At 42.5% G+C, this 130,807-nt stretch overlaps 4 protein-coding genes across 5 annotated transcripts; 1 reads left to right on the forward strand and 3 right to left on the reverse strand.

Annotated features, from left to right (window-relative positions):
* Nucleotides 1–7,555: 7,555 nt before the first annotated feature.
* On the reverse strand, nucleotides 7,556–28,474 carry SEC23IP (SEC23 interacting protein). Of its 2 annotated transcripts, XM_054276795.1 has the most exons (19): nucleotides 28,277–28,474; nucleotides 24,186–24,709; nucleotides 22,600–22,795; nucleotides 21,305–21,498; nucleotides 20,899–20,988; nucleotides 19,626–19,746; nucleotides 19,213–19,302; nucleotides 18,452–18,593; nucleotides 17,043–17,251; nucleotides 16,275–16,393; nucleotides 15,537–15,707; nucleotides 15,074–15,169; nucleotides 14,707–14,907; nucleotides 14,401–14,556; nucleotides 13,734–13,836; nucleotides 12,377–12,562; nucleotides 11,768–11,930; nucleotides 9,714–9,814; nucleotides 7,556–7,566 (listed from the first exon to the last, which is right to left on the reverse strand). In XM_054276795.1, exons 1-18 carry the CDS (start codon nucleotides 28,446–28,448, stop codon nucleotides 9,733–9,735), a joined length of 3,015 nt encoding a protein of 1,004 aa, XP_054132770.1. In that variant the 5' UTR covers nucleotides 28,449–28,474; the 3' UTR covers nucleotides 7,556–7,566; nucleotides 9,714–9,732. The 2 variants fall into 2 exon arrangements, with proteins under 2 accessions (XP_054132770.1, XP_054132768.1); XM_054276793.1 differs by lacking the exon at nucleotides 7,556–7,566 and having other exon boundaries at nucleotides 9,247–9,814.
* A 142-nt stretch (nucleotides 28,475–28,616) lies between these two features.
* Nucleotides 28,617–45,692, forward strand: MCMBP (minichromosome maintenance complex binding protein). Its single transcript, XM_054276796.1, has 16 exons — nucleotides 28,617–28,752; nucleotides 29,363–29,448; nucleotides 31,022–31,162; nucleotides 31,450–31,491; nucleotides 31,942–32,043; nucleotides 32,493–32,622; nucleotides 33,248–33,399; nucleotides 34,193–34,293; nucleotides 36,090–36,259; nucleotides 37,079–37,202; nucleotides 38,285–38,402; nucleotides 40,502–40,667; nucleotides 42,811–42,944; nucleotides 43,423–43,587; nucleotides 43,959–44,047; nucleotides 44,412–45,692. Exons 1-16 carry the CDS (start codon nucleotides 28,695–28,697, stop codon nucleotides 44,536–44,538), a joined length of 1,905 nt encoding a protein of 634 aa, XP_054132771.1. The 5' UTR covers nucleotides 28,617–28,694; the 3' UTR covers nucleotides 44,539–45,692.
* A 244-nt stretch (nucleotides 45,693–45,936) lies between these two features.
* Nucleotides 45,937–84,569, reverse strand: INPP5F (inositol polyphosphate-5-phosphatase F). The gene is made up of 21 exons (XM_054277145.1): nucleotides 84,533–84,569; nucleotides 84,362–84,461; nucleotides 71,740–71,820; nucleotides 65,192–65,328; nucleotides 64,376–64,504; nucleotides 63,627–63,794; nucleotides 63,205–63,261; nucleotides 61,752–61,950; nucleotides 61,015–61,194; nucleotides 60,577–60,644; nucleotides 60,008–60,132; nucleotides 58,623–58,700; nucleotides 57,765–57,885; nucleotides 55,334–55,462; nucleotides 52,957–53,074; nucleotides 52,255–52,453; nucleotides 51,333–51,404; nucleotides 51,166–51,239; nucleotides 49,824–49,952; nucleotides 49,004–49,091; nucleotides 45,937–48,548 (listed from the first exon to the last, which is right to left on the reverse strand). The coding sequence occupies exons 2-21, from the start codon at nucleotides 84,456–84,458 to the stop codon at nucleotides 47,447–47,449; spliced, it is 3,351 nt and encodes a 1,116-aa protein (XP_054133120.1). The 5' UTR covers nucleotides 84,459–84,461; nucleotides 84,533–84,569; the 3' UTR covers nucleotides 45,937–47,446.
* Nucleotides 84,570–104,269: 19,700 nt separating this feature from the next.
* On the reverse strand, nucleotides 104,270–120,716 carry BAG3 (BAG cochaperone 3). The gene is made up of 4 exons (XM_054276998.1): nucleotides 120,546–120,716; nucleotides 109,261–109,578; nucleotides 107,210–107,590; nucleotides 104,270–105,640 (listed from the first exon to the last, which is right to left on the reverse strand). Exons 1-4 carry the CDS (start codon nucleotides 120,714–120,716, stop codon nucleotides 104,867–104,869), a joined length of 1,644 nt encoding a protein of 547 aa, XP_054132973.1. The 3' UTR covers nucleotides 104,270–104,866.
* Between the last annotated feature and the right edge of the window lie 10,091 nt (nucleotides 120,717–130,807).

Below are 130,807 nucleotides of genomic sequence, written 5' to 3' on the forward strand. Positions count from 1 at the left end.
AAATCCTGACCCCTGCTAGGGAAAGCACAGGATGCCTCAAGCTTTCCTTATGGCTGTGGCTGATAAAGGACTAGTGTTAAGCTCATTGAATTTATTCCTGTTTTGAAAGAGTTTGTTCTTCCTACAGACTTCCAAAGTTTCACTGCTGGCCAAGCCCAAACCCACAGTGTTTTTAGCCTACAGATTATATTAACTTCTACTGAGCTAATCCCTAATTGCTTTACCCTCAGTGCTTCCAGTACAACATCTGATATGATTAGCCAGGCCATTAATTATCTTGTACTTTAACTATGAACCTCCTGCTGAAACCCAAGGAAAGGTCAATGCATATCTGGAGAAAATCATACCTAACAAGGTACATTTATCAGCAAATGAGGCACACTGTGAGTTCAGCACACACAGACTGTCCAAAGGGTTTTTACTCCTGTGCTAATGGTACATTAGATTCTTTTGCTAAGGATATTTGCTTGTAGTCAACAGGAGACTGCCTGGCTGAAAACCTCCTATGGACATTAGTGAGCAAAAATCCTTTATATATTATAAAAATCACTCAGATTAAAGAATGCAGAAGATATTTGTTAAGTAGTCCAGTCTGCACAGATACCAAGGTTTTCACCTCAAATAATTTTTTAAAAAATAATTGTTGCCACATAAACCTCCCAAGGAACAGCTTGACAAGCATTTGCTTCCAGCAGTGTTGCTCCACAGCTCCAAGCTGTCACCTCTGCTGTGGCTGAGAGGTTCTTTAAGCTGAACCAGGAGCTGATCCAGAGGTAAAAGCTTTTTTTTCCCTTCTGAACTACTTTTAACCTGAGTCCAGGTCCCCAGGCAGCCTCACAGCTGCACAGACACATCCAAGCAGGCAGCTGAGTGATCAAAATAGGGAAAGATCCTTGTAGGGTGATGTTACTACTCCAAATATGTCAAAACACCACCTGAGTGATTGCAGAATTAATTACTGAGTTCACATTAGAGTAAAAGCAGCCTGACATGAGCCCTTTGAACAGAGAGCACATGTATTTCCATCCCTGCCTTGAATTTGCTGTGTCAGTGGTCTGCTCCAGCTGGCATTTTGAACTTAATGCCATTTAAAAGAAAGGCACCAATGTCAAGGTCATATTGAAAATAAATTGGGGACATGATAAAATCACTCAAGTGTATTTCAGTTCAATACATCTTTGAGGGCTTATAACTTGTATAATTCCTCCTGGAGGAAGGGTTAAGCTTGGGCTCTATTATCAAAATAAAGGACACAAGGCTGAAGAAGCTGCCCATATTCTGCACATGTATTTTGGCACTTCTTTATTTCCTCTTCCAGTTTATGAGTAATAAAACATCTGGGTGCACAGAGCAGTTCTGCACAGATGGCTGAGCTCAGGAGGACTTGGGAGCCAAACCCAGTTTATTGCAGCTCCTGCTCAGGCAGTTCTCTGCGCCCAGGCTGCAGTGAGCTCCTGCTTCACAGCTTACAGGGCACAGCTTCTCAGCCCCTTTGCAAATCAAGCATTGATGATACAGGAGAAATCCCTCTGCTGTCCTCAGGACTTTTCAAACAGGTGCCTCATTACATAAACACATAATATTTATGTCACCATGATATTTTCTGAAAAATCCCCTTGCCAGGATTTTCCTCCTGAGAAGCTGAGAGGCCTCAGAGGAAAAGAAAAACAATAATTATCTGGTACTGTGGAATGCAACTGGTGCATCTGTGATTGGTCTCATGTGGTTGTTTTTAATTAATGGCCAATCACAGTCCAGCTGGCTTGGACTCTTGTCAGTCACAAGATTTTGTTATAATTCCTTTCTATTCCTTTCAAGCCTTCTGATGAAATCCTTTCTTCTATTCTTTTACTATAGTTTTAATATATCATTTTCTTTTAATATAATATATATCATAAAATAATAAATCAGCCTTCTGAAACATGGAGTCAAGATTCTCCTCTCTTCCCTGGTCCTGGGACCCCTGTGAACACACCACAATATGTACATATGCATTTATATCTAATTGTTAATTCTATCCCAGTTTGTAGTTTCTGGTAATGGCTCTTTTGATGCTGCTGTCAGGCACCACTGTGTTCTAAGTGTTATCTCCTGAGAGGATTTCACAAATCACTCAATATGAGATGTCACCACATCTCAATCAATAAACTTGTATCATGACCCTATTAACAAAGAGTCTTCCAGTGGCTGAAACCACATATATTTGTACAAAGGATGGCCTGAAAAGCAAAACTAATCTTGTTTATTGACAGAGCTCAGCTCTGAGAAAGGACAGTCCCTTAACAAATCATTTAGCCAAGATATTTTGCAGGAATGCTGCCACCTTCATGAAGGACTTTCAGAGGTGATTTATTTCTGCTCTCCAGTTACAACTCCTGGTTTTCACTGTCAGTATTTTCTCCACATGGAGCTTCCACTGAGAAGTCAAGAGAGAAAAACAGGGGAAGTATTTGCCATGACAAAGCTGAGCTCCCCTTCTCCTGCCTACTTTATATGGGCAGAAATCTGGGACCTGATTCTCCCCCAGATCCCTTCCACACAACTTTAGACCCTCCCTGGTAGATTTAAATAATCAGCTAGAGCTGATTATTTAAATATTCAGAGCTGTATTTTTTTAGTCCTTCGTGCAGACAGAAAAGTGGGGACAGAACAATCCTGCAATACAGAGAACACCATGAATCCCCTAAGCTACCAACAGATGAATAGCCAAATATTCCACAGCACCCATAAGAAACCCCAGCTTAGGGAAACCTGACTTCTCACTGCACTCAAGTGAGCTCCTGGTTTCTGAATAAACCCTGTCCTACTCATGCACTCAGCAGTCTCAAGCATAAACATTGCTTGGCTGTATTCATGAGGCCATTTTAACAAGGTTACATTGAAGTTATTTGAACTGGTTTTTGGCAGAAAGGGAGCTACAAGGTCAACTGCTTCACTTGTTCCCCTCTCAGACCTTTGCTCTCTATAACCATCTCTTGCATATACACATTTCCCTTTTGATTGCCTGGATTTATATGGATCTGAAGCTGGTTTACAGACATACAAAAGATGTTTCTTTCACAGCCTCCATATGTAAAGGAAGCCTGAGAGCCCTGCATTTAAGAGCCATCGAGCTGAGAGCAGCACTCCTCCTGCACTTTGGGGAACTGCATTTTACCTTCAAGAGGTTGCATTAGGTGGGGTTCTGTGCTCTCCAAACAGCTCAGCTGAGTGCCAGGAGCAAGCCCTGTATTCATGGCCACCTCTGCTCAGGTCACTGAAAATTTCCACCGTGGAAAAATGACAAATACTTTGGTCTTTGGGATCTGCAGCAGAGGGCAGAGCAGTTTCTGGTTTTCTGTCCATAGGTGGCTTTGCAGTTAGGAATAAACCCCACAAGGAAGTGCAGGGTGAGGGTTGTGCTGTCACACAGGTCAGGGGGACCTCAGCTTGTGGTGGCGTTCACAGGGGTCCCAGGATGAGGGAAGAGATAAGAATCCTGACTCCATGTTTCAGAAGGCTGATTTATTATTTTATGATATGTATTGTATTAAAACTATACTAAAAGAATAGAAGAAAGGATTTCATCAGAAGGCTAGCAAGGAATGGAAAAGAATGGAATGATAATAAAATCTTGTGACTGACCAGAGTCTGAGACAGCTGGACTGTGATTGGCCATTCATTAGAAACAACCACATGAGACCAATCACAGATGCACCTGTTGCATTCCACAGCAGCAGATAACCAATGTTTAAATTTCTTTTCTGAGGCCTCTCAGCTTCTCAGGAGAAAAAAATCCTAAGGATTTTTCATAAAATGTGTCTGTGCCACTCAGCAGGCTGGGGAAATGGGGGCTGTCCAGCAGGAAAGCAGCTCTGCAGGGACAGCCCTGGCTCACATCACATCCCTGCTTTTCCTCCCCCTGTTTATATGGGAACACAGGGTTCCCAAATTCCCAGGTTTTCCAGGTGACACCCCAAGGATGCCCCCTGGACCCCGTGTGGATGCAGCAGTCCCAGCTCACTGCTGCCATGGCCATTTCCCCTCAGCCTCCCTCCTGGCAGAGCCCCGGGAGCTGTGGGGTACCCAGAGCCCATCTCCTGCTCCCCCCACCCCTTTCCTGCCCCTGAAATGGGAAGATGGGAACTCTTAGAGGACATCCCTGCTAAATCCGCACCTGAAGCAAATGAACCCCCCTCAGTGGCTCTGTGCAGATGCCCTGCAGGCTGCCTGTAATCATATTTACACTGCAGTGCTTCCATCAGCCTTTGGGAAGTTAATTCTGATTTACAGTTTTGAAAATCAAGTCTAGAGCCAAGCTCAGAGTTCAAGAGCTGCTGTTAGAAGAGTGTGAAAAAAACCCCAGACTGCTCCCATTAAATCCAAGTAGCTGCCAGTGACTCCACCATTTGGATCAAGCACAGGTTTGGCAAGAGCACTGAAATGGGAACAGGCACGTGAAGCAATATTTCCCATCATTAAACAGAAATTAATGGGACTTTTTATTTCAGCTCTGGGGAACACACCCTAATTCAAAGGGATGATTAAAAATAATAGTTCATTCATGCAGCTCTGCCCCAGCCCCTGCTCCTATTTGGACACCCAGTCTCCACCAGCAGCACCCTGGCACTGATCACTTTGTAGGAAATATGAAATGCTGAATTTTATTATTCAGCATATGTTTAAAAAAAAAAGAATAATCACATGCAGGGAGGAATCAGGGAGAATATTATTATGGAAATAGCATTTTAGACAGAGTTTGTAAAACATTTGTCATATTGCAGACACAAAGTTATAAATATTAATTTAACATTCCTTGGGAAAGGAGCAGGACAACTCCAGCATAGACACTGGAAATTTTCTGTGCCATGCAAGGAGGAATTATTTGACTGTGCTGCTTTATGAACAGCTGTGACAGGAGGTGTTCCCAAGGGACAGGAACATTCCTACTGGCACAAGCAGGGAGTCCTGGAACACAGGGAGGGAAGCAGTGGATAAGTTTTCCAAAACAAAAAGTTTTCAATAAAAAATTCACTTCTGTCCAAATGAGAATTTTTGGGGAAGGTACTGGATTTCTTACTGAGGCTCTGCTTTTTTTGCTTGGAATTAATTCATAAAGATTTCCACCTCCTTTCTCTGCCCTGTTCCATAGACATTTTGATAGTTTAAAAAAAATCTTTTAGACAATCTTGTTTTTCTTAATGCTTACAACCACTTCAGCACAGATGAAAATATAGCAGGGAAAACTTTAAATTTTTGTATATGGATTGACTAATAAAGTGTTTAATTATGCATTATACTACATACAAAAATAAATCAAAATTTACTGGAAATACTGGAAGCTGTGCTGTGTATGGTGTGTGTTGCAGCACACAAGGAAGATTTCTGCTGAGGAAGCAAAGCATTCATTTGTAACAGATTTAAACTTACTCTATAAACTCAATTTATTTTATTTTTCTTTTATATAACCATAGGTTACACTCATTTTTCTTTCCTTTATGTTCAAACTTCCATTTGCTTTTAAGATGAAAGAATGGCCTGTTGCTGTAGTTGCAGCCCATTTTTTGTTTCTATAACTATATCTAATTTTTATGCCATATTCCCCAACCGAGTTCTGCACTCCAGATGCTCCTCATTCCTGCAGCATCCTCCTGTTCTTCTTCCATTGCAAGGCAGCTCCTTGCAGGTCCCCCTGCAGCAATTCCTCTCACATAAACCCATAAAATCTGACTGTTCTTGGTACTGCTGTCCCTTCCCAAGGGGAGGTGGCACAGCCCAGCACCTGCTTAAAAATGCTATTTAAGCAAACTCAGATTGCTCCTGTGGCACAGAGTTGATAAATATAAATGTGTATAACCCCTCCACCCTGATATTTGACATGGAAATGAGGGCAGTGGTCATGGTGTTTGTGTTGTATGTATATATATTAAACAAAGGACATTGTAAAGCTTAAAACAATCTGACAGGGTAATTTATAAAGATGTAAAGACATTTGTTTGCTTTGGATAAAAAGTTTCCTTTGGCAAACTTTCTCCCCAGAGCAAGAAGGATTTTGGAAAGCCCAAGACTCACTAGAGGGTCACAGCCCAAGGCAGGCAAGGAGATGCCAAGGGAAGTGTTGGGTCTTGAGAAGCCAAACAGGAAAATCTCCTTGTTGTCCTCAGCTGTCAATGTCAGAGTACAAGAGAAGACAGAGATGTTATTCTTGAAGATGCAGAGAAAGGACAAAAGGCCACAGACATGAGCCCCACCCAGAAAATTTCAACTGTGTTTCAGAAAAAAATCCTGCAATCCCAGCAGTCAAACGTTACACCAGGGCCAGAGAGGCAAAGCATCTCCAGCCTTGAACAAGGCCCTAAGGCAAGTTGGACTAAGCAACCTCCCAAACTATTTTTTGTGATTAAATACAAAACCTTGTTGAAAAGACCCACTGGAAGTAAGGTAATTTTAATTACAGCCATCAATTTGTATACACAATAATGTGTATTTTACATATATCAAGGAAAAAAAACTATACTGCATTTCAAAATTTGTTTACTGCAATAACAGAGGCAAATAGTCAGGAACAAGGTTAAGCCACTAATATTAAGGAAAGCCACAATGTGTGTGTAAATTGAAGCTACAGAAGCTCAGTAGTCAGAGACATTAATTCCAAGGGTTTCACAACACCTAACTCACCTCAACCTCATTACATGAAAATGGAGTCTGGATTGCAGGGCTGGATCTAGATTATTATCTAGCACCCAAAAGCTTCAAGTTCCTACTTACAGTAACAGTTCTGAGATGTTAAACTGCAAGGTCAAGGTAAGTGTTTTAGCTCTCATAACTGCAGCCTAGTTTCACTAAAATTGCCTTAATTAACTTAGAATAGTCTGTGATTCTATAATTACCAGATCAAAATGTCATTTTAAATCGTTCCTCATTTCAGGATATGTGAACACTGAACTAGCTGTAACAAACTTCTAATATTTTCAAAGTCAAAAGTTCATTTTTACTTAAAAAAAAGCCACAATAAAACTCTTAACAGAGGCTTAAAAAGGTCTTTATAAAATAATCTCCATCACACTTACAATAGTAAGAAAATTATTCTGGTTGCTAGTTTTAGTAAATATGAACTGGTTTGTGTAATTTGTATTAAAGATGGTTATAACTTCAGTTCACATTTCATTTCTTAAAGGGACATGAACAAATGTGTCAAGACCAGTAGATTATTGCTGTTTCTCATCAAGTCCTTTTCACTGAGGACATGCTGCCTTGGTCTGGCAGCCAGCTGGGACAGGAGAGCTGAAGGACAGAAGTTATCATTTGCATGCCAAAAAAACCTTCTTCAATCACCTTATACTTGGCAATGGTACAACTGAGCTGATTTAAGATCAAAACTGTGTCATTCCATCCATCTCCTGAATGCCAGTCCTGATCATCTCAGAACTTAAGTTTGCTTGAAGTGACACAAGAAGGTAGAATCCAAGTAAGTTCTGGAATGGCAGGGAAAAAAACCTCTGATGTTTGTCCTCTCATATGCAACTCTGAAAATACCAGATGTTCTTCAGAGGGGCTTTCACCAGGTCTGCTGGGCAATGGGTATGGCTGTGCAGAGAGAACAGAACATGGATGTATTGGAAATAGGAAATCCATCAGGTTTTCTATTCCTGCAGTAGCACTGATCAAATTAAATATGCCCCCATTCAATTTCAAGAAGGTTCAAAAAGATCTAGAAATCCATACATGTTTTTAATCTAACTTTTCATACAGCAAGCCTCTGAAATGTACTTTCTGTGGACACAAATTGGCAATTACAACTGCAAACAGAAAAAGCTCACAACAACTGCTAAAAGGGTGTCATTAATTATACATTTTAACCAGCTGTTAGATTCTTTAGCTTTTGGTAATAAATTATCCTAGTGAGGATGGTGACAGTTTATATGTCCAAGGTTTAATCTGCTGGTGCACTTCTTTCCATTGTTTTTATGAAACCTTGCACTACTGTTTCACAGAGAGCAGCTTCTAGAAGAGCTAAATCAAGTTAAATAAAATGGATGTTGCTGTCAGAGGCACCACTGGTAATAATTACCTTCACACTGCCACCTTTCACATTTGAAGGTCTTAAAAGAACAGAAAAAAAGAGAAAAACCCACATGACTGCTAACACTGAGGGAGAATCTTCCACTTCAGTAATTCCTTGTGATGTGATAATATTTAACTCAGCACATGTGAAGACATTTCTTGTCATGTGGAAAAGATTCCTGGTCTTGTGGTGTGCAGCCTTCCCAAGACACCACTTCAGTGCCATCTGCCCTCCCATTTAAGCCTCTGGTATCTGAATCCCAGCCTCAAACACTGTCCAGTCAAACCAGTGCTGGGGGAACATTCTGAGCAATTCCTGATGGAATTACAGATTTCCCTGAGTGTGCTTTGCTGTGTGGAGGTCTCAATGAAAAAAACCACAATTATGCCAGTGTGTGCTGCAGCTGAGCAGCAAACTCCTCTGAGCTCTGCACTGATAAATCCTCACAGCCCATTCCCCTGCAATGAGGCTGAAAGGCATTCCCTCTGCAATCAGATTCCAATGATTTCAACCAGAGCCATCATAAAGAAATAGCAGAGAAAAAATTCTGCAACTGTGACTGGAGCCTGTGCATAAGCCATTGTGATGGCTGATCCAGCACTGTCAGGGCTGTGCAGCCAGCTGCTGCCTTTTTCCTTTTACCTCTCCATGCTTTAAAGAAATGCATTTGATCAGCCTTGACATTTTATTTAAAAAAAAAAAGCTGCTATCAACTGACCATCAGAAGCATTCTGTTACAAAAGAGTACTAAAACTGTATGATAGCAATGAAAGATACCTAAAATATTCCTCTGAAATGTCAAGCATTTCTCTTCATGCTGGGTATTTATGTACCTTGACATTATCAGCTCTTCTGAAAATGGAGAAATACATCAGAAACTATCTTGTATGATTGCAAAAAGGCAAGGTGCATATTATTTCTTCCCTGCCTCTCAAAAGAAAGTATTTTCTTTTCTGTAACAACCAGTGATGCAAACTGGTACAATACAGATCCTTAGTTTGGAAACCTACATCTTAAAATAAAAATACCTGCAAGAATATTTCAGATCTAAGATACTCAACTGTAACATGCATTTAATTTCTTTTCAAAGTAAATTTCCATGCTGTGTAATTTCACTTGTTCTACTGAAATTCTTAATCTACACAAAGATAATAAAATACTGACCTATATCAGGGTCTCATTAATTTATCAATAGCAATGTTTAACAACTTCTTAGGACACAAACAGCTTTTTGCTGACCAATGTGCACCACTGGTGAAACAATCCAGTATTTACATTCACCAGTGAAACACTTTTGGTGTTCTTTAATCTACTGCACTGTAAATAAAGTTTCATCTTATCCAATTTCACCAAATTTTCCTATTCTTGAACATTCACTGAACAAAAGAACAGGGAGAAGCAAAAGAAAGAGATCACACTTTGGTTGCATTTGTAGTAGCAATTATTATCCAGTACCAAAAGCACTAACATCAAATATCTTCTCGAAATGAAAGGAAGAAGAAAAATACTTCCTCTGCATTCAAGTTTAGAAATTGTTTTTGCAATCAAAATGACATTTAATGGCTGTCTGCTTCATAATTTAAACTTCAGAGGAGAAAGGGAAAGTAAAGACATCTAAGCTGTGGCTGAATTTGATATGAGCACAGAAGTTACATTAGAGCACACTTACAAATTCATGTTTTTATACATCAATGCTGTGGCTGCTCAGGATTGATATCCATGGTCCTGTATATCTCTTTGAGAAACAGCAAGGCAGTGTCTTCAGATCCCCTTCAAGGAAAGAAATAAATAAAACAAAAGGGAAAAAGGGAAGGGAAAAAAAGAGGAAAAGGTTAGTTTAGTACAGTCCATCTTCTAATGTGACTTCTCCCAAGTCACATTCCAGCCTATTTCAGCTCTCCAAAGAGTTTGCACAACCTCTTGGCCCAGTATTTATTTTTCATGAACATGGCCTTACCCCTACCAGCTTCCTTCAAGCTGTAATTCTACACAAGTTTTGAACAAGTTTTAGTTCTACTGTCAACCCCAGCCTATGCATTTACCTTTTTCCTAGTGCATTTCCTCCTCCTGTCCTCACTAACTTCCTATGTTGCAAACTCCAAATCCCCTCCTCCATCCTCTTCTTTGGTGTTACTTCCTCATCTTAATCTCCTCAAATAATGTTTCACTTTTTGTCCTGAATATATTCCACACTTCATTCTCATTTTGTTCTACTCCATTAATTAGCTCAGCTCTAGCAGCAATATTCTAATTTCTTCTCTAACTGGCAGGCCCTTAATTGTAAACAGACTATGTTAAATACCCATAGTCTTCCTCTCTTGCTCACCACTAAAATGTTAGATAGATCTCCAATAATTTAAAGATTAATATCATTCAAGTGCCATGTTTCCAAGTGGCTGTTTTCCCTCATCTTTTCAAAAATAAAGCTTCAGGCTGTCTGAATCTAAAGTTAACATGAATAGACTTAATTTTCTTCTTCATCTATAAAATGCTATTTAGACTTATATAAATAATGCAAACATAAAAAAAAAAACAATGTTAAACAGACAATTTTTAACAAAGTTCCAGAGCTGCAGGAGTTGTTAGATGAGGGCAGCTTCCTGTGCTTTTTAAAACAAATCATATAGGAAGCAGTGAAGGAGATTTAGATGGTCAGAACTGTGATCCTCCAAACGTGAGGAACAATCTGCAGAACCCCAGAACAGAATTCAACACACAAGCTAAGGGAATACATGTATATCCCACAATTCAGCACAGACATTCCTTGATGCTCTCTGCATTAAATGAGCAGCAAACAACCAAGCAGAAGGTTCAACACAGAAGCTCCAATCTCTCCAACACTCAGAGCATTTCATTTAAAGCTCTTCCCACCATTCCTCAGGAAGAAACGCTCTCCTATTCGGGTCATTAATCACTGTGCTTATCTTACCCACTCGAATGACAAAAACAGGCACAGGTACCGAGCATTTAAAATGCTGGCAGTGATCGGCTGCCACCCCGTGGAAGGAATTGCGGTCCCTTCAGCCCTGCCCGTGGAACGGCACTGCCACCACCGGGTCACCCAGACAGAGCCCAGTGCTCACAGCAGCCCGGGAACCCCTCCTCTGGCAGGGGCTGAGTTTCAGCATCCAAGAGATGATGGCTCTAATGAGACCCTTCAGGTAATGCCTTCAGAGCTGTGTTTTAACCTCTGGAAAAAATGCCTGCTGCTAAAATGACCTACTGAAAATTAAACGTTCAGAAAGAATGTAGAGCACTCACACCTGCTGAACTCAGAATGAGAGACCAGTCACTCCTCCCTCACCAACATCACTTTGCACAGCTCACAGCTGACACCCAAGGTTGGCTATTACATACCAAGGTGTGTTGTTAAATATAGTTCACACATCCTTTGCCAGAAGAAGCAATAAAGTTTTACCACTTGTTGTAGACTAATAAAAATCCTTTGTGAACAGTTTTGTTTGAAAAGCTACAGCTGTGAAAATGCTTCCAGAGTTCTCCTTGTTTTGAAAATGATAGTAGCTAAAAATGTGTGTTTGGAGTGTCAGAGGTCAAGAGAAGACCGTGCAATGTCTTTACTGCAAACAGATTTCTAACACAGAATTTCACTTTGAAATAGGATTAACAAACAGTGACATCCAAGCACTGAGCCTGACACTCCTGGACAATCACACATACTGTGTCCCTTCAGCAGAATTTCTGATCACAGATATGTCCCCTTACCAGTAGCACAGGTGGCTCTGCAAAGCAAACAGGTACTCATTGAAGCTCTCTATTGGCTTCTCCTGCAGAACATAATCAATGCGACGCCCTCCGTTCAGCATCCCAACCTTCACTGAAACATCTTCATCTTTTGGAGGCTCTGCACTCTCAGTGATCTTCTCAGCTAAAATCAAAGAGTTTCACATTTAAACTATTTTCAAGCACAGCCTGCTTGACTATAATTAAGAAATATATACCCATTTTTTCTGCTGTAATTTCCAAGTGTTTGTGATAAGACAATAACAACCTGAACTGCCCAGCATGGTTCAGAAAGGTTACTGAACTATAGGCTTATTTCTTTCCTAACAGTTTAAACAGTTTTCTAAAGAAGTAACTGCTGAGTGATCTCTCCCTGAACTCACTCCAACCCACAAAGCTTTCATTGTAATTTCTCTCCCAAACCCAGCTGAGGAGAACAGTGACAGAGCAGCTTTAGTGGGAACCTGGCATTTAGCAGAGATCTCCATAACAGGGTCAGGAAAATCAATAGCAAACAGTCACTGGGATACTCAAGTGTCAACTGATTTGAGACAAGGAAGTTACAGAAAAACCAATAATGTGTCCATGTACCTTCCACCACTTGCTTTTCTTCCTCCTCTTGAATCTGGTTAGCTACTTTCTCCAGCTCTGCCTGCAGCTGGGTTGAAGATGTATGAGCACGTGCAAACTCATTTAGGGTCTGCCATGCACTCTTCAGAGAGCTGATAAAGCCCTGCTTCAGGTCAGATCCCATACGAGACAGAGAGTCTTTCAGCTCTGAGAAAGAAAAAAAACACACCAAAAATTTCATTCAGAAGGATTTAAAATTACTAACTGAAATTACTAACGAAAATTTAATTCAGGAGGATTTAAAATTACCAACTAAAAGCAGAATGATAAAGTTCTGTTCAATAAACATCCCAATTACCAGCAGAAACAGGCCTGCTATTTCATAAAAGCCTGTTTCTTGCTTCTCCATTCCATTTTAAAAGATTAGGTGAAATACAATTAATACACATAAAAATTAATGCATGTTTCTTGCTTCTCCGTTCCATTTTAAAAGATTAGGTGAAATACAATTAATACACATAAAAATTAATGCATGTTTCTTGCTTCTCCATTCCATTTTAAAAGATGAGGTGAAATGCAATTAATACACATAAAAATTAATGCATGTTTCTTACTTCTCCATTCCATTTTAAAAGATTAGGTGAAATGCAATTAATACACAATTGACTTCTTACTGAATGGGTCAATGAATCCACCTGGATCAAAGTCAAAACAATAAGGAGCAAGAGACTATGTTTTTCTCCTTTATTATACACACTTTTGGAGAGTTGTAACCTGAAACATCTTGTGTAGTCCAGCAAAGCAGACACACTCTAATGGACAACTCCAAAGGACAGAATTTCTCCAAGTGCCTGAACAGAGACTTTCAGGAGGGCTCTGGGAACTTGCACAACAGCAAAACTGACTTTCCTTATGAGTTGTGCAAAATTTAAGTAGAGCACCTTGGTCTGATGTGCAGCCAGGAGCAACAAAGTCAGTCCCTGCCCTCCAAAGGCCACAGAAGCTCCTTTTCCCTCAGGGTTCCCAGCACTGAACAGATTCTAGTTAAACACATCATGGTGGTCATTAGGGACACCAATAAATTTAATTTCTGTTTCACAGCTTCTTAGAAATGAAGGTGATCAAGCAATGTGCAGCAATGTTTTAATGGAACTTTGGTAATGAGAAGGTTAAATGTGGAGGAAATGTGATTATTACTTTTGAATGGAATTGTGAATGCCCAGCTTATGGGGCTGGGTGGAATCACCTCTGATATTCAGGAAAAATACAGAGTCAGATATCCAGGGATATTCATTAGTCTCTTAAAATCTTACAATATTCTAATGCATCAAGTGGGAAATAATGAATAGGATCCATATGAAGTAAGTTTTCTTTTTACCCAGATGAAGTCTTTTTCTGCCTTTATGATGTGGAATGAGAACTGGTTTTAAATCCAGGTCTTCAATGATCATTGGTTCTAACCTGTAAGCTACTGGATCAAGCTGTTAAGAGACAACATATTGACATTTAGTTATCTTTAAAATAATTCTAATTATCACATGTCAGTGAAAAAAAAATTTCTATTTATGGATTATAGACAACCATTTTTCATTTCTGCACTATTTGAATTTACAGAAATTCAGTTCATGACATTAAGCAGGTTCATGAACTACTTTGGTCTTGTTCTCCCTACAGAAGGAGATTCTAATGAGGAAACACAACAGCAAGATTTCTTTGCACTCATTCTCTATCAATGTTAAACTGTTAAACAAAATGAGACAGAGAACAAACACTGCATGTAAAAATACAAACATTCCATAAAAATCTACAAGAGTGGCCTCAAATTAATGAAAAAACCTAAACAACTCCCCCCCCCCCCCAAAAAAATTCCTTAATTCTGAAAAGAAACAAGGCAAATATTATGAAAACAACCCATGCCTGGAAGTGCTTTAGGAAATGTACACAGGGGAACAAGAGGTGTAATGCTCAGAAGGTAGAACTTCGTATTCTGCCTTTTTTGTCATCTACATCAACTGAAATCAAATGTCAAAAGCAGTGCTACTCACTGGGTGATAGATATTGAAGAAGCCCTTGCAGGTGGGGAGTCTGTAGTTTTCATCAATCTTCTCCACACCCCTCACAGTAAGGAACACACCAATAGGGGAGCCAAGAGCAAAGAAAATATCTGGTTCAAAGTCCAGTGCACTGTAAACCACAGAAACCTACCAGGCAGAAATCAGACACATCATCTCAGAACTGTCAGCTTCAAAGGAACCAGCAAAAGGTCATCAACATTAAAAAATTATAGTGAAAAGAGAGGATTGATCAAATCCTTTAAACTGTTCTAATCATTTAGATCCACACAGTCTCACCTGGCCAGTTCCAATTTCAAAATACTCATAGTCAATGTTCACAGAAGACACAGATGCACCAACTGGGAGCTTCCTCTTTGAGTGCCCAGACTCTGAAGATGGGACAGGAGAAATTGCCTCTTTTGATTTCTGGGTGTCTTCTTGAGTCTGGAGTGTGGCAGCCAGCACTGCTTTCTTTTCTGCTACTGCTTTCTTCTGTTCCTTTTGAGAAAAGTTTTAAAGTTAGGGAGAAAAAAGGTTAATTTCACACTGTCAATATAATCAGGATGGTAACAAGAGTGTTCAAGAATAGAAGCTTGTCCACAGCAAGGAAATCAGCTACATTTGCTTAACAACTCTTAATTTCCATGCTGAAATATGTATTTACCTGCTTGGCTGCTCTGTCTTTTACAAAATTAGCTATTTTCTTTCTTGGTCCAAGAGGTATCCCCATCTCCTTCAGGTCATCAATTGTACACATGAGCTAAAGAAACAAACATCAAACACAGACATAAAAATTTATTTTTCTAGTAGAAAAAGTACTTATAACTTTTCTAGTAAAATGAATAATTTCATACTGACAATGACTGTGTTAAGTCAATTTATAAAGCTACAGAAAATACAAAAAATCACAAAGACATGACACAAAGTGCCTAACATAACTGGGTGGATGCATCACATCAAGAAAAAACAAGAGCTGCAGAACACTGAGTGTTCAAGTCATGCATTGATTATCTCATCTTTGCAACTGCTCTCATGGGCACTGAGAGGAAAAACAAAACAAGAAGAAATCCCAAACATGAACCTCCCTTCCCTGGGCAGCCCCAGAAGCCCAGTGAGGATTGCAGTACCAGGGACTCCATGTCGATGCGCTCCTTCTCGAAGGTGCTCACGTACTCTGACAGACTGAGCATCTCCAGGGTCTTCTGCAGAGTGGGAACATCTTCCTCTGCTTCAGCCTCACAAAGGTCATCAGCAGAAGTAGCAATGGAGGAGCCCAAGGAACTGGTATCTTCAGTCATCTCAACAAAACAGCACACAAACAGAATCACACCCTCTAATAGTGGAAAACCAGTTTAGCAAAACCAAGTTTAACTATTTTCTCTTAAAAACATTATCAAGCAAGCTCTGTAAATATATATCCATTTTTAGTGAAGCGGGACACAGATTTTCCACTAAAACAGAACTGCAAAATAAATATTTAAAAATTACTGTGAGAGACAAAACACTCAAAAATGCTTCCTTTTATTCCTCAAACAACTGGTCACCATTTCTAGTCTAAACATAAATTCTCTCTCTTTTATACATCTGCCCCATCAATTACTGTTAGACCAAGTTACATGTTCACAAGGGTCAAAGCTGATGCTCACCACCAAATCTCATTATTGGCCTACTTGAAACTTAAGAGAGAGGTAATTAATTTGTCCTGAGAAATGACAATATTTACAAAACAGTATCTTTCCATTAACATGTTTAAATGTACTATCAAAACCCACAGACTTGGTTCAGCTAATAAATTCTGAAAAGTTAGGAAAAAAATTATTGAAAATATCAATTTATAGGCCTTGAAAGACCAACATGCAAATTACCTGTTTATCATGAACAGCCACGTCCTTCACACTCTCATTAACACCAGAGAATGGTCCAGAATTTACTGATGCAGCCAAGTCCTTCTGGTTAGACAATATGTCAAATAGAATTAAGGAACCTGCAAACAGGAATTAGAGCTGATTTGGGGGAAATATCAGGTTTTCCTGTCCCTAAATCTTGAGCAAGATTTATATGCAACAGTAATGTCACAGTACAGTTTGATCAAGAGATGGCTGAATGAAAACACTCATATGTTAACCAGAACATAAAAAGCTAAAAGCAGCCCCTTTTCTCTCCTGCTCATGCTTTATGTAGTTGCCATGACTAAACTACTTTTCCTTAAACATCTGAGACTGCTTGGTGAACTGGAGGAGAAGTTCCAGTCCAAACCAGTATGTCCATATTCTGCTCTAACACTTATTCTATATTCCAAAAAATGATTGTACTTTTACTAAGCGGGGGTTCTGAGACACAGACATCACACATCTAACAAGTCACCAGATAATCTGTTAACTTTTAAACACAGATGAGACGCTAAGTTTTCATGAAGGGAAGTACTGACTTTCTCTCAAAGCCTGATAAACTCAGCTCTTGAGAGGAGCTTGTTGGCTGTTTTCTTCAGAGAAACAGTCCTAAAATCATCAACTGTGAAGAAAAACAAATTAGCTGCCCTAACAGCTAGTTTGACTTTTATGCATAACAAAGGGGGCATTTTCCTTTCAAGAGGAACTGATTTGTGACAAAAGCAGCATTCCTCAGACAATCACCTAAGCTGTGCCCAGCCACAGACACTCCCCCTTTGAAGTCGGGGTTGCGGCTCATGAAGAGCGCGTACAGGCGGTTCATTTCCATGCCCACTTTATCCACGATGGTCTGGCAGTAGGTGGGGCTGTTGTAGAACAGGATGTCGAGCAGCGTTTCGTTGGTGAAGTGCCTCAGGCGACCAATGCTCGGCAAAGTGATTTTCTTTATGTTCCTGGTAACACAGAATCGTTAAAAGCATGAAAGGCTTTTAAGAAACGCTCGTGAGAAATTTGTTAGCTTTTGAAATTAATGCAATGTAAATGCTACAGAAAGAGTCTCTGAAGAGATTTTAAAAACCCATACAGCCTTCTGGCCTCGTTGCATATTCACACATTAATGCTACCTGCTGATTGTAATATTTCAGAAAGATACAGCTCTTTTTTTCTCTCCAGCCTGAAGTAACCTCTTCTCTCTATTCCAACTCTACTCTCATAAAGTACCAGGGAAGTTTGCTAAGTAGATTGAAGTGGAAGAGAAAAAGGAACTTGCATATAAAATTAGACTCACAGAATGGTAATACTCTCTTTTTGAAGAAGCTTGGCATCACCATCTGCCTGCCTGGAGTCAAGACAGCTGCACTGGAATTGCTCTAGACTTGAGACTGCCTGGTTTGATTAACAGAATAAGGACCCCTCCTCATGCAGTGTTCAAATGCAAATAAAACAGCAAGGCTGGAGGAAAGCAGTGTGATTTCACTGAGCTACAACAGTCTGGAGAACATCAGCATCACTTGAAGTGCCACAGGTTGCCACCCTCACAATTTTTACTTCCCCAGCTTTGAGCAAGGGAAACAGCTTGAAATGTGAAGTTCAAAGGAAAGGGGTAGGCACGGAGAAGGGATTTTAAAACAGATTTTTAAATGCTGTAACATTCTTACCCAAATATAGATACTTTGGTTCAAAAAAAAAGAACTCCTTAGCTCAAGTGCCTAATCATAATTCAGGCACTTCTCTGGGACTGCTCAGAGGGCTCAATGCCTTCCTCAGAAAGGGTGAAACTCAATCAGACTGCAGGAAAGTAAAGAATAGAAAACTCTCTACTCTAAATTGTGCACACCTCACGGACAAAACATCTCCAGGCTCACCACCTCATCCTTGTGATCACAACTCTACACACTCACTCACCAAGTATCATGCATTGGCCACTCTCATGCAAATCCAGTGCTGAAAAGTTGTGTGCATGAAAATAAACAAGAGAGATATTCCTCAAGCCCTTCCAGCTTTCCAAATACTCCTCATCAAAATGTTAATTTTAAAAAATCTGCAATTCTCTAATTCAGTCATATGCATATGAACTGCTCTTTTTCCCCACTTTCCATAACCCATTAAACAGCAGCTTTTAAGATGTTTTCAACATTAAACAGCATCCTCACCTGTCTACACCTGTTGCATCCCCATGCAGAGAACTGTGCCAGTGAACTGGAAGGAATTCCACCCTGCTCACTTGGCCTTCCTCCAAATACTTCTTAAAGTGAGTCTGCAACAACTTCAGAGAAACATTCCTAAAATCATCAACTGTGAAGAAAAACAATAATGAAAATCTGATAGCTGCAGAACTCAAGTAACACACAAATAGTCACTCCTTCCCCTTAATTTTACAGATAGTCAGAATACAAATGATGGAAATTGAAAGCTGAAAAAATCTTTTCAAGTATTACCATTCTAACAATAAGAAAGTACTCATTTTTGTTAGAGTGGATTTTTTAGCAAGCTTCCATTTATCTCACAATGATTGCCTGTTCACTCTGTAACCAGAGAGGGCTTTGTTAATTTACTCAGTTGTACCAGAGTGTATTAAAAAAAAAAGGTAAAAAAACCAAGCCACACAAAGCAAACACATCCACTCACACCACAAAAAGAAAAAAAACAATCAACCAATAAACCCCCCTCACCACACATCCCAAAACCCAAACCACCCTGCAAGTGTGGTATTGAGAACTACTAATTACAGCTAAAGCTTCAATTTGACAGAACACAGATTCTGCCTTTGGAAAGTAATCATGAAAAAATTGAATTTCTTAACATTTGAGACTTTTCTTTCAAAAAACCTTATAAAGATGTGATTATATGAGCTAGAGAGAGCCACATTTAAACAGCAAGAATACACCTGCTCATTATACAAGCCCAAACTTACCACACTCAACAATGCTTCTAAACCTCAAGTCACATACAGGACCTATGCCATGGACCATAAATACCAGATGGTCAATTTGGGACATTTCTCCTGTAGAAAAAAAAAAAAGGAAAACATTCAGAGTACCAATACGTACAGCAGGAGTGAAGCTCAGAGTCTATCTAAAGTATAATACACACTTGTTTCATAAAGCCTATTACATAACATGGTTCAGGACATAACAGAGCCCACAGGATTAAAACACCCCAAAACTAGATAACCTCAGCAAACAGCTCAGATGAAGGAATAACTTTAATCTTTAGACCCCAGGCACAAAGAGCACAGAGCCACTCCACCCACCATTGTCCAGCTTCTGCACAGATCCAAACTGCTCCCAGTGCAGACCCAAGTGCACCAGGAGTCTCATCACCTACCATCAGGAATCTCATCATGGTCATCATCAATTCCACGTTTCACCACCCTTGGCCTCGCCTGTCCATCTTGAGAGGTGCCCCATTCATCTGATGAGGTAGAAGGCTGGAACTGAACTATGACCTGCAACAAATACAGTGTCCAATTCCAACCACAGAAAAGCCTCATGACTCATACTGGTAGCATGAAAGCACTGCATAGTTCAACATACTCTTTGATTGCTTTTCCTTTCATCTGAAAATCAAATGTTTTCTTTCACAAAATCCCCATTAGTGTGAAAAGCAAACTGATGACTCAAAGTAACCACTAGGTGAAGAAGCTGGGCCTGCTCATGGTTCAGAATCACCATTTTAACTCCCTAGCCAAGCATTATTCAAGCTCCTCCTTCCTAGTCTCCAGTATCCACTCTTCCTTAGCAGATTACTTGTAATGTGAGGAAATGGAATGCTACCTGGTTTACAATAACTATCACAAGGAGAAGATGGAAAAAAATAAGTGCAGTGCTTTTCAGAGAAGGACAACAGCATCTGAAGTAGTCCAGAGCCCCTAAAAAGTGAGTAATTCAATAGTACAGTTGTTTTTAGGACTTACAGTGTGAACTTGTATTTATGACACCAAGTGATTTAAATGTTCCTTCTCTACATTTTTACTGGACAGAATTCTATAACCAGGATTATTAAACACTTTAAGTAGGAGCAACCATGATTCTGTCCCTTGGATAGTTCTATGTATTAATTACTGCATTCGTGATAAGTGAACAGTTAAGAGTATTGATCAATATGGCCATGTTTTAATAACATGAGACTGTTCACAGAGTATTTAGAATAACTTTTAAAACTTGTCTTGCTATACTTTCTCATGGCCTGAAAATAAGAAAAAACATTCTCAGGCCTTAAAGAAACTATTTACCTTATAGCTAGATTAATGCTCTTCTCCACATGAAAGCTCTTTAATTTCATTGGGTACAGACCAAGGTTAAACGAATTCAAATTGCTAACCATTTGCTGCCAGTTCTGCTTAGCCAAAACCTTTACTATGCAAACCCTTATTCTCTTTAGGTTTCAGAAAGAACTGTCTTTTAACAACATGACAGAACACTGAAGCAAGCACAAGTACAGTGTTCTGTAAACTTGATCATCTTTAATGCACACACACCTAGAACAACCAACTGGTACATTTCATGCAAGATTAAGAGAACATTCAATTTATGCTTCCATCCATTTGCTCATTCCCCCTTAATGAATCCTGCAAGACTCAATTGCCAAAATCTATTACCTTGGGATTATGCATAACAATTGTCTCCCCATTTGGAAATTCAAGTCGCCGATGCCATTGATTTGTATTTACAGCCCTTTTATATTCTGCCTGAAACAGAAAACAAGTTACACAAAGTCAGCATGGCAACCTTCTCAGTATTTTGTGGCCTTAGGTAATGCTACAGTTAAAATTTACAAAACTTTCTTTATATAAGTGTCACATGTAGAACTACACAAGCAGATTTTAGATCACAGCAGTGCAGGACTGATACAGCAATGTGGCCTTTTAGACACTCCTCTTTTCAGGATTTCCTTATGTTCCAGGAAGTGCACTCTGAAAATCATCTTCATGAAATAGACAGAACTGTTTCTAAGGCGATTAACACAATGAACTAATTAAAACAAGGTCTCTGTGACTTACTAACCTCCAGCTTGTCACTGAAGTCCTCAGTGTAAGGGACGAAGCGGCTGTCCTTGTCCCCCTTGTAGAACCACAGGCAGCGCCGCACCTCCGAGGGCTCCTCGTCCCAGTACACGGCTTTCCTCAGCCGCTCGTACAGGCACACGTCATAGCGGCCGCCGTCCGTGCTCAGCACCACGCTCTCGGGGTCGGGCTGGACTGGACAGACAGACACGTGTGGTTACCACACTGACACTGCTGCACTGGACAGACAGACACGTGTGGTTAACACACTGACACTGCTGCACTGGACAGACAGACACACCTGCTCACCACACTGACACTGCTGCACTGGACAGACAGACACACCTGCTCACCACACTGACACTGCTGGACTGGGACACACAGACACACCTGCTCACCACACTGACACTGCTGGACTGGGACACACAGACACACCTGCTCACCACACTGACACTGCTCTGTGCTCAGCACCACACTGTGGGGTCAGGCTGCACTGGGACACACAGCCACATGTGGTTACCACACTGACACATCTCTGTTCTCAGCACCACAGTCTGGGGGTCAGGCTGCACTGGGACAGACAGACACACCTGCTCACCACACTGACACTGCTGGACTGGGACAGACAGACACACCTGCTCACCACACTGACACTGACACTGCTCTGTGCTCAGCACCACGCTCTGGGGTCAGGCTGCACTGCGACAGACAGACACACCTGCTCACCACACTGACACATCTCTGCTCTCTCAGCCCGGCCCCAGCCACTCCTGTGACCAATATCAGGCCATTAGCACTGACAGTCACAGCATGGCAGACACGCTTTGCAATACTGAGATGCTTCTAGAATGCTTCCATATGCTTTGTACACAACAAAACTTGGAAAAACTTCCAAATACCAACACTTATTCCAGAACTCACAGTTTAACAAAAAGGCAACCCAAGACACAAGTAATGAGGAGTTCTATATAAAAATCTGAGATCTATTTGGGTATATTACATATATATATTTTATATGTATATATAAAATACATATATATAATGTATGTATTTTATATATATATTTATATATATATATATATATATATATATATATATATATAAAACCAAATCATCTCAACACTGACAGCATCAAGCAGTGATGATGTCAGTGAAATAAATTAAGTGGCAAAAAAAAAATCTTCAAAACATTACTTATCACTGCCACACACTCAGTGTGTGGCACATTACTGAGTGGCATTACCCCAATATTTTCCTTTAGTCCTTCTGCTCACCTCTGGGTAAGACAGGACTTACCAGAATTATAGACCTCCTCCAGCTTTGCAGAATCCAGACTGCTGAATGGCATCCATATCTGCTTGTCCTCCACCTCCTTACAGTAGAACCAGTGGGGCTGAACTGGCTCGTACTGGTTCTGCAGCAGCACAGGAGGGGCTGGCACCAGGGGCCCTGCAGGCCTGGCAGGCTGGAGCTGGGACTGGGACGGTGGGAACTGAAAAGAGATGGGCTCAGCATCTCAGTCTCACAGGGTTTTTACAGAACTCTTCTATATTTTGCTATAGGGAATACTCTGAACCTTTATTTCCTACATGTTTTCCTCCCCAAGGTCATTACCTTTCATTCTAAAAACATTGTCCACATCATCATGTGTTTGAGAACTTACACCTTCTCAAACTGAGAAAGAATGTGAATTTCATTGCCACAAACTGTTGAAAACTGCCATGGTTTAGCATCATGATTATCTAAAATCAGTGAGATTTCAAATATTCTCTTAAATTTTCAAAACTTGAGCTGAACTTTGTTCTTACAATGACAAAATTTGACATGAAAATGAAAGCATATTTTTCTCATTGTTCATTTACATATAATTATGCTTTCACATAAAGACTCCCAATTTTAAAAAGTGGCCACTTCAGCTACAGTGACCACAACAGGCACATTCCAAACCCAAATGTAGCATCAGTGGTACAAGAAAAGGAACTGATTTTGATAGGGACTACAGCCTATATAAAGATGATTTCATACAAATTTTACAAAAATCCCAGTCAGTACAACTAAAAGCAGCTGATGTCAGCAGTAGCAACTGCCTTGGTTGATGATACATTTAAAGGGAAAAAAAAAGGGGCACCAAAATATTGTACAACATACAAAATCCAATAAACAGAAGTTGTGAAATTATTTAGTCTAAAACTCCAGACTGTCTAGGCTCTACTGCCTTTGTTATGTTTTGTCATTATATAACCTTCACATTCTTTATTCATGATAATAGAAATATAACAATAGCTCAGGCAAAAATAAAAACAGTTTTTGCTATTTTCAAGGCAAACATGCCAGGTTTTATTAACCCATTGGCATTACTTTAATAATGCTTTTTTGCAGGTAGAAAATAATGAAGATTATTGCTTTATATCACACAAAATCCTCAACCAATTTGTTTCAAAGAATGTGTTGACAATTTTATGTGACTTAGTTTTAAAAAAATTCTGGCTTCACCAACAAAACCAGCTTAAAAAGAGATTTTAGCCCATATCTTTGAAGTGGCTGAATGCCCTGATTTAAAGCTGAGGCACAAAACATGCAGCAGCATAGCTGAAACTCAGAAACCCATAGAAAAGAGCAACAGAACTTCACAACCTGATTTTGTTTCTGATGCCCAGAGCTCACAGAGCTACAGCCTCAGGGTACACTCACTTCAAAGATCAGGAAGACTTCCTGGAACACAAGTTCCAAACTACTCCCAGTGAAAAGCTTTTGCTGTTATAAACAGTTCAAGACTTCTTCTGGGGTTTTTTACAGAGAACAAAAATCTCCAAAAGATGAAGCACACAGCTGAAAGAGGAAAGTGACGTGTTGTGCTGTGGCAGGCAGGAGGTGTCACATACCTGTGTCAGTGGCCCCGGGGGTGTCTGGTACATCTGCACGGGTGGCACAGGGGACGCTGTGGCAGGGGGGTGGCTCTGCTGCAGCTGGGGAGGGGTGAGGTAGGGGTTGGCCCTGCTGCTCAGGGTGGTGTGCCTGTAGGGGTTGTAGCCCTGCTGCTGGGGGGTCCCCACGGGCAGGGCAGTGCTGGCAGGAGGGGGACAGCTCTGCTGAGGGGGCTGGTACGGGGACATGCCCACCTGGGAAGTGGGTGGGGCACTGTAAGCCTGGGATTTGGGAATATGTGGTGAAAAGGCATTTTGCCCATCCTGGGAGCCAGACACCAGTGGAAGTGAAGTGGGAGGTCTGGAGAAGGCTGGTGCTCCCACAGGGGTTGAAACAGTTGTCAAGGGTGGCTGCCCAATGCTCCCAAAGGGGTCACTGCTGCTGGGAACTTGAGAGAAGTAGCTGAAGGTCTGTGGTGGGTTGGGGCTGGCTGATGTCTGACCCAAGAAGCTGTCCTCCTCCCCAACGTCTCCAGAATCTTCTGCAAAAACAAAAGGATCACCAGAGATCTTGTGAGAGCTTCAAATCACTGCATAGGGTCACCATGTTCTGTAACACCATCAGCTATGGCCAAAACTGTCAGCCCCCATAAAGCTTACACATCCTTGATTCAGCACACCATAAAATGAAACAAAAGATACCAAGTCCTCAAGAACATTTAAAATGGACCAAGAAAGTCACTCAGTGTACACAGAAAAAGCAACAAATATTAAATAAGAAACCAAAATATAACTGGAGTTGGGACCTTCCCAGGGTAATGTGGCAGACACTAAAATCCCTTCCAACTTCACTTATCCCACAAAAGCAAGAACAACCTTGGTTCATATCCTTTCACCATGAAAACAGCCAGGACTATAAGCATAGGACTTTATGCTCCTATTTTTAGGATAGAGTTTAAAAACATTCCTAAATAGGCCAAACTTACAGGTTAAACCATCCATTCTTGCCTGCTTCTTCAGCAGAGCCCTCAGAAGGTTTCTCATCTAACTTGCAAGGTGGCCATAACTCATAATCCCAAGCCACTTCATGAGCAGGACTTAGTCCAGTTCTCTGTAAAAATCCTACTCTAGACTTGCATAAAAGCCCCATCTCTGATGCAGAAAAATCACTCTGCATAATTGCAGGAGAGGATTTAAAAAGATGCAAGGCCATGAACGCCCTTTCACATGGAGAAAACAAATAAAAGAAGTCCTGATCAACCACAGTTTTGTACTTTGCAGTGACCTAGGAACAAGTGGAACAAAGGAGGTTTGTCATGCTTTGGGGTCTCACAGCAAGCTCACCTCAGGCTGTGATGGCTGAGCAGCTCCTGAGGGAACAGAGCCAGTGCCATCTGCAGAAACCAGCAGATGTTTTCGGTGTTTCACCTGCCTGGCAATCACTGAGCCCAGGCTGTGGGGCAGACACCACAGAGCATCTCTGCTGCTCAGTGCCCAGGCAGAGACCAAGAGTCTGCAGTGTGAGCAGCCAACAACAAATGCCTTCATCCACAGCCAACACAACTGTAACAGGGAACACCAAGGGAGAACGGGGGAATCCACTGAGAAATCCCCCTAGGAAGCTGCTGTTCTAATTAATTAATCACAAAAGAGGCAGCTGCCAAGATTAAAAAGAACTATTTTAACCATCTTTTATTTAGTCTGTGCGGATGGTGTCATCTGCCTTAAATTCCTCTTGCTTTCCCTTCCAGCACTTGATCCCACTTTAAGGAACAAAACCAAAATCTCTGTGTGGAGAATGCTGAAATCCCTTAGACCCAGTGACAACACTAAAGTCAGGCCAGGGGATCATCTCCCAGCTGTAAGCAGTAGCCATTTATACTAAATAAAAGGTCTCAGCTTCTAAACAATAAAATCCACCTTCCTTTCCCATTTCATAAATAGTGTGGGACAGAGTTTGCACACTGCAAACCACACTGCCAGCTCTCAGCTTCCCCAAACAGCTGGCAGCAGAGCAGACCTTCACCTCACAGTGCCAGGCCACCATAAACAAGCAGCAGTGTGCCCAAGAGCTCTCAGGGCCTTCAGCAAATGAATGCTCACAAAGCACCTACTGTTCTCCAGTTTCAAACAGATTTTGGAGATTTAGCCTAAGTGCAGTTTTCCTTGCAAAATGAGGGTCACAAAAGTTCTGCCTAAAAAAACCCTATAGGTACAAATGTACACACGTGCAGTTTTCTAATACAAAATGTTGCTGTTTACCTTGACTCTTCCTAATTTTGCACAAACAAGCATGTCATTCAAATGTAAAGAAATGAGTGTACAGCTTTGATGTGTGTTCTCCCTGTGCACAGAACACTCTTTCTTCACCTGTGACTGTGCAAACCTCCTGCACATCCCTCCCCACAGGAGGCTGAGCTTTGTCATTCACAGAGTGTCACCCCACAACCACAAGTGACATCAGTCCACGTCCTCACTGGGAACACTCCTCCCATCTTATAGTAAATATATTGGTTACATCACCCACACCTGAGCCAGAGAATTCACCTTATTGTCAAACTGCACAGTTCAAACCACTAACTAACCACTCTTGGAGACAGATAAACAAATGAGTGATTGCACACAGCTCCCTAATGGTGCTGTCAGCGTCAAACAAATCCCTGGACTGATTCTTATTACATTTACACAACTGAAAATTATGATTAGAAATACAAAATATTCCAGTCAACAAGATGATCCCAGCAACCCCTGGCTGGACAGGTGAGTTCACTTGACTGTGGAAACAGAACATTTAACAGGACATGGGCCTTACTTGGACTGGCACAGAATGGGGCACAACCTCTGACACTGAAATTCACTCAGCTGCAAAACCATTAATCCTCCCCTGATCAAATTTTAAGTCACATAGAGAGAAAAAGATTCACCACATTAATCAAATCCCATCAGATTTTATCTCCAGCTTCAAAATGTTCAGGCAATTGCCAGGACAGCCATTTGTATAAAGCTACTAGCCAGATCAGCAGTTAAAAATGGTTTTATTTTCTTAATGAAAAAATAATGTATATTTGCATGAAAGAAAAACTATGAGGATTGCACAAAGGAATTAGTGAATGTATCAACTACATAGATACCTAAAGTAAGTAGAAATAATATTTTAATGCTTTTATCCCTCCTATCCAAAATATGTAGTTGATCTAAAAAAACTATTCCAAAGCCATACTTAGCAAACATTTTATTAAATCTACATAGAAGTACTGCACTGATTTCCAGCTATATTAATACTTATTTTAGCTAAGATACAGCAGAGCTGAAATGAAGTCTTGAAGACTCAGCATAAAACAGTTTGGGTTAAAAGGGACCTTCAAAGGTCATTAGTCCAATCCCAACATGCACAACACAGTAAAATCTGAAATATCTGATTTCGACATGCAATTCTAATGCTTCAAGCTTTAATCTCTGACTGAACACATTCCCAAAAAAATCCATTCCTTTATCTGAAACTGCCTGAACACGAGATTTTAAGTTACACGCGCATGTGTTGGGAACACCGTTAAAGCTTAAGGAGAGAAGGATATTAGAAGCAGGATTAAATTAGCAAGGATATTTAAGGCGGCTGCTTAACGTGCTATTTTCAAACGGGAAAAACAGAAGAGAGGGGTTTAAAAACCATGAGAGAGAGGTTTAAAAACCACGAAAACATTCAGTACGCACTGAATGGAAGCACTGAATGGAAGCACTGACGCGTCGGTGAGCTGCAAGCGGATGATCAGTGCCCGTGCTTAGACACAGCGCTAAAACCCTCACACACACACAGAGGCATTAGGCAGGGGGAAGTAGAAGAAATTAAGTGCCAGAAAGCGGAAAATGAAATCCCGAGCAGTGTCTCTGCGGAGGAACCGCCAGGGACACCTGGCTCGGGGAGCCCCAGCGCCGGCTCCAGCCCACACTGACCGGGCCCTCTGAAGCCGCAGCCCCCCTTAGAGCCCAGGTTCGGCTCTGGGGACTCCCCCGGCCCCACTGCCCCTTCCCGGCGGTGGCGGGACCCGGCGGGACCCCGCACATCCCCAGCGCTCCCGGCTGCCCTTCCTCCCGCTCTCCCTCTCCCGTACCGGCGGGCAGCAGCGCAGGGCCGGGCGGCGCGACCGGCGCTTGGCTGACGGGGATGAAGGGCACGTTAAAGCTGAACTCGGTGGCGGAGGAGGAGAAGAGTAGGTTGGTGCTGCTGCCGCTGCCGGAGCCGGTGCCGGTGCCGGTGCCTCCCCCGGGCTTCGCCGCCGCCATAGCCGCGCCCCGGCCACGTCCCTGCCCCGGCCCCTTCCGCCCTCACCCAAGATGGCGGCTGCGGCCGCGCGCAGCCGTGAGGGGTGGGAGGCGGGCCCGGCCGCCATTCCCGCAGGAAGAGGAGGAGGAGGGCAAAGAGGAGGAGGAGGAGGAGGAGGAAGTGGTGGTGATCCCCGCGCTGGGCTGGCGAGCGGGACTCGGCGGCCGCAGGGTGCTGGCAGCCCCGCGGTGAGGCGCGACCCCGCCATGCCGTGCGTGGGCGACTGGCTGAACAGCCCCCTGAGCATCGTGCAGGGCATCTTCGGTGAGGCGGGGCCCGCGTCCCCGGGCGGCGGCGGGAGCGCCCCGCGGGCGCCCGGAACCGGACGGCGCTTTCCCTCGTGGGGTGATGGCGGGGCCGGTTCTGTGCCTTATGTATCTGTTGTGTCTTATGTATCTGTTTTATGTCTTATATATCTCGAATACAGCGTGCGTTTTGTGTATCTCGTGTGTCTCTGGGTTCCGGCAGCAACGCGTGCTGGCTGCCCGCGCTGCCGAGCACTGCTGATGATACCAGCGCTATCAGCCGCGGCTTAGTCCTTTTTTTTAAAGATCATTTACGTTATTTTAGACACTGAAAATTAAATCTGGGTTTAATCTTCACTGAAAAATACCGACATTAAATTTTGCGGTGCCTCGGCTCCTGCCTGTCCCCACTGCGGTGTTGCTTCCCTCGCTCCCGGCAATGGCTCTGTGCTTCTCGAGTGGTGTGAAATGGGAACTCAGTGAATTGCAAGAGGAATAAATTAGTCCGAGATGCACTCACTTCCCCAAGATAGAAGTGAAAGTTGGGTTTGTTTGATGTGCTGGGAGAATGCTGGGTAAAAGTCTCTGACGTGGTGATAACGGGCACGTTGATATGTTGTTTGTTGTAGCCCAAAATGCTCCAAACTCTGACTGGGAGAAGAAGGTAACCGAATACTTCAAGGAGAAATTAAAAGAAAATAATGCTACTAACTGGGTAAGAGTGTTTTTTTTTTTCTTTTCGAGTTATACCTTTTCTTAAGCTTTGTTGTTTTTTACACTTTATTGCAGTGGCTTGCTTTAGATAAAGTCCTGCAATTTCACGATAAGCGTGCAACTGAATTTCATGCCCATGCTTTGGGATGTGGAATTTGCACCTCGGCTGCCTTAATTTGCCTCGGCTGCCTTGACCTGAGTGTAAAGCCGGGATGTGAAATCCCAGCCCGTCCATCCCCTGCCTTCAGCACCCTCCTTCCCCCAGGCCATCGCTGCCGGCTGCTGCCACTCTGTAGCACGGTCAGTAGATGGCAGGAGATGACAAATATTGTCATTTTTGGGGAAGTGTGAGTCCTCACCGTGCACCACGGGCTGCTGGTCATAAACCCTTTCTCTTATCAGCTTTTATCACAATGCAAAACTTGTGTGGGTTGAATAATTAGTTGCCTGGACCCTCAGGTTTTAAGGAAAGAATGCTTTCCTACTAAAACTGTGCTTTATTGTGCTGGGTCAGGCCTGGTTTGTGCAGTTTAGCAGGGAAGCTGTGCTTTAGGTTTTAAAAATAAAGTGTGCACAGTTGAGTTCAAAAGCTGATACTTTTCTAAAAGGCTGTAGCAGAAATGACATAATGGGACTGATAAGGGGATGAGAAAATTTGAGATCAAATCTGTTCTACCTGTCACTAAAACGAGGTGACAATTATTTTTCTTTCTCTGTCAGTGAAAGTATTCTGTGTTTAGTATTAAATGGTTGCCTAAATCAGAGCATTAATGGCAAAATTTGAGTAAAATTTACAACATCAGAAGGAATTTAATTCATATTTTCTTGTTCAAAAAAATGAGGGGCTACACTTTTGTTAAAATGCCACTTCCTATAGTGCCACTTACAGTTTTTAGTGCATTTTAATGTTGGATGTAGGCTTTTTCAACAAATATTTTATATTCAGATTTAGAAAACCCTATTCATATTGCAAGTTCTTTGAAGTTATACCATGTGTTTAGGCATTGATTTTTTTTTTTCTTTCTATTTTCCCATTGTCATGTAAAACTGTGTGAAAAAGAATTCCCCAGTATGGACTTGGAAATTAACATACAGGTTTTCCAGGACCTTTTGTTATAAGAAATTGTGCATGCAAATTGCTCTAGTACTGCTGGTACATAGCACATGGTGGAAGTGCTGTTAAGTAGAAATAAGATAAGTGATAAATTCTGTTTAATCCTGCAGCTGCAATAATTCTGATTTAAAAGTTGATTTCAAATATTGTACAGTTTTCATACAGTTCCAGTGACCTATAACCAGTATTTGGGACTGGAAGAATTTGGGAACTGTTAAGATTTGTAACAATTATCTGTAACAGCCATTGCAGGAAGGTGTTGGGATAGATACACTTTGTTACTGCTTAAATTGGGATGGGAGATGCTCTCAGAAAATATTAAATGTGCTATAAATATAGGGGTTTGATAATGAGGATATCCTGAATGGTCAGAGAATTAAATTTTTGTGCTGGTTTTGATTCACTTCAAGGCACTGCTTCAATATATACCAGTAGTATAGAACAATCTGTTTTTTCACAGGTCCCATCACTGAATGATGTTCCTGTGCATTACCTGAAACCCAACAGCTTAGTGAAATTTCGCTGCATGGTTCAAGATATGTTTGATCCTGAGTTTTACATGGGAGTCTATGAAACAGTTGACCCAAACACAAATGCACGTGTAAGTGAAATACTGAGTTACTATTTTGTCATTTTACTCATTCTGGTCCTTGGATTTCTCTAGTTTGTGAGTTAAACCCATGGAGTGTGGACACTGATAGTAACTGTGTTCAGCTCAAGTGGCATCAGTAAAACATAACCTGTTACATTTCTGTTGAGGAGTAGAAAATGATGAAATGTTTGGCAGGATGTCTGTGAGGGGCTTTGGGCTTCAGTGATTTTGGTGTGATTCATGTTCAGGATGATGTCAGAAACAGAATGATTGCATTGCCTTTTCCCTCTTGACAGGTTTTGCATTTTGGTAAATACAGAGATGTGGCAGAATGTGGGGTAAGTTCTATAAGTTACATGAACTTAGAGAAGTAGTACTGGGATGGAAAGTTGTCGTTTTATGTGTGACAGAGCTTCTTTGGTACTTGGCAGTGGATTCCTGAAGATACTGCTCTAAATGCAAAGTCAATCTTTGGTTTGGAAAGCAGAGTATTCATAACTGCTCACTGGCATTCTAATTTCTGCAGGCTTCCAGCTGTTTCTGTTGTCTTTAAAATTTGGTTTGGTTGAGTGGAGGGGGGAGTCCCCATGACCTTGAATCTATGGAAAATAGTTACTTTTGGTAGTGCAGTGCAATTTGAATCAACACATTATATATTCACTTTTTCCTGAGTTATGTAGTTTTGCATGCTAATTGTAACTTCTGGCTGAGTGAATCTGTGGGGTTAGCTTAGAAAAAGAAAACAAACTGTAATCAGGTTTTTGACAAAATTTCTCTTGGCATTCCAGCCTCAGCAGGAAATTGATTTGAACTCCCCACAAACAGTCACCTTGGAGAGACAGACTTTCTACTGTGTTCCAGTGCCTGGTGAATCAGCATGGGTGAAGGAAATATCTTTTTTGACTGAGCCAGTGCTTTGTTATACAATCAGTGGTCACCAACTAATTAGTTAGATTTAAGGAAGAAGTTCATTTAAGATTTCTTTTTTTTAAGCGAATCTGGAGAGGCAATAGGTGTAGAAAGAGAAAAAATAAAGGTGATGGTGTGTAATATGCACAAAAAGGAGGATGAGAAGGATGCAAATGAGTTTAGGAGCATTTGTTTTGATTTAGTAGACATTTTTACTTGGGAGAGTCGTTAAAATTTCTGTTAATTTTTAATTGTAAATGCTTAGGAAAAGAGAAATTTCAGTTGAGCCGCTGGCATTTTCTGCAGCAGGACACTTACACAGTGAGAGTCTCCTATAAAACACCAGGATTTTGTTTAAAAAACCAACATTAACCTTAGTGTGGGTGAGTTTTCCCTGCTCAGTGTGAGGCTTCCTTAACCCTTGGCCCAGGCCTACATCAGTGCCAGCCAGGCCCGGGTGAGCCCCTCCACCTCCTACACCCCCAGCCGCCACAAGAGGAGCTACGAGGAGGATGAGGACATGGACCTGCATCCCTCCAAACAGAAGGAGCAGCACATGGGTAAGAGCTGCTCAATGGTTGTTCTGGTGTCTCCCCAGGATTTGGCAAAAATTCATTGCTGAAAACTGAAATATTGGCAATTGGTTTAATTATTATTGTTGTTGCAGCCTTTAGGATTTGGAGGCTTTGTTGAAGTCTGGTTTGATTTGAAGGAGTGTGGGAGAGCCTGTAGTGTTGTATGTGTGTTGTATGACTTGCTGACAATCTACAGAAGTTTTTAATATAAACTGGGTTTTAATAAAAGTTTTAATAAAACTGGGTTTTATGCACATTCTGACATGTTTTTTTTAAAGTGAAGTGCAGAAATATATTACTTTTGCATTTTTATGGACTGCAGGAAAAAAATCATTCCTCTGGTTTAAACTTTGCATTTTGAAAATCAGATTTCTGGCCATGTTTGGGTTTCCAAGACACATAGATGTTTGCCAGAACTCTCTCTCACACTTTAACTTGATTACATATAATATGCACTTGTGAGACTTCTCATATTAAGAGTATGTTCTGTCAAGTATATTGCATTATTAAATATTCTGGTCTCAGATGTCTTGTTAAATGAGTTTTATTCTGAAGAAAGTTGTTCAGTTCTGCATTTCTTTTTAAAAAGTCTGCAAATCCTGTTTTTCAGGCAGTGGAGGTGATATCCATGGATGTGTGGAGCCAAAGAGATTAGAAACAGAAGCTTCTGCAGGTCATCATGTCATTTCTCCCAACTGCTCCCCTCCACTTGACCTAAATTTTCCCTTGCCAGGAGAGAAGGGACCAGCATGTCTTGTAAAGGTGAGAGATGCAGAGCTGATGAGCAGGGCTGTGCTCTCAGAATCAGCCTTGCAGTGGTTTGTAGGCACAGAAATGTGTCTCAAATTCAGAATTTTGTTTCCAGAGATAATTACATTCTTTCACTTCACTAACACAGTGTTTCTCTTCTTGAGTGCTGCATTTGAATTGCTGGAATCCTTCAGCAGCATTTATTAGAGCTTGCACCTTCTCACCCCATTTAGTTAAAAAAAGATTCCAGTATAAGATGCTTCAGGGTGCAGCTGATATTTATGATAAATAAGATTAATATCATAAGATATTAATCTTATTTATCATAAGATTAATATCTTATGATATTAAGATATTTCCTCTAATTGAAAAACAGCTGTGAAAAACCAAGCTGAAAATCCAATAAACTACACATTTGTGTATTGAATTTGAAATAGTCCTTGATTCACTGCTTTGTTATATTACTATGAAACTTTACACAAAATTTCTCTGCTGTTGCTGTATTGACTTCTCGGCTATTCAGCAAATCTTGGTGTATCGGAGTAGAATGCAGTTGTTTACACTCATGTGGCAAAGAATGCCAATAGAAAAAACATGGAATCATAAAACAACTGTGAACTCCCTGACAAATCCCTTTTCCAGTGTAAGCTTAGTGACACTGAGGGCAAGGGGAGACCTCTTCACTCAGACTGTTCTCAGGCCACAGCTGAGATTCCTGAGTTTCATTTATCTGACAGTTTTTCTGCTGGCCTGCATCTGGCCCATCTGCCTCAGCATTTTATTTTTTATTTTCTGTTTGGGGCAGATCTATGAGAGCTGGGAGAGCTTCAAAGTCAATGATGTGCTGGAGGTGTTTGGTGTTCTGTCTGTGGACCCAGTGCTCAGCATAGTGAACAGTGAAGAGAGGTAAGGCTGCCCTGAAATGCAGTTTTTATTGCAGTGAGCAGACAGGGAAATGTGTAAGTACATGATAATTATGCTTGAGAAGTGAATTTTGTTGCTTTAAAATAGCTTGATGAGGAAAGTGTTACATCCAGCATCCTGGAAACTGAAGGCCAATGTGCTGTGGTACATCCATATCCTTGGATACCCAGTGCATCTTTTTTTAGGTTGCTGTACAGTCTGCAAAGCAGAAAATGTTTCTGTAGCTAAATGTTTTGTGCTCTTTCATGTGTACCAAACTTTCAGTGAATGAGTGAATAGTGTACAAAGCTTTTAAGGAAGCCTTAAAATTACAAATGTCCTTTTGAAGTAATTTCTAAGTCCATGGAAGTTGTTACCAGAAATGTAAACATTTCTGAAGAATATAATTCTTCATTCTGAAGAATGAAGAATATATAACATGAAGAATATAAGACTATAATTGCATGTCTGCATCCAGAGTGATAGTGACCAAAATGAGTAAAAACTGGGTTGATTTTTCATTAATTAAGGTACCTCATCTTCTTAATTCACTGATAGAAACTTCCCATTTCACCTGCTGTTCTGCAGTTCCTTGCCTGACAGAATACAAAATCATTTAGGATGCAAGAAGTCAATTTTCAAAATAAAACTCTTGACCAAAATCTAACATAAATACTGCTGATGTATTGAACCATTGCACTCTGAATCATTTCTGTTGGTGAGTTTGTTCATCTCTGGCAAGTAGGACACCCAGAGTGCAATGTGAATCCTTTATAGTGCCAACTTCTTAAAAATTACCTCAGCCTGGTCAGCTGCTTTTTGTTATCATCTGTGTGACAGCTGATCCCACACTGACAGCTCAGTTGCTCTCTCACAGGTGCTTGTGGCTTTTTCCCTGTGTCATTCTGTAACAAGAAGACAAAATGGTGGCATTTAGCAACATTTTGAATACAAACAAAAGAAATCTCTTTTAATGGAAAGAGTGGATAGTGTGTGGATGAACTGAAGTGGCTTTGAAGTAATAAAGCCTGACAGTTTTTAAAACCAGTACAAGAAGATGAAATTTGTGCTGAATTTTACTGTCATCTGATAGAGTCACTTTAGGGATTTTACTTTCTAAAAATGAACATTAAAACCTTGGAGAAATTTTGTAAGACATCTTCAGGGAGAGCAGTTGTGCATCTGAACTCTTAAATTAAGAGGCAATACCTCCAGGTTCCAGCAGAGGTACATTAGGGTTTATTTATTCACAGCTCTTTTACTCAGCCAGTGACAGAGATGTGATGTGACTGTCTAGAAGATCTTGTCAGGCTCCAGAACCTGGTGGGATGTGAAAATCCCACATGTGCTTACAGAGACAAATGTAATAAATGACCTTATTTTTTTAAAAGCTACTGTTTAGACTTCAGTACAGGCTGGACAGAACAGTGTCATATTTTACTTGAAGCTACAGCCTGTATGCAGCAAATATTAAATGTGATTTTGTTTGAGGGGTTTTTGTTGGGTTGGTTTTTTCCTTCAGAAAAATATGGCTTGGCTATTTCTGAAAAGAATAGAATCCAGATATTTTGGGTCAAGCCTGCTTTGATGTTAGTATGTCATTATGTAATTGTGATTCAGTATTTGTGGTGTTTATAAAGATCCTGAAGAAGGTGGTTTGAGTGTGGCAGGAGTCAGCAGGAGCTGGGAGTGGATGTTTTGTTCCTCTGTTCCTGGCCTGCTTCCAGCTGTTCTGGCTCACAGGGACAGAAATTGCCTGGGATGTTTGTGATTCCAGCTGTGCTGTGTCCTCTCCACAGGGACAGCTCCAGCCTGGATGCCATGGAGTGCATGGACACCATGGAGGAGCAGAGGGTGCACAGCCCCCCAGCCTCCCTGGTGCCCAGGATCCACGTCATTTTGGCCCAGAAGCTGCAACACATTAACCCCTTGCTGCCTGCCTGCCTTAACGAAGAGGAGAGCAAAACCTGTGAGTGCCTGGGCACCTTCCAGCACATCTGAACAAATTCTGCTTTGCTCAGAGGCAAATGCCTCAACAGCAGGGTTTGAATTTAAATCTTGGTAAATGGAAGAACCATGCAGTGCTGCACAGGATGCAGATGTTTGTGTTTATGTGATGTTTACATTTTATTTGGCTGAAATAAAAGTGATTTATGTGGAGTTGGGTTTTACATTCTACGTGCCCAAGGATTTTACCAAGTTGTTCAGCCATAGGATTTGATTTGTTTTCACACAGAGTTGTGAATTGCTGGAAAATTAGATTTCCAGTTTAGTGTGATATTGGAAATAAGAAACATACTGCTAATATAGAGACTCCTAATACTGTGCACAAAATAAGGCAATTCTGCTTTTAAGCAGCTGTGCTATTCCTTGTTTGACTGTTATTTTTTTCTTTGAATTATTGCATGCAGACCTCTGGTATTTATGACTTTCTTCTTTGAGTGCCTTGTATTGCTTGTTCTGAGCAATATGTTAGAAGTTTTTTCTGCCTTTAATATAAAACAGAGCAGCTATGGATTTTATAAATTTGGCTCTACACTTTATACCCTGCTGCAAATGCATTACACAATATCTAATCTTTTGTAAAAATAATTTCCAGAAGTGTTGAATGATTCAGGTTGTCAAAAGCCAATTGAAAAAACCAATGAGCATTTGGGGTTTTTTCCTTGACTGCTTTGGAATAAACATTTTTCTTCATCCAACTGTGACAGAAAGTCAAATTTATTTAGAGGGAAGAGGGTGAGAAACAAGAACATTTTCTGACATTTGTCCTCTGCTCTTTTGCCAGTTGTTTCTAATTTCATGTCTGAGCTGTCACCAGTGAGAGCAGAGTTGCTGGGGTTCCTCACCCATGCCCTCCTGGGAGACAGTTTGGCTGCTGAATACCTGATACTGCATCTCATTTCTACAGTGTAAGTATTGACATGTGTGCTGACAATTTATGTATTGAGCATTTAAAAGAAATCTTCTATTGGGTTCTTCACCAGTCTGCATATAAATGGCAGAAATAGCCTAAATAATACTTATCTCAGTAGTACTTTGTGCAGGTGGAGTTGTCCTGTCACAGTACACACAAAGGCAGATTTCAGTGTCTGAAATAACAGTAAATATTGATAAAAGAGCAGCTTTATGGCAGTGTATACTTTCAGTGCTGCTTTGAGAGCTGACAAAGTCTCCAAGACATCTTTAAACAGAGGTTTGAAAACATCTTTCTGCCTCTGGCTTCTTCTAATGAGTAGGACATGCCACTGACTTCCCAAAGCCAGCATTTCCTGACTGCAGGAATTATTGCTTAGGTACTACAAGGTACATTGTGGGAATTGGTTTAATTAAATATAAGCCTATTTATTGGTTCAAGTTCCCTATTTAGCATGTGATAGAAATTTATTTTTATGTTGATTTAAACTATGGGTGAAAGAGCAGCATCCTTGGACTGATTAAAATCTTAAGTGTGAAACTTCAGAAACTCTTTGTCAGGCCCAAATTTAATGTTAGTCATTTTAGTCTTCAAAGTCAAAATAGGTTGTTTTCATGTTTTTTAGTCCCTTAGCCTAGAATGTATTTTCTCTCCTAGCTGGTATCACAAAAAGGTTGAGAGTTGTCAAGACTGGGGATGTGATACACAGTGAGAAGAAGGAGAGGAAAGCTGAGGGCAGGTAAAGGAGATGAACAAGTGTGATAAGGAGGGATGTTGAGATTGGGCAGCAGAAAGGAAAAGAATGGAGTGTGTTCACTGAGTAACAGCAGAGTACAGGGAGAACAGAATGTCTGGAAGGCCATTGCAGGTGCCAAGCACTGTAAATCCCTGCTGTTGTGTGGTGCTGTGAGCAGCAGCTTCAGCCTCCTGCAGGAGGAAGGCGGAGGAGCTGATTTTGCTCTGTGTGTGTTCTGAAATCCTGCTGGCTGTCAGAGACACCACACACTGCTCCAGCTGCTAACACCTGTACCCAGTGTTAGCCAGGTGTTTGCCTAACCTGTGCTGCTTTTGGTGCAGCTATGGCAGACGGGATGTGCTTCCTCTGGGAAAATTCACCGTCAACCTGAGCGGCTGTCCCCGGAGCGGCGCCTTCAGCGAGCACCTGTACCGCCTGATCCAGCAGCTGGTGCCAGCAGTGAGCATTGCCTGGGCAGGGCTGGGGGCGTGTTATCATGGGTACAGCCTGGCCAGGGCAGGCTGGAGTGCTCTCCTGCTCCCCTGTAGAGAGCAGGCAACACTAGAGATGGGGTATGGCTGGGGGGTGTGTTCTCACTGGTACAGCCTGGCCAGGGCTGACTGGAATACTCTCCTGCTCCCCATTTAGACAGCAGCTAACAATAGAGATGGGGCAATGCTGGGGGACCTGTTTTCAGTGGTACAGCCTGGTCAGGGCAGGCTGGAATGCTCTCCTGCTCCCCAGGTAGAGAGCAGCTAACAATAGAGGTAGGGCTGGGGAATGTCTTCTCACTGATCCAGCCTGATCAAGGCAGGCTGAAATGCTCTCCTGCTACCCTGTAGAGAGCAGGTAACAATAGAGATGGGGCAAGGCTGGGGGATGTATTCTCACTGATCCAGCCAGGGCAGGCTGGAGTGCTCTCCTGCTCCCCAAGTAGAGAGCAGGCAACAAAAGAGATGGGGCTGTGCCTGGGCAGGGCTGGAGGACCTGTTCTCACTGATCCAGCCTGGTCAAGGCAGGCTGAAATGTTCCAACACTTGGCCTAGAATGTATTTTCTCCTGCTCCCCATGTACAGAGCAGGTAACAATAGAGATGGGGCTGGCCTGTGTGTTGAAGTCTGTGTGCCTCATCATCTAGGATGAATATGCAATAAAATCCTCTCCTCAGAGGTATTGAGCTGATAGGCAGATGCTGCATGCTTTATTTGGTCTTTCTGGATTGATGTGTTTATACATTTGGGTTATTAAATTATGGTGTGTGATGATCTTCACAGGGGTCTTAGGATGAGGGAAGAGATGAGAATGTTGACTCCATGTTTCAGAAGGCTTGATTTGTTTTTTTATGATATATATTACATTAAAACTATACTAAAAAAATAGAAGAAAGTATTTCATCAGCAGGCTAGCTAAGAATAGAATAAGAAAGAATGATAACAAAGGTTTGTGACTGATTGAAACAGTCCAAGCCAGCTGACTGTGATTAGCCATTAATTAGAAACAACCACATGAGACCAATCACAGATGCACCTGTTGCATTCCACAGCAGCAGATAATCAATGTTTACATTTTGTTCCTGAGGCCTCTCAGATTCTCAGAAGGAAAAATCCTAAGGAAAGGATTTTTCAGAAAATATCATGGCTACAGTGGTGTCATTAGGGTTTACTCAAGTTTGTGGATACTGCACTGCAGAAAAGCCACAGTAATTCAATTTGGGGTCACACTAACAGTATTGCTGCAATAAATAATTTTTTATTGAGCTCATCCTAGATGTTCAGAACAGGTAAGAGGAATTCCTAACAACAGTAGTTTCCTTTGGGAAATTTTGAAATACACAGCATTAGGTTATTTGGGATAAAGCATTGCAGTGCCAAATTCTGCTTTGCTGTGCAGGCTCCCAGGCCAGCTGCAGCTGCAGGAGTATTGGAATAAGAATCCAAATATTACCAGTTAGATTGTGCCTGGGCCAGTCTGACCCTCGCTGCTGGGCCAAAGGCAGTAATTGTGGTGTATCACCCCAGAGATACCTTGGCTGTTGGAGATTGCAGCTGGGCACTGAACAAGTCCAGGCTTGGTAGGAACTCCGTTTACCTCAGGAAGGAAGGCTTCAGGCGATGGTGAAGAGGAAAAGGAGATGGATTCTGCTGGAGGGTTTATATCCAGAGGTTTATTCCATGGTTACAGAGGTCTGAATGGTAGTAACAGCTCCAACAGAATCCCGACCGCATGGCTTGATTCACCTTTTAAGCTCAGGGACAGGGGAAGGGGAGGGACAGGTGAGCCACCCAACCAGGTGGAAGGGGCAGGGTCTCAAGGGACGAGGGACACCCAGACAGGCCAATGACCCCCAGGCCTGAGGGGCATCCTTTGAACTTGACCAACCACACGAGGCCTTGCTGGAATGTTAAGCCTGATCGACAGGACTCACTCAGCAAGGGGGCGAGGGGGAAGAGGTATAGGCACACCTGGGAGGTGACCTGGAAGTCTAAAATGGGACATTACAGCGCACTGCAACACAGGAGCAGCACTGCCTGGCTGCTGATGTTTGTTTCTCCTTGCAGTCCTACCACCTGCGCATGAGCATCGAGAGCATGAACCACTCGCGCTTCATCCCCCACAAGGACTACGCGGCCAACCGCCTGGTCAGCGGGCTGCTGCAGCTGGCCAGCAACACCTCCCTGGTCATAGACGAGACCCAGCTGGAGCAGGGACAGCTGGACACTGCAGGTACACAGCTTGGTGTCTGCAAGCTCGTTTGGGAGGTTAAAAGCTGCTGTGTTCTTAGACACGGTGATAATCGTGTCCCGCTGATAAGGGTTCTAGTGCTAAACTCTTTGTTATTACAGCATCCTGAGTGGGTTGCTGGGGTGGTGAGAGAAGGATCAGAATCTTGTTTCTTGATCAGAAGGCTGGATTTATTGATATATGATATATAATACATTATAACTATACTAAATAGAATAAAGAGAGAAGTTGCAGAGGCTGCTAAGCTAAGAATAGAATAGAAAGAATCTCTAACAAAGTTGTGTCCAGGGACTCTGTCCCCAGCTCGCTCCTGTGATTGGCCCTTAATTATAAACATGGGAACATGAACCAATCACAGGTGCATCCTATTGCATTCCACAGCAGCTGATAATAATTGTTTACATTCTTCTTCTGGGGCCCCTTTGCTTCCCAGAAGATACACAACCCCAAAGAAAGGATGTGGAAGCCCCAAAGTGTCGCAGACATTTTTCACAGAAATCCTATTGCAGTGCTTTGAAGCAGCTTCCTGCAGCCTTCTCAGCCAACTTAAGACAAATTGGGAGAATTCTTCATTACCAAAATAATTCTGATTCACTGGAGTGGCCTTTCAGTTTCCTGTGATAGTGCATGAAGTGGGCAAAGCATATGCTGATGCCTTATGCTCTACATTTTTACTGTATATCTGGAAACCATCCCTGAGAACTGGAGAAAAAAGATTGCTGTTACTGTGTTAAAAATAGTGGGGATTCTGTCTTACAAGCTGATGTAGCACTGTGTAGCATGCTTTCAGCAGAGCTTTAGAAATTAATTTAATTATAACTCACATAAAAGAGCTGAGGTGCATTAAAAGCTCAGCACCTGGAGAATGCACAGTACAGGTGTCTTTGAGTCCTGGGGCAAGGCCAGCAGCTGGAGCCCAATGATCTTTATGGGTTCCTTCCCGCTCAGGAGATCCTATGAAACAACAGGAAATCACTGCAAGTAATTTAATTTTAAAATCAAAATGCTGTCTGGAGAAAGCTACTCTGGTTTTTTTAATTACTGGTCTTAAAAGTTGCAAACTGAAATTACTCAATTTTGAGTTTTCAGTATTTTTTGCTACTCATCTTTAGCAAAGCTACAAAATTTTGCTAAAGAAAATAGTAAAACAAGTAACAAGCTCTGTTTCCAAAAAAAAAGTAGTTAAAATATGATAAACTCCCATTTAGAGAGAACTCTTGCTCTGCTGGTTTATAGGTTTTCTAAAATGTTTGTCTGTAATCTTTAAAAATACTCAGTGTTTAGTGAAAAAATAATATTTTAGATATTAAAAGTTGCAGATAAAAAAGGCTTGGTGACTTTATTTCTTTTTTGCTGATGTGATATTGTTTTCTACTGAATTTAGAGTAAAGAAGTACAAATTATTCATTTCTTACAGCAGCATTGGGAACAAAATTTAATCCTAGAGAAGAGTGTCTTCAGATGTGGCAGTTGGTTTGGAGCTCTTGGAAGCTACAGCTTGGAAATTTCAAATGGAAAAATGTCCCAGTCAACCCCAATATTAAATTTGTCTTTATTTGCTAACTTTGCCTTTATTTACACTGTACTAAATTATTACTAAGTATTTAAAGGCAAAACTGCAACAGTAGTTTTGTCATTTGATGCAGTAACTGCTGAAGAGAAATTCAGTTTGTCAGGTACATGTTGATATTTCAAAGAGAGCATCCCAAGGGTCAACTAGTTAATTTGTCAATATTTTAAATAACTTAATTCCAGGTAAGGCGAGTGAGTACCATTAAAAAATTGGCAAAATTAAATTGCTGATATTTTTCTGCTTTGAGGAGAGATTTCTTTTTTGGTTTTTCTCTCTAAATAGATACCTGGCTTTGTAGGGCCAGTGAAGACATGAGATATGAACTCATGTACTAAGCCAGACAAGGGTTTAGGCCTGAAATCAAGAATTCTTAATTTAGATTCAAATTCAGAAGTGGTTGTCTGTGTCTGGAAGACACCTCAGACACAAGCAGGAACAGGGTGATTGCAGAATCCTTCTGCTTGCTGCTCCTTAAAGACAGATGGGAAGCAGCAATCAGGGCTGACATTTGTTTTGCTCCAGTGCTCAGGGAGTTTGCTGTTGCTCTTGCAGGTGTCCATAATGTGACAGCCCTGGGTAACCTGATCACCTGGCAGAAGGTGGATTATGACTTCAATTACCACCGGATGGAATTCCCATGCAACATTAATGTGCTGATCACTTCCGAGGGCCGCTCGCTGCTGCCGGTGAGGGAGGGAGGGAGGGACAAGTGGGGACAGGAAATGTCTTGTGACCAGGGAGGGTGTGACACTGGCAGTAGCTGCTGCCTGCTCCCTCGTGGCCAGAAAACAGAGATGGAGCTTTGTTCCTCCTTCCTGAACAGGGGTGGTGAGGTGGTGAAGGACCCAGGGTGGGTAAAGCTGCAGAGATGTGCTGCTCTCCAAGCCTCCCTCGGGCATGGTGGGTTCTGAGGTGATGGCACAGATGTGGCACTGCCCCTGCAGTACCCTGAGCTTGCTCTCTGACATGCCAGCTTTGTCCACTGAGCCTTGGCTCTCCTGCTTGGATCAGGAGCTGTTCAAAACGTGAGCTGGAGAGTATTTCAAGAATTATCTTACCTTGGTTCTGGGAAATACTGACTTCTGCTCCTTCTGAGAGTAAATTAGTCTTGGAATAGAAAATAGTGGGATGTGGAAAGAGATGAAATGTGATTTTCTCTTTCAGTCAGATTGCCAAGTCCACTTACAGCCACAGATAATTCCCCCGAACATGGAAGAGTACATGAGCAGCCTCCTCACTGCAGTGCTGCCCTCCGTGCTGAACAAATTCCGAATTTACCTGAGTTTGTTGAGGCTGCTGGACTACAGTATATCTGATGAGGTGACCAAGGTAGGGACACTTCCCTCATTTGTTTTCAGCTGTGTATTTGGATAGAAACCACCTTAGTAGACAGTTACTGTACTTGCCCTGTCAGTGATTCTCCTCTAAGTTTTACAAAACCCAAATAGAAGCATTTTCACATCCTGACTGTGCCTTCAAGGGTTTGTAAAGTATATACTGAATTTATTAGATAAGGAACAGTGCATGTAACCTGCTTTCTAACACTCATTTTGAAAATGGGTTCTTTACAAAGATGAGAAGTAGCCTGGTTTTTCTCAGCAGCAATGAGTTGAAAGGTTGAAATCTAAAGGTTGTTACAGTGTTCTTATCTCCTCCTGGAGATCTGTTCTGCTCCATAACTCCATGCTGTGTTGTTCCAGGCAGTGGAAGAAGACTTTGTGGAAATGCGCAAGAACAACCCCGAGAGCGTCACGGCCGATGACCTGCACAAAATGCTGCTGGTGGCCAGGTGGGTGTGGTGCTCCTGTCACCACTCTGGGCTTCCCAGCCAGCTGCAGCTTGAGCCAGCACTTGGTCTGCAGCTGAGTTGTGTCAGAGTTGCCAGACAGAGGAGCGAGGCAGAGGAGATTCTTAGTTAGGCCAAGTATTTGCTTCCTGCTTTCATCCCTTGCTTTCTTACTCCTGAAGGCTGGCTGGGTCTGAGTTGGGCTGGGCTGGGTCTGAGTTGGGCTGGGCTGGGTCTGAGTGGGCTGGGCTGGGGCTGGGCTGGGGCTGAGCTGGGCTGTGTTTGAGCTGTTCTGGGCTGGGTGTGAGCTGTGTGGGTTGCAGCAGCTGCAGGAGCAGTTCCTGACAGGCTCTCTGTGCTCCCCCAGGTTCCTGTCGCTCAGCGCGGGGCAGACGACGCTCTCCAGGGAGCGGTGGCTGCGAGCGAAGCAGCTGGAGGCGCTGCGCAAGGCCAGGCTGCAGCAGCAGCAATGTGTCAATGGCAATGAACTTTAACACCTGCTGGATGTCACCCTGAACATGGCTCTAATCCTAGGTGGAACCCATACTAAGATTGGAATATTGTTTATACCAGTTTTTGTAGATAATTTATACCAAAAAGTTATGGATATTTACCCTTGCAGTCTGAACGTGCTTAACTCTGTTCAGCCACCTAAACATATTTTATGGAATTTTTTTGGACCCTGTTTTGTAATTGAAAATTGGTAACATTGAGCAAATTGTTTGATATTAAACTTTAATACTGAGGTTGTGTAAACTTACTCCCTTTAATAATAAGAGAATTTAAGCCAGAGCCCTTCATACATAGCAGTGGTATGCTCTGTTCTGGAGGACATTTGTGGTCTAATTTCTGCTTGGCTGAATTGTGAGGATCAGAGCTCTCAGCTGGCCAGCAGCTGCAGCTGGAGGCGGTGCTGACTTCACTCTCTGTGCTGTTCTGTGAGCTGGAGCAGGTCACACTCAGAGCAGCAGCAGCATCAGTGTGATGATATCACAGTGTGGTACCAAGCAGTGATTTGACCAGCTCAGGTATGAAAAATATTTGCCTTGTGCTTAGAGCAGACCATGACTTCTCACATTTCTCCAATGAGCTTTGTCCTGGTACAGCTTCTCAAAAAAACCCACATTGACTGGACAGTGGGTGATACTCCTGTGCTCACACAAAACACATCTTTACTTTCTGCCTTGGCAGTACTGCAGGGTGGTGAAATGGGTTACTGAGTGCTTTCTGCTGATTGAGATCACAGGGACAGGAACCCCCTTTTTTATGGTATTTTCCTGTTCTAAACATGAGGGCTTTTGCTGTACAGCCAATCTGGAGATTTTGTCTCTTCCCACTAATACTGAGTACTTATTATGAGAAACATTTTTTGTGTATCCTAAATTCGAGCCAAGCTTGGTGCTGTTTCAAATCACTTAGAGCTTATTTCTTTTCTTTTTTTTGTTTTTGAGCACTAAAACTGAATATTCATGGTTTTGTCTGACTTGTGCTGCATTACTGTGAATGAAGCAACTGAACAAATGAGGAAGGAAATGAACACTTTTCAAAAGGCAGCGGGGCTGGAATGCAGGGTTGGGTTCTGAGATTGCCTCAGGGGATGTTTTTGTGCCCATTGCCATCTCCAATATTTCATAGCTGGAAGGACATTGAACTGCTGGAGAGGGACAGGGCCAGGACAAGGGGTGATGACTTCAAACTAACAGAAGATAGATTTAGATAAAATATGAAGAAGTTCTTCCCTGTGAGGGTGGTGAGGCCCTGGCTGCCCAGAAAAGCAGCACCATTCTAAGAGGATAAAAAAGTGAAGTCATGCCTGTGTCCCTTGACTACCAGGGGAATTGTGTCTGTAATTCTGAAAGAAACAGCCAAAGCCCTGCACTCCCACATGCCTTAACATCACATACCAAACCCTGCTTTTGATTCCACTTTTTTTATTAAAATATCTCATGTATATTGCTCACAATAAAATACAGCAGTAGTTTAATTTTAAATATAACCACAAGTATAGACACTCAAAAAAAGAACAAAAACCCAAACCCACATCACTTTAATAAAATAAATAAACCAAATTTGCTTATCAAAGTTTCAGGTGATAAATGATTTCAGACACAGTACAAGTCCTAAGACACAGAGCTACCCTAGGGCAGGACAGGACGTTGTGGGGACACCACGTGCAGCTATCTACAGTACAGGGACGAGGACAGAGGCACTGGGTCTGTCAGGGTGCTACAGTCACAAACCACAGCACAGCAAGGTCCTGCTTCACAGCAGCTTCTGGACAAGGTCCTACACTGGAATGGCATGGCAAGGCATTCCTGGGAAGGAGGAGTTCACAGGTGGAATCCTTGGACACACAGAGCAAAGGGGAGTTTTGATCCAGTTCCCAGCAGGAGCAGATGCTCCACCCTGCGAGGTGCAAAGCTGGAGCTGGTCAGGAATTTGGTCTCGGGTAGATGCTGACAGCTATGCTCTAATGCAACCCTGATCTTACAAAGCAGTGCACTGGCCTCCTGCTCCAGATGTTAGTTGGGATTTTGCATCAATTTTCATCCTTAGAGAGAATCCTAGCACAGAGGGACACAGTGCCTGATGGGCAGGTATCTGGCTCATCCTGCTTTACAGAGACAAAAAGAGCAAATGGGCAGAGTTTGGAATTTAAAAAAAAAATAACTGCTTTAACATGGGCAAGACAATTCAAAGACATTTGCTTCATTTCCCCTCACATCAAAACAAGTGAGGAAAAAAAACCAATCTACAGAAGAAATTTGCACTGCAGGATTGTGGGTATTTCAGATTGGGTCTCTAAGCTTCATCTACAATGAAAGTGTCCCAGGATGTCTGGAAAGAAAAGGATAGAAAGAAATCTTACTTTCTGGTTAACATACTTAAATTCAACAAAAACACATTGGTTCCCATTGTAGAGGCACAATTCAGAGAGCTGCATCTAGAACTTCATTGAAAACAAGTAAAAATACTAGTCCAAAAATAAATAAAATGTAATTTACCGGTACTTTATTTTGCTGGTGTAGTGCAAGGTAAGTAAGGTCAGAGAAGTGCAGTATCATCCTTTGAGTATAAATACTTTCTACATAATTCAGAAGAGCTACAAAATTAGTCTCAAAAAAATAACTGTGCAACACATCTAAGATAGACAGCATGCTTATTGAATCCCAGTGTCTAAGCTACCTGTTTAAATATGGTTTATACAGGTTCTGTCTCACCTGCCTGAGGGAATTCTGAAGCTTGGTCAGAACCAAATTCATTTGCATCTCTCACTGCTTGTAAACAAATCAGCTATTATCAATCCCAGTATCCAGTAGCAGTTCATGCCACAATAGTCCTGATGTCATTGGGTTATTTTATTAGAAGCCACAGCTAGAAGAACACTTCCCAAATGAGCAACTAGATCTGAATTATTCGCGTCTGGCATTGCGTAAACATTTCTCTCAGTTCTTTTTGTTTGATTTCATTTAAAGCTTCTGGTTCCGCAGGGCTCTTTTGGACCTTTGCCACAGCAAAATTAATCCCTTGAGTCAATCCTGCCTGGGTGATGTTGGCAACCTGGACCATGGAGCTGCGGATTTTAGCGAAGGGAGACACGGCCCTGCTGCCGTCGGCGGGGGAAGGAGAGCCCTGGAGTCCTGGCTCCGGGTTCCCAGACACAGAGCCCGGGCTCCTGTGGGATTTGCTCCAGTCAGGCCCCCCCACAGCCAAGAGCTGAGGGTTTGGCTCAGAAGAGGGAACATCCAGCTTTGATGGCCTGGAAGGAACGTCTGCCACAGCTTCGGCCTTGGGCTCGGCCTTCTTGGCGGCGCTCCCGCTGCTTTGGGCGGGTGCGTGGTGGGGCTCTGGAGGACCAGCCTCAGAGGGCTCCAGCACATCACAGCCCTTGCTCTGGGCATCCTGCACGAACCTCTGGCAGTACACATCCACGGGCTTGGCCAGCTGCAGCCCTGCGCTGTCGGAGGCGGGCGGGGCAGCGTCCCGGCCCTCGGCTGGCACGGCCACGCTGAGGCTGAGGTCGGTGCTGCTCAGGGACTGCGAGCGGCTGCCCAGGCGCGGCGCCGAGGCGATGATGCCGCAGCTGGGCAGCACGTAGTCCGTGGGGCCCACGTTCTCCAGGGACCCCCCCAGCTGTCCCTCCTCGTCCGACTTGGAGTTGCTCAGGAAGTCATCCGAGTGGAAGGAGTCATTGTCCGAGCCTTCCGTGTCAGATTCGCTGGCGGCTTTCGCATCCACCCCGGGGTTCTCCAGGGTTTCCAGGCTGCTGTCCGACTTCCAAAGATTGACTTTCAAATTTGGCTTTAAGAAATTGACTTTCACTTCAGGTTTGGCAAAGCTGCCCAGCTTCCGAAGGTTGCTGATGTTTACATTAGATTTGGTTTGTTTCACCTTTTGATTGAGGGAGGAGAACTTGCTCAGTAAATAATTCTTGCCTTGGGCCAGGGACCCTCTGTTCTGAGACCGAATGCCAATGATGTCTTCGTGAGGTTTGCTGCTCCTCCTAGAAGAGGAAAAAGATCTTTATTTTACAATCAAAGCACCAAGTGTACTCTGTCTCCAGTCTATTTCTGTAACACAAATGGACATTTCAGTTCCTAAGTTACCCTTTTCTTACATCAATAATAAATTTAATCCTTTTTTTACATAATAATATTGTACCCATATAAGCTAATCAAGCTGAAACCAACAAAGGAGGGTTGATACAGAACAGCAGCCAAATAAGGGGAACAGGCAGTTCCTGCAGGCACTTTAGTTTTGATGAAAAAGGATTTGAATTCTCCATTTTTTTAACCCTAACTTTGTGTATACCCAGTAGCCAGATTTAGCAAATATTCAGTCTGCAATAGCTGTAAAAAGAACAAGGTTTTTTGGCTGCACTTTCTACTCAGCTGGGAGAAGCAGCAGAGTTGAGAGCAAAGGTGGCATACAGAAGGATCACATCACTGAGGTACTCACCTCTCCAGCTTCTTCTCAACAATGGGCACATCCATTCCCATTGCTTGCTTTGTGATTCTCAGCATTTCTGCAATGCACTGAAGGGTGTCTGAAATCCAAGCAGAACCTGTCAGACCCTTAAACACACCCTTAAAAACCCATATTCCACAATCTACAAAGAAACAGGTCTAATTTTAATGTAATTTTGTTTGGTTTTACTGCTTTTCTTTCACCCTGCAGAGCAGTTGTGCCCTTCAAGTTGCAATTCTGATTTAAAGCTTACAAAACAAACCTAAAGAATAAACTCTCCTTCAGGTCTAAATACTCAGCATTAAGCAAATCACTGCCACCACTGCTTCATTTGGGGAAGGAAGAGAAGCAATTTTATTTATTCTAATCCTTGCTGACAAAACTCAGTGCTCCAGGTATGAAGTGGTATTTTTTCCCTTGTTAGTGTTTGTTTAATCTAGTTAAACAACAAGCAAGAACATTGCCAGACACTGATTTCACTACAGAAATCGATTTCTTTACCTCTTTAGGAGTTAATTTTAACTTCATTTTCTAAGTTTTTGAAGCAGTAAAGACCTGGACAGGGAAATAACTCAAGTTCTAGAGAGATGTTTTACTTTAAAGCTGTATCTGAAATGTTTTTTTTTTTTTTTCTATTAGAACAGTAACTGAGTGATTTTTTTAAACTGCTTTCCAACATCACAACAGGATTTTATTGAAGTGATTTCTGAAGAAGGATAAATTTTAAGAGCAATGGAACAAGTCTTTTTTAGAGAAACACCAACACATTGGATACACTTCTATGTCTAAAACTTCTACACAGGACACAAACCTTTTCCATCTTCTTCTGGGCTGCGAGCCACAGCCCTGAGAGTGTGAAAATATCCACTCATTTCTTTGTACTTGTAATGCAGCCTCATGCAAGAGAACTTGGGTTTGCCAAAGAGAGTAGGCTCAGGCCCTGAGAGAGAAACCAGGAGAAATCTTCAGAAATCTTTAACCAAACACTGAAAGAGATACTGCAGAGCCTGCACCTAAGGCTATGCAAGTGCTGACAGTGTTTTTCAGACTAAAATGCTTCATGTTTTCATAAGAGCAGGACTGATACTTTAAAAGAAAGATTTTCACATTAACTAAACAATCAATAACTTACAAAAAGTAATTACACTCTCTGTATGCCTGTTACAATCCAGCCTGATTGTTTATTGCAGATCACTCTTTCAAATAGAAGGGAAAAAAAAAGCTTTACACTTTTTACATCCTGTGGGTTTTTAGGGAATGCTCCTGCAAGGATCAAAGGAAAAGCAAGTATTTTTATCAGGGGGATGTAACTGAAATTTCAAGATTCAGACCAGTACTTCAACTCTTCAGTGCCCTGCATAATCTACAGCATTAAATGAGGTGTGGATGGAGATGTTGGACTCTGCTCTGTGCCTCAGGATACAAATGTCCACAATACACACGTGAGGGAGACCTTTCCCCTGAATGCCCAGAAATTGCACAGACACAGTGAAAGTTAGTCAGGAGATGATGAAATCACTGTGTGTTGTGCAATGGAAGATTGAACTCCATCAGGAGGCCACACACTCCCTTCTCCCCAGCTGGATCACCTTTTTCATGATTTAGAGATCACATCTTTAATGCTTCCAGCAGAAAATGCTGGATTTCGCCTGCAGATGTTGCATTCTATAGCAAATAAATTAAATCAGCATAACAAGGTGCTTTTGAAACAGCATGTTTGTTACCAGCCCTTGAGAAAGAAGTTTTACAAAGCTGTGAAGCAGATCTGAAGTACAATTCTGAGCCACTGGCTGTGTTTGGACCAAAGGAAGAGAGCCCTGAATGCACAAACCTGTGACTCATTACAGAAGTTGGCAAAATTGTTGCTGCCATTTGATAAATAATGAAATCTGTTTGGATGACTCTGTGGCTCTTTTAGGAGTTTGAAAGAGGGAAAATTTTAGAACCTTCCAGTGATCAAAGCTTCCATTTCCAGCAGCAGGAAGAGCCTGGCAGCTGTTTTCAGCCAGAGGGGCCATTTCTGGGTGGGGAGCCCAGGGCATGTGCCACACTTCAAGCACTGCTGCTTCAATACATTTGTAGGATGCTTTGATAAGTGCTCAAGCCTTTGTTAAGAGCATTCAAAAAAAGACACAGAGTGACTGTTTTCTTACCTATTTCTATTTTTTCCAGAGCTTCAAGACTTAACCTTTGGTACTGATTCACTTTGTCGATTTCATCATCGTAGCTAGAAGAAAGAAACAGAATTTAGTGCTTCCAACTAATCTAAAGCAGAGCTACTAAAATAAACTACACATAGTAAGGGAAAGTGCTAACTTACTAGGCCACATAATAGGCAGAGTTTGAAAGTAAAAGCAGCACATCCACATCCTTATGAGTGGCATCGATGAGACTGAAGGGAAGGAAAATAAACACAGGGTAGAAGGTTTTATTTGCAGAGCTGTAACCTGTGCCCAGTGTGTGCTGGGGACACTCTTTAGGAGCTGAACACAAATTACAAGAAGTTTCAATCATGGTGTCTTATCAAATCCATGTAAGCAACAGTTTCTCTCAAACCTGAAGTTATCTAACAGCTCAAAAACATCAGAAGGTCCAAAAATAAATAGAAAGCCCACAAGCTATTAAAAATGCTACCAGAGAAATGGAAAAATACCTCAGCCTCAGTGAGGGTGATGAGCCTGTGCCCTGAATTGAATAGCTGTCATAACAACCTGCTCTGCTATTTTTAGATGCTGAAGTTTAACCTGCAGGAGATCTAACCACTATTTTCTCTTGCAAGCTCCTGAACTCTGAACTTGATAAGGAGTGAAGTTCAGAGTTTATGCTCATTAATTTCCATGAACAGAAATCCAGGCTGTCCAACTGCTGACTCATTCCCCAAGGATTCAATCTGATCAATTCAGTTCCACTTTCCCTGTAAAGCAATAAGGAACAGCTCCTCAAGCACTCCCTTTTACCCACCCTTAGTTCCACAAGTTCTCTTCATGGTACCTGCCACATTTTGGCAATATCAACCACATCCATCCATTTCCAGATGATCTCTCAAAGGTCATTCCAGCATGCACCATCTTTATGGCACTTTGGGGAAAGCACGTGTTTAGAGGATTTTTCCCTTTACAACTATTCAAACCCTTCAAGCACTCTTGTCCTTTTCTACAGAACTGTCCACACATCAGCCATCAAAACCTTTTAACATCATAAGTAATTAACAGAGGTATCGATTTTAACTTTGTTCAACACACCTTGGGTCACAGTCAATGAGTGCCCAACCTCCATGGAATTTTTCATCATCTGGCAAGAGCAGTTTCATGTAGCTCTGCAGCAGCTGGCTGATCAGCTCCTGGTGGCTCCTCAGGTTCTCCTTGTGCAGGGCTTCGTGCTCCTTCTCTTTTGTAAATATGGAGTACAGGTCCTCTGTCACAGGGATGCCCTGCATCAAATCTAAATAAACCCCAGGAAATATCAAGCAAGACACAGTTAAAAGTGATACATGGCAAGAGTTTGTGAATTCCTTCCAAATGCTGCATTTTAACAATGCTCTTGGTAGTCTTTCTGAAGAGAATGTTTCCTTAACTGAAAACTCAGAAGGTGTAATTCTACTTTCAATGAAAAACAAGAGTTCCTCACAATTTTAAGAGATACTTGCTACATAAATTTAACTTTGTCTTAAGAAGAGATGCTACAAGGCATTTAATGCTAAAATGAAGCTGGGGAGCTGGGGCAAAGCCTCCAATGAGTCACACTGCATGCAATCCCTCTGAATTGAGTGTTGCTTAAATTCCAAAGTGAGACTGTTCCTTGTAGAGTCCAGTACAGACATGTACCCACTCACAATGCTTTTAAGCAACAGGAGAAAAAAAAATCAGTCAGAAAGATGAAACCAATATGATTTAATAATCTTTTCTAAGCACCACAGCTCAGCTGGGTTGAAACTGTGCTCTTACCTATGACTGCTTGCCTGTAAGCATCCCTGAAACGATTCAGGTAATATCTGTTGGCAGAGTTCACTCCATCCTTCATCACCCCTGCCAGCTTCCTTTCACCAGTCCTTGTGAAGTCACCCTGTCACACACAACATGCAAATATTTACACCAAAATTTGGAGCAGCAGGCTCAGCTCAAAGGATTTGGCACTCTGAAACTCAGAACTGAATAGATGGAAACTCAGGAATTATCTTTGAGTAACTATTTCATACAGAAGTTGAAAAATTGATTTTTTTCAAAGAGCATCTTCTGGCATTGACTGTGCAGAGAATCCTCTGGTTTTGACAGACTTACAATTTCAGTAGGAAATTCCAACAGAAGGCAAATCTGGACATATAAACCAGCTAACATTGAAGCAGGACTTTCAATACATCAATCACTGTGATGCTTCAATACCTCCACAAGAAAAAATCCCTTTTTTGGCCTTTACATTAAAGGCCTTTATTTTTTGGCCTTTAATGTAAAAGGAACGCAACTGGAACAGTAGAGAAGACTGAAGCTTACTTAAAAAATGGTTTTCATCTCACTGCTTTTGCTACCAAAACAAGACAAACAAAACATACTAGGGGAAAGCAGCACATATCCTCACAACCTCAGAAACAAAAGAAAGTTTCTAGGCCACAGAAGGCTTAGAATTTGAATAAAAAGTTGTTTTTGTAGTTACAGTTCATTAGAGGATTCTATTTCCAGAAACACGCTGGCACAGAGCATTTCTAAAAGCAACATCAACTCCTATGAAGAATATTCCAAGTGTGTTTCATTTTCAAATTAAAAGAAATACCACAATTAAAATTAATTCATTTAATTCCTGAACCTCAACAGTGAGTGGAGAAATCTTCCAGCAGAAGGCCTGAAAATTTAGATCTATAAATTGAGGTCTGCACTTCATATTTAAAGTTCAATATATTCAAAGAAAAGAAGCATGTCAGTCTGGTTTTTGTATTCTTTTTTAAATATTAGTGCAATCAACTAATCAAAGCTCAGCAGAGGTATTTAAAGATAGATTTAAGTGTTAAGAGTTTCCACTATAATGATTTTTCTTATGCCAAATGCAAACACTACTAAAATTTGTTCCACCAATTACACACAGCAAATACCTCAAATTCCATGACTTTTCAAAGCAGGAGAAGTACAGAGCATGGAGTTTCATGCTTGATCTTGGTACACAGAGTGCATTACAGCTAATTAAGAAGAGTCTTTAGAAAATATAGCTAATTAATATCACCCATTTACCTACATAGCCTGATCTCCAGAAATTTAGAGTATTCTTTAAATATTGGTTCTGCTTAGAAGCACTATAATCATGATAAAATACAAATGGATGTAATAATATCTCTCTCAAACTCTTATCCCTGCTGTGGTTTTTGTTGAAGAGAACAGAATGCAGGTGAAGTGCAGGGAGCACTCAGCTCTTCCCTGATTCACACCAAGCACAACACAAAACCTTCTTCCATTGCAAAGCCTCATGTCTCCAGAACAAAACCACACAGAGAACTTGGTGAACTTTTAAATATCTGTCTTTGGTTGGAGATGCAGGATGTGGCTGGGGTGTATATTCTATTGCCATCGGTCAGAGGTGGGGCAGGTATCTCCTGTTCATTGGGCTTCTTTATCATTTAATTATTCTTTATCTCTCCCACAGCCAATCCTCCCTCCAGGAGATCTCTGCTGTTCATGGGCCATTTATCATTAATTATCTGCTGTCCATGGCCACTGAGTGTCCCTGCAGGGCTGATCCAATCCCAGCATCCCATGGGGAGATGCTCCGCCCAGGGGAGGAGCCAAGCATTCCTACCTGGATCCAATCTGAGCTTTGGGACAGCCCAGCAGCCTTTGCCCCCTGCATTGCCAGAGGAGCAGCTTTCTGCTGCCCTGCAGGGCCAGAGGGAGCCCAGGCCCATCTGCAGCAGCCCTGGAGCTGCAGAGGAAAACTCCCCCCTTGTGCAGGATCCCTGCTGCAGCAGAGCCACAGCTGGCACTGCAGGAGGGCTGAGCCCCCATGGGATGGGGCTGGGACACCACCCTGGCACACAGGGGGGCAGGTCTATTCTGACTCTCTCAGTGGTCTTTTTTGTACTCTTGCATTTGTATTTTTAATTCTCCTAGTAAAGAACTATTGTTCTGTTACTTCTATTCCTGTATCTTTGCCTGAGAGCCCCTTAATTTCAAAATCCCAATAATTCGGGGGGAGGCAGTTTAAATTTTCCATTTCGGGGGAGGCTCCTGCTGCCTTAGCACGAAACCCTTTCAAACCCAGCCAATACCCCAGGGTTTTGCAGTGCACAGGAGCCCCGTAAGCCCAGGGTGGCATTGCTGGGGCAGTGAGGCTCCCCCTTACCTTCAGGGCTGCCGTGCCCGCGTACTGGCGGCTGATGGCATCGCCGTTGTTGGCCCACATGATCTGGTAGATCCTGTTGCACTTCACTGGCAGAGGCTGCTCTGGTGGCATCACACCCAGTTTTTTGAGCTGGAATTTGACATATGGGTTAATTCAGTGCCCAAGGTAAAAGTCATTCTCAGTGTCAGAGCTCGGTGAAGTAAATTGAAGCATTTGCCAAGTGTTTAATTGTTAGATTTTGTATGATGGGGGGAGGAAGCCATTGTGCTGATTTGTCAGATTAAATTAATGAATTGGTGGTTTATTGCTTAACGTCACATCACTGGAGGCAGCAGTCACATTAATTATGGATGTTAAGTCAATCATCAAAAAAATTAGCTGAAGGAAAACAAGTTACTGTAGATTCTCAAGATACAGGAATTTTTTCAATAGAGAATCATCAAAAAACAGGCATCACAATTTAAAAATAAACAAGTTAATATGTCTTCTATTGCAAAGGCATTCATGAGCTCAAGGGTCTGAAAACAAATAAAAGTAACTTCTTATTTTGGTTTATTATGAGTGCTTGCACATTTTGGACAGTTAATGTTTGTCACTGATACCAGAGTAAGATCTCTCCCTCTTAGAACACCCAGTCCTTCAGTTTTCCCCAGATAAGCCTTGGGTACAACACCAACATCGGGCTTTGTACACACACTGAGTGGGGAGAGCGGCACATACAACTGCAATGCAGTCAATAAATGATAGGGATAACTTGGAATAAACCATAGGGAAACTTCCATTTACAACTGAAACCAAATGCTGAAGCACTCTTTGCAAGCTAGATGAAAATTAACACAGAGCTGCTCATTAACTCTGAAAGCCCTTCAAGTTCCCAGATGAGAGAAAGCAGTGGTTGCAAGGAAGAGAAGTGGGAGGTACATGAGCCCTCAGTCCTTCACTCCATGCCACTGACCCTGCAATGCCCAGGGCATTTCTCAGTCATTAATGATTCCCAAGCACTTCAGCTCCAGGATGAGAATGATGCAGCACATCACAAGCTCACACTTCAGCAATGATTTAGCCTCTTCACAACAATCTGTAACACTCTTATTTTTCCAAGAATTGCCTTGGAACTCAAGAGTTACCCTGCATAGAAATCCTATTTTAAAATAATGACTGTGGGACTGCTGATCCCTCCCCTGCCCTCAGCACTCCTCTGTCAGGAGCTCACAACAGCAGATCACAAAGAGGAACTGCCAGGTAACAACAGCCAGATCCAGTCACTTTTCACCCTAATGAAGGACCCACTTCATCCTTTCACCTTCACTTTAACCATAATCAGGTTTGCTCATTTTGGGCTGTGATTGGGGCTTTGATGTTCCAGTTACAGGACATTCAGTCTGCATTAGGTCTGTAGCAGTTCTGTGTCAGGGAACAGAGCCATCACTGAGTTTCTAGAAAACAAGTGAGGGCCAGAGCAAAGAGGAAAACTAAACGAAAGTACTCTCAGGCTGCTTGGAAATCCCTCCTCTGTACAGGGAGAACTATTGCACAGCACAACAGTCACAGCCATCAGGGCTATTTACATCATGAATTAATTGTTCCTCTACACACAGAAGGGACAACTCATCTCCCTACTTGCTGCATCACAGTAGATCACTTCAAAGCTCCTAAAATAGCACCCAACTTGTTAGATTAGATTTTAGTCCTTTAACATCATTTCAGTGAGGCACTTGGGGGAGAAGGTGTCATGTTTCTAAACTCTGTATTCCTACATAACTTAAACTGCAATTACTAAATCCAAACAAGACAATCCTCTCCAAGTTGTGGACAGTCAGTCCTTTCTGAAGGAGGACAGAAGGAGGCATCACTGTTCTGTAATTATTGCAAGTTTTGCATTTGTATATATTATTCCTCTTGGCTTCATAGCTTGTAGCCACGGTATTTTCTGAAAAATCCTTTCCTTAGGATTTTTTCTCCTGAGAAGCTGTGAGGCCTCAGGAACAAAATGTAAACAATGGTTATCTGCTGCTGTGGAATGCAACAGCTGCATCTGTGATTGGTCTCATGTGGTTGTTTCTAATTAATGGCCAATCACAGTCCAGCTGTCTCAGACTCTCTGAGAGTCACAAGCTTTTGTTATCATTCCATTCCTTTCCATTCCTTGCTAGCCTTCTGATGAAATCCTCTCTTCTATTATTTTAGTATAGTTTTAATAAAATATAAATATCATAAAATAATAAATCAGCCTTCTGAAACATGGAGTCAGATCCTCGTCTCTTCCCATGTCGGGGCTGCCTGCAAACTTCCACAATGGCTCTTCAAGTATTTTACACAGATTTTTTCGTAGAGGTCAGTTTGGCATTTTCCAAACCCACAGATTTCTCTGTGACCAGCAGTGAAGGTGGGAGGCCCTCAGCCCCTGGCAGAGCCCCTCAGGTACACGTGCCTGCTGCTCCATGACCACCCTGGCAATGGCAGCCTGCACCACGTTGGTGCGATCCAGGCAGTCCATGCAGTTCACCCGGAAAATCCCCTCCTGCTTGCAGATCACCCCAGCCTGGTCAACCCTGCCAACAGGGAGAGAACAAAAACACGCTGAGACACTGAAAATCCAGTGTAATTCATCAGCTGCTACAAACAGTAGAACATTTTACACATGGAGCACTGTTTATGGCTGCACTCACACTCCAGCCACACCCCACACTGAATTAACTCTTGTTCCCACTTATCCTCCTCCTTAATCTAGGATGGATATCAGACATAAATCCTGAGGCCACAAACTTGAGGTGCAGTCAGATGCTGAATTCAACTCATGCATACATAATACAAACTTTCAAGAGCAAAGGCATTTAATTTCAAGAACAGAGAAGCCAATGATAATGACAGCAACACAGAACAATACAGAGCAACTGACTGAGGCTGCAGCCACAATTGTTACCCAAATGTATGAACTTTAATCAGTTAAAACTAACCTCTGCTTGCTGTCAACAGTCAGGCTGCCATTTTAGGGCTTCTGGGTCAAATACAGAGTGTTTCACATTAAATGTGAGTGACCCTAAAAGTGTGAAATGCATAAATGCAATAGACCTCAGGCAGGAAACAGCACCTGAGAATTTCTGCTGTCACATGGGTAGAACACCAACACCTCAGAAGACAGAAACTCAGACAAACAAGCTGGACACCAAAAGAGAAATATATAAAACATATTGGTTTGGACAAAATTTAGGCCTCTGAATATCTACTCTTTGTTGGTGTTTTCCTCTACAGATGTTCCCTACTAGTCTAAAAACAGTTAAGTACCTACCAGCACCACTTCATGTCAAGAATAATATCGTGAATGGCATCAGTCAGTGTTTGAACATTTTCAAATTTCATTCCTCGGCTGAAACACAGAATTTCACAGAAGTTAGTTTGAACTAGAGCAGTGACTTTACTGAACAACTTTATCTTATTTGTACTGTTAACAAATATGGTGTTTTGGCTAAACGAGAGAGACAAGCATTCCCTCCTACAATGAGCTTTAATCAGGAGCCAAGATTCAGAGCTATTTTGCAGTGCAGTTCAATGTCCAAATCCAAGGCAAGAGGTTAAAAGATCATTAAATTCTCAGGACTTTGCATTTTTTATTGCTGCTTCCATTAGGAAGAGCAAGTGTGCAGCTATTCAGGCATGTGCAACATTCTGTTCTCATTTTAGTCTCAAGAAAAGTAACTACAGTAGACTTGGAACTGGGATGGTGAGTCCTGCTTTGCCAGTGATTTTACAGAGAAAATCACCTAGAGACACATCCCCCCTCCTCCCCCTACCACATCTGGTTATTTTTCAGGATTGTTCTCAATTCTCTCCTGCTCACAGTGCAGAAAGAGTCCTGGTCACTGCAGCTGTTTGTAGGAAAAAAGTGGGAAAAAATGAGGGAAAATGAAAATTCCTCTAAAAGATTAATTATCAAATCAATCCAGGGTGCCAACAGTCCCACAGAACTCTCAAAGGCCAGTACTGCTGAGAGGGGTTTCCCCTGCCACCACCCCCTCTGACAGTAGCTACTAATGCCATACTCAGTCAGCCAGTAATGCTCTCCCAACCAGCTGCAATCCCCAGATTAGGTTTGGAAGTGAACATTAAACCACTTTAGACCCCACACAAATGCAGCCTGCTTGTGGGGAGCAGGAGAAATGCATGCCTGTGACAGATGACATGCTTGGGCATGTGAGCATCAGAGGGCAGTCATGAAAACAGCAACTACTCACACTGGATTAAGATAAAATCCCTGTATTTTATATTGAAATAACAGCATCAGGGTCCTGAAAGAACCCATTATGTTTTTATGGAAACAAACAAGAGAAACAGAAATAGAGAATTAAAAGCAAAATGCTACATAGCTTGAAAAAGCAGGTCAGCCACAGCTTGACACTCATGGCATGTTTAAGGAAACTCTTAAAATGTGGGACAATGAAGCTTTACCCAATAAGTAACTGCATTTTTAACAGGTCAGGAACACAACATCACAAACAGCAGTGCTTGGTTACCCAAGTTTTAAATTTTATAGTGCTTTAATCTAAAAACTGTATTCTTGTCTAAAAAAACAGTGTTTCATGCAGAAGTAGAAATAATGAGTGTTCTCCTCATTTATACTTGCCTTTCATGGCAATAAAAAAAGATGCAAAGTGATATTTCCAAAAGGTTTCTTACCAGTGCTCATGGAAGTCAAATGAAACATAAGTCAGATTTGCATTGTTGTAGAGAAGAACTTGTTTAAGGTAAGCATCTCCAATAATCTTCTCTCTGCCTGTCTGGTCCACCAAGTTAATAATAACCTGTTCAAAAGTTTAATTATTTAACATTCATCATCTGCTACATAACTTGCTTAGATTTACACCATGCAAAAACAAATAGCTCCAGAGTTAAAGATTCATAGCAATCTTCTTGAAGTTACAACCTTTGATAGATTGTACCTAAGACAAATAAGCTCCAACAGTTCCCTGCCTACACAAATTTAAATACAGAGAAGCTCTGAATGCATATGACAGGTATACAGAAATAAGTTTTAAACATTGCCATAAGTTATTCCTGGGTTTTACTGGTTATTTGCGAGGCTATTTGAAAAACCTTAAGTAAAATTCTATTTATGTACCAACCTTCCGATTGTCAACAAGCTTCTAAAAAAACCCACAACACATCACCAAGAACAACAACCTAAAAACATTAACTTTCAACCCCTGCATTTTCATGAGATTACTCTTCTGTCATGCAGCACTCACCTGCTTTTTGTAATTTTTCAGCTGCTCTTCAAAGTGTGCACGAAAACAGGACACGGTTTCATTTTCACCTACAAGGCAGAGCAGTGTAAGACAGAAGCAGCCTGTTCAGCAATAAATCCTGTTTGATGTATTAAATCATGCCCAAATTTGTCCTCTAAAAAACCGAGACACCTCAGCTTAAAGATAACAACACATAGCACAAAATTACTTTTAAAGGTCTTTCATTAATTTGCTCAGCTTCAACATTGCTGTTACAAGCAAACACGTTCTTGAATTTTGCTGCATTTTGCTTTTTGTGCAGAGGAGATGGGACAAAAATTTAACTTTTAATAAGCCTGCTTCATCCTTCTACATATGCATCACACCCACATAAACATCTCTTCCAAAAGGAGAGTTCTAGGGGGCCCTGATTTTAAGGTTTTTCACCCAAACACTTACTCTTGTCCAGCCGGGGCCGTGGGTTGTACCTGTATCCAACCTGGCTCCAGAAAACAGGCACAGAGCCTCGTGTTTGGATGTAGGAAAGGGTGTGATTGTGGACATGGATCAGCTGCTCTGTCTCAACATAATTTGCCACGTTTCCATTTTTATCAACACCTCTCCGCTTATACCGCATTCCTGGGGGAATAATGAGAATGGTCAAGTCACATTAAAGCATTTGCTTTCAACATTGATAGTTTATATTGCTGGTTTTGACAATGCTAACCCAAAACAAGAGTTCTAGCCCAAATCCATGATCAATGGTGGAAGTCACTCCAATCCTAGTTTATTCCTCAAAAGTTATTTTGATTGTATGGATAAAGTTTATTTACTGATACACTATGAGCAGCAGAATGTAAGCTGACAGGACAGGGCTGTTTAAAGTCCATCTTAAAAGACACATTTCTTCCTGTTCTGTCACATTTAGCACAAAGTTTAACTTTAGTGCTCAGTATTTTCCATGAACCTAAAGGCCACTTTTACTGGCAGAGGCTCCACTTCTCACAGAGATCCCACAAGAGACCAGAGCTAACAAACGTCTGAGTCCGAACAAGAAATACCATCTCCCACATTCCATCCCGAGCTTGGCAGAAAAAAGCAGCAAAGACTGAACAGCTCAGCACTGTCCATTTTCACCAGCTGCCTGCCCCTGCAGTGCTAGGAGCACCCCAGCAGCCTGGAGTGAGTTTGCCCACCAGCCCTGTGCCGACTCCGGCGGGAGATGAGCGCCACCAGGAACGTGGGGTGGATGTCATCCACACAGGAGGATTCCTGAGGAGGAGTTTCAGGGCTGCTCTTGTCATCATCAGAAGATTCACTGTAGTTTACTACCAGCTCTTCAATTTGCACAAATCCTTGAATGATGGGGATGATCCAGAAGTCCACTTCAGGATTCTGAAGGGTACAAAAAGCAATTACTTTCCTGTTGGTCCAACATTAGCTACAATTGTTTCTGCCATTTCTCATGTTTAATAAAGAGTTGCTCCACATGCTTTTCATGCTTTAATTTCTGCCATATCCTTATTTCTGTAAGAGATAGCAGCATTTTTCCTCCATCAGTCACAGGGCTTTTAAATCAGAAGAAAGAAAGCAATTTTTTTTACCTAGTTTCTGCTTTAAGGCAGTTTTAAAACCTCTGTGTGGACACATACTGTACCACATTTATACAGGAAGGTAGATGTTAGCCTGTTTTCAGCAACACATAATAGTATAAAGCTTCATATGGGCTAATTTAGTCCTCAAGACAATTGGTTCATGGTTCTGCACCCTAAAACATTGATTTCTTAAACAGAATTGAGATCCAAATTCCCCACTAACTCAGGGTTATCCATTAATATCTTATAACATGAAAAATACAACTCATTAAACTCCTGCATTGCACACAACTTTCCACAGAGGACATAGGTTTACCCTGCTGTGACTCCATAATCATTTGTTTATGTATAATTACCCATGAAAGAGGAGCAGGGCATAAGGCAAGATGCCTGCTGTTACCCCTAAGGAAAATTAGACTTGCCCTAAACTGGCACACAGAAGAAGTTAGCAACTTAGTCCTTGGTCTAGGAGGTTAATTTAAAATTATGGAAGGTCATATAATGAAGAAAGAGTGGTGGCTTGCTGTTTCTTTATGTGTTCATTTGCCAGGAAAATGTTTTATTTACTCTGGACAGATGTTCAGAACAACTTGTTCTACACTGTTTTTCCACTGATCAGCTCCTGTGCTAAAGGAGACAAAACACCATCCTCCACTGTGGAGGGCCAAAATCTTATCTCAGGGAAACTCTGGAATTCAGTTATTTCTTTCCTGGCTCCTCCTCATTATCAAGTCCAGCTCTGTTTAGGGATAATCCATTTCACATAAAAACACAACTTAACTTTACCTTCAGCAATCAGCACAAACACATCACTCCAAGTTATTCTACATTGCTTTATTGTTTTAATGTTTTATTTCAGCTGAAGTTCCCTCCTTAGCAATGACCACAGGCTGGCTGGGGGCAGAAGGCAGGGCCAGCTGCTCAGCTACAGAAGGCACAGCCCTGATCTGCCAAGCAGGTTTGTAACCAAACCTCTACAAGGCCTTAAACAAACATCTCAACTAAAAAGAACTAAAGAACTGTTCTCATAATACATCTTAAAAATATGACTCACATCAATGCTGATGAGATCTTCAAGCATGTGCTTGTTCCAAAAGAATCTGTCATCCACCTGTTCAGAAGACAAAAGGGCAGTTTTTGCAGCATTACAAGTTAGGTTTGGCAATATCTGTGGGAAGGACACCAGAGGCCATCAGTTTATTCACCACACCTGCACAGACAATGCAGAGCTTTAAATAAAACACTTCAGGTCATGCTGCTGCAGACTTTTGTTTCCTTGCACCTCAGCTGGTTACAGGACAAGGTGTTCAGCTGCTGTAAAATGTGACCAGCCAGGTTTGGAGCATGACCATTATTGGAAGCTCATGCCCCAGGTGGAAGAAACAACACAAAAAACCACAAACAAACACAAATAACACAAACAAACACACACAAACAAACACACACAAACAAACACAAAGAAACCCAAGCACTCACTTTCCTCCACAGGGGCAGGTTGGTTTTCTCACAGGCGCTCTGCCTCTGCACAGAATTTGTCAGGTCATAGCTCAGGCTGTAGTAAAAGGAGTCTGAATCCATGAACATCTTGAACAACTCCTCCAATAATCTCTTCTCCAGTCTCTCTTTCTCTTTGCTTTCTCTAATCTGAAAGAAAACAATGGCTCTCTTGTCTTTCTCTGTGAGTGAAAAAGATTCCAGTGTATTTTCCATTTCTAACCTTGGAGGACAAACACTTTCCCAGTGATGAGCAGGACCTTAAAATTCCCAGCAAAGAAAAACACAAGGGACAGCAGCCTGAGAAACATAATTCTAATTTTATTAACTATTGTTTTAACTTCCTAATCCAAGCCATTATTGGTTTAAAGCAGTTAGATGAGATTGTTTGGTGTTCTGAGGAACCAGGCACCAAATTCTGTGTCCAATTCTCTATTATAAGAGACACTTACGCAAAGAAATTTCTAGAAGTTTAGAACCTCACTAGAAGCTAATCCCAGTAAAAAAGAACTCTTATTAGCAATTCTGCCAAAAATATGTAATTACAAAATGAAAAAATCACAGAAGAGACACAGCTAAGTAATCAAAAAAATTGAACTGGGCATTAAGAGAGTAGCTCCACATTCTGCAATTTTTTAAAGGTCTTTGTATTCCATTTGATCATCCATCAAAACTTTTGAACTATAAGCTCAACATTTTGGAACAAAGAACGAAACAGTAGAAAACTTTACCTTCTTTTTATTTGGAGCAGACACATTAGATTTAATTTGAGTAAGAGTCTTCAGCAGGAATTTTGTATCATCTGGGGACTGCGTTATCTTCTCTGGCTTGTTTATCCCAAAATGGTGCTTTTTACAAAGCTAAAATAATGACATTGAATTAAAGCAAACACTTAAATACTCTTTAGAAAGTTCAAAAGAAACAAAGTCTACAAAAGCAAGGTTTTGGTGTCCACAGACCTAGGGGAGACACTGAAATAGAGGGAGAACATGCAGGTTTCCATCTACAGCCTAACTCTCACTCTTTTATAAAAGGCATTTTCTCCTGTGATTGTGAGACTGCCTCAACTTGACATGACTTGAGTACCCAGACCCACCCCAACTTCCCACCCAAACTAAATTAGCACTACTCATTTTTATTTTTATTTTTTATTTTTGTACCTTTAACCATTCTCTTTTGGGGAAAAAAAGTGCAACATTTTAATTAAGGGTTTCCCTTCAAGTCAAGTTATAGAATTAAGATTCCAAAATGGGATGAAAGCAAGAGAATCCATTAAAAAATATATTTGCTCCTGGTTCAGTAAATCTTTTTCTTGTGTGGTATTTCCAATGATCTTTAGGAAATTTAGGTATTATTTTGTTGCAATTTTCCTCCCCAACAGAACTTGTTATTTCTGTTTAAAAATGTTTTAAATTAAAACATAGTATTTAAAAAGTGCAAAATATTCAAAATGTTTGCTTATACCAGGACAAAGAGACAACAGGCATTTGAGTTTAATTTCCTGAAGCAGGAGGGGAACAGTCAGAGCTCCTTGAGGGTGGCCATACCTCCAGCTCCAGATCCTGAGGCTCTGTCTCAGACAGTGGAATCACTGCAATCTTGGTTATTTTGCACACCTCGTGATCTCCTGGAAGTTTGCCAATCAATGCTTTCTGACGAATTAAAAGCAGCCACCATGGTAAATCTGGGAAAAAAAGAGATTAGTTGATACTTTTATTTGTTTTGTCAGGAATTTATTCTGATTAGTGTGCCAGAAATCATTTGACTAGAAGAACCCAGTGAATGATGATTTGTTATTGCTGTGTTTTGTTATTATGCATTGCAGCAAAATTTTAAAAATACTTTAAAATATTTATTCGGTCTCTAATATAACAAGGAGATTAACTATTTCACAGACTCACATTAAAGTAACCCATTCTTCACCTATAGGAATTAACAATCTCTAGGCTGATGCACATTCCCACTGATGGCAGCACAATTTCTGGACAGCTGGAAGTCAAACAGCAAATTAAGAATTTCCCTTTGTACCTCCTGTCATGTAGCACACAAGACAGACACAGGTAACACCTGATTGCAAGATTCATGAGTGAAGAAATCTGATGAGCAAATGTGGATTGCAGCACATAAAGCAGTGTACACGTGTTTAAAGGCTCATGACATCATTCCTGAAGAGCATAAAGTGGTGGAGAAATTAGTGAGATAAAAATTAATGAAGATATTGGTGACAGGTGCATTCCATGCACACATCCAGCCTCCAGCACTTGCAGCTACAGCACCCACACTTTAATAAGACAGGGAAATACAGCAAACATTCCCACTGACTGCTGAGGAGTGCCTGGACATTCCCATATTTCAATCCCTTGGCTAAAGCAGGAATTGTTGGCTAAAGCAGCCAACAGCAAAAGTCCTGTCAAGGGAGATGGAAAAGGCAGGAAAGTCCTAGAGACAAACATAGACACTCATTACTTCTCCCAGCTGAGAAGCAGCCAACTGAGTTCAGCTGAAAAGGTGACATAAAGACATAAAAAGCCTGCTGTGATAGACTTAAATATGCTCCCACACTTGTGATGGCAGAATGTGTCATGTATGGTGCCTCTGAATACCATACACAGCCTTTGAAAAATCTATTTAGCAGCTCTATAGCAAATACAAACCCTGTTCTCCTTTCTCAGTAAATTCTAAACAGTATTTTATCCTCTGAATGCTTAAGAAAAACACAGAAAACCCCAGCAGTTCATTTTATCTAAAGAACAGGAATAGTCACTGCCAACTGTGTGCTGTGACACTGCACTCCCCCCTTGCATTCTGCATTACTGCTTTAAAAAAAGAGATATGTTTGTGTTAGCTATTAAGAAACCTTTCAAAATTTCATAACTGCAGCCAGGTTGTGAGAGCCAGAGGGTGCCTCCCAAAAAGGCAGGAGGGGAAGGGGAATGCAGCACTTCTTTAATGTGCATGGTCCTGCAAAGGGAGCCCTGTGCTGCTCCTGAGCCCTGCAGCAGAACCCAAATCTCTGCAGGATCAGAGACACCTCAGGTCAGGAGGGAGCTCAGGGTGCCACCCTGATGGAGCAGAGTCAGCCCTGAGGCTGGAGCAGGGACAGGAACAATCCAAGCTGTCACACAAGCACAATCTCCTAAAGCTGGCCAAAGGACACCAGACCAGGAGAGGAGAGTGACACAAATGCCACTCAGTGATCCCCAGTGCCCAGCAGGGCTGGGGCAGCTCCTTTGTGCATTTGTGGGAACATGCCTTGGAGAACTCCTGCCCTTGCCCCAGCTGCCATGGGCAAAAGGAAGCTGAGGAAAATGACAGATTTCATGTAACAGCAAGAAGACCAATGAACAGATTAAAAAAATCCTTTTGCAAAGGAGAAACTGAAATGCTGCCAAACCCACCAGCAGCACATAAAGATGCCTATCAGTTCATCTGAAAAGATCTACCCTTTCTGTGCTGATTTCCAGCAGGAAAACCCAGCAGTGTCTGAAAGCCAGGGCAATCCAAGCTTTCACAAGGCATCCAGAGTCCTGTAATCTCATCTATTCCCACCTGCAGAAGGCTGGCCACAAAATTTACTTTTAGGAGATTACCAATGTATGTCAACAAACAAAACAGACATTCTAACAAAGGCAACCATCTAGAGCTCCAGTGAATTAATCAGTAGGGTTCTACTGGACCTTAGTATAAGTAAATGCATTTCTGAGCAGATACACCACAGTAAAAAACTGCAAAAGCAAAAATCTCTGCCCAATCTTCCCTGTACCTATATTAACAAATCCTCTTAGCTGTAAACAAGGACTTAAGAGCTTTATACAGACAAGTGAGTTGAGTATCCTTTCATCATTTTTAAAAAGGCACTGAAATGTCATCTTGGTGTACACAGCAAAATTCTTTGTATTACAGCCAGAGCCACAGAACATTGAAAGAAAACAGGAATTCCCCAGCAGATCAAAAGTAAACAGTCAGGAAGTAATTATGCAGATAAAATATGCCCTGAAGTAAAAGCTTCAACAATAACCATAAAAGCAGCACATTATAATAGCCAGCAACACCTAAACAACTGAATCCCTAAATATAGAGAATGTGCTTCTGCAGTCAGGAGGAAAAAAGCAGTTCCACAGATTAGTGACTGCCTGCTCAATGTGTGAGGAATGGTGTGCACTGCAGACCAGGACAGCTGCAGAAAAGTGCACTTTTCAAGTCATCTCTCAGGATATAATGCTCATTTTCAGTGTTTTATGAACTAAGGCAGAGCAGATGGTGACAACTAGTTTGAAGTATTGCATCCAAAGGAAGCTATTACCTCTCATTCCTCACTAAAATGGAAATTTACTCCTCTGTTGTTCCAACACTGTCAGCACAACTCTGCTGTTTTTCTCTAACACTTCCCTAACAATCCAGCATTTACTTTCCCCCAAATGCTTTTGCAGTAACTTTTCATAAACTGTACATGAGTTTATTACAAATGCTGCTTTCTGCAAGGATTTTGATTTTAGCCAAGAAATTCTATGCTACCAATTTCATACTTTTTGTTACTTGAACAACTTCAAAATTGGCTGCATGCAAAAAGAATGCTTTGGGTTGTTGACTGTATGAAATTCAGTTTTATCTCAGTGAGGAGATTTCAGAGCAGCCTGTAGTTTCTATCAAGATTCAGAGGCATGCAAACAAAAAAAAGCTGGGGATAAGGAAGGAAGAACTCCCTGTTTACAGAGTCTGTGGACTCTTGCCAGCAGCATTTAACCTGGATCTTAATTAACCAGCACTGGAACACTCCAAATGAATCCAAGTAAAGACAGGGGTGTGCTTTGACCAAGAACCTGCGGCAGAAATGAATGTGTTAATTGGTAATTGCTGGAACTGGTTAGGAAATCCAGCTTTGGTTATAGTCAGATATACTGGACCACAAACTTAAATTCTATAAAGGAGATACTTAATGCAAGAGATGTGTTTGCCTCTATATGGGAAGATTATGCAAAGACAATTTTAACTGTGCATCTTACCAAGAAAATGAGCAATGATCTGTTGCAGTAACATCTCCACAATACATCCTAAACCCCTTTTCCTTTCATTCCCATTGATACTCTGCATTTTCTTACAAGTTCTTTTGGGATGGGCCAGATAATGGGAAGCAATTCTATTCTTACATTCTGATATTCAACCAATGTTTTATTGTTTGGGTTTGAGTTCCCCCCACACCCAAAAAAATAAAGTATCTGAATGTTTAAGAAAATTCACTTTGGGGAAGAAAAAAATATTGCTTTAAATATATTTGAATCTCAAATATAAGTGTACAATTATCTTCAGAGGTACAACTGGCCCCTCATGTCAAAAATTCTTTGGAGAATTAAAAAATAAACCATATAATATTGGCTTGCTGGTTTCTATGAGACAGCTTCCTTGTCACAGCAGCTTTCCTACAAATTCTCCTGTATGAGGCAAGCAATAAAGCCAGCAAGATTAAGAGTAAATTAAAGCCCATCCCTAGTTACAGCTCATTGGCAAGGGTATTCCAATGCTAAATTACAGACAGCCCACGACTGATTACAGGGACATTTCAAGGTCACCTTAGACAATTCCAGCATTCCTGCAATAAACAAATCCTTCAAGAACACATGAGGATCTATGTCCAAGACATTCAAGTGCCTACAGGATTTGCCACAGCTCCAGAGTGCACTGGTAGCAACTCCAATACTTAAAAAGGCATTTGAAGTTCTTAAGTCTTTTTTTGTGTGCCAAGGATTTTTAAAACCTCTTTTCAACAATAGCTGGTAACAAGGTTTTGAGCAGGACATGCCCAAATTCACCAAATGAGCTTCAAACTAATTTTTCTGATCCTGATAAGCTGGGGGCAGAGGAGAAGAAATCAGAGCAGCAAGTCCTCCTGTTGCAGGTCAGGCATTTCACCCTGCTCCTGCAGCAGAGCTCTCCAGCTGAGCCTGGACAGAACCATCCTGCAATGTTAAATATTTATACAACTTCTGCTGATAAAGTTTCCAGGTGACAAAGATTGATACAAGAATAAGTAATGAAGACAGGTTTCTGTTACAGACTGCTAGATGATTCAGCCTGAGGATAACATCAAGCTACGCTGGAATATAACCAAGTTCATTGAAAAGAGCAGGTTTGAGGAGAGCTGTGTGAGACACCTCAGTCAGCCCTCTCCTTGTCACTGCAGCCTGATGGATGACACTCATCAGGAAATGGCAGCAAATTCCAGGAGCTCTCAAAATAAAAGGATAAATAGCTGGAGGCTATCTTCCTTTAGCCATTTAATAGTAGAAAACAAGACACCACTTATAGGAGAGTTGCATCACTAAATACCAGAGTATCTGCAACAAAAAGGATGAACAGTTTGTGATGGTGGCAGCTGAACAAGGCAGAGACAAAAGGAAACACTTCCACTGACCTAAGCAGCAGCTGAGTGGAATGCCTGGATGAGCTTAATTGATTCAGGAGCTCTATAGGACACATGGAAAGAAGAGATATCAGGCTTATTACCTGATAATCTTAATTTACCTGACAACAGCAAGATGACACCTGTTGAAGTATCACACTCTGGGGAAAGTTTCAACTCAGATTTCATAAGCAGAGGAAGCAGCTCACAATAAACACACATGCAAAGATCTTTAGTTGCCACAACACCCTAAAAAACCTTCCAGAAAGCATTTGAAGTCTCCCTTTTCAAAGGCTTTTATAACTAGACTCCCTAGAGAGAAGGGGGGAAAGCTTTTGTGTACTCAAGGGCCTGGTTTTAAAACACCACACCCCACACAAACACAAAAACATGTGTCAAAACCAACCACTGAGCACTTTCCCACAGCAGAAAAAGGTCATTACTGGAGTTTAGCCATCATTCATCATGGACAGCACATGCTGACCAGCACAGACAACCTGGATGAAGAGAAATGAGATGGCAGAGTCTGAACCACTTCATGGCACCAGATCTGAAAAAGGGTGGCTGAATAAATCTGGAGAATGAGCACAGACAGAAATATCAGGTGAACTCAAAGAAGATGAAGTGATGTGACTAGAAGGAGGACATAACCAGAACTTCATGGAGAGCTGAAGTTCTGAGCTATTACTCCCAGAAACAGGAGCAGGGCTCACAGTATCTATGGAGCCACCCCCAATAACTCCTAGGATTTATGTGCCCTACACTCATGCCAGGGTGTCCCAGTCCCTGCTCTCCATCCCATCATTGCCACCCCGAGCAATCTGTTTCTATTCAAGGCACCACAAACATCTGATCCATTTCAGCACTTAATCCATCCTGCCCTCCTGGAACACACTTGAAACTTTACCTGTATTGATCATATTGCCAGGCACTACTTTAAATGCAGGTGTAGGCACTCACAAAAACAATGGCACACAGCAAGGGTTTGTGACCACCTTTCCTACCTGCCACAGCTCTACTGGCACAGCTATCTTGCTGGACAAAGCTGGTATAAATCAAAATTAATACTTGTTATGGCTACTGGAATTTGCAGCTGATAAAGCAAAAGGAGTAGTGAGTTTATTTTACAGGAAAACATTACTACTATCAGTTAGAGACAAGCTTATCATTAAAATAACAATGAATTCTACACCTGCTTGGGTTTTATAGCTCTGTCATTTAACTGCAAGCAAGTTTAAGTGTTCCTCTTGCTTCCAAAAATTCCTCTACCAAGACAGCAATTATTCTTCAGGTTTTTATATAGCATTGAGAATTCAAGCCTTACACTTTTGTGAAAGTTTCCTTCATTAGTTTTTGCACTGTACCACAGGAGAACAACAGGAATCTCCTTGAAAGGATTATTCCAAAAGATTTAAGAATTTTATAACTCTCACAGGGAGATTCAGACAGAACTTCAAATACAAGTTTCCACTATTTGTGAATGCAGGTCTCCATTTTTCAAGACAGTGCCAAACCACAACACATTCACTGGAGAGCAGAGTGAATTTACATGTGCAGCTGTAACAGAACCACCTTGACAAGTCCATCTGGGGAGTCCAAAGAACCCCACACTGCTCCATTGGGGCTATGCAGTATCACTTGTAATATCCCAGAGCTTCAGCAGTAAACAAATAAAAACCCCATCAGAAGAGAACATACCTGTATGAAGCTGGACTTTCCCAATGACTCCCTCCACCAGGCCCAGACAAATGGGGTTCCAAGCCAAAAGAAGATCAGTGGCTGCAAAAAAAGAACAAAGCTCCTGTTTTTAAACAGCAAACCAAACAGGACAATTAAATTGAACAGTCCCCCTCTCCACTTTCCCCACTTTAGAGGGTAGAAAATGTAAAATAATTCCAGCAATAATGAGATTATGTACATGTCCATTTTTGCTTGCTAGGAAAAAATGACTAAATTTTCAACATAAAGCCCTACCACAGATATTTTCCACATTTTTGAAGGGAGGAAGTAGCTTTAGGCAGCAGTGATTAAATTTAATGGAGGCTTAATTCTTCTCCTATCCACTAAAATTTTTAATGTAAGCAAAATTTTACTGGCTGTAGTGAAACTGAATAGAGGTCACTGAGTTACCAGCACAGCCTCAAAACCCAGCAGATGTTGACTTTCACCCCCAGCTCCCTCCCATTTGTATCCAATTACTATGGCTTTCACATCCTCTTTCTATAAACACACACACACACAGACACTTCCCCTTCTGTGAAAACACTCTCCAAGCTCATGGAATATCAAAGCACACAAAGTCAAGGTTTAGGTTTCTAGTTCTCCAACTCTTAACAAATTCCAAAGAACCACATAGGAAGTAGAAGAGAAAGCAGGAAGAAAATGAGTTTCTAACTGTGGTGCAGTACCTGTTCAAGGATTTGAGAGTGGGGGAAAGAAGGAAATTCCTCATTCAAATCTTTAAAGTGAAAACAAATATACTTCAAAGCAAATATCTGTGTAGGAGAGAAAAATCTCAAAGGAGAAGTTTTTCTATACTATGAAGGACAAGCTTGTTGTTATTTACCAAAACACACTTGTTCCAAGGTAAAAGAGCTTCTCCAGTTTTAACATCCAGACAAACTGAATATCTTAGCTATTGGTGTAAGCAGATGAATATTTGAAAGAACAAACTCACAAAAGAGTGCAAATCATCTACATAAACACTTTATCTACAACACCTTCATTTCTTCTTGTAAATCTGAGATTTGCAGGTGACAACTGACAGTATGATTTTTTTTTTACATAGTCATTTTAGAACACTGAATCCTCCTTAAAACATTTGCAATTGAGGCCTTGATATTCCAATAACACACATTGTTTTCCCAGCTTCCAGCATAACATTTAATAGTAGAAGATTGAGCTAATTTCCTCATTAAATACAAGCATTTCCATGAGCTGCAGCAGAAATGGTTGCAGCCAGGGTAGATCTGGAATAAACTCATTAAATGGGATGGATCACAGGTACCTGGACACAGACAAGCAAGAACTAAAAGCCCACAGCAGCAGAATTTAAAGCAATGTTTGCAGCAGCATGCAGGGCTGCAATTAATATGTGTAATAACCACACTGCTACAGGAATTCTCCTACCCCAGCAGCAGAGACACAATGAGAAATGGCTCTAAACTTTAGGTACAGACAAGCTTTGGAAAAGAAGAGAATGCATTTGGAATCAAACATTTCACTCTGGAATATTTGGAATGGAAACATTCCACTTTCAGAGTTTAAAGGCAGCAAATTCCTATTTCTTCCTTTCCCTGGAGACTTGAGCTGCACAGAACCTCATGGCAGAATAAAATGAGCTTCCTAGGGAGACTGACAGAGCTGAGCATCAGGAAATCAGTGGCAGTGGGTGTGACAGGTTTGATGTGCCCTCAATCCCTGCTGGAGCACCTGAACACATCTTGTATCCTCCTGGCACATTTGTGCTCGTACAAAACGAGCCCGAACAGCCTGAACTCAGTTTCACTCCAAATAATGCACAGGAGAATCTGTGCTGAGGGAGAAACCTGCACTGGCAGCAGAGAGGAATGCAGGCAGCCTTCCTCACTCCCAAACCTTCCACCTTCATTCCCAGTTTTGTCTGAACCCTGGGACTCTTCTACAGCTGCACTGTCTCACACTTCATCTACTCTTTGTAATTAGCCTTAAATTCATACTTCCACCTGCCAGTGGTATCAAGCAGCAAACAAAGCCAGACACAGGAGGAATTTAAAGAACCAAATCACTGAAGGTTTACCATGGCTACCATAAGCTTGGTAATCTAGAACACATTCTGTGTCCTTCTAAAACTCTGATTTCCTGCTGTGATAAAGTATTAGCAAGAAAACCTCACTTGCTATCCAGAGCCTTCCCCTAGGAGTTTACAAACGAGAAAAAAATGAGGAAACAAGATTTTTTTTTAATTAGAGGAATAAGGAAACAAAATTTTAGAACTGCTTGTAAGAGGACATAAGAAAATAGAAGCCTGCTACAGGAATTCTCCTACCCCAGCAGCAGAGACACAATGAGAAATGGCTCTAAACTTTAGGTACAGACAAGCTTTGGAAAAGAAGAGAATGCATTTGGAATCAAACATTTCACTCTGGAATATTTGGAATGGAAATATTCCACTTTCAGAGTTTAAGGGCAGCAAATACAGACCCACCAGCACTGGCTCTCAGGTCAGTGTCATTATCAAGCTACTCATGGTAAAGGCTGACTGCCTGAAGAAAATTTTCCATGGGGAAGGCAGGGCATAGAGGAAAAAGAGACATATTTAGCAATATAAAAGAGGATTACCATGTTTTTCTCAGTGTCCAAGAAAACCCAGATGCAAAGAAGCCTAACAGGAGGAATGCTTGTAAGCTGTAAAAAAACACCACTTGTGGAATCACATTGACTTCCCTTTGGTGACAGCATCCCTAAATTTGGTTTTCTTACACTATTTCTAATAATATTTTATAGGAAAGTATGTGTGACAGCACAGAGGCAAGGCAGTTGTTTTGGGTTTTTTTTTAACTAAATAAAACATATCTGGTTCCAACCTGATTAGAACTTTGTTATTGGTTAGAATTCAGTTTCCTGTGTGACAACCCTATCTCAGCTCAGAGCCAACACCCAACCATGCTGAATAAATATCACTACAGAAAATACCAATATGAACCTCTAGCTCCAATGAGTGCACTCTGGAAATAAGAGATGGATGAACCAAACAAAATAAAGGTTTAAATATAATTTCCGCACTCATCCCCAAAGGTGGGCTTTCATGCTGAGAGCACTCCTGTTCACTCTGTATAGGAAAAAGTTGCCTTCAACTTTTGTCTAACACTAAAACTGAGCAAGACTGTTTCCTTGCAGCCATTCGGTAAAACTGGCAGCAGCAATCTCCAGTCACTATCTTCTATCTTTGAAATTATAACCACTCTATATTTAAAATCATTACATAAGCAAAGATTCAGAGATCCAAAAATGTTAACTGCAAGCCTGCAGGATATAAGTATTGAACTGTATTATATTTTACAGAGTTTAAGAGGCAGCCTAAGATGATACAGTGATACAGGCTACAGAAGGTATCCACATCCTTTTAAAGTCATAAAAATAACCATACAAAACAAAACTGAAAATGTTCAAAGTTTTCAGACAGTATACATGAGACCTGGCCACATCTGACCTGCTGGAAGAACTCATGACAAGTTTGATTCTTTTTTCTTTTTTAAAGAAATGCCTATCAGTAGAATTAACCACCACAAGGCCCTGTCAAAGGAAACTCTGAACCTTCCTTACAGACAAAACAGACAATGTTTTGAGATATAATGTGAAATCAACTCATCAATAGTCACTCTTTGTTTCCCCACACAAACTTCACTTCCTATAAATGTCATACAGTCCTCCTTTAAACCTCACAGAGCCAGGAATAAAGACTTATCAACTTTAAACTGCAAGACAGGGATGCTGAAACAGACTTCTTACAGAACTGTGCTGATGATAAAAGAGCAGTGCCAAAACAGTCATTGTCAATGAAAGCACAAAGTCCAGAAAGAATCACTGTGAGCAGTGAGATGAGTCCCAGGGAAGATCTTCCCTGACTTGAGGAATTCTCTGCTGCCCTCAATGTGTTTAAATCTGAGAGAACTGCCAGTGTTTGACAGGTCTTAACACTGATGGATACACTTGCTCACCAAACTTCCATCCTGGAGTACAAAATTGCTCATTCTTTCTTTCCCTCATCCTATTAAATAAATTCAAGCTCCTGAAACAAATGTTGGGGTTTTGTGCTGATTCCTGTCAGAGATAAATGACCACTGCAACGCATTTACCATTCACAGTGATTGTATCAGCATTCAGTTGCAGCACAACAGAAGTTCTGTCACAAATTCAGAACAAAACCAGCTTTGATGTGATTGACTTCCACTACCACCACCACCCTCAGAGCTCACCAGCAGCACCAGATAAAGTCTCTTTAATTCTTTGTGTTTACACACACATAACCCTGATAAAGGTGATACAAAAGCAACTTGGAAGAGCATCAAAACCCAAAACTGCTTTCTGGCTCTGTCTGCAGTCTACCACCAGCTGAGTTGATCCAAGGTCAGGCACAAACTCTGATTAGAAAAGAAACCACTGCTTTGGGATAAACCACTTGCTCAACACAGAATGGCTGGAGGCAAGGCTGGCAGCTTCCTCTGGAGAAGGCAGAAGAAAAGAAGATTTAATTAGTTATGATTTGAATCCAGCCCATACTGCCTGGTTCAATCCATGGAGTAGCTGTAATTATATTTTCCAACGCTGCAGTAGTTCAGAGGGCACACACACCTCTCATCTCCCTTGTTGGCATTGGGAATGAACCTCAGCTAGAAGTGTCTCCTGACACTGTGTTCAATATAAAACATGCACATCATCACTGGATTTCCTTCAGGTTACACCCAAGCGAATGAACATGGACATTCATGTGGCAGTTCTCAAAAAGTCTTCCTGGAGTCTGGCAGAGCGCTGATTCTCCATCATTTTCACCATTCAACACAAGCCAGAGATATTTATATAGAAAAAATAAAAATAAAAGCAGAATGACTCACTATGTACAGCCAAAATAAATCATGCAGCTCTGCTAATGTAAATTTTAACACCAGTAGTGTTAATTTTCAGGAAGAAGCTTCAATATTTTAAAATAGATTTCAGGGTTGCTTTTTTTTCCTTTAAATTGTGTCTGCCTTAGATCAAGAACAACCGCAAGATTTTATTATTAGCATTATTTGACCTTTATAACCTCCTGTGGCTTCTCAAAAGAAAGTCTGCTTTCAAGTTCCAGTTCATCTTTGAATAGTGCACTGGAATTTTAGCCAGGATTAAGAGATTACAAACTAACTGGCAAGATTGAAGAATATAAAGTTGAACTTCTTTCTCTTGGAGGAAATAAAGTACTACTTATGCAAATAAAACTTAGGCTAATTGAGTTTTCTTTTCAACACAGATTTCTAAAACTGTCTTTAAGCTACTTGCAGAAAGATGAAGCATTAAGACATTGAGCATTACAAGCTCTTCATTGTTATGAAGCGTTCACTTTATTTACTGGCATGTTCTCCTCTAAACTTTAAACAAGTTATCCCTTCAGCTAATCACCTGCTTTATTGGGACACTTCCCTTCAATATCTCAGCATTAAAAGATGAACACAAACAGGCCAAGTACAATTTAGTGACAGATTTAAAGCAGTGAGGATGGCAGCGCACAATAACAAACATTCATAGTGCTGCTGCCAAAGCAGCAAAAAGCAGCTAACAAAAATGAATCCCTACTACTCATCTTGATAAAGAAATACTTCTTTGTATTCTGGTGCAGCCAGAAAATCCCTTGAGTCACCAGGCACTGCTTGGGAAACTGGAAAACATACGGGAAATGTTCAGTTGTCTGGAGAGTGCCCAGGGCTCCATGGAATTGCACAAGGAGCCCCTGTGCTGGAAGGGCAAACAAACTGCAGCCACCAGGGCTGGCTCCCAACACAGCCTGACCCTGTGCAGCACTGGCTTCCAACTCCTTATCAAATGCCACACCAAGGAAAACAAAATTAGCACATAGCCCAAATATGTATGTTTATTTGTCCGGTAGAACACATAAATAATTTACATTGCATGTGTTATAAAACATACAAAAGATAAGAAGCTTTTAATGGGTGAAATGAGCATTATTTTAAAAGTGTTTATTTTTATTAATGGTACAAAGTATTTTCTTCCCACACCCCCAGTGGACTGCCTTGAGCACCCCACTTCAGAGACCCCTGATGGCTAAATACATTCAACAAGCTTTGATGTGCACCTCAACCCTTTGAGATAAGAATCAGCTCCTCACATCCCTTCCACAAACCTGTAAATACCACTCAGAAAATCACCCAGCAGGGACTCTTAAAATGCAAATAAGTGCCAAGCCACTGGAGCTCAGAGGGTTGGTTTTTTGCTTGGTTGGTTTGGCTTTTTTTTAGTTTTTCTTTTTAACTTTAGAGCTTCCTTTTATTCTTCACATTGCTGAACTCTGTTAGCAAACACATTTTCTCAGAAGTAAAACAGAAATGGAAAAAATATCTTTTATCCTTCCAAAAGCAACAAATCTGCACTAATTAATATTATTCCACACCAACACACATTCATTCCCATTTTTAGCTGGTATTTCAACAAAGCTCAAGTTGTTTGAGGATATACCCTTAAAGCTAAGAAAGCAGTAGGTCGTCTGCATTTTTTAAAATCCTATTTACTCTGCAAGAAGGAAACTATCAATCAAGCAGGAGAAAGATTTTATTCAAACCTACTTACAAACCTGACAGCTTAAACACCATGTTCACTCATTCTGAAGACTGTCTATTAAAAGTTTGCTCAGCTACAGCCATACTGAAAGAACAACACAAGAGAGCTATCCTATGCTCAAAAAATTAAAATATAAACATTTGCTGAGCAGAAGGATTTCACAATTATGGAAATTAGTTTGTTTTACTGATCACTGAGCTGACTTATGCTAATGCTCCTTAAGAGCCATGGGAGAATTACAGCTGAGCCAAGTTGAAGCAAGGTAAAGTTTTCCCTCACTGTCACCTGTTCTTCTGATGCCATAATTAAATTTCCTCTCTGATTGTCCAACTCATCAGTCTCAAAGCACAAGAAGAGTTATGGATTGGAAACAACCATTTCTAACACTAAATATGGGAGTTGTACTCAAAAATTTGGCATGTGTTTCAGGAACAGGCAGGATTTCAAGCCACTATCACTCCCCATATTCCTCCCTTTATTTCTATTTTCTTTAAATTGTTGGGGAAAATTTGACTACTCAGATAACAAGCAGCAATATATTATTTAAGTGTTGCTGGAAGGCATGCAAATAAAGGGGAAAACTTGACCATCACCCCATGTGCAAAAATTGCTGTTTTTCCTTAACTGAGAAATAGACAAAGAAAAAACCTGAAAGATAACAATTAATGCCAGACCAGCATATTTGCCATTTACATCTTGCAACCAAGGCTATTTACTTTTAAATTTGGCTCAGAATTTTGTTTTCCAGTTCAAAGGATGTTCAAGGGCCTTGTTTTCAGTGTTTCAGAGACTCAGCAAACACTGCCCCAGGGCTCTATTCAAGTAAGGTTTCTGCCTTAAAAGGAGAAGCTCAGTGTTCAAGTGCTATTTCATTCATTTGGGTTCAGCTTTTCAGGAAAAAAGTCCTCTCCCAGTTTTTATTGAGGAAGATGTTGGGAGCAAGAAAATAAAACTGATGGTTAAGTATTAATATTCCTGTCTACTAAAGCCAAGCTTTAATAAAAAACAGTTTCCAAATTCTTCCTCTAGACACACAACCAGTAATTTCTCCTCTTCTTGATACTCCACTCCCATTACTTTATTTTCTATCCCATTCCAATCTGCAACAGTTGTTTTCAAAGAACACAAGCAGCACATCAAATAAGTGGCTGCTTTGTCCTGCAGTTCAGAGTTTAAATCTTAAAATCACAAAAGTTTTCATGCTTCCTTACACATACACATGAAATATCACCCACACCATTAAACTGTGAAACAACCTAACAAGAAGAGCAGTGTTCTCATGAAAAAACCACAAGCCCTTGGTACAGCTGCAGACCTTTCTTAATTGAAATCAGTGCCCTCTGTTCTAAATATTTTAGCTGCAATTTCCTACTCAATATTTAGTTAATACTAACTGATGAGATCAAAGATGAGTCACTTCTGCCAGCAAAATACAAGAAATCCACTTGAATTAGATTAATTTTAACTCTGGGGGAAGGCAAAAAAAAAAAAAAAAAAAAAAAAGAAGAACCAGCAACACCAGAATATCAAGATATGAGGCATTAGGAGTTTTTCCTGTATTTAAAACCTCAGGTCATTTCAGCATGGACAAGAATTCCAAGAAATTAGCATATCTGAGTTGGGACAAGTTTGGCATTTTCAGAATTCTTCATAGAAGGAAAAGGAGAAAAAAAAAAGAGAGAGGAATACCCTTGTCATATTCAACTCATACTCAACACCTTGTCATATTCAACCTGCTAAGACTACAGGAAAGTAAAGAAACACCTCACCTCAAGGTGTATTTAATTCTCACCAGGCTAGGCTTTAACACACTACTAACCCACTTAAGCCTCAGTTTTAGTTTTACTATGTTCCATAAAAAGAACTGCAGGTGGAACTACAAAGTAGATTTTATTTATAAAAGGTATAAAATCATTTCCCTCTTATAAATATATAGGAGGATCTCGCCTCAGAGTCAGAAACTAAACCAGTGACTAATGTATGCAATATTTAATCACAGGAGGAGACAGCAGCCCAGCCCACTCCCCTGCTCCCCTCTGTTCCATCACAGCAAGGCAAAGGCAGCACCAGGGACCCAAGTGCTGCAGATTTTTTCAGCCTACATTCTGCAGCTAAAGCAGATCAGCTCTGACATCTGGTTTGTCACAGACGCCACAAGGACGTGGCGCTGACAACCCAGAGAGGGGAGGGAACGGAGGAACAGAATGAGCAAGCAAGGGTGAGAAACAGTGCAGTACCACTGCAGCTAAAAAGGTGTCAAAAAACAGCTTGAGGTTCCTTCTGAAGTGACTTGAAATACTAAAGCTCCAGCCTCCTGTGGAATTCATTGCCCAGAATAGACAGGCAGCTTCCAAGACATACTAGTGAAATTCAGGAAGGCACTTTTGTATGAAATAATTCAGCAGCATGACTTCACACCCAGGCTGTCACCCCTCAGAGCCATGTCTAGGGCTGCTCTGCAGAATAAAACTTGGCAATAAATGCTTTGGTGGCAGTGGCATCACTCCTTACACCACTCATGAGCTCAAGGCCTTCACTGGGCACTCCCAGGCTCCCACAAAGGAACTGTTCTTGCTCCTCCAGCCTGCAGCATGAGGAGCAGCTCAGGAATTCTGACAAGTCACCTCTCCATGACTCCTGCAATGCCTTGGAGGAGGAGGAAAGCACACAGCTGGAATATTAGATGGCCTTATGATCTGTGATTCAGAGATGACTTCACACTATCAGACTGAGACACCTCACCTGAAATGTGTCCCCTGCTGCTCTGAAAATTCTGTTTGGCAACACATCCCTCACTGCAAGTATTTACAGTGCATTGCTTCAGTTGCTGACTCACAACCATTTTCAACAGATGAAAATGAATTCTGTGACAATAAATTCCTGAAGTGTTTGTTTGAAACAAACAAATGCCCATCTGCCTCTAGTTTACAGTTCCAGAGGTAAAACACAGCTTAACCCATCTTGCTCTTTCAGGCAGAGGCAATCAAGTCTTTGAGCATGACATCCCCAAAAGCTGAGTTAAATTCCAATCTGTGTATCCCTCAAAATATTTGGTAGATTTTTTTCTCCAGAGCAATGGGAATCAGCACATTTAGAAGAAACAGTTTTAGTAGAACTTATTTGACCTTACTGCCTGGAGTATTATCAAGGCCAGCACAATGATAACAGAAGCTTTACACCATAACACAGTCTCACTCCTTCCATTGCTGTTAAAAAATGGTAAGAAGAATTCAGTGTCTTCAACACTTTTCATCCTTTACACACACATATATATGTACACATATGCAAATATAAGCACAATTTATACAAACATCATCAATAAAAAATATTTCTAATCTGTGTAGAGCTACCAATCAAGAGCAGCCACCCAGAGCATAAACAGAGTAATCCAAGAGTGAAATCCTGACCAAGACCTGATGTAAGGCATTTAAGGCATGGCTGAACAGCTCATGTTTTTTCACTACACTGAAAAATGCACACTCTCAGCAGCCAAATTATTAAAAAAAAAAAAAGGGTCTATGATGCCAAAGTGATTCATGGATTTCCTGCAGGTGACTCATTAGTGCTTTCACTTTAGAGAATAAAAAAACCCAGAAACATCTTGTAAACACAGGCTGACATCCTTCAAACGAGGGCCAACCTCAGACTTTGCTTATGGCAAATATTTACCAAGATTATTTGCCTTTTTTCTTTTTTAATTCAAGCTGTTATCTCCATGATTCAAAGAGGTCAGAAATACAGCTTTCAATATTGGCCAATTTCTGAACATGCCTTTATAGCTGAGGGAGGAGAGTACTTTCAAGCTTAGCTTTAGATTCAGACCTACTCTCTCAAGTCATGATTTGCATGGTTTACCAGTATTCTCTATTTCAACCCATGAATGTGCAAAGATTAATTCAGAGCAGCCTCTGTGAGACAGAATTTTTAAAACCAAGGCCTCTGAAACCAAGCAGAGACACAGAGCTAGATCACAGCCTTTTGACAGATTATTAAACATGTCAATGAACACAAGTTATGACTTTGTTGTTTTTTTTTAACACAGCAGTGACTCATCACACAGAAATTCATTTACTCATTTCCGGGCATGAAATTGGCCTCAATAATAAATGGTCAAATGGAATAAAATTGCAAACTTGAGGATATGAAGTTTTGTCTTAATACAAGAAAGAGCTATTGATCCAAGAAACACTTCCTGTGAGAGAAATGTTTCTTTCTTGGGCTTACTTTCAACCTGCTAAGATATTTTATTTCACAGACCTGGAATCCACTGTCAAGAAGATGATCCACAGAGAGGGCTGGAAAAACCAAGCTGCAAACACATGGAAATGGGAAAGCACTGCTAACAATTGAGAGTTCCAAGCAGGCCAGGGGACTTGAATATCACATTACCTTTAGTTAATCTGCAGGTCACACACAATAGGGATCACATGGAAACTGCCTGAAAATGCAGAGGCAGGCACAGGACAAAACGCTGCTGGAACAGCAGGCTGACAAACTGCTGGGCACTGGCAAAGGCTCCAGGAGGTTAAAGGACACCAAGAAAAAATAAAACCCAGCAATGGCTGCGTGAAAGCAAGGCACTGATGCTTTTAAAAGTTGAGGTTATCAAACATTCATCTCCAGAACTACAGATCGTTAGTTGTTTTAATTACTGTGGGTCAAGGAAGAGCTTTCAGCCCATGCAGATGGCTGTAACCATCACAAACCTCAACCCGAGGGGTTTTCTCCCCTGTGAAAGCACACATTTCACTGAATAGCAGTACTGTCTGCTAGCTTAACACCAATTATTTTATAAGGTCACTTGCAAATCAAAGTATTGCTGGATTAGTGACGTTGATGGACAGGAATTAGTCATGCTAACTTGACATAGATTGCAATTTTATTTAAGAGACATAAACAAACTGCTCTGAGAAGACACAACTCAAGGATGAAAACATAACACAAGAAAGTGCAGTATGAAAAACAGTTCTTTGAAAAAACACAGATAACAACGGTATTTTATCTTTATGTTTAAAGTTTGTCCAGCCTTTCACAGAAGCTCATGAAGTCTACTCTACTTGGATAGCCAGCCTGGTCACATACACATTTAGCCACCTTTTCTGGCATAACACAGATCCCAGTTTTAGAAAGCTGTAAGTAACATCACTGCAGCCTGCCACACGTTTGGTGAAACACACAGCTATCTAGAATTTGTTTCTCATACAAGCAGGGTCAGCGTGGTCCTCTACATCAAAGCTACATATCAGAACCACAGAGAATGACAAAAACTCACAGAACGGTTTGGCTTGGAAGGGACCTTAAAGACCATCTGGTTCCAGCCATGTGCCATGGGCAGGGAGCACACATGGCACAAAGCAAGGGTAGCATTTTATTTTGGAGACACCTTTATCCCTAGGTAGGACAGGATAATCACCATGGTTTCAAAATTCCCTTTTACACAACTCCAGCTCAATTTTTGTTCACGCTGCCTTCCCTTCAGTCTTGTACAGTGCAATTGTCACCCAGCCTGTAATCACTGAAAAATTCAGAAGCACTTTAGAAGCCACAGAATCACAGAACGTCAAAGGGTTGGAATGGACCTTACAGCTGACCCCGCTGTATCCACCTGTTCAGTTTCGGCAAGAGGCCGCCACGGGACCCATCTGCCCACAGACGCAATGCCCGGAGCATCCCTTATGTAAGGCGGACACCGGCCCCTCACGGCCCCAGCGCTGCTCCCCGGGGATCACCGGCTGCCTTCGGCCACCGGCACCGCTCCGGTCACAGCGCGGGGGCAGCGCTGCTTTATCCGCGGGGAAACAACCGCACGGAGAGGCGCGGCAGCCGGGACACCGGGACACCGGGACCTCCCGCGGCCCGGGGGAACCGGGGCTGCTCCTGCAACCTGCGGGGCGATGAGCAGCGCTACCGACCCTCCGGGGACCGGCCCCGCCCGACCCCGGCGCTCGGCCGGCTCCCAGCCCGCCCTTCCCCGCGCAGGCGGCGGGCGCGGCCGCGGGGGTCTCCTCACCGGCTCGCAGCTGCAGGCTGCCGTCCCTCCGGCTGCACCAGAGCGCCCGCTCCCCGCTCTGCAGGATGTAGTGGTCCTTGGCTTGGAACAGCTCCATGCTGGCGCGCCGGGAGCCGCGGGCGGAGAAGGACGGAGGGCGGCACGGGAGGAAGGGGCGCTCCGGGAGCCGCGGGCGGAGAGGGACGGAGGGCGGCACGGGAGGAAGGGGCGCTCCCGCCGCTCCCGCCGCCGCCGCGCGCGGCCCCGGGGCGGAAGGGGGAATGGCCGGCGCGGGGGCGCGCGCTCCCGAGCAGCCGCGCGCGCGCGCACGCGGGCGCTGCCCCGGAGCCGGGGCGCGAGCGGGCGGAGCGGGCGCGAGCTCGGGTTCCGCTCCCGCCGCCGCACGTGACAGCGCCCGGCCCCGCCCCGCGCGCGGCTAAAGGGGCAGAGCAGGGGGCGGGGGCCGAGGGGGCGGGGCCTGAGGTGGAGGCGGGATTTGCGCGACCCTGCCCGGCGGCCCCCGGAGGTCGTTCAGTCCTTTTCCCTCAGCTGCTTCCCCTCAGTTCGAGTCCCCTCAGCTCGGCTCCCTTAGATCAGCTCTCGTCAGCCCGCTCCCCTTAGATCAGCTCCCCTCAGCCCGGCTCCGCTCAGCTCCTTCCCTCAGCCCGGCTCCCCTCAGATCAGCTCCCCTTAGCTCGCTCGCCTCATACCCGCTCCCTCAGCCCCTTTCCCTGCATTCACTCTCCCCTCAGCCCCCTCATCCCCGCTCCCCTCAGTCCGGATCTTCTCATCCCCTCTCCCCTCAGTCCCGCTCCCCTCAGCCCTCAGAAGGTGATACACGGTATAACTCGTGGTGAAAGGAAATCTCAGGACCACAGCATAGGGCTCAGCGTTAAGTATTTATCCAGAAGGCGGCATCTGATGAAAAGGCAAATCGTTCCCTCTGTCTCTCCTGCAGGCAGCACTGGAAAATGTGCCTGCAAACTGCTACAGACCCTTCCCAGCCTTACTGAGGGCTTGTCCACAAGCTTCCAGAGCTTTGGTTTGATCACAAAAGCTGAAGTCCCACTTGCTGTGAAATTGAGGAAGAGATGGACACAGACAGAAAGCATCCTGTCCTGCATACAGCCAGGGCAGTGATGGAGCAGCTCTGGTGGGCACCTGGCATCCCAGTGAAGCTGGGTTCTTCGATGCACAAATTAAAACATTTACCCATTATTGTTAAACCACCTACAGTAGGAGAAAAACACTACTTTCAAACCACTCTTTGAAAGGATGGGTTTCTCTCATACTACATTTCTCCATTGATATATATTAGTGATGCTACAAAACACTAAGTGACTAAAGGACATTAAGAAATGAGAAATCTCATTATTAAATGTGAGCATTCAAGAGCCAGGGAAGAGCTTGATTTTGGGAGGTACTGAAGAGCCAGTCTAAAAATGCATTTAAATGCAGACATGACTTTAGATGTATAATTTAAATAGCTTTAACTGAACATTAACATCTTTTAAGAGAAGCATGCACTACACAACTTTTCTGCTTTGGGACTAGAAACTGAGCTTCTCAGTGGGTGCAAGCATCATTTTTGCTCCCATGTCTTTAGTCTGCACTATCATTCACTAAATATTTTTCCCTTGCAATATCATCTCTATTCTGCTTGCGTTTCCCAAGCAGTTCAGTGCTGTAGCACAATGCATAGGGTCACCATTAAAATGCTTGCAGGGATTTCAAGGACAGACTTTTGTTTTGCCCTTTTTCACGCTTTGATCAGAGCTTTCTTTTTTTTTCCTCCCTGTGGGTAGTTTTCTGTTTGCATTCAGCGTGTTTTCCATAGATTCACAGCTGGGTGCTGTTTTTTATGAGCCTTTCAGCTTGAGTTAGCATAGGGGAAAAAAACCTGAAAGATTAATTTTGCATTTTTGCAATTCATTGTCACTGGATGACGGTAAGGAAATGCGTAGGCTGACAATTAGTCATGCACTCTCAGTATTACCTGATTGCCAGCAGCTTGAGTTCAAGTTTAAATGTTGGTTAACAGAAAGGGATGTGATTTAGTAACTCCACACTTGGAAGTACAAATGGCTGGATAGATTGGACAAATACACCTCTCTTCCTGAGGTGAAGGGTACCAGATTTGGAAATGGCACTGTAGACAGTGAGAGGAACTTTATTTCTAAATGTTGGCCATTAAAAAGTCATGCAACAATTTTTTTTGTTTGTTTGGCCTCAATGCTCCTGGCAGCTTCCAGACAAACATTAGTAAAATCCTGGGTCATCTTTTTTGATGCCAAAGTAACTACAGAAGCCTTTCTTGCTACCCTCTGTACTCCTTGCTAGTTTTTAATCCAACAGTGCTTTGTCCTTTCTATTTTCATCCCTGTGTGTCCAAGGCAACACCTCTATATTCCTCCCTGGCATTCCCTACCCACTTCCATGTGCTTCTGTTTTCCTTTGGAGCTTAGGGAGGTTCTCTAGGGAGGTTTCTTTCCTCTTCTGAAATATGTTTTTGAGAAAGCTTTTGTGTGCTTTTTAGAGAGGGTCTGCTCTGCATTAAACAGAGACTGAAGAGTCTGCTTTGAAAAGAAACCTCATCAAAACAGGAGTAACACAAGAGGGTCTCCTGGCAGGCAGTATAGTGGATAAAAGAGATTTGATTGGGACCAGAACATTTTCTGAAGTGCCTGTAAATGTACTACTGAGAAATAGTTGTGTGTTGTGTTTTATAACAGAAAAATACAAAACTACTGGCATGAACATTAGTTTTTTGGCAAGAAAATGAAAACTCTCAAAACCTAGGCAAAGCAGCTCTGCATAAGAATTTTTGCCTGAATTTATTTTTAGCTTTCTTTTCACTGAAGAAGCTTTTTGTGGCAGCTGTAGTTATATCTAAAGGAAGAGGAACTCTGGTATTTCCTCCTTCGCCATGAAAATCTCTTACTTGCAATGGGAATATTTCTATTTCAGTGAGCACTAGGAAGAGAACAACCTTCTCCCTTCAAAGCAATGTGTCTGTGGTTAATATCTGCAATACACTCTATGGCTTATGGACAGTGCATTGATCTCCCTCTGTTGCACTGCCTCTTAAGAGCAAATCAATGGGACCATTTTCAAAAATAAATGAGAATGTTTTGATTGCCTACGATTCTTTTATTCTGGAATTGCAAATTGCACTTTGCCAACTACCAGCCTGGTGCACACAAAAGGTTCCTTACAGTGTTGTTGGGCTGCCTTCCTCAGTTAAAATATGGTTTATACTGTACCAAGGCCACATTTAATTCATAATTTCTCCAAACTAAACAGCAAGCTCTTCTTCACAGCCATTGTAATCAAATTTGCATCTCATTTAAAACAGATTCTACTCGCTTTTCCTCAGTCTGAAGAAGTTAATGGTTTTATTACCCTTTGGAAGAATTTATCTCCCTTTCTTTACTTTTAATTTCTGCTGGGGTTTTTTCTAAAGAGCAAAATAGCTCAAATTACAAAAAGAAAAATTCTGCCTTTAGAAAGGGTAAAAAGTAAAATTTCAGGATCTGTCTTTTAGAAAAAAAAAATTTTTAAAAGGTTTGGGTTTTTTCTGTTATCATTTATCCAATTTGAATTCATTTTGCAATTAGCTTTCTTGGAAGTTGCTTTAATTTCCCTAGGGTTTTTTTTTTTTCTATTTTAATATTATAGAAACAAAAACCATCATCTTTGAAATGTTACTGATGTCTACTGAATCTAGCTTCTTCCACAGGATGTATCAGTAGATTAGACAGTAAAACATCAAAAGTAACTATAGATATAGATATATGGATATATAGATATATATAGATATATAGATAGAGATATAGAGATATAGAGATATATAGATATATAGAGATATAGATATATAGATATATAGAGATATAGAGATATAGAGATATAGATATAGATATATAGATATATATTCAATTGAATATAAATATATATTCAAATTTGTGCATAACTAACTTTGTATTTTTGCATTACTTTTATTTTTGCATGACTGTGAATACTGTGGAGGCCAAGCAGCAAATGCCACCTGAAGAACACAGTAGTTGCCAAGTGCTGAAGTGTTATAGATGTCTTTTTGTCACTTTTCCCTGGGTTTGGCTGCCCCAGGAAAAGGAAATGTATTAGCTATTCAGTGCAAAAATCTGTCAGTCATATGTGATGGAAATAAATGCAGGAAAAGTGGGAGGGAGGGGTTGAATCACATTCCTCTTGCTCCCTGGTCTCCTGGCACTCATTATTTATACAATATTTATGAATTATTATGCACTGTTTACATTCATGTCGTGCCCAGGAGCTCCAGTTGTGATAAGGATCCCCACTGTGTGAGGTGCTGTGCAGAGCCAGCAATGCCTGCTCACATTCCAGGCATTCAGAGCCATTACAGAAGGCAAGGTCAATAACAGAATGAGGTGTTTAAGGGATAAGATGATGAGGCATTTTTCATCAGCTTGGAAGGCAGTGGTCTCAGCATCCCAGGATTTAAGCATTACTGAGTTGTGATGGAAAATTGCTTTATTGCTCCATTCAATTAATGAAGTTTTAACATAAATATTTATATTATATCACTCCATTCTTTATATTGAGAATAACATGCTTTCAAAATAGCACTTGTACAGCTGCAGCAAAAGCCCATGCCACAAATTAACTTGGGGTCAAACTCTCCTTTCCTCACCCTGATGTTGTTCCAGAGGGAACTTTGCAGGGTAAGGTCTGACACGCTGTGACATTCAGCAACAATACTGGATGCTGCTAAAGGCAGCTTAAATAATCCTTGCCTCCTTCCCAGCTGTGTGTTTCTATTCCTGTCCCCTGCCTGTGCTGGATAGCCACAAGCATTTGTGCAGCATATTGTAACTGGGTTTGCAGATGCACAATAACCTATTAAATACTATTTGTGAAACTGGATATCACAGTGACTGAGGTTAGAACAAATTTACCTGGCCTTACTGAGCAGAAGGAGCCTGATTTTGTGGGGTCACTTACCTTAGTGTCACTCAGTGCCAGTGTCACACTGAGCAGAATCAGATCATGTCCGTGGTGTGGATGTGTTAATGCCAACCATGCCTATGTTAGGAGGCAGTGCCATAGAACTGGAAAGGGTTTGGAGAACTGACAGCTGCTGCTGAGGATCCAGCTTCTGAACTATGCACACTCCAGGGGCTTCATTGAACATTAGATCTGGTTTTGTCCTACAGACCCTCAGCAGCTGGAGCCTGTCAGAGGCAGTTCTGAAGTACATCTCCTGTGTTTTGTTACAACTCTTAAGGAACAGAATTAATCTCCTGTTTTCTGTTACAACTCTTAAGGAACCCAATTCCTGTGCTCACATATGGAACAGCAGAGCCCTGGGATGAGCCTCAGGAGGTGTCATCCAAAGGAGCTTTTTCAGCTCCACCACCTTTCCCAAATGTCATGAGGTGGAACAGTAAGAGTGCTCTTCTGGAAGCCTTGCTGTATCTCAGACAGATTCACCAACACAGATGAGGTGATTGCTTTTAACACTGTAAGTGAAATTACTCAGGAAGAAATTTGGAGCCATAAAAAACCTCACTGACACACATATCTGTGGGTCTCCAAGAGAACTCATATTTACAGAACCTCAGCCTCTGCATAATGCTGCATTTACACTGCAGATACACCTCAGTGTTTAGGAGGAGTAGGGATGTGTGAAGTTCAGAAAGTGACACTCAACCCTCTCCTCCCAAGAGCAGAAACTCTAGCTGCCAGGCAACAATTTAGGTCAAAAAACACTTATCAGCTTTTCCTTCATCTGTGGCATGTGGATAAAAAAAGTCCTGTGTAGATCTGGCAATCCTCAAGCTCTTGATGCTCAGTTAAGCACTGTGCCGGTAATTAGAATTCTTATGGCTCTCAAAGGACAAAACCAGAAGATTAAAAGAACTTTATTTTCCTGTGAGATTATATGTTCTACACTTGAGTGACTGGGAGAGATGATCATTGCTATATACAGGCTAAAAGTGTTTATTGCTGGCTTTGCTTTCCTTGTGCAATGCTATGTAGGTCATTGTCAAACCTAGGGAAAGAAGATAGACATGAGAGGGAAAAAGAGGATTGAAAATCTGAAAGTGTGAGTCCTTGTCCTTGAACACACAGCAGGTTCTTTGCACCACACTTTTACATTTATAACTAAAGGTAACATTGGTTCCCTACTATGCAAAAGTCTTATAGCCTGACTATATTGATATGTGTAAAATGTTTTAAATTGCTATGGCAGCAGTTTACATTTGTATTTATATGCAGATAAATGAAAGCAAGGTCTATCTTTTATGGTAATAATAATAAAATAGAATTTATGTATGGTCATACCTCAAACAAATCAGGGAAGTTCTGTATTTTTGTTGGAGTCAGTCAGGTTCTGCATTTACCAATGAGAAGCAAGATTGGTGTGGAGCAAGGTGGAATAAGAGCCATGCGAAACCCTTGGCAATGTGCTTTTCACTTTGATATTTTAATTATATGACAACATCTGTCTATCTGAACAACTTATATACTGCATTTCTGTAATAGGTTTTTACCCTGGCTCTATGGCTATGTGTGATAAATCAGAGGGCTGTAACACTTTGACAGGTATGGAGCTACACTAATGACTCAGCTTCACCTGATGTTCCTGAGATAAGGCCAAAGGCATTCCTAAACAAAATTTTAAAATAACCTAGAAACTGCAAATAAATGGTCAACTGCCTCTTTGGGGGAAGAGACACATGAAGAATGGCAAGGCACCCTTTTATTTATTAAGGCCAGATACACCATTGCACCATATAGGATGTAGGAGGGAATAGAACTATCCCTGAGTGATTACAGAGGGGAAAATGCCAAGCATGTGGTGTTGTTGTTGCAAGAGTTACACTGGGTCATCAGTCCAGTAGGGCCAGCTGGAGAAATGATCAGCTTGGAGAAGTAAGTGCTGACCTTTGAGAACTGACAGAGGGTGAGGCCCCAGAAAGTAGGAAAAGTATTCAGGTTTCTAATTTCCTATTGTTTCCCAATGTCTGTGAAACCACTGGGTGATTATAACTTCCTATGTATTGAGGAATCTGTGCCACCATCCTGATCCTAACAAAAGGAAAGTAGGAAGAGTCACAGAACTTTAGATCTTTTCTTAAATGAAAAGAAAGAACAGAAAAAACCCAAAGTATGTACTTGTGAATACCTGCAAGACAATGAAGTGTGAACAGTTAAGATAATAAACATGAGATTGAATCAACATCCTTTCTTCTTATGAAAATTTAGCAGGCCTGGGCAATAGTTTTGTCTGCATTTTATTCAACTTTTGATCCTGTTCCTTGTGATTTCCCTGTAACTACCTAAGGAAATATGGTCCACTTCTGGCACCTGCACAGTCCTAACATTTGGGAATTTTCTCCTGGACAGTGGTTACAAATGGTTCACACTCCAGTTTGGTGCTATCCTGGACCTTTGCCCATGGCCCAAATAATGGAATAACAAGTGTACTTAGGAAACTCATCAGGCTAGAAGGGTCAGAAATCCTGCTGTGTATCAGGATTGCATCAGGAGGTCATTGTGGCAAGCTGAATAAATTACCTGAAATGAATGAAATGCCTGGAGGAGGAAAAATTTTCAAGAGTAATAATCATCCATATAAATACAAGCTCAGGAACAGTTGGTTAATCAGGAGTTCTGGGGTAATCCTAGATCATAAATTGATGGAGGAGCCAGTAACAAAAAAGTGAAAAAAATCCATTTATACTACAATGAATACACAGGAGCATTATGCTTCAGACCTATGCAGTAATCCTTTTACTCTGCTCTGACTCAGACCTCAGTGGGAATCCTATACTCACTTTGATACAACCATTTTAAGAATTATCTATAGAAAACAGGCCAAAGGAAATCAAGGGTAATCTGAACTTTCAAAGCTGTGATTTATTATTTCAAGAAGAGGGATTTTTTGGACTGGTTTCTCATTGGAAACAGGAAAACAGTCTTGAAACACACAAGAATTGCTGGAAAGAGGACAAGAATAACTGGTTTCTTTGCCCAGTGGTGCTGAACCATAGAATGGTGGAGGCTGGAAGGTACCTGTGGTCCAAGCCCTCTGCTCCCAGCAGGATCAGCCAGGGAAGGTTGTCCAGGCTCATGTCCGGAGAGGTTTGGGTATCTCCAAAGACAGTGACTCCCCCCCACTCTGGGCAATCTGTGCCACTGTTTGACCACGCTCACAGAAAAATAAAAATTCTTAACTCTAAGTGAAATTTCCTGTATTTCAGTTTGCAGCCATTTCCTCTTGTCCCTTCACAGGAAATCCATGAGAGGAGTCTAGCTCCATCTTCTTTTCTTCTCCCCTTCAGGCATTTATACACATTCAAGAAGTTCCTCCCTGAGTCTTTTCATTCTGAGGCTAAACAATCCCAAGTCTTATTCCAGAAAATACAATTACTGAGCATAACCACGGGAAGAATGAGTTAGACAAACAAAGAATGAGTTAGAAACAAAGCATTTGGCTAAGCAGACCTGGGATAGACAGCTCAGTGACATTATCTGGGCACTGCTGCTGTTGTTTAAGAACAGGTTAGGCAAGACAGGAACGAGGTAATGTGATCTCTTCCTAGTCACAACCTACAAGGATTTGCTGCACCCTTAATTTTTATGAATCTCAGTCTCTTTGCCCACTTCCACATTTCTTTAACCTTCTTTTCATCCGTTCCCTGTCTTTCTTGTCTCATGCATGGATCTGTCAAACACTAGAAGTTTCTGCCAATCTCTCAAGCAGCAGTAGAAGTTTCTGTAGCAATCCCACAGAACTGCAAATACTTGCCAGCTGCAAGAAATTGCAACATCCATCCTACTCAACCCTCTTTGCTTTCTGTGCCTCTTCCTGCTGGGTTCTGAGCCTTCTGAACAATGGGCTTCATGCCATGTCCTGTGTGCAGCTCTTGTGAGGTCACTGCCTTGTTATAAATATTGTGCAAATTGAACTTGGGCATCCAGAGCCACCTGAGAAAAGGTAAAATTGTCACATTTCAGTGGATTCCAGCACTTCCCTGAGGCTGTAGGTACTTCACCAGAAGGTTTGGGCTTCTCAATTTATCATTTTAATTAAGAAAAGAAAGCCTTCTTCTTAAGAGTTTTGTTTCTTTCTGTAGCACTTATCAATGCTTTTTTTTTATATTTTCCTAGGCGGCTGTTGTAAGCTGTGGAAGGAAAAAGGGGGAAAAAAAAAGAGAAAAAAGGCTGCCCTTCCATTTCTCCCCCCTCAGACATATTTACCTCTTTACAGAAATGAAAAATCAGCCCTGAATGGGCAAAAAAAACCCACCCCAAAAAATGAGAAAGCAAAATGAGCAAGTCCCCAAATAACTTTCCTGCTCAACTAAATCGGTTTGTAATGAGGTTTCTGAGACCAGCTGGTGCAGCACACAAGCAATTGTTCTGTTTGGCTGATTTGATTTGCCTCAAGCTGCAATGTTAATTACAGTGAAAAAAATAAACATAAACTCCAGTTAAATTTGCTAACAATCCTAAAAATAGGAGCTCCTGTCCTACTCTTAATCAAACACAGCCTCCAAAAACAAACACAATTTAATACTAACAAAATCAACCGTGGTAATAGGATAGATTCTCATTCAGAGTGTGTAATTTTAAATATCAGTTTTGTTTAATATATTTGATTAAGTTTAAGAAAGATAAAATGAAAAATTTTTGTCCTGCCACGGTTTCATGATGCCTGTGGGGAAAGGATTTGGGGAGCACTGGGAATCAACACCACTGAGTTATATAACTGACACTCAAATAATTCCCTGTGCTATTGTAAACTGGAATAATGGGCACATGACCTATGCCACGGAGCATTTCATGACTGGAAAGCACTTTGGAACCAGGTAATTAAAAGACTACATAAGAACAACCAGGAGCAGGCAAAGTTCCCTGAGATGGAAATCAGGTGAAAAATAATCCCCAACAATTGTGATAATTGGATTGTGTGGTCACTACTCCGTCACACAAAGACCAATTTTTGCTCTGTGCTTTTACATGTCCTCTTCTTACAGCCCAATTTGTTCAAGAGAAGTCTGTCTCAGCTCTCAAATCATAAAAACTGAAGCAATCCTTAGGGTCAGAGGTTTGTGGCTCCTTGGCAGCTGTTCTAGGTGACATAAGTCCCTCTGAAGGGATGTGCAATCACTTCCTCTCAGGGAACAGTGGCTCATGTGAATTCTGACCCAGCCTGGCTTTGACCAGGAGCACCCTCACCAAAAGAAACATTTACTGACTAGATTGACTGGGATTTTAATATCTTGCCCTTTCAAAATGGGTTTTTCAGAAATCAAAGTGTTCCAATGCTGGCCAGCAGACCTCTGGAGATTGTTAGCCTAACCTTTCACTTCAGGCAGCACTTTATTTAAAAGCAGGGCTGAAATTTTATATCTTGCTGCTCCTCACAGTACATCTTCCCAGTCTGTATAAGTAAAAATAACTGATACAAAGCACTGGGAGTACTTAAATCGTGCTCTTATTTTGCAGTTTTGAGTTTTTGGAGGGTTCTAAGAGCAACACCTGAGCCATAATGATGTTGACGTGCCCTAAGACCGGCACAAGCGCTCCCGCCTCTGTCCCGCCGTGCGGAGCTCGGTGCCCCGGTGCGGGTCGCTGTCCCGGTGCGGGTCGCTGTCCCGGTGCGGCGGTGACGTCACAGCCCCGGTTTTGGTGTAAACCCGCCGGCTCCGGGTCCGCCGCCATCCGCGGGGCGCTGCTGCCCCCTGCCGGCCACCGCCGCCTACGTCACTGCGGGGCTGTGACGTCATAGCGAGGGGCTGTGACCGGGCGGGATGGGCGGGAGAGCTGGGAGTGTCCCCGCACAGCGCCGAACCTCGGGGGACCCGGGCAAAGTGACTTTGTCACCTCTGGGTTAATGCTCATGGAGCTCTCATGGACCATTTATTGGTGCAGAGTCACAGAATCTGTGAATTGTCACAGCCACAGAATCTCTGAATTGTCACAGTCACAGAATCACTGAATTGTCACAGTCACAGAATCACTGAATTGTCACAGAATCTCTGAATTGTCACAGCCACAGAATCTCTGAATTGTCACAGTCACAGAATCACTGAATTGTCACAGTCACAGAATCACTGAATTGTCACAGAATCTCTGAATTGTCACAGCGACAGAATTTCTGAATTGTCACAGCCACAGAATCACTGAATTGTCACAGTCACAGAATCACTGAATTGTCACAGAATCTCTGAATTGTCACAGCCACAGAATCTCTGAATTGTCATAGTCACAGAATTTCTGAATTGTCACAGCCACAGAATCTCTGAATTGTCAGAATCACAGAATCTCTGAATTGTCAGAGTCACAGAATCTCTGAATTGTCACAGTCACAGAATCACTGAATTGTCAACGCTGGGAGAGACCTGCAGGATCATCCAGCCCAGCTGTCCACCCCTAAACCCCAAAGCACATCACCCAGCTCCTCTTGAACACCCCAGGGATGGTGACTCCACCATCTCTGTGAGCAATCAATTCCCAATGCCTGAGAACCCAGAGACTGAAAAAATTTTCTTCTGAAATCTAACCTGAATGTCCCCATCTCAAAATCTGTATGATGAGTGCTTAATTACCACTCACTGGCACTGTTAGGTTCTTCCACCGAGTGGGATTTGCCTTTAGCAGAGCATCATGCAACAAAGCACCTTAGTTAGGAACAAGTGTCTCAGGTCAAGCCCAAGGAACTTCAGGAGTTGAGATTTTAAATTTGAGACTATTGGGGTTTTGTTCTGCCAACATTTTGCCAAGATTTTAAATTTGACAGAGTCTTGGGGTTTTGGTTTTTTGTGCCTTCTGCAGATAACCTGCTTGACTCACACTGGAAATGTCCATTTGAGCTAATACAAAAATTGAGTCTTTTCTTGCTCTGTCATTTACATAAATGTAATCAGGCTCTGTTCCAATTTCTGAACAGCTTTGGCTGTCCAGTCCTTGAGACAGAAAATCCACCAGGGACGACAGGGGAAATTGTCAGCACAAAAAGCTCCTTAAATCCCCTGCCCCTGAGAGGAGAGTTACAGGAAAAGGAGCAGCAGGAGGGGATTACTCCGATGGATCAGGCTTCATCAACAAATACTGGGGACTCATGCAGAGCTCCCAATGGAAAACTGAGGGACAAAAAGTAAAAATATCACCATGTGACACTGGGAGAATTTCACCCTCTTGGTGATGTAGCTTGGATGGTGCAAAATGTGAATAAATTATAAAGATAAATGCTTTAAACCCCTCTGTAAAAATCTGAGAATGCATGTTTAATTTTAATTAAACCAAGAAAGCATCACTTATGCTAAAGAAATAACTTTTATCAGATTTATCAGAGGAAAGTACAATACACACTTAGATATAATAAAGATATGTCTCAATTCTACATTCCTTGCTTGATAAAAACCAAAAATTCAAGTGAGTGAGTAAAATTTGCAAGCTTTTTCTGGTGAGCACTGATACAGGGCCTGGTTTTGCAGCTGGCTGATTCATTCTCTCCTGTAGAAAAGCCAGGCCCGTCACAGCAACGCTGACCTGCTCACTAATCTCAAAGCAGGTGTCACTGAGAGCAAGGTATTGGAAACCACACCTTCCCCCAGTGTTTTTTCACTTCAATTTACCATCCTCTCCCTCAGTTAGCTTGTGCTCAGTTTCAAGCCCACAGGAAATTAAGAGCTGCTGCTTGTGCTCACTCCAGAAGAGCTGCTGGAAAAATTCTGGGTTTGCTCTTTCTGAATCTGCAGGCTTGTATTTCTTTTGAGATTGATGGATTGGGATTGTGGGTGATTTTGAGATTTGGAATGAGGATTAGAGTTGTGGTTATGGAATAAAGAGGTGTAGAAATGAGCCAGTGGCTTTTTGGGGGGTTTGTAAACTGAAACAAACTCTAATGCCTGTGTTGGGGTAATTATGTTCATGTAGATCCAGACTGGAAATATTTATTGGTTTTATGTGAAGATACAGAGTGTCATGTGCAAGCAGTGTTCTACAAAACCCAGCTTGGAAGTCAAATCTGAAAGTGTTTGTTAAAATGCTGGATATGTCAATGTTGTTTGTTAAAACCAGAACTGCAGGACCCCAAGGCCTCCAATGCAAACCTGACACCTTTTATAGGCTTTGGAAAGAAACCCTGTGAATGCAGGCATCCCCCAGAGCCTGCCCACACCGCTGGGGAGCGTCCTGTCAGCACGGTGGGCACAGGCAAGGTGGGAAAGTTCCCTTCACTGTTACAGGAAATCATTTTCCATTGTGGTCCTGCTGCTTCTCCAGCCCAGCAGAGGAAATGCTGGTGCCTGGGAGGGGCAGTGGTGCTGCAGGGAGGTGGCAGTGCCACGCTGGGACCCTCATGGGGACACTCAGGTGGGTGAGGTGACATCAGCAGCATCCCAGGAGGCAACACTGATGCCTTGTGAGGGCTGACCTAGAACAGAGACTGGGCAGAGCTAAAGAATAAAGCAGGGATTTATTAGAAAGCCTCAATGGACACACCTGGGGCAGCACAAGAGCCCAGCCAGGGCCACACCCCAGGTGAAGTAAAATGGCCCCAAAATGCACGACTGGTCATGGGGTCTCTCACTTTGATCAGTTCTGCTCCATTTGCATATTGGAGTTAATTCTCCAATTAGCCCATGCAGTCCCACCCTTCTTGGTTTTCTCTCTTCAGCTCACGGTGTTTATGCTCTTGGGCCTGAGATTTGGATCATTTGTCCCCAGGGACCAAGGACAGAATTTTACAGAATTTACAGAATTTACTTCTCCAGCTGGAGCAGGAATTGTTTTGTCTCCCTGCTCTGTGCACAGAGCTCACCGTCCCCTCATATGAAGCCCAGCCCCACACACTAAAGCAGCACAGAATCTGAAAAATAGAAAAGCTAAACCTGAGGCATCAAGACCCACGCCCTGCCCCAGTTCTCAGCTGGGTATATTGGACTCTGACTGCAATCCCAAACCAGGGATGTGCACACAGAGGGGCTGCTGGGCTCTCACCATAAATCTGAGGCACAGGAGAACCAGAGCTCAGCCATGCAGCTTCTCACGCAGCTCTATCAAATCCCATCCTCTAATTTCACAATCATGTCTGTTTCTTAGCATAGTCAAGCACAAACTATTTAAGGCAGGGATTCCCTACGCAGGTAATTGTATGTTATATAACAGGAGTTACGTGTCTAATTGTTACTGAGGGGAAGAAGAAGGTATAACAATAATAATTGCTGTAATTCCTGCCTTCTCCAGTAGTGCCTATTCTCCTTGAAGTAATCAGGAACTTGTTGCTAGGTAGTGAATATTAAAGGTACCTTAAATATTTTAATGTGTCTATGCCTGCTGTTTCTAGGCAGCACTATTTGTTTATGATATTGTTATCCAACCCTACCTTATATCCTTTATTCAGTGTAATCTAATACATCCATACAGCTAAACTTCAGTCCTTTTATTTGTCCTTCATACTTTTATTTGTCACAGAGTAGCATATTGAAGTAACTACTCCTTAGAATGAAAAAATACCTCTGATGCACAAGATTTCTAGTTAACAACCCTAGGAACTAAATGAAACAAATAAGGCCATTTTAAATTTGGTAGTGCTTCAGTGCACTTTCAGCACCAGCAGATGCTTCCATCTGCCACAGTGCAAATTTCCAAAGTTTTAAAGCAAATTGGATGATTTCACTCTTGGGTGGAGAGAAGGCCAATTTGGATTGATTTATAGTTACCTTGATCCTTGTTTTCATTCTTCCAGGCATGTTCCATCTTAAGAGCTGGCTTTATACTGGATATGCAGTCATGCAGAAACTTTGATAAATGTTTGAGGTTATTGGCTCAAGGTCAAGATCACTCTTAATTGATGAGAAAAGTTGGAGTTAAACTCCCAGCACTTTTTTTGACCAAACTCTCTAAATTTTTAAGAGAAATCTTTACATGCTTTGTCTTGCTCTTTTTTCTAAGTGGTAATAGGTCAAGGGAAAGAAACATTTCATGGTTGTGGGAAGGCAGCTGGGGAAAGCAGGAATGGAGATGAGACAGGAGCTCATCATCAACTGTGATACAAGGGAAGGTGCTGGGGACCAAGTACTCACCAACACCTGAAATGCCCACCTGGGAATGTGTGTTATCATTTCATCAGTCCTTTGGAAGCAAAAATTGCTGCATGTGTGGCTGCTGGGCAAAACTGCTTTAAGTTTTCCTTGCTTTCATCTCAACCTGATTTCAATAAAATAGGCAAGCTCACACTGGGTTAAACATTATGGCTCTCACTAACAGATTTTACAATCTGAGCTGTGCACTTGGAGTGGCAAGCCAGAGTGCTGACAACTCCTATTCTCTGCCACAGATCAGTATGGGCTGCAGAAAAAAACCACATTATCTGCCTGCCAGCCCTGTGGGAAACACAAGGGAATTATTCCAGACGCTGCTCATTTCTGCAAATGGAAGGAACAGAGCTTTCCTGACAAGACAGAAATGGATGAGAACTCAAAGTTCACAAAATGATGAAAAGCAATAAATCAGGGCTTCAAGTAACCCATGTGGATGATTTTGCAAATCTCATCTGTTCACTGTCAGAGGCTGCAGAAACACAGTAAAAAACAGGCTAAGTTCCATAACCCTATTATTGCTAAATTCAGGCTATTTCTTTTACTGTTTCAAAACTCAGCTAACCCCCCCATTCTCAAAAATTATATTTGTGAAGTCAGATTAATCATCTATCCACTGAATAGATGTAAGTAGTAATATTTCAAAGTTTGTTACATTTTCTTGCCTGCTCACCTCACTCCTAACATAGGCACCATATTAGAAATGAAATAATTAACTAGAAATAGTTAATTATTTTCATCTCTGTTCTATCTCCAGCCTTTTTCCCAAGACTTCCAACAACGTTATCTTTAGTGTAAACCCTATCAGGGATTTCTGTTTGTTGTGGCACACGTCAGAGAACATTGCACAATCCTTGAATAGATGTCAAATGTAAAGAACCCGGGATGAAGAACTCCAGATTACATTTTTAATTCTGAAACATGAAGTGTGTCCTCACAGATCAATGCCTTTTGGAGTTGTTTTCTGAAATATGTGTGGCAGATGTGCTTTTCTTCTTACAGTCTGAAATTTAATGTAAGATCCTCCACTTCTGCTTGCCCTGCAATTTGCTGGTGCAGGGACATGTGGAAACTAGAGGCTGGCTGGACCTGTTCCTTCCTCTCATGCAGATTTCCAGGCTTCTGGAGTGGAAATTCCAGCAGGAACAACTGAACTAGCCTCTTTATTCTCTTAAGCTGCACATTTATAGATCCTGGAAAGGTGTTTGAGTGAGGGTTGGTGTGTTCCCCTGCTTTGTAAGCAGCCTCTTGCCCATCTTAAAATAACTCTTGCTCTGGATTAGAGGGGCTGGCATTCAGTTACACTGGTCTCTAGTGTTACAGACCATCCACGGTCCCTTCGTGGTTCACAGGCACAGGGACTGATCCCCTGCACAATCCCATGGATGTGTGCTTTGGGCAGAGCTCAGGAACCCAAATTGTCCAGTCTTAAAGGCCAGTGGATCTCAGAGTCACCCATTTATCTTTAAGCAAAAGATTTATCTCAAGAAAGAATAAACACACTTGTATTTGGCTCTCCTGTACCATTGCACATAAATAGGTGACAATGCCAATAAAACCACTGCTTGCTAAATGCTGAAATGATTGTGTTCATATTTCATTAATGGCAGTACTATATCTACCCAAAGAAGTTTGGCTTTGGAGTTTTAATATTTACAGTAAGGCTGCAGGAAATGGTATTTTGTATGGTTAACTTCTGGCTTCAATCTGTGCTCCACAGGGAGTGCTGAGCTCAGATTAGTTTTTCCTGAAGGCCTCCTTTACCCAAGTGGCCCAGAAAAGCTGGATTTGTTTCTGTCAGAAAAGCTGTTTTACTGCTGGATTTTGTAACAAACCCAAAATTTTATGATACTCAACTTTTACAGCACTAAGATTTGTTTCTAGGACATCTGCATTTTATTTCTTAGACACAACAGGACCAAAAGCACAGAAATTATTGCCCATTACTCGGCCTTTAGTCTAAGCCAATTTCCCCCCACATTTGTGTATGTTTTATTTGAGTTCATGATATAGTGCCTTCCATTTGATTCCTTGAATATTTAAAAAGATCAAGATGTGCACATTTAAGGAGACTGAAAATGTAGCAAATTAAAACCTTCTCATCAACATACCTTGACTGAGATTTGTCCTCTTCAGCAGCTGTGTGCCAGCCAGCAGAAGCTATTTTTAAATTGTAATTATTTTTAAAAGAGAGACCCTCCCTGAGGACACTGGATCAGGGCTTTCCTTGACTTACCTTGACCCGAGGTGCAGGGGCAGAATCTGCCTCTACAAACTGCTGTGCTGCTTTCCTGCCTCCTGGGTGGAGTGTGGTTTGTTCCCCTTTCCTTCCCCACCTTGCCTGCAAACACAGCTGAGCCAACATCAAGCTGGAAAGCAAAACAGACCCCAGATAAAGGGCTTGTCCCTCCCTCTGGAGAGGAATTAGACAGCAATTCCTGTCTCACCCTGCTGCTGGGGGCAATGGAGCTGCTGCCCCTTCCTCGGGGCATGGCGTGGTTTGGCAGCCTGTAAATAAATAGTCAAAGTGCTATATTTACAGGAAACACAATGCCTTGCTGCTGTGAGGTTTAAATATAGAGAACAGGCCACTACTGGCATTTAAAATAGCACTAGCTGGACAAGATAGTGCAATCAGAAAATAGCCTAAGCTTTTACTGTGGTTCCATGTACAGGCTTTTCAAATCCTTCCTGCTACTTTCAAATGAGCTGAATCAGTGCCTTTTACTGACAGGGGATCGTTTGCTTTTGAATAAATTGCATTTCTTAATGCTTGTTCAATTTTTTGAAATGGCTACCGCAAATGCACTGTGTATTTCAAAACCTTGCATTCAACAGCACAGCTGCTGTTTGTTGTGCACAGCTGTACTTGAGAATTAATGTAACATAATTCTTATGGCTTTAAACTCCTAAGTGCTTTCTACCTGAGTTCCAAAGCCAAGTTTGCAGCTGCCACCCAGGGCCAAAGCACAGAGCAGGTACCACCATCCAGCAAAGGCAGAGGAGGAGGAATCCCCTTCCTGTCCCCTTGGTACCGAGTCAAGGCAGCAAGCAGGCTCTGCACAGAGTAGTCAGGAGCTCCCAGGGAATGGATGGGAATCTTGAGCTGCTTCCTCCTTGGCCACTCCCTCCTCCCAGCCCTCCTGCAGGATTTGTAGCTACGCTGATGTGTCCAGACATATAAACTGGACTGGGCGCAGTTGAGGCTTGAGCAAGAGAGGAAACAACGAGAGCTATGACTCAGAGCACCAGTCTGTGCTAGGCAGCTCCAGGGCAGCCAAATGTGCTTTCCCTTATTAGGCCACAGCATGAAACCTCACTGTTTTGAGTTGTACCTAACTCTGCAGTAGTAGCACTGACTTTAAGAATCAACTCCTAAAGCAGCACTTGGCAGAGTGCAGCTCCACCTCCAGCTCTGCTTCTTAAAAGAAGCCCATCAGTTGAGATCCAGTTTGACTCCACCTACTCTGACCAACACTGAATAATGCAACATGAATCAGGCCCCATTAGCAGCAGATGACATGGATTAGAAATCTAGCACCTGTTCAGCTGCCTGTAAATACTGTAAATAACCCTAATTTCCACTGAGCCACCTCAGTTAATGAGGTGGTTTTGATTTGGATTATTTTAGTGGTCTACTAAGAGAAACCATTAAAAGATAAGGCCTTATAACTCCCACAGACTTTGCTTGGAGAGCTCAGTTCTAAAAACCCACACTGATTTTCCTCAATTTAAGTATTTTTGTTACATGATGTCAGGTTTGTGTCCTCAGCTGAAATGTAACCCTGCATGAGCAATGAGCCACCGAAGTGAGTTCATGCAGGAATTATGCAGGCAGCTGAACTTTCACACCTCTTCTTCTAGAATGCCTCAAATGCTGCTCCCAAAGCTGGGCCAGCCAAAAGGTTACAAGACATTGTGTATTCTCATACAGTGCTGCTGCTGATGAAAATGAAACAAGAAGCAGCATCAACCTTCCGCCTACAACTAAGCAGAGAGTTCACAGCCCAAATGCTACACATACTGCAGGATAATTCACATGCTGTATTGTTACTTTATTAAAATAAAGAGTGACAGTTCTCAATGACCACTCTCAACCTGCCTCTTAAAAAGAAGAGATTTTCAGATGGGCTTAAACCTTATTTCAAATGCACTCTCATGATTCTAAGTGTAGGTCAGTAAGTGATAATTGCCTTGAGCAGATTTGTTTAGGCATTCATAAATTTGGGGCTCTATGCTGCAAACATGCTACCAGGTGAAAGAAAATTTCCATTTGTAAAGTTAACAAGTCAAGTGTAACTTCTGGATTTCAGTTAGGACCCCTTCCTCCCCTGCACTGACTCTGCTGGGTTCATTTCACATGGCTGTAGCAGAAAAATGGTTTCTCTCTCTTGCGCAAGTACAAATTGTTAATCTCTCTGAACAAAGCATTGCTTAGAACTGTTCACAAAGTGAGAGGAATCCTACTGACTCTATGAATACAAAATGTATTTCTAAATACAAAAAAATTTTGTACTTCTGCATACAAAATTTCAAAACTGTTAATAACACAATAGTGACTTTGCAGAGGAAGTTAAGATCTGGAAATTTCTGTAAGACAGCTACAGATCTCAATGTTATAGACATTTCTGTTAAATGGTGACTTCCAGGGTAAGGGGGCAGAAATGCTCAGCCAAATTCCTCTCAATCCACAGATGTGACACAGCAACAACATCAGAAGGGAGGACACAAATAGAGAAATGTTTTTGCCTTGATGAGAAAACAGCTGTCAGACTTCAACTATAATGCTGCAATAAAAAGTCTGTTTTCAGAATAGTGCATTTAAAACCAATTACTGCCTTTACAGCTCCAGCTTATAAAATCACAAGACTAAATTAGGCTTCCATATTATTTTATTTCCCTCTTAAAATATAACATTGAAGTCCTGCACACATATAAATATCCCTACAGTTTCTTGCACACTTTCTATCCATCATTACTTAAAGTGCCCAACTGTGAACATTAAAAGTAAAAACATTACTGTTAAGAGTGGCTACACTTGTAGGAGGACTGGTATTCTGACAATGCAGGCCACTGATTTTACAAAAATCACCTGCAAAAGAATACACCTGAAACAACACGCATCAATATTAACCCTGAAGTCATTTTTCTTTTCCATTCAGCTTATCTAAAAGCAATCAATGTACAGGGTTTATTTTTGAAACATGTCTTTTACATAGTGTAAGAATAAAGGATAAATGCATCATTTTCTTTCTAGCTCCCTCCTTTCCCCACAAAGTGTTTACTGTGTCCCAAGCTGCTATGTTGATTAAAACCAGTTGAAAAGAGCTCTGGAAATGCATGCAACTTAAAATTCACTTAAACACACTTTAAGTTATAAAGTCTGAGAGATTTTGATTTCAGCACGTGGCTATGGTTCAGTTGGGTTATTGGATGTGTTTGTCGTGGTGGCAAGATTGGTAAACACTTCTTCCTTGGTTTCAGGCTGGTGTCTTTCCATTTTGGTTTCCTCTTGAGCATTTTTATTACTGGTATCTCCCTTGCTCTTGACTTCCACAGGTTCAATCTCCATGATTTCCTGTGGTGGTTTAGGCTCTGGAAAATTTGGCTGAAGTCCATCAACTTGAACAGGTTCTGGGACATCTTCTGCTTTCTGTTCAAGTTTTTCCAAAATGGTCTGGACCTTCCTTACACCATCTCTCCTGGCCTGGCGCACATCCGCGCGACCCTCAGGGTCCACTGAGTCTAGGGCTAGCAACTCTTTGGTCAAATACTCTTCAATCATCAAGTACTTTTTGTCAGTTTTCTTGCCTTCAAAGGAGTTGACTGCCTGCTCAAGCATTTGTACTTTCTCCAGAATTGCTTCCACTTTCAAAACACCAGGATGCTTCTGAGGCTCTCCTGTTTCCATCGTCTTCGGCGGCGCCGCTTCTTCGGGAGGAGGCCTTTCCTGGGGGGGAGCAGCCTTGGCAGGGGAAGGAGCCTTTTTATCAGCTTTCTCTGCCATGGCTGGAGGCTTCTGGGGCTGTGCTTTAGGATCTGGCTCTTGGTGGGTGACCTGGATTGGGATATATGTGGAGGGTGCCTCCGTTTCGGGCGGCGGGGCTGCCTTGTTGTCAGGCTTGACTTCAGGAGGAGGGGCTGGTCTTGGTGGCTCCTGAGCAGGGACTTGTTGCTGAGAAACCTGGTGAGCAAGGCAAGTTTTGTGTTGAGACACAAAGCTCCTTATTTCCCTCTAAAGAACAAGTAATCTACCATCTAATTGTCTGTACCCTAGCAGTGCAATTTCACACACATGAGATGTTTAATCTTCCCTGAGTGTTGCTGAATTTTACTGGTTTATTTTGAAAAAATAGCACTGTGCTGAACAGTTATTATAGTCACCAATCAACGCTCTCAAACATTAAATTTAAGCCACCAAATCCTGCCCATGCTCAATAAAATCAGCCCCAGAAGCAGGTTTAAAAGACAGGACCTTTGAGCAGAGCCTTCACCTAGCTTAAGTCAGTGAGACTTCTTGCTGAAGAAAGATTTCATCCTGTTTCACTAATTAAGGGCTCATCTTTCTTGAAAAGCCAACTACTTTGCTGAGTTTTAATCACACTTTGGGATATTCTCATCCTATTCCTGTTTTCAGGACATTCCTTTTCTGGGTAGTGCTTATTTTTAATCTTTAACCTATTTACATGCAGAGGTTACTGTGTCAATCTTATTACACTGCAGTGATTAGAGACTGTCCTTGGGATTACTCCACTTTTAAATCATCAAATCAGAAATCTCTTGAAATTGAGATTAGTTTTGAAGTCTTAGCAGAAAGCTGAAATTTAGGAGATCTGCATTTTATTCCTTCTGACAACCCCTTTAGTTACTTGGGCACATAAGCAGTGATTTTGAAAGATACTAAATCCAGCTCTCATGGATTTAAATAGTAAAATATCTGTATTTTATTCCAACCAAGTATGTAAATGGCCTACACTAGAAATCTGTTACTGATTTACCTGTTAAACATAAAATTTTATTAGGGAGAGCAAACTCTCACCCACAAAGACAAATAAATTAGCACTGATCTAGAATTTGCCATTAAATCTTGAGTCTTCCTTGTTTTGTCCTAGCCTGGGTTTTCAAAACTATTAACCTAAGTTTGCTTCTGTCATTTTTGATGTGAAAAATCTCCAGAGAGGAAATCAAGGGTTGTTTCTGTACATAGCCCCTTCCACACACTCACAGCTATCTAATTCCCAGCAGCCTTTTAATTGTAGTTTTAGTAAGAATTCTAACATGGAAAAAATGTTCCATGAGCAGCAGGTTCTATGACCAAGAACAAGCTTCAAGTCAGAAGAATAAAAAGCTCTGGATTTTGCTTATCCCCTTTCTTCATAGCAAAAACTACTTTGTGCATCTGATGCTATTCCCTAAATGGTTCTGAGACATCAGTAAAGTGTATTTACATAGATGTCACAAATCCCACAGACCTGGTTTTCGTCTCATAAACATAATGCAACATCAGTGACCTCAGTGTAATTACACCAAATTATACTCTGACAAGAGCAGATTAAATCATATTTCAGTGATCTACCACAGTCCTGACAGGTGGAAAGGAAACTTGCAGCTTATCTCAGATCTCCCAGCCTGTTTAAACCTAGCAGTGGAGACTGCTTTAGGTGCTTTCATGTATGTGTTAGTAGAAGCTCATTTTACAGCTCTAGCCACGCTCAGGCCCCTGGCAGGTGAATCACTTCCCCATTCCACATACCTGGGGTCTGTCTACCACTGTCTGCACTCGGACGGGAGCTGGGGGCTGCACCTGGGTGCCCACCCTGGCCGGGGAGCTCTCCCGACTGGAGGAGCCTCTCGGAGCCACCCGGAACGGAGACTGCGCCCGCGCCGCCTTGGGCTCCCGCTCCTCGGGCTGGATCTTGTGGAACACCGGCTGGTGGGCCTGGAACTCGCTCTGCTGGGCAGGGTAGTGGGTCTTCTGAGCCTGGTGGTAGGCCTGGGCTGGCTGCCGGGGCATGTTCTCGTGGATCACGGGGATCGGGATGTAGCCGCGAGGGAGCACGTGGCTCCCCGCGTTGGGTCTGCCAGAGGGCTGGGGGGAAGCTGCTGCAGGGTCAGATGCTCCAGGAGGTTGAGGCTGCCATGAAAACAAAAATCCATGATTAAATGTTAACCACTGTGTGTGCACAATACTTTTCATTTCCAAAGAGAAAAAGGGGCAATCATCATAGAAACTGAACTCGTGTTTCTAGCGTGCAAGGACTCCATTTCCCTGCGTTTTTGGCCAAGAGCCTCACTAGAGAAACCACATAAGTTGTGAGAGCATCATTGTAACAAGCAGGAACCTGAGCTACAGCATTCCCAGCCCTGAAATGAGCAGGGAGTGGATGCTCAGTCAGAATGTTTGCTGCTTTTGCATGGCCATTCCTGTCTAAACCTGTTAAATTTGAAGTAAACTAAAGCCAAGCAAACAAATTATGAGCTGGAGACAAACCCAAACCCCTAAGAGCACACAGCACTGACTTCTGATCCTCGCCACACAAACAGATTTTGTGTGTTTTGTTGGGTTTATTTTAAGACCATGTCATTAATTTGGTGATGCAGATACGGCTAATTGCCCTTTGCCCCCTCTCCTGTGAAAGGCCAGACTGAGCTGTGAGAGGAGGGAACGGGCATTGCAGGAGAGAAGGGGAACAAGACCCCTCTTCTGGTGCTGATAAACTGCTCAGCTGCCCATGGAACAGCAGGAACCTCGGATAAATAAATGATGGTTTGCATTACAGCACCATCAGTGGCACTGCTGATGTGCAGTGTAGGGTCCCCAGCACAGGCTCTGGTCACCTGGCACCCCCACTGCACTGCCTGAACATGTAACAGCAAGTTCTGAGGCTCTCCCTCCCTGGTTATCTCCTTTAAGTGGCACAGAAGACACATTCCTAAAGGCACTCTGCATACAGGGCAAAGCTGTACACAGCTGGGAGAAGGAAAAGCTGAGCTTGTTGTCTTAGACAGCCATGGTTAGTCAAAATAGCTGAGAAACCTGCCAGCAGGATTTTAATTACATTCTTCAAACTCCAAATGGGTTTCAGAGAAGATGCCACCACTGCTGAATTACAGACCTGATATGTTTTCAGCTTGGTAAAGGCTGAATTTCCTGCTCATCTTACTTTGAATAAAAATGAGGCTTATATTTCCATATATTACAAGAATACCAATTCGCTAATTCTCTACAGAGAGCAGGCCAAAAATCCCACCTTCTGAAACACAAAACAAGCAGGGTGACATTTTTTTCAAAGAAGTCCATAGTGTGAAATTTTTTTCACATGCCACTGAAGGACAAAGATACTTTACAACTCACTTCTAAATGTGTGTATATGTAAATCCATTTCATACAACTGAAATTTGCAATTAGGAAGCAAAGCTCTTCTGAAGTGGCCTGGGTTGTTAGCTGACTGGACACTTGTCTCTCCCACTTTGACTCATGGTGCAGAACACAAGAGGCTTGTATGCGCTCTCCACTTGCAGGAGAACCTGCACAAACCCTAAAACACCCTCCCCTGCCACAGGGCCTGCTCAGCTCTGCATTTACCTCTGCAGAATCATTCCAGAACAGAAGTGGGTGACGCCAGAAAAAAAACCCATCCATATTCATGCTGCCATGACTGTGCACTTTCAGTACTCTGCAAGCGCTGGGAAAAAACACAATCCTGTGGCGAGCTGGGCTTCCTAAGCTCCCCACGTGTGACATTCAGGCCACAAATGCTGCAAAGACCACTGCGAGCAGAGCCCAGCAGCGCTGACGCTCACCTCGGCTCCGTGCGTGGCCGCAGCTGCCGGTGTCTGTCCACATTGTTTATCGGCCGCCGGCGACTCGGGGCCACCATAGCCCGCCCTGAGGGGTGCCTGGGCCTGCCCTGCTGCTGGCACAGCCTCTGTCTTGTACCTCTGCAGGCCTGGCTGCGGGGAGGAGAAGCAGGGGTGCTGCTGCCGGCCGTCGAGGCCCTCGTGGATGACGGGGATGGGGATGTAGCCCGCGCGCAGCTTGGGGTAGCCCACGTGTCCTTCTCGGGCCGCCGGCTGCTTGGGGCTCTCTCGAGATGGGCCATTGGCTGAGGACTGGCCTTCCTGCAAGGGAAAACAGCACACAGAGGTGTTGGTAGCTCAATAAGCATGGTGAGAGAAAGCTGCCCTAAAAGCAGCCTCAGATGTGTGTGAGGAGCTCAGAGCCTGTCAGGCCTGCACAGGGCAGCCAACACTGCAGGCAAGAGGAGAAAGATAAAATATCTGCTTATGTGTGGGGCTTTCATCCCCACATAAGCATTCCCTTGTTCTTTGAAATACCTGCCACCTGGTATTTCAAATCCACCTGGATTTCTTCTTTATCATGCACTTAGCCACCAGCCCAGCCTCCTCATCCAATTCAAACAAGTACCAATGGGACCAAAGACACCTCCTCAGCACCTCTCAATGCTACATCTGAAAAGACACTTGCAAAGAAGAATATTCCCAACAAAAGCACATATTTTGTTGGTATCGTTCTTCCCACCGGCTATTTGAAGAGATACTGACACAGCACACTGAAAATGTATTCACTTCCAGCTGAGGAGGGTCTGGTTCAGTAAATATTGAGGGAGAGGGAAGGGGAAGACAGGATAGCTTAACAAAGAGGAAAACACTGAAAAGCAAGATTTAAAAATCCCTGTGTTGTCTGAGCACACTCACTGGACAATGTCAAAGCTCTGGCAAGGGTGGAAGTGGTTTGTGCTAAGAGCCCTCACAAGTCCTCTAGTAAGTTCTTCCTGCATCGGTCATTCTATTTTGAGACCCTGTGAGGGCCAAGTTCCAGATGTATCTCTAAGTCAGATCATGTAACAAGCACCTCTGTCATTCAGAGGGTAATGTCATTATTCAGTAAGAGGAGAATTTAATAAGGGGACATATGGTGCAAGTGTTGGAAACCCTATTTTTAAAGGGGTGTTTAAGCTGCAAAAATATTTCATGTTGCTCCTGTACACACTGACATACTAATTCATCAGGAATTCACTGTTTTACCAACCAGACTATCAGTGTTCTTACTATATGATAGTATCATCTTAAAAAGTGATTTCTGAGAATTCTTCTTAGCAGTAAAACCACAGAGAATAGAGGCTGTAAACTAATGAAGACAAAAAACACTGAAAGGAACAAGTTCAAAGTCTGAAAGTCTGAGCTCCACTGTTCCATTTCCTTTTACTCGTAAGAAAAAAAAATCCTCCACAAAGGAAGGATTCTAGGAGAGGCACAGAGGAGAGCCAGGCCTAGAAAGTTCGCAGAGAGAAGCAGTGTGAAGCTGGCTTTCCCAGCTGCACAACAAGGATGATCTCATGCCAACGTCTGCACCAGGATCCACGGATGAGTCATTTTAAATTCACCCTACCAGGAAACCACATTCCTGTGCTCCACACAGGCTCTCAGGGGCTCTCAGAACCCCTCACACCAACACTCACTCGCTCTTTCACCTTCCACCAGCACAGCCCTGGCCCCACGGCTCTGCCGCAATCCGCAGGGATGTGCCCTTACGTCAGCAAACAGCATTTGTTGGAAAATAAAAAATAAACCTGAGGTGTGCTCAGCTGACAACAATGCGAGGCCGTGCTGCAGCCAAGCGTGTGTCAGAGGCTGGGCTGGAGGGGAGGCCATGGATCCCACATGGATCCCAGCACCTCACCTTGGTGCGGCGCTGACTGAGGGCGTTCTGCGAGCGCCAGCTGCCCCAGCATCCCTGCCCGTAACCCGAGCAGCCACCCCACCTACCACGGCTCCCACCGCTATAAAAAGGAGATTCCCTCACTTCCAGAGGCTCTAAGGGAAGGGCTTGGGAGCTGGGTGGGCCTGCAGCACCCACAGGTGATGTGGCACGAGAAGGTTTTGTCAGCCAAAGCTGCTCTGCCTCACCTGGGGTACAGAGCTGCCCAAAGAGAGCAGCTGCTTTGGGGTCTGCATTGTCTTTGATTTGGGGACAAGGCCTCCAGTTTTCTGGAGTGCCCCACAATGATAAATCATTCCACATGGACAGTATCCCACTCCCCTCCATGAACCCCTCCCAAAGAGCCCAGCCATGGCCTTCCCCTCCCTTGTTTTCATGCTCAGACTCATGGAGCTGCCCTTGTTTTGAACCTTCTCAGCAATCTGAGAAATCTGCCTCTGCAGCTTAAACCCTGCTAGGAAACACAAAAGAGGCAGCCCAAAACCAAAGCAAAAATCAGGTTGGACAGCTTCTTCAAAGCATCCAGTTTATAAATTAAGTAAAGCTCCTGTCAATACTTAAGGTGCTTTTGTTTTGTTGTTCTTTATTTTTTTTTAATAGACCATACTCCCATAATTTCTCACGTATTCTTATAGCTTCAGATAGCTTCAGAAGCTTCAGCTTCTTATAACCTGTGCTGCGCCTGTGGAAAGTTAGTATTTCAAGCTGGTCCTTTGTTGTAGGCTGTTTTCCCCTGTAGTCAGGTTTAACCACAGAGGCCTCAGCTGTGCAGTCATACTGAACAGCCCTTGGTAAAGGAGCAAAGGCAGCGTCCTTGTTTTTCCCACCATCAGTGGCCCCGAGGCACAGATCAGGTTTAGGAAAGGTGCTCTCATCACAAAGCACTTCCTGCTCTACACTGTCCCCTTCAACACTTAATTGATACTTAACTCTACAAACAGCTGCCTACATTAGACAGTTTGTATCACCACATCTTTAACATTCTTTCTTCCCTGTTTCTTTTCCTCCCACTGTGGCACAATCACAAACAGAGACAATCCAGGTATTCTGAAACTCCCATCTCTGGGGAATGACACCACTGAGCAGGCCCTGGGTTCTGGTCTGCATTTAGTGAGAATCTGACACAGCAGGGAGTGTGTGCACATCCCAATGTCCCTGTCTCCAAACTTCTGGCCAAAGCAGTTCTGTTCTGTGCAGGAGAGCCTGTGTTTCCAGCCTGGGCAAACAGGTTCTGGAAGACTTCAGGAAAAGCTCAGGTGTGCCTGGGAACACTGTGCCAATGGGGAGGAATGGAACCAAGCTATGGAAAACACTCATCTTCACACTACATTAAAGAAATTCACAGATTCTCTCCTAATGCTTTAATTCCACAGAACAGCCAGCACAACAAAAAGTAGCAATTTTTTGGTTTTATTTGCCTTCTATCACATACAGTTCTTGCTTGTTACATTAACAAATCTGTTACCTAGAAAAAGTCCAGAGCTCACATTTAATTCAAATCTGCACAAAGAGAATGACCAACAAATGAATGACAAGTCTTAGTCCACCATCCTTCCTGGTTTAAGTACTAAAAAAACCATGAACCCAACTCAGGTTTCTGCATTGAAACTAATTGAAGCAAATTTCTCCTGCCCTCATCTAAGGAAACAGGAAGTTCCTTAAAGCTGAGTAGCTACAAACAGCAGAGTATCAACTAATTTTCAGTAAGTACCAGGACTGACTCTCAGCAATCCCAGGTGTGATCACACACTTAATTTACCTTGAAAAGAGAGAATCCCCCAAAAGGAGGGAGCACAAAAATGCAAAAACTGCCTTGAACAGCTCAGAAACGTTGCAAACAGTTTTACATGACATTTCAGGTAGCCTGAAATACCCACAGGAACTCAAACCTGATCCAGCACTTCAGGAGATGCTGAGGTAAGCCATCACATCCAGGCAAATGAGAGGTTTGGCCCAGGAGGGACAGGGAGCTGTGCCTGAAGAGCTGCTCAGAGCAGGGACAGGTCTCTCAGCTCGCAGGACAAGCGTTTCTGTTGTGAGGCCATCACCAGGATAAATAAAGGTGCAGCCAGCACGAGTTGTGCAACTGGAAAAAACACTTCATACCCCCACATCCTACTGCTGGCTTCCCGTGGGAAGGGCACTGTCAGGACTGACACTAAAATCCTACAACTTGCTCCCATTTCTGAGTTGAAGCCAAGAGGCACTGGAATAAAAAAAGTGACAGCAAGAGCAAAAGCACAGCCTTGCACCAGGGTTCCCAGCACAGCTGTACCATCTGAATAATGGATAACTCCTAGTGTGCCCCAACTCTGCTCAAGCGTTATTCCAGACCCAAACACAGAAACCTGCAAATTCAGCCACTGCTGATGCCAGCAAATTGCCGCTGGAGTTTTCCAAGACAGCTCTACTGTTTGAAATAAATTTGTCAAAATATTCTCTATTCATGCTAAATGACTTGAACAGTTGTGTCAAATTCAGAATCTCCCTTTTGAGACTCATTACATAATACATTTGTCATTCCTCCAATACTGAAATGGTCTACAGAATAAAGTCTAAAAACCTCATTGCTGCCATTGCACTCCTGCATTTTTCTTCTGATGTTATTTGCAGTACAGTCAATTCAGTCTCTAAAGCACATGTTATTCACACACGTAGCACCCCTGCAGCTCCTGCAGAGCAGCAGTGCAAGTATTTAAATTGTACCTGGTTTGTAAATATTATCTAGCAAGGGGAAAACAAAATTTACCAGCACTGCCAAGAGATTAAACAAGTTCCCTGTATGCAAACAGATGGACCATGACTCCAGTGTCATTCTGAACTTGTAAGCTGCTGCTATAGAGTACTACACAAACAATTATTCTGGTTGCTCAAATTGAGAAAACACCAGTTTGTTGTTGACTTGACAAAATCTTACTTGACAACACACCTTTTATAACTTGAAGCCCAAATCCTATCTATTTAGGAAGAAAGAAATAGCATGATTCTGTTCTTTCACAAACAAATACAGCAATAACCAAAATGAGTGACAACAACCAAGTTTTGTTCACACACTTGCTCAAACCTGTATTTTATCAGAAATTGCCATGAATAACAAAAAAGCCAGTGGAACCCAGTATTCAAATTAAGAACGCAGTAACTATTCTATTTATTAAAGGAAATACCATTTTTGTCATTGAAAGGTAAAATTTTAAGCATTGGAGTTAGATTCCACAGCCACTCAGACTTTACTTCTGGCCAGACCTCCTTTCCTTCTCTGGTGCATGAACTACAAAAGTATTACACCACCTTTGCTACCAATAGAAATCAACATATCCCAAGTATTTCTGAGAAGTTCCTCGTGTCTGCTGTGTGTTTGAACATATAAATAGCACACCCTCAGCATGAGCTGGGCTTTACTAACACTTCCCAGAGAACTACACGGGTTCCAAGGTACCCAGCGATTTACTCTCAGTGCTGACTCCAAACTTCTTACAGCCCTGCCTCAGCTGCTGCACACATTTGCATTCTCACCCTTTTACTCACAATTTGTGCTTAAATATATAGACTGAGCACATAGGCATTTGAGCAAGATATCATTAGCTAATGACTGAAGGAAACCATGAATAAGCTTAGCTGCATGAGCTGTCCCAGTAGGACTTGGTGTCAGTGGCATCATGTAACCCAATTACAGGCCAAGCTGCTTTTGATGTTCCACTTGCTGAATGCTGAGTTTTATTTCCCAACATACACATGTGTAGGCAAACAGGCCTTTTGTTCTCTCTTGTAATTATCAAGTTGTATTATACAAGAATGACATTAACATTCGCTCTAACCGATGCCATTAGAAATAAATAAACACCATTCAAAACTGAAGGAGAAAACTGAAGGAGAAAACTGATCCTCAGCTTTTCAGAACACAGAGCCCTACTGGAGCAAATATGTTTGCTATCTTGCAGATCAATCTTGTACTAAGAACAAAACCTGTCCTGTTTTAATCACTAGGAGGATTCTTTCTTCAGCTAAAACGCCTTGGTGAGGACATGACAACACCTGCCCAGTGCGCCCATGTGGAAGCTGGCACTGAAAGCAGCCCATGGGCCAAACTGAACATGTCTGAGACAGAAACAATGACTGCTCCCAGGAGCAGAGTGCTCTTAGAGAGCTGGGATCACCACCCACCCTGCAGCTTTAGTGGATGGAGTTAGAGAAAAGCCCCTCAGAGTGCTAACAAATACCCTTGCCAAGGGGGATGAGAATGACACTCATTCAGTTATTTCTGTTCACTGCCTCATTACCTAAGAAGCAGGTGGCCAAACTGTTGCTTTCCTATTAGTTATGACCCAGGAATCTGAAATACATCAGAAAGCAGAACCCTCAAAAAATAGCAAAACAATGCCTCATAAAAAAAACCAAAAACAAACAGGAGAATAAGCGGATAATGCTTGAAGAGTGGGCCATGAATTTCAGTTTATAGTCAGGCTTCAAATTTCCATCTAAAATTTCATTTTGTACACAGCAGCTTTCTGACTTCTCTTGCTTAAAGGGCAATTTTCCAACACTATAAAAGCACTTGCTACATTGCACCCCTTTTATTAATTACCATCAGCCATAAAAAAACACTTCTGTGCTACCCAGCCTACTGGGTAATGTCAGACCAGTCTCTTCCCCATCCCATGCCTGATTTTCCTGTCTGTAAAACCAAAAAGGAAAAATAAAAATAATCAAACCAACAGCTTCTGCAACATATTTAAGATACAGCATTTTTCTTTCTGCCTGTAATTAAGTAATGTGATCTGTGTGAACAAGCTTTTTCTTCTAATTTACATTTACCTCCACCTTAGCATGAAGAGAGACCACAGCTCACCTACAGAGTGATACTGTCTGCACTCCCCAAAGTATAATGGATTGTTACCTGCCTTATCATGGCTCAAGTGGGAACAATTCTATTTTTGCCATGTAGTCATGGAAAAGTTCTGCCTGTGCATACAAGTGTTAAAAATACAGTTCCTAGGTAAGAATGCTGCCACCTGGCACAAGTACACTTCCTTTGTCCTTTAGATAAGGGGCACACAGTGCCAGGAGCTCCACAGAACCCCACAACACCTTCTCTGCTTTTCCTCTTGCATTATCTCCAGTATCATTTCCTGGTGTTCCTGTCTCTTGTTTCCAATCAGCCTCACCCCTTGTTTTCAGGTTAATTGATACGTCCCTAAGTTAACTCCCTGCTCACCATGCCCTGTCAGGAGGGGCTTTAAATAACTACACCAAGCAGCTGCAGGGAATCTGGCGAAGCCAGGACACAACCCTGTGGTGATAATTTCACCACTCCTACTATTGAGCCTTTTCTGTGCAGTACCTTTTCAATCCAGTGACTAATTTATTAGCCTGACAGAATGCACGCCAGCATTAGGAAAGTAAAAACACTGCAGGTGGAAGAGACCATAAATGTTACTAAGCTGACCTCACATTCCCCTCCCCTGAGGAGAACCACTGTGAGAGGTACAGCTTCAGAGAGGCTGTTCTGACCTCTCCATGCAAGTTCTAATTTGGTCTACCAAGGATTTTTCAGTCAACTTGACCACGAGAAGTCAGTGCTCAAAAATAAGCCCGCTGCTAAAGAGATGTGAATTGAGTGACTTCAGACTTATTTGGGGAAGCAGAGAGAAAAGAGATGCAACAGCCATGAAGGGAGAGGATGGAAACTGAGGTGCAGTCAGTTGTTCCCCAGTGAAGCATCAGCAGCAGGGTGAGATGGCTTCTCCTTGCTTTGCTCAGGCCTGTGCAGGGATTGCTGCAGCCAGTGCTTATCATAGATCACTTTTATGGCTGCTCCCTGACTCGTGCCTGGCTGCTGCTGCAGCTTTTATCTCAAACCCAAGGCACCACTGAGCTATTGATCACTCCAATACCCGTTAGTGAAGCTCAGCACAGTCAATTCCTCTGGATTATTTTTAGCTGCATTATTTCCCAGGGGGTTTACTGCATGTGGAAACAACACAGAGAAGGGGTGTTGATAAATACCTATACAAACCTTTGTTTTCTTCTTTAAGTGAAATCTATTTTTATTGACACTTTGGGGAACACCAAGTGAACAATTTAATGCCATGAGACAATTCTGCAGGAAGTACACAGACCTGTGATACTCTAAGTTAGCACAGAAAATAACTACAACAAATAAGCATAGGAAATGAGTAATTCTATCAAAAAAAAAGGAAGAGTGGCATCACTAGTAAACACATTTTTTACTAGATTTTTATACATCTTCACAGTATTAATTTCACCTTACTCCTTAAATCTCTTACTGTCAACTAATCAGATCCCTGAAAGAAAATCATCAGTCTACCAAGCAGCTTCATTAATAAATATTTTTCTGTCATTTGCAAACTCATTCCTTATTTCTCACTGAAACAACATGAGATTTTTCCTCTTTCTAATTAAGGGCTCCCCAATCCATCCCTATGCTGCAGTGATTTCTTACACATAACAGAAAACATGCAGAAGAAGAACATTCATCCTTCATGTCAGTAAAAAATAAAAAAGGTCAGACTGAATGAGGAAATAACAGAGAGCCTGAATTCACAAATGCGCCTCAAATAGAGAGATAAATGCAAAAACAAGGTCTGGTTTTGTTGCTTTAAAATGCTTTTGTCATGGGTTAAAATTGCAGAAGAGCCACTTCAACTTTTACCCGATTATGTGTCTGGCACAGATTCCTGCAGCCAGCAAGGCTGCACTGATGTTAAGCCCAGGGTAAGTGAGAAGAGCAAGATCAAGCACTTGGGAACAACAGGACTTTGTTACAACACTGCCTCAGCTATATTCTTACCCAGCTAGAAAAGCTCAGCCAGCCCTAGATCTGTGCTGCAGTCATTGCCCACGTAAATTGTAATACCTCATTTCATTGCCTAATCGCTTCAGAAAGGGAATAAACATTCACAGACAGAATATTGGTGGATACAGTGTAAGACCACCTCAAAGGTGACAAAAGTTTGCTAATTTCACTGTCAGATTTCAGTGAAAACAATACAGTGATGGAGTCAGCACAAGTTTGATCTCAGTATAATTGTTCTTGAAAAGGTACATGAAGTCTGACACATGCAGTCAGTTTCTGTGATTGTCAGATCACTTCTAACAGCCCCAAGTTCTTGTCTGAGCTAGGATGAGAATGAAGAAAATCAGAAAGATCTCTCCGTCAAATCTCATTTTTTGCTTTCATCTGTGGTTATGCCCTTCCTACCTGTTTAGGTATTAACAGCAGTCTGGTGTCTTCAAAAATCCTTGCCGGATTTGAAATTCAATGTCAGTGGGTAATTTGCCTTCCTTGGCATTGTCCAGCTAAGAGAATATTTAGAAAAAGATATATTTGCCTTGGGCCTGATTCTAAGATTCTTTTGCTAACTAGTACCTGTCCTTGTGAAATACATTGGTATTCAACAAACTGATGATTTCAGCAGCTGTCCATGAATTCCAGCAAACACATTTAATTCGAGGCTGACAAATGGCTCTGTGAGAGCAGTTACACACAACTTCTACTGCCACAAACTGGAGGACTTTTTTAAGCTAGGAACTCCCAAAAATCAACAGCTCAACTCTAGAGGCATTTCTCTGTCTCCCAGTGAACAAACCCAAAGCACACGTTCCTGCTCACAGCCAGGAGTAACAGATTTTCCTGACTGGAAAACAGTGTATCCCACAAAAGCTGTTGAGAAGCAGATACAGCATTTTGTACCTGTGACTGCCCTTGCAATTGGCAGAAGGGGCACAGAGGCAATTCCCATCACCACAGATTTCTCACGAGATAGGGGTGAAAATTTGTTTTGTTTCAGGCACCCACTCAAGCAGAGGGCTGATCCATTAGACAGCTTCCAACTGTCTTCACACAATTATTGAAAGCAGCTTGAATTTGACTATTCTGTTAAATGGGTTAGGCTCAAGTGGTATTCCTGGAACAAAACCCTTTCAGTAAACAGCACACTTTTCTTCTCAAGTACATTCTATGGTTATAAAAAACACATTATTTTTATTTTTAATACCGTAACAACAAGTGTTAGCAGGTGCCTCCAAAAAGGAGAGAAAACACTTTTTCCTGTGCTATTCTAATATTCTTATTATCAAATTACATTTTTCTAAGACCTCTGTGTATTAATACTAGAATTTATTTATAGACCAAACGAACCAGCGCTTAGAGACCTGCAAAGGGGGTTAATCTGCCACAGAGAAGTACGTCCCTTCCTTTCCAAGGCCAGCTGCTCTCACACCGAGCTTTCAGTCACGGTCTGCTCTCGGAAACCGGGCAATTACTATTTTAAGAAACGGTAAGTTCATAAAATAATTAACACTTCTCGAGCGCGTCGCACGAAAGGGGAGAAAAAACTTTCAAGAGAGCTCCGGTGCAGCCGCATCCCGCGGCCCCTTCCTTGCTGCTGCACGGACCGCGACCCTGCTGTCCCCCCCGGGACACCGGGGCTCCCGCAGCCCCGACCCCGCTGTTCCCCGGGCTCCCGCGGCCCCGGCCCCGCCGTGTCCCTCACGGAGCTCCGGCGGCCCCGCCGTGTCCCGGCCCCGTCCCCCATGGCCCCGGGGCCCCGCAGCAGCCGCCGCTCCCCGGCGCGGCCCCTCTCCGGCAGCCGCCGGCCCCGGGCTCCGGTCCAGCCCCGATCTCCGTGCCCGAGCCCTCGGCCGGGAGGGACGCCACGGGAGTCCGGCGCGCCCGGGGTTACGCGATGCTCCGCGCCGAGACCCCGGGGAATCGCTTTCCCAGCAGGCAAATCCAACCCGGCTCAAGTTTCCAGCACTTTCTGCCCAGCACAGTCACCGCGCTGTTGGGTCAGAGGGCTGCGATCCCCCAAGGGCTGGGCTGGATTCCCCAAAAGCCGCAGGAGCTGGCCCGAAAGGGTCACCCCGCAGGGCCCCGGCCGCTCTCCCCTCAGCGCCGCTCCTTCCATGGACATATTTGGACTGAGATGCGGCTTTTCCCCGAGCGTGCTTCGCGACAAAACCGGAGCGGCAGCTGCCGGCAGAGTTTGGGACCAGGGAAAAGCAAACGGGGAAAGAAAAAAGAAGTTGGACTCCGAGCCGGATCGCTCCATTTTTAAAGGCATCCAGCGTTCACAGCTGAAAAATAAATCAGGTTCGCCTCTCCCCTGGCAGGCCGGGCGGACTTAACCAACTTTAAATAAACATTACAGGTCTGAGGTATCAAATGATTGAATGCACAAAAAAGGGACTGCAGTGCGTCAGAGACAAAAGGCAGCTCCTGCCCTCACGGCATCGCCACGCGCGGGGGGAGCGCGGCCCCCGACCCCCCTCGCCCCGCCGGGACACCCGGCCCGGCCACCCCCGTCTGCCCGTCCTCCCGCCCTACCTGCGGCGCTGCCCGCAGGCGCGGGTCGCTCCAGGTCGTGGTGCGGCTGTTGTGATCCACGAAGAAGGGCCAGCCGGTCTGCGGGTCGATCTTGATCTCCCAGCCGGGGGGCAGCGGCTCGGCGCTGCCCTCCATCTGCGGCGGCGGCGGGCTCTGCGCGGCGGCACTCATGGCGGGGCAGAGCCCGGGGGCCGCGCCGGCCGCTTTATCCGCCGCGGGCCGGGGGGCGGGGGCGCGGGGCTGGAACTGTCTGGAAACGGCGGCGGCGGGGGAGGGACCAGGGGCGGGACGCGGAGGAGGGAGGAGGGCGGAGGAGTCGCTGGCTGGAAACTTCTGGCTGTGTCCAGCGCGGCTCGGCAGACCCCCGGGGTACCGGGGAGGGCTGGCGGGGAACGCCCCGGGAGCCGCAGCGGCCCCGGCGTGGCACGGCCGGCTCTCAGCAGGGCTGGCTCTCAGCAGGGCTGCTCGGCACCGGCACCGCGGGGTGAGTGCACCAGCCCGGGCTGCCCTCCTGCCCCGGCCGGTCCCTGCCGCGCCCCGAGCCCGTCCCGGGGCAGCCCGCAGCCCTCCGGCAGGGCGGCTCCGACCGACTGCCCCGCGCCCTGAGAGAAAGATCAAAGCTCCTCCCCAAAACGCCCTGCCCCGTGACTGATAATTCGAGGTTGTGGCAGATAAACAACAAAAATAATGCTTCTCAAGTGAGGGTGTGGGCAGGCGTTGTTCGTCGGATCCAACTGGATTGAACTTTCTCAGCGCTTTGCAAATGCGTGTCTCAATTCCGAGTTTCACTGAGAAATACACCTGAAGGCAGAGAGTGTGTGTGTGAGGTTTAGAGCAATGGCTTTCTCATGGACTCGGTGGGTTTGGTTTGAGGTAACTGTGCTTCACAACCACACCACTTGCAGTCATCTGACAGTCACAGGAGCAGCCGCAGATGCCTGTCGATAGTTACTCTAAGTAGAGTGAATGCACGGTGTCCCTCAAACACAGAAGTTACCTTCTAAAAGCTATTTGCTTAGAATTCCAAGTGTGAATCCCTCGGAGGTAAATGCTGATTACTGAAGTATCTCTTATTTCAAAAAGACCCCTGCCTCTTCACAGCCCTGAGCACAGCCAGGATCTCCTCCTGCTCTAGGCAGGATCAAAGATCTGATGCTGCTTCCCACTGATGGTCATTCATCTTTTGACAGGAGGTTTTGTTTATCACACTGACAAACCAAATAATTGCTGACATTTGCTCCTTTACTCCTGCAGCTCTTCCATCCTTGCTGTCAGAACCACACTGTTCCATCGTAGACCCGTTTTCTGTCCCCACTGTTGTGTGACTTTGACTCCTAAGTATTATAAATGGATCATTTTCCCCCAGAGCATTTATTTGCAGATATCTGTATCGCCATCACCTTTTCTGACTCACCTATTTTCTAAGCTACAAATCCCAAAATTTTCTCATCTCAGTCCTTGACTACGGTGCCTGTCCCTGGCCATGTGCCCTACCTCTGCTGCCTCTCATTATCTCTGGTATAAAACCTCTGCTCAGCCTCACCAATATCAGCAGTAGCCTCAAAAGGAGTAATATCAGTGATTTATTCTGCTCCCAATCTGCAGAGGAATTTCACTCTCAGTTTTGCAACAGAAAGGCACACTTAGACCATATGTTCCCTGTAGCATATGCCAGAGCCTCTTCCAAATCAACAAAAGCAGCTGATTCAGACACAGGGGACACAGATGTCAAAAAGGTCCTGCAGGAAAATTACTTTTGTAAGTTGAGGAAGTGATACAGATGGGGTTTGTAGCTGAGGGAACGTAAACAAAGGCACGAGGAATGGGGGGGGGTCTTTTATTTTGCTGCAGCTGGCAGCCAACCATATACTCAGCAGAGCTAATGAATAAGGTCACAAGCAGGTGAAAAATTAATGAAAGGAAATTTCAAAGGCATATCTAACTTAAGTTAGACATTTTTGTGGGGGCTTACCCTGCTAAGAAACAGAGGGGGCTGCATTTCACAGAAATTATCATGGGCTAGTGATTCAAGATTCATTTGAGCTGCTGCAGGGTTGACAAGCATCCAGCTGGAAAGAGAACAGTCTGAGCTGACAGGGAAAAGCCTTTTAGTGATTGAATTTGGTTGGCAAGACATCATGCTTTTTCTGTTAATGAAATTGTCTTTCCTGACAGGTAGGATTTAGCCTGGTTTCCTGTGCAGGTGAAAGCACTGCCAGTGAAGCAGGTTACACAGGATATCTGTACAGGGACTCACTGTTTGCTCTCTGGTGCTGGGGTGTCACTGGGGTGTCACATTGCTGTGACCCTGAGGCAATGTGGCTTCTAGTTCATGTTGTCATTAGCCATCCTTCAGATCAGAATGATTTATGAAAATGTCCACGTAGGGAATACTGCCAAGCAAAACTCTTGGCTTCAGGAAAATCTGTTATTAAGATAAGTGAGTCTCTGTAGTGTCTGGCTAATCTCAGATGAGACTCCAGGCTCAAGGTCTATGTGCTCTATTTCAGAAGGGGAAACACTCGAGAAGCATTTTCTACTTTTTGTGTTCTTCATGTAATTGCAAACACAGCACTCCTGACTTGCCCAGGTTCCTCTCTGCACAGTGCTTCACACACCCAGGAGTACCAAACTAAACATTTGCTCCAGGGTGTTCCACTACAATTGAAACCGTGTAATTGTAGTTACCCAGAGCTGATTTACTCTACAGGGTCTTCCATGTCTGTTTGATTTGAACATGGGCTGCAGAGAGCTCCCTCCCAACTGCACAGCAGCTCCAGCTCAGGCTGTACAGCACAGCACTGCTGTCATAGAATTGTTATTCACAATTCAATTATTATTGTTATTCAATATACAGTATTGTATTAATCAAGCAGGTATCTGTGGTGTGTCAGGAAGCAACACATCTTGCAATGAGATCTCAATCAGCTTTCTACCTTCTGAGCACTTTCCCAGGTCACCTGAGCAGGAAAGGCTCTGCTAACCAGGACTGGGAGCTCAGGTGTTTGTTGTGGATGAGTATTGCAGAGCTGTCAGTGCTGAACCTGGGTGAGTGACGTGCCTGGCACGTGTTGAGCACTGTGTGGTGAAGCAGGCTCCAGTCCAAATCCTCTGCTGGATGCATCTGAGTCATATAAATACTCCTAATAAATGCAACAAACACTGACTTTCTCAATCCTCAGATTCAAGAGACATGATGAATTTGACCTGCTTGATCTCCATCACTTGTTGTTTCATCCAGAGTATCACTGAATAGCCCAGGTGTTCACTGATTGTACTTTGAATGTCCTGCTCCAGGTGTATGAACCATTTCAGCTAAAAACAAAAAGGTGCCACCTATGAATTACTGTGACCACAGCTGTACAGATGTTTGCCTTCATGGTTTGTTTACAATCATGGAGCTGTTTGTTGGGCCACTGATGCAACTGGGGCCTGCCTTTAAGAAAATTAAAGATGCAAAGTGATTGCTAATCTTGTACTAACCTGCCACGTCTTCTACAGACCACTTCAGACTTGATTTCCAGTGTTTGGTACACGATTTAGTGTAACTGGTGGTGAAGTGGAGAGCAGAGGTAGGTGGATGAAGCCCACAAATGTCTGATCTCACTCTGACTGCTGCATGCTGCAGACATTGCTTGGCTCTTAGAGCTTGATCATGCCATCTGCTTGTTGGAGTCACAGTAACTGGCAAGTCATTTGATAGATGAATATATTTCCTATGAACTTTAATAGAAAATTCAAAATATTAATAAGAAATTGGAGTGCTAATTGTACTGTTTAAATGGAGAAAAGCTTTTAAAGTGTTCATGTTGCAATCACACTGCAGCTACACTAAAGCTGGGCATTCACAAAGCACCTATTCTGATTTCAAAATTTCAGATTTTTGGATAAAGATTGAGTGGCTAATTCCAGCACAATTTTTACTTTCTTTTCCTTTTTTATTTCCATCTGGAATGAAATTTGTCATAAATCAGGAAGCAAATCTGACTGTGAACGCTGCAAAACCAGCTTTAATTTCTATGACCTGAACGCAGCAAAAGCAAAAGTCAATTCCAAGCATAGGCAGCAGAAGAGAACTTGAATTTAGAGCTACACACTTTCTTAATATGTCATGATATGGCACATGTAATATGAGTTAATGTTTCCAGGATAGGCATTATTGGCTGCTCACTCCCTGTTCTTCCAGTGTCAGTCAGACAGAAGCCTGAGGAGGCAGCTCTTTGCTTTAGGAGAGTGTGGGTCTAACCAGGGAGCAGAACTTTGTCTCTGTCAGACATCAGGGGGATGAAGGAGAGTCGTTCTGAGCCGGGGTTTCATTGCCACGGTGGCCAGCACCCATTAGAATTGAGAGGCTCCCACCTAGTGGATGATCTGCCCTGCTCTGCTCCGGGCTGCCACGGTCCCGATGTGCTCGGGAACGTCTGAGTCATTTCTCCAAAGTTCACTGGCAAATCCTGGTCCAAAACAGAATCATTTCCAGACCTGAGGGTGCCCAATAGCACACACAGTACGGAGTTTGGAAAAAACAACTGCAAAGGGAGTTCAAAAAGCCTCTTTCATGAGCAAATCGATCCTTTTATGAGCAGAATGTTGCACATGTAAAGGCAGAAGTATTTCTCCAGTTTCTGTGGGTACTGCAGCTGATTTAATTATATTGGTGCTCTGTCCCCAATCATCCCTTCCAAATATTTTATTCCCTTGAATTGAAGAAGCAGATGCAGAGCTGATAGCATCTCTGGCTCTCTCCCTGGCACACTGGAGTCTCAAAGGAGGCAACAGACTGAAAAGAAAGAAACAAATGCATGTCCTTTAGTCTCTGCTCCTTCTGGCTCTCCCTGGAGCAGCCCCTGCCTGGGAATTCAGCTTTGGAAGTGCTAGCATTTCCCAGCCATACAAAGAGCTCCTCAATTTGTGCCAGGAATGCAAACCCTCCACTTCTTAGGAGTGTGCTTGGAGGAGTGTGCTTGGCTGCTCAAGGCTGGCTGGCTGATAAGAGCAGTGACAGGGGTTGGAAGGAGCATTAGTGCCTCCCCTCCTTTCTCCTGGAGCTGTTTCCTGCTGAGCTCTCACCCCAGGCCCCCTCCAAAGATATCCCACAGCTGCAGTGCCATAATTGCTGTTTGCCTACCTAGGAAATCCATCACACAGGACAGCAGGATGGCCAGAGGCGAGGGGAGGATTTCTGGACAGTGTTACTCCTCAGTGCATCAACTATCTGATCCATGGAGGCATTTACCCATCCACTCAATGCTGCAAACCAGTCAGAAAAACTAAAAACTAAAGCTAAAACCTGAAAACTTAATCCCTTTGGTGGCACAGAACCCACACATTCCTTCAATGGGGAATATCACTGTGCCTCTGCTGAAATTTGAACCAGCCAAGAAGTCAGCACAAATCTTCTCCTGGCACAACAACCTCCAGGAGATGGAGTTATAAACAAAACCATGCTTGCAGGTATCCTCATGCAAAAGTGACTTTTGCCATGGTGAATTTTAATACAGTCTTCAGCAGGAAAGAAATCCAAGTGGAAAATCCTAGTCTGCATACTCCTGATAAAAACAAAACAACAGCCAGAGGAGGCATTTATAAAAGACTATTTATTATAATAATATTTCACTAATTTCCTTGCTAACAGAGTTGAGTAAAAACCCCATCTCTGGCAGTGGCTCTGTCTGGTGTTCAGGGCATGGTTTATGTTGGATTGGATGGCCCAGGGGTCCTGCAGCAGGGCCACAGAGGGAAAACCTGCAGGTCAAGCTGAGCTGCCACTAACTCCCTTCTTAAATTAGAACTGAAAACTGCAATCTGCAGCTCCTGAGCACATTTTATTTTCTGCCATCCTTGCTGCAGGGTCGCCTGATAGGGCAGAGGGGCAGAAAATTAGGGACTCCACTTCTGCTCCAGGGGCTGAGTCTTGACTGCATCTCCACAAATTCACAGAAAGAAACCTGGATAATGCATAAAACCTGGAGTTCAGAGCAGCTGCAGGGAAATACTTTCCAAATTTAATCAATTTTCTGAAACAGAAGATTAGGTGATGCTTATCTACGTTTACAGAACTGCAATTTTAGTCTGTAGTACCTAAAAGGATTTTTTTCAATCTTTGGCTGATTTTCCCCAGAACAAGGCTGTTGTCCCTTCCCACTGTTTATATTTCTAAATAGTCCAGGGCACTGGAAAACTAGATTTTTGTTTCTAAGGGCATATTGCATATTTTCTCATATCTTTCTAAAGTATCATAGTTTGTTTCTTTTTTTTTTTTTTCATCTATGCTGTGGTTTAAATATCATCTCTATTAGAAAAAAAAAAATACAGATGGTGCAAAACACAAAAACAGTGGATCTGATTTCTAGAGGTTTATCCTGGCATGGAAAGATCCTTGCTAAGCTTTGGGACAGCACAGCCCTCTTTGTGTTCCCTGGTGCTGGGAATGTGGCCTGGCAGTTAAATGGAGCAGATCATTTCCACTCTTCAGCACATCCTGGGTTGCCAAAATACTCTGCCTTGGCAAGGTGAGAGAGCCAGAGCAGTCTGAGAAGCAGCACAGTGCTGCCCTGGTTTCTTCTTTCATCCCACAAAAATCTTTTGAGATTTCTTAATTGTCAGTGATCTTCACTGGGAAGGAAAAAATCTTTATTTTTTTGCCATTGTGTAGAAAAATTTAAATATCATCCCAGAATAATCCCATGCTTAGGGCAGGCACTGGATTGTGGTTCAAGTCTTGTGGCTCTTACCCAGATCAAAGCCTTTATCTTTATTTCTTGCAGCCCAGTTCAGTCTATACCACAAGATCACTGCATGTGGGCTTTTTTGTCTTTTGTCTGAGAATTTTACTGGCTCCATGTCTGTGTTTCCTGAAGCCCATCCTGCATTAGGTGCAAATTTTTGCTTTCAGAATTCTGTTTTAAGCCTTTGCCCTCTGCTGCTTTAATCAGCAGGAGCAGAACCCAGTTGTGGGACTGAAGTTCTCTGTGTTTCACCACAGGTTTTTAGCTCCACATCTTCCCTGGGAGCGATGCCAAGCCTGAACATCCAGGAGGAACCTGCAGGAGAGGGAGCTGAGCAGTCTGCAGCAATACCAAACAGGCAGCAAGACCCAGCAGAGCAATAAACAGATTAAAAGAAAGAGTCTTGCATGACTGAGCCCTTGTACTGAGCACACAGTGTGGGATGCTGTGATCTGATAGTGTCTAGACAGCAATATCCTACATTATTTTTTTTTCCTCTCTAACATGAATAGAGCCAGAAGTTTCCCAAAAGAAAATACATAAAGAGAATTTCAGGTTTACAGCTTTACTAGTCAAAGAATTCCAGGTGACTTTTGCACAGAATCCCCACCATGCTTTTACAATTTTACATTTATCTGTGTGCATGGTTCCCCTTTTTGCTTGTTCCAGGGCTAAAGTCTCAGAAACAAAATCTTTGTAAGAGGTTGTGCCAGGTTGTGCATTTGTAATATGGTGCATTTATGTGTCAGTGAATGATGTTTTAAGGTACAATCAATGAGAATGTTCTTGTTCACCATTATTTAGCATAATTAAACAAAGATGCTGAGTGATTATGAAGTATGCATAATGCACAGAAATACATTTTAAAAACAAATGGGTTTGGAATAATATATCTTTTGGTTCTGAGCAGTCAAATAAAGGCTCAGAACAGCTCTGCTTCATGGTTTTGGTATAACAAACTCTTGAGTTGCAAGAATCAAAGTTTGGGGTAATTGTTATAAGAAGATGTCTCCTGTTAAGATGTCCAGGGAGTCATGTTCTCTTGGAATATTTTTCTTCAGTTTCACATAAAGATGCTGTGAAGCTTCTGGCTTTTTGAAGCAGCTCCTGTTAAGACAGAGGTACAGCCTTCAAAGTCTCTTTTTGTGAACCTCAGGAAAGCAGCACTGCATCAATTTGTCTGTGTATTTCACTCCCTGATTTTGCCAGGCACGTTTTCTGCTGTTGGCTCTCTGGGATCCCATCCAAAGCTTTTCCAGAGTTTAGACTATGATCAAATAGGAGCAGTGTGACATAACAGAAAGTTTTCTTGTATTTTAGAATACATGTATCTTTTCTTGCTGCAAACAAGGAAGCTGACAGATGACAAATTCTGGATGGCATTTGAACTAAACTTCCAGTAGACTGGCAGCGCCTTTATGTTTATTTTTGGTGGAATGACCTTTCCATGTGTAAAGGCTCGAGATGCTTCCTGATTAAGTTATACTTCCACATGAGAAACTTTCACATCAGAGAAATTAGGTGAAATTTTAAGAAAAAGGATGTTCCCTTGAAACATAAATCTGTAATGAAATTTGCTTTTTCTTCTTTTTTTTGTTTGCTTTTTCTTGGTTGCTTTCAGTTATGACAACCAAATTTTTGGAAGAGTTGATGGGCTTGATGAACTATGAAAAAAGAGAAATTACTCTTTTGGTTTTGACCTACAGGTAAGATTTATTCCACTTAGTAAGACTTAACTGATATCAATATAAAAGAGTATTTTGATGCAGGAAACTGCTCCTTATTAGTGTTTTCTCATTTTTACAAGTTTTAGTTATTTGACAAATTTTTTTCTGCTTACTTATGAATTATTATTTAATTCGTTTACTTTGCTCAGCTGCCACCCTGACCTAGGTGTGGTTTCCTACCTGTTTTCTGTGAGGGAAGAGCTTTGGCTGTGTCTGTATTGCAAAATTTAAATAGCTCAGACTATTAGCCCTGTCTCCTTGTATATGTCAACCTGCCAGCTAAGTCAGGTAAAACTAAATACATGAAGCATTAGGCTTTGGAGGGAGAATAAATATATAAAATAAATAAAAGAAATCAAGGGCAGGAGTGGAAAGCATGTTTTCAGGACATGGTTTAAGTTCAGGCTCCTTTCCTGGTTGTATTCCATAATTCTGTGCTACTCCCCAGTTAGCTCACAGGAATCTGACCAGTCTGACCAAGGGCTGGGTAGCAGTTGTGAGGAGATCTCCAAATTTTGCCCCAGGTATTTCTGTTTCACATCTGAAATTGTCCATATTTGAAGAGTTATTTCAAGTCTCACCACACCTCCTGTTCTTCAGAAGGATAATTAGATCTGTGAAGAAAGAAAAAATCAAAGTAGTTAGATTTAAAAGAGGCTGGATATCAAGAGTAACCCTCTTGCCATTGAAGTAAAGATGATGAAGAGAAATAAAATGTATTTCAGTCTAGTTTCCTTCTGCCTGCTTCCCATCAGGGCTCTGAGCTCACTGCCCCACATCCTGCAGGGTCTGTGCTGGGTGAGAACAGCTCCTCAAAGATGCTCTCAGATCCCAGAGAGCTTTATTTCCTCTTCTTCCCTTCTGGGCAAGAAGCAGTGCCAGAGCAGTGCTGGCTTCTGCCTCCCAGGGCATCCCTATTCCTAATTCCACATTGTGCTACCTCCCAGGAGGACCTGCAGCATCCTGAGGGAATGATTAAGAACTCAAACCTTTCTTGTGTCTTGATTTTCTTCATAAATCTGTAAAATGTGGGTTCTGTAGGGAAAGAAAAAAAAAAAAACAAATTAAAAGTGCTTTGATTTTAGAGCTGAGGTGAAGGCCAGTCAGGAAACCATCTCTGCAAGATTTCACTGCCACAGCAAACTGCCAGATTTGGAATTAAGAGTAAGGTGCACAGGCTAACAATTCCCAGTAGCCTGGCTGCTCTGGCAGAGATAAATCAAGAGGCAAGTCCCAAACAATTCCTTTGCTGGAGTCAATACTCAGTGAAAACTGTGATGATGTTGTAGCACCTGGGCAGATCTCTGGGCCCAGCCATCCAGCCAGGATTTTACCCACCAAACAGTGTGTGGGTAAAACAGAGTGTCCAAGCCATGGACAGCCAGTTTCTTTGGGAAGATGCTGTGGGAAATGTTGTTAAATTCTTTTCTAAAGCCCAGACAGACACTCACAGCCTTTCCTCATCCACCACATGGGTCTCCCTCTCACAGAAGGAGGAGGAGGTTTTGCCTTTTCCTAATCTCATGTTGTCTGGCTCTGATCCTCCCATTAACAAATCTCAAAATAAGTACTTTTTAATGGGAAAACACAGTTTCACAGTGTTTTGGGGTTTTTTTTTCCCCCAGAAAGTTTCTCCTGAGATCAATGCTATCCAACTCTCTGAATACTCAAATCCTAAACCCAGTAGAAAAACTTCACCCTCAGTACACACTTGGGGAAGACTCAGTCAGTGTATAATTGCTTTATCTTTATAAAGCAATTTATATATTGATACCCACTTTTGCAGGGACCTTGAGCATCTCTGAAA

This window comes from Melozone crissalis, unplaced genomic scaffold, assembly GCF_028551555.1.
Source record: "Melozone crissalis strain CALT ecotype California unplaced genomic scaffold, PUWL_Pcris_2 ptg000019l_1, whole genome shotgun sequence".
Taxonomy (NCBI): domain Eukaryota; kingdom Metazoa; phylum Chordata; class Aves; order Passeriformes; family Passerellidae; genus Melozone; species Melozone crissalis.

Excerpts from the sequence above, each read along its gene's own strand:
- SEC23IP (XM_054276795.1), bottom strand. The coding sequence starts at position 28,448 with ATGGCGGCGGCGAAGCCCGGGGGAGGCACCGGCACCGGCACCGGCTCC. Across the intron at positions 19,747-20,898 it reads TTGTTATGCATAATCCCAAG|GTCATAGTTCAGTTCCAGCC; the intron begins GTAATAGATTTT and ends TATTTGTTGCAG. Across the intron at positions 9,815-11,767 it reads CAGAGCCACCTGTGCTACTG|GGGATCTGAAGACACTGCCT; the intron begins GTAAGGGGACAT and ends CTTTCCTTGAAG.
- MCMBP (XM_054276796.1), top strand. The coding sequence starts at position 28,695 with ATGCCGTGCGTGGGCGACTGGCTGAACAGCCCCCTGAGCATCGTGCAG. Across the intron at positions 33,400-34,192 it reads GACCAGCATGTCTTGTAAAG|ATCTATGAGAGCTGGGAGAG; the intron begins GTGAGAGATGCA and ends TGTTTGGGGCAG. Across the intron at positions 42,945-43,422 it reads AGGGCCGCTCGCTGCTGCCG|TCAGATTGCCAAGTCCACTT; the intron begins GTGAGGGAGGGA and ends TTTCTCTTTCAG.
- INPP5F (XM_054277145.1), bottom strand. The coding sequence starts at position 84,458 with ATGGAGCTGTTCCAAGCCAAGGACCACTACATCCTGCAGAGCGGGGAG. Across the intron at positions 61,195-61,751 it reads CCGGAGTCGGCACAGGGCTG|GAATGCGGTATAAGCGGAGA; the intron begins GTGGGCAAACTC and ends TTATTCCCCCAG. Across the intron at positions 60,645-61,014 it reads ACGGCCCCGGCTGGACAAGA|GTGAAAATGAAACCGTGTCC; the intron begins GTAAGTGTTTGG and ends TCTGCCTTGTAG.
- BAG3 (XM_054276998.1), bottom strand. The coding sequence starts at position 120,716 with ATGAGTGCCGCCGCGCAGAGCCCGCCGCCGCCGCAGATGGAGGGCAGC. Across the intron at positions 109,579-120,545 it reads GCCTGCGGGCAGCGCCGCAG|GAAGGCCAGTCCTCAGCCAA; the intron begins GTAGGGCGGGAG and ends TTTCCCTTGCAG. Across the intron at positions 107,591-109,260 it reads CGGCCACGCACGGAGCCGAG|CCTCAACCTCCTGGAGCATC; the intron begins GTGAGCGTCAGC and ends TTTTCATGGCAG.